The sequence below is a fragment of the Ammospiza nelsoni genome, chromosome 2, assembly GCF_027579445.1.
Source record: "Ammospiza nelsoni isolate bAmmNel1 chromosome 2, bAmmNel1.pri, whole genome shotgun sequence".
In the NCBI taxonomy this organism is placed as follows: Eukaryota; Metazoa; Chordata; class Aves; order Passeriformes; family Passerellidae; genus Ammospiza; species Ammospiza nelsoni.
In genome coordinates, this window is record NC_080634.1 from 27,783,377 (window position 1) to 27,913,165 (window position 129,789).

Here is a 129,789-nt window from a genome sequence, read left to right on the forward strand (position 1 = left end):
TTAATAGAGTCATTCATCTTACTTCCCTGTGCAAAATCCTAGCTTTCCAGACCCAGCAGCCAGATCCCTGCAGTAGGCAGTGGGGCTGGAAATGGAGAGATCTGCTGCTTACCAATGAGGCACAGATGAAAGGAACACATGGGGCTCGAGATTTACCCACAGCATGACACTATTTGAAGCCAGCAGGCAGCTGAGAACTGCTTAGTTCCGTCCAGTAGAAGATAGAGAGGAGAAACCCATGGGAGAACTCCTGCAGAGAGTCATGCTGTGGAGAACACAGCTCGGGGATGGCTCAGCACACAACCACCCCAACACACAACTGATATCAAGATGCCTCCTTCTGATAAAACTGCATCAGCACTTACAAAAAGCCGGCAGTCCCATGCTGTCTGGAACCATCACTGTCACACGGAGAAATGGGAAATGCAAGAAGGGATCAGAGAGGGAATGACCTGGCATCCCATGAGTGCAAACAGCAGTGCTCCAGTGCAAGAGGATCTGAGTGGCCAGTGTGGCTGAGGATATGGACAGCACTGTCATGAACCTGGCACTGGAGCAGTTAGACAGACATTCTCTCAAAAGGCCAATGGCATAACCTGAAAAACACACACAAAGTGAACTGCTCTGAATGGAAGTGACATCTGTAAGTTTAGAACAGCTTTTGAAGTCCTGTATCTCCCCTCCTCTCATCCCCATAAGCCCCCATGGCATTTTCAGCCAGTTGTTTCAAAGCCAGCTCTTGTCAGACTGGAGCATGAACCAGAATATGTCAGAAGCTGGTTACTGTGGTAACCCAGCAGAGCTTTTATCTTTCTCCTTTCATCTCCTCTTTGGGGAAAACTGGCAGTCTGTTTATTTGCTTTTTCTGACGAAGTTCATCACGCAGAACACAAACTGTCTGGATCTGTGTAAAACTGAGGACAGGACAAAGTACCTCTCACATCAATGTACATGGAAATATTTCTCTCGGCACTCTACTACCCTACCTCTTACTTCCCTGCCTTCCTGCACAAGCTATTTGACATGTCCTTTTCCAGGACTGAGACCAGAACTAGAACCAGAACCAGAGCCAGAGCCAGGATGAGGGCCAGGACCAGGCATCAGCACCAGTGACATCCTGGCCTGTATGAGGAATTGTGTGAGCAGCAGGACCAGGGCAGTGATTGTCCCCCTGTACTTAGCCCTGGGCAGGCCACTCCTCAAATCCTGTCTCTTCTGAATCGAGCCCACTTCTGGAGTCCTTAACGACAAGACACTGAGGTGCTGGACAGAGTCCAGAGAAGGCAATGGAGCTGGTGAAGGGTTTGGAGACAAGTCCTACAAGGAGCAGCTCAGGGAGCTGGGGGATGCTCAGCCTGGAGGAAAGGAAGCTCAGGGGGCCTTATCCCTCTCTCCAACCACTTGTAAACAGATTGTAGCCAGGTGGGGGCTGGTCTCTTCTGCCAGGCAACCAGCGATAGGACAAGAGGACAGAGTCAAGCTGTGCCAGGAGAGGCTCAGATTGGACAAATATCTTCACAGAAAACATGATTAGACATCGGAATGGGCTGTCCAGGGAGGTGGTGGAGCCACCGTCCCTGGAAATGATTAAGCAAAGACTGGACAAGCCACTTACTGCCATGGTCCAGCAGGCATTGTGGCGCTCGGTCACCGGCTGGACTCGCGGATCTTTTCCCACCGATGAACTCCGGGATTCCCGCCCCCCGGCCCTGGAGCTCCGCCCTGGAACCCCGCCCTGGAACTCCGCCCTGGAGCCCTGCCCTGGAACTCCGCCCTGGAGCCCTGCACTGGAGCCCCGCCCTGGAACCCCGCCCTGGAACTCCGCCCTGGAGCCCTGCACTGGAGCTCCGCCCTGGAGCCCTGCCCTGGAGCCCCGCCCTGGAGCCCCGCCCTGGAGCTTCGCCCTCACCCAAGATGGCCGCGCTGCCCTCAGCCGCCCGCGTGACGCCAGCCGCGCCGCGCGCCGAGGCACGTGACGGCGGTTACCCCGGCAACCGCCGCGGCTTCCCGCGCCCACCCACTCACCTACCTCTCCCCTGGCTACGGCGAGCGGCGAGCGGCAGAAAGAGCCGGCGCAGGCGGGGGGCGAAGCGCCCCCTGCCCTTCCCTGCAGAGCCGGGGGCAGGTGAGGGAGAGCCCCGGCCGGGAACCGCTCCCCCCGCTTCCCGGGCTGCACCGCCCGGCCCGGCCCGGCCTCACACGGCCTCCCTTCTGCTCGGAGCGAACCCCGTTGTCAGCAGGAACAGCACCCTCCCTCCCGGTTCCAGGAGGGTGAGCGCAGCTCCTGATCCCCCTCGGTCCTCCCCCAGCACCCCGCCTCAGGCTACATTGCAGCAGCCGGGACTCGGGATGGGAGAAAGAAACAGGGCCAGACTGCCCGCACTCAGTCACAGGTCTAGGGATGGGAGTGAGGGGCATGGACACAGCGCAGTCCAGCTGCTCAAGGGGTACATGGGCAAAGCCTGCCCAAATTTCGGCTTCTGCTGTCAGGGAGCAAACCTGGAGGTGTTTCATTCTAAGCAGGGAATGAGGCAGGAGCTGAGGGCAGCCACAGCGCAGACATCAGAGGGGTCACCAACAGGCACAGGCGAGGAAAGGTCATGGGATCCATGGGTCGGTCTGGGATCCATCCAAGGGACTTCCATAGACACAAAGATACCTAGAATATACACTCAGAGTCACCCTAGGAAAACTAGTCAGCGAGGATCAGGCACTGATACAACTGCTGCACAGTTCAGCTCTGAAGGCTGCAGCCAGAGCTTAAGTAAAGTTCCGGTGATCATGCAGAAGGTGCAGGTGGAGCCAGTCACAGAAAAAAACCCTGTTAGTGCATGCTTTAAGTGTGCATATTACTCCATCCTCTGCAGCATATTTGCAGAGGATGGAGTAATATGCTAAGTCTAGTCTGTGGAGGTAGATGTTTTAAAAACTCTTGTTCTTTATCTGCTAAATGTTGTAGCAAGGGTTCGATCATCACTCAGAATCTGAAGTGGAGGAATCTGAGGACCACACACCCATAGCTGAATCCCCAACATCACTGGATGACTCACGTGGTGTGGAAACACCAGCATCTGCAGCCCAGCCGTCTGTAGTGGAATTGCCACTATCTGCAGACCAGCTGGCTATCAAGAAGCCACCCCATTCCGAGCACCACTTCCAGCTCATTGTATAGTCTGCATCCAGGGAAAGCTCACCTGAGATCAGATCACCTGTGGGTGAACTTCCAGGTTTCAAAGTCAAGATGCACACCTCTGAATCCACACAGGATGGCAGTAACACCGTTGAGGCTGTGTTGTCAGCAGCAGAGATTGCATTTGAATCATTGGAGAATCCAGAGGATTTTGGAGACCCCTATCAAGTTGCCATGAATTATGTGGAGGAACATAAAATTCTACAGCTATTTCAGGTGAAATACATATTTCTTATCTTCTTCCAGAGCCTTACATGAGGAATTTCTTCTTCCAGAGCCTTACATGAGGAGCTTGGCCTAAAGTTAGCTTGAATCAAATTATCCCTTCCCCAGATCCCTCCTTGTCCTGTCTTAGGTATTACTTAAGGAAAAAGCAGTAGAAAAGGACCCTAGATCATCTTTGGTGTCTGAAGAGATTCTTGCCTTTTAAAATGCAGATGGCATTGGAACAGGAAGTGCAGGCACCCATCTATCCAAAGATCAATAATTCTTTCCTCCTGTTTGTCTCTGTCTCAGGATATCACAGAAAAACTGCTGATCCATAAGCCTGATGACCCCTTGCAGTTCATATTGCTGGAGGTAGGGTGCCTTGCTGGGGCTCTGTGGGAACAGGGTCAGCTTTGCAGAGCACACCAGAGTCATGGTCAGCCCAGGACTGTTTCCCTGACTGTGTGTCTGCTGTCTTGGGAGGGAGAAAAGCACAGGCAGCAGCAGAGGGCCTGGGGTGCAAGGGACCATGTGTGCTCTGAGAGGAAGGAAAGGTATGGGAGGGTGGGGGAAGAATGGGGTGAGTGTGCCCTGAATTACCTGAGAGGTGAGGGAAGCTTAATGACAGAGGTCTCTGTGACCCTTTTCTAGCTGCCTCTATCCCAATCTGGGAGGGAGCACTTTTTCTGCCCACACCCCCCTATTCAAGAGAGCTGTCTCTGCTGATCCTGAAGTGTATTAAAACACAGGTAATTCAAAGTCAGTGAAGTGAGACAATAGTTTGGGAGTGAGTTAGAAGTGTGGATTGCTTCTTGGGAGGAGGAGGAGGAGGAGGTTAGAAGAAAGAAAGCAGACAGAGGAAAAGAGTGGGTGTCTTCCTTCATTGCCCTCCAGTCAGTCAGGAGAGGCACCATCTTGGAGGTTTGCTGCTGGGTTCATGGTGCACTAAGCACAAAACCTCCAGAGGAATGGCAGGGTCAGTTCTGGGCATCAGTGTGAAAGCAAATAAGCTCCCAAATGACTCTTTCCATTTTCCTTTTGCCCAGGTGCAGTCTATGATAAATGCCAGGCAAGCAGAACCGGAGAAACTATCGGAATAGAACGGAGATGTGTAGGTGTTTCTAGAAGAAGGCTTGTGCACTCCTTTTGGTCCCCATTTACCCTGCTGTTGTGGTATTGCCACACCATGCCTTCCCAGCACCGTGTAGTCATTAGCAATAACTTGGAAAAGATCTGCTTGTCTGTCTCTTGCCTGGTTTATCTGTTTTGTATGCTTGTGCTTCCCCTTGGGTCTAAATCCTGCAACCAAGTTTTGGTTTGGAATCACAGACTGAGATCTAAGTGTGCATGGATCTGCATGCGCATATGGCACATCTTGAAGAGGCAGGTCTGCTGAACTTCTAGGCATATAAATGCATAAATCTCACATTTAGGCCAATCCACACTCTGCCTCTCTGTGCAGAGAAACCTCACAGCTCAGACAATGCAAGGACAAATGCAAGTGGAGTTAAAAAGCAGCCCTGGACAACCCACAGCCTTCTTTTCTCATGCTGCATTGGTGGCTTACTGTGTCCAGTTATGCAGCAGCACCAATGCCTATCTCATACTTTGATAGTTTGTGTCTGGGCTTTCCCACTGCCCCCAGAGCTCCTCTTATGCAAGAAGTTGTCTCTCTGCCTCTTCCACACACTGGGTACAGCTGTCTCACCCTTAATCACCCCTGCTGGACAATGATCACTCTGCTTTTTGGGGTGGCCCTGCCTGTATCATTGTAAGTAGGGTGTTTAACCAGAACAGTAAAGCAACAGTTGCACACACCCTTTATGCTTTCAGGAGACATTGTCACTCAGGAATGTGGGAGGTGAATAAAAGCAAACAATCCAAAACCAAGCACTGGTAGCCCAGAGAATTAAGAGTCAAGATACATTTCGCAAGCACATCATTTGAACTGTGTTTGGTTTTTGAAACAATTACAATTCTAATTTTCATACTATCCAAGTGTTTGCTTCTACCCTGTAAAAAAAACCTTTTTTTTTCTTTTTCTTGTCTCTTGCCTGACAATTATTGAAAATGTGCAACAGAGCATACTGTTATTTTGGCTTAATATATTGTCTTATATGCAATAGATCCCAGAAAGGGTTTTTATGTCACTACAGGCTTTTCTGTTGTTTAGCCAAGTGCTCTAATTTCCTGATGAATGGTGGTGTCTTCCCAAATGACTGTTTCTATGGCTATGTAGAGGGCACCATAAAAACTTCCATCTATTTTTAAAAAAATAATGTATGATGATTGGAATGTGTGATTCTACCCGACACAGCTTAGGCGCCAAAAGTCTGGGAATAACAGAGGGCAAGTATTTGGCATACAAATTCCATGTGTGAGATGAGTTTCCTTTCTAGCTGAGTTTCTCAAAAAGGATCAGTTAACTCGTGTTTCAAGATTGAAAACAGGTAAGCACCCCTGTCATTCATAGGCAAGGGAGTTTTTCAAGGTTATTGTGAGCCTGAAGATGGCTCACAATTCAGATTAAATTTTCATTGGTTTTATAAGAATTTTAATGTATACTTAAGCATCTAGATGCCACTGCAGCAGTGAGATGCTTTTGAAATCCCTACTTATCTCCAGCAACTGGAAAAATCTGACACTGAGAATCTGAGATTGATCTGCTTACAAATTCTTGACCAAAAATGTATCAGGCTGAAAAACAATGCATACATGCCCTGTCCTAATGTATCTCTGTGGAACAGGAAATGTATGGAAGATGAAGATAGTGTTTGAAGCTTTCTTGTCTCTATGGTCATTTGTCAGCACATTGTCACAGGAGATGGAGAAGCTGACATGTCTTTGAATTTTGTTGTAGAGCAGGATTAGGATGCCTTGGGGTACAGCCTTCACTGTGTATTTCCTGCCTCTGTCATTTGGGTATTGTAGTTTGTTGTTGTCTTTTGCTTACAAAAAGCTTTTGACCTGTAATACATTCTCAGACTATAAGTATATGCCTTCAACTTCATGTCAGCATTAAGGGAGTTATGCAAGGGAAGATCCTTAATTCCTCTCCCAGGTAGGTTGAAATGAACTGGAAAGCAGTCTTCTTACAGGTGACAGAAGTTTTGCAAGAGAGGCCCTACCCAGTGTTCCTCAGTAATCTCAGGGCCACAATTTTCCTTTGATGGCCTGGCCACCTCATCTCATGCTAACAAAGTTGCTGTGTGGCAGCAAGAATTCCTCCCCAATACACATAAGAGAGAGCATCTGTCTTGTCTATTTCTCAGAAAAGAGAAACAGTGTTTTCTGTTCTTTTCTTTCTATTAAGGAGAGGTCCTTCTCCATTGAGGAGCAGTTTTCTAGAGATGAATGAGGCTGTACCCAGGATAAGGTCTGTGGGCCTGGAGATGGCATGTGTAGGGACTGGGGAAGGCAGTGGGCCAAGGAAAATCCTTCAGCATTCAGAGTTGGGGGTGGGGGGGGATATAATCTCTGAGCAAGGACTTAGATCAGAAATGTCACTTCCTTTACCTCAAACCTCTCAGATGATCAAACTTAATTTTATAAAAACAAAAAAGCATCCTCCAGAATGTTTGCAAATTACAACCTTAAACACTACGTGTTTAAGGTAGTGTCACACAGCTGTATTTTTTCATCTACTTCAGAATTATTCTGAGAAATACACTCTAGCTCTAGAAAAAAACAACTTCACATTAAGGCACTGCAGTTTGTGTACAAGAAGGCTTTTCTGTGCTGAAGAAAAGAAGAAAAGTTGTATTTTAAATGGAAACTTTTACTGTAGCCTTAATTCCAGAGTGACTGTCCCTTTTCCACAATTTCTTTCCAAAACCATTGGATCCTTATTTCATCTTTGTAAGTGGACATTTATCATCATGACATTAAACTGTCATTAAATTTCTTGCCTTGAATGCTTAGAAGGAATTAGCAGTTCCTCGTGTGTAACCGAAACTCTTCCATATAAGTCCTTAAAGCACACTAGTCACAGCACATTTGAATGCCCTCCAGAGTGCTAAGCAACGTGACTAACATCTGCTGTTTGCTCTTTCTCCTCTCCACAAGGGAAATGGCTGTGCACTGAAGTGCATTCTTCTAGAAAGGGTGGTTTGGGCTGTTTACCACACCTGTGTATCTCTGTGTACGTCCAATGGATAAGTCATGAAGTGGAAGGTGTGGAAGTTGGAGGTAGTTTGTAGTTCCCATGGATGATTCCTCTGCAGTATGAGCTGGGTACTGAGAAAACACATTCTTTTCAAGGGAGAGATTTTTTTGTTCATCCATGGACAGACACAGAGGTGCAACACCCATCTAATCTGCCAAATGGCATAGTCTTATGGTGCCCAGACTGTTTCTGTTGTGAACCTTGTGCTCCTCCAGAGGCAGGACACAGAGGAGCCAATCAGGAGGAAAAGTGCAGTCCCTATAAAATAGGTCTCTTGGACCAAAACATCAGTTTCTTTTTTCTGCCATCTCTGTATGGAACTTGAAAGCACTCAGGTGCCTCCAGTATACTCCAGTATTGCTCCAGCAATACTGGAGGTGCCTGTGTACTGCTTCTAACCAATGGGGGGAAAAAAGTTGTAACAACTGATTAAAAATCCTCTGAAAAGTTCACACAGCCTCTGCTCTGGTTCTTAGGTGGAGGGCACAGGCAAGATCTCCCTTCAATGGGCAGCTGCTTACAGCATGAGACATTTCATTGTGACTCACTGGATATGAATCACTGCTATATAACACCAACTTTAAGCTAGTTGAATGCCATTGATTTCAAAGTTTCACAATCGTGTGGAACTCATAGTAGGCAGTAGCAACTGCTTTCATGTCTGAAATGGAAGAAAATAACCTCTGGGTAAAGTCCAACAAAGAGCTTAGCTAAAGAGAGCTCCTCCAGGCTGAACACTGGAGAATGTGCTTGGAAAGAGAATATACTGAGGCAAATTGATCAAACCCTGTCTGACATGCCTCCAGGTTGTATTCCAGAGAAAGCTTCTCTTGACCATTCTTTCATCCAGATAAATGCAGGAAAAAATGAATAAACATTTCCTTAAGGTCAGGAATTATCCATGGCTGCATTCCTTTTTTGGGGACTGTTATGGACAACACTGATGTAGCAGCATCACCAAAAGCTCACAGCCACGGTTTGACATACAATAATTAAAAGAAGAACTTTGAGTTATTGAAGAGATGTGGATTGGATGAATATTCATCCATCATCTCCTGGAGAAAGGCAGTAGGCTGGAATGTCACTGCAGAACAGATGAATTTAGGCAAAGCAGATGCGAGAGATTTCTGTATATATAATTCAACACTGGAAACTGACTGTGGACACCCCAGTAGTTGGTCTGTTTTAGAAATTCCTGGTATGAATGAATGGTGTGGCTCTTCTCCCTCAAGGATATCATCTCAATTCCCCATGAAACTCCTCTCACAGATGGGGGTAGCTCACCCTCCTTTGTCACAGACCCTATTGTTTCAAGCACTAGGAAGGAAATCTCCATGGTTTATTCATCCAGGAGTCTGGGGAAAACTATCTTCCAGGGCAGAAGAGAGGAGAAACTGCTGGTGTCCTATCATAAACTGCACTGGAATAATACCAGGAAAGAAACAAACAATGAGATGGACTCATTTTCTTTTTGACATTGTTACTTTGAGACCAAAATGAGCATCTTTTTCATTGTCATTAAAGAGACAAGAAGTGGAGGAACATATAGCTGCACAGAGCCAGAGTTATGAAGGTGCACAGCTATCTAGTGCAGTTCTCAAAATTAAAAGGGAAGCATTGTAGCAAAGGGAGTGCATCTCTCAGTTTACACTTGCCATGAGAACTTCACTATAAACTTGAAAGTCTTTAAGGCAAATACCTTATTTAGAATCATGTGGTCCAACCTTAAAAATTATTATTAACTGGGAGGCAGGATCCATGTTAGGGTTAGGGAGTTGGTAAGGAAAAGCGATGACCTCTGTCCTTCCTCCTTCCTGTTCCTCAGCTTAGCTTCCAGCATAAAACAGGAAACGGGTGAATAAAGGATGTGTAATGCTGCAGTTGTTTGTTAATGGAAAAAACAGATGTCATACCAGGCTTTGAAGAAAAACAGTTCCCACCTTGAGGAGCTGTTGAAGTTTGAATAGGTGAGTAGACATCGGAGGGAAGGCTGTATTGCATGCAGGAAAATGGTCAGAGACTCAAAGGTTTTTTACAGTGTCTCAAATTTACGTAAACATCATGAACATGACAGTCCCTCTGAAGAGCAGATCGATGCCAGTTCAATCCTGTTATTGTTTATACAATATATGTATAAGTATACCCTGGGTCTAGCATATTATCCTGCCTCCTTGCAAGGAGATTCAGCAAAGGACACCATTGCCAGTTTGCTGAAACCCCATAGTATTGAAAGCAAGCCCTGCCCATTGCAGAACCCAGCTTTTGGCCCTGTTGCCTGAATTCCTTGGTAGTGTAAGAGAGCTATCTTGAGACACTCCTTGACCATGGTGTGATGCCATGATTAAAATATATGTTTGCCTTGGCAGATTGGAGCATATATGGGAGGAGTTTAGCAACAGCTCCCTACGTTTTGCCCCGTTAGATGATTAAATCTTTGTAAATTAAGAGCAAAGCCCTTTAGAAAGGTAGAAGCTGAGCTAACTTTTCCTAGTTAGCTTACATAGACTTCTTAGTAGTTGTTCTAAGCCTTCCTGGCTTGTCAGAAATTACATGTGGAAAAACAGTGTGGGAATAGCAGGTTATAGAGCATCTTGAACTAAAAAAAATAAAACCAGAATAAAATGTAACCTTGCCTGTGTGTGCCCATAAGAGGGCAGCACAGACCAGCTGAGCCTTTGCTAAAGGCTAGGCAGAGGCATGAGTAGCTACAAGCAGAGGCGAAAAGATGTGTGTAGAAGGGCTAGATGGCCTAAAGCACAAGCTCATCCATCATCCACCTGAAACTGAAACCCAGGTACAGGTCGGTACAGGCTTGAGTGGGTCAGACCCCAGGTGCACAGCAGGGTTTGAATCTCACAGATTTCTCAGGGAAGTTGCCTGTTAGATACTGGAACCTTGAAAGAGTTTCAGTGGAAGAATTTTGGACAGTGCCTACAGTTCTGTTAAGGCAATGAGTTGATGTGTGAGACATCAACCACACCCTTTCCGAGGCAGAGGCTGTCACCCCGGGAGCACAGTAAACTCGCCCCAGGCGGGTGCTATTTATTTCCATCACCGTGTTGCACCAGCCAACACCCCTCTGCTGCTCCCGCTCCTCCCACTGCCAAAACTGCTGTGATGCAGCTCTAACTGACTGTCCTCCTTCTTTCTGCTGGGTGCTCTAGCCCTCTGGCAAGGTGGATGGTGGAAATGCTGAGATAAATGAGACATATGCTTGCAGCAAGTGTGTTGGAAACTGGGTACTGACAGGCAACCATATGTAGATGGCAGTGCTCCACTGCCAGCCCTTTGTGGCCTCTGTATCAGATGCAGCTAATGCAGAGGAGGCAAGCAGTGGGTTTGGGAGGAATGAGGTGTCCCCAAACACTCTTCAATAATAAGCTGGAATCAATGTGAACAAGTGTCTTTGGCCCCTTGCAAACAAGGAGTAAATGTTCCCAAAAAAAGATCACTTCTTTGAAGCATGTTGTGGCTCATGACTGACAGAGGGGATTTTGGAAGAGAGGTTTTTAACCATCAGCAAGAACAATGCAGTTACTAGATCCAGACAGAACAGCTTGTTCCCAGTCTGTTAGGGGAAACTCAACTGAACCAACAGTAGTAAAGGACCATCATAGTGCCAAGGCTGTTTGGGAGTGGGATTGCATCCTAATGGCTGTATTGACATTGACATATGCTGCCTTTCAGAGGCCAGGTTTCATAACCAAGAGCAATACAGAGACACTATCTAGCAGATCTTCCCTGGACAGCCTTTTAAAGAAGCTATCTAAAAGGCAAGCAGAAAATTTCTGCCTTCTCAAAAGTCTTTTCTCCTGCCAAAGACCTCTGCAAATCCCAGGCAATCATTTGCCAAGGCATAAAGAGATTTCTATCCTCCTATGAGCCTTCCCTGTGAGCTCCTCCTCTATGAAGACAGGCTGCCAGAGGTGAGGTTGTTCCTCTTGGAGAAGAGAGGGCTTAGGGGAAACCTCATTGAAGCCTTCCAGTACAAGGGACTTATGAAAAGTAGGGAGAAGGACTTTTTATATCAGCAGGTAGTGATAGGAGAAGAGGCAATAGCTTGAAACTGAAAGAGGGCAGGTTTAGATTACATGTTAAGAAAAAATTCTTTACTCAGAGGGTGGTGAGGCACTGGAACAAGTTGCCCAGAGAAATTGTGGATGCCTCATCCCTGGAAGTGTTCAAGGCCAGGCTGAATGGGGCAACTTAATCTAGTGAGTGGCATGCCTGCCCAGGGCAGGAGGTCAGAACTGGATGATCTTTAAGGTCCCTTCCAACCCAAACCATTCTATGATTCTGTGGCCAGGCTCCTCTTCAGAGTGGGCTGGCCTGCCCTCATCTGAAGATGAGATGTAAGAGAACACCATGTCCCTTTTGCTGACCCTTTATGCCCTCAAGGGTGTTGGCTGTGGAGCGTCACTCTTGGGCTTGGCTCCCCTTCCCTGCCAGGGGAAACTCCTGCTGGTGGTAGGGGAGTCGGGGCACAGCTTGACCTCTGCACTCTCCCATGCTCCTCCGTGCTTGTTTTATCTTCTGCTTCTTCTGTGTTCAAAAATGTGACCTGTGGGCTGCTGAAAGACCTGGGTGAGATCAGCCGCTCTAAAATGGAAATCCTTTGGTCTGGATTTTCCTCTGCAGAAATTGGCCTTGGGCATGTGTTGAGGCTCTCCTACAAATTCCCTTCGTAGTCAGCACAGTAAGAGACATCCTTAGGGTGAGATTTAGAGCCCAAATCTCTCCCAGTGAGTACAAGAAGGCACCCTGAGGGTCTCCTTTATTAACAGTAGCAGGAGCCAATAAAGATTAATCTTTACAAAAATCCACTATTTCTCTATGCTTTTGGGTTGAGACCACTGAGGAAGGGAGCAAGAGTAGCTGGTCTAATTGTTAGCAGTGGAGTACCGAGATTTAATTTGTTATTGGCTTTACCCACTCGTGCAAATATTACTATGAATACTAGTCCAAACCTCCCTGGGGAAGCAGTTCCCTGCCTGACCTCAGTTCTTTATCAGACAGAGCAGCTTTCTCCAAGTTGTTTGTCCTTTCTGCTTGCTCAGGAGGAACATTCTCTTCTGAAAGGCTGAAAGCACAAATTTTCATGCAATCTCATGATTGCAGTAGCTTGGGCTTTACGCAACTACCCAAAATTGCAAGTTTTAATGATACTGAAATACAGATGTGGTTATAAGCTCATGAATAAAGCTACCCTACAAAATTGGGAAGATAAGGTGCATCCCTCTCTTAAACTCAAAAAACCCCAGTCCTTGAGAGTGTGCCCTATGAGCACTCTTCTTCGGAATGAAGAATTGCTAAATGCAAAACTCCAGGATTGCTAGCATCACAAAGGTGCTCGTATCTGTGTTCTCTGTAACACTCTTTGCCAAGGTAGCTGAAGTTTCAGACAGAAGTTACTGACTGCATTCCACATCATACTAAATATATATATATATACACAGTTCAGCATTTCAGCCTATATGTTTGCAGGTTTAGCTTGGGTGGTCAGCCCAGTGGCCCGGTGGTTTATCCTAACCCACTATAATTAGCCCATGGCTGTTGCTCATGGTATGCCATTTGTCTCCCCACACTCAGCCCTGTTTGGTAAACAATTTCAGAGACAGAGTTGCTCTCCCCTGATCTCACTAGGTGGTGTTCACTTATTTATTCTCTGCACCCCACAGTTATTCCTCTCTCTTGAGGCTGAGAGGTATAGAAGTGGCAAAAAAGGGCAAAAATGTTGCCAAAAGGGGGAGGCAGCTGTAGCAAAAGACAGGACTCCACTGGGGAGGCGGGATGCAAGGCTGGCAGGAGGCCAGGCCAGCTGCAAACCCAAGAGGCACCGTGACATCTGTCCCCCACCGCCTGCATCCTCACCCCCTGTGCAGCGGCACTGAGCTGGGAGAGGACACAGCCATTAGGAGTTCCCTTCTACTCTGAGGAGGAGCTGGCTCCTGGCCATGGCACGTGGAGGGCTTGGGTGGCAGGCACAAGCCTCAAACCCAAATCTGGCCCAGGGAAGGAAGGTCAAACTGCAGACTGGGAAGCAGCTGTTCGCAGCCCTGCCGGGAATGCAGGAGCAAAGCTGGGTGGCAGGAATTGGGTCTGGGGCTACCGGGAGCAGTGCCCTCAAGGAGGAGGCTGCTGGCCCAGCTGATGAGGTCAGGACTCTACCAGGAAAGGTGGCAGCCCCTCTGCAGTATGCTGCAACAGGGATGCTTGGCTTTACTCCCAGCAGTGCTGCCATGAACTTGCCACCATATACTGGAGGGACAATCATTTAAAAAGTCCTCTCCCTGGGCCAAACAGTGTGTGTCAAGCTGAACCTGTGCATGGGAGCACAGGCTTGGCCAACACTGAAGCCACATTGATGGGGACAAGGGATTTCCCAAGACTGGTCCTTCAGCCATGAGCTTTGATCTCAATGTACAGCACCTCAAATGCAGTGAGGAGCCTCCTGCTCATGGATGGCAGAGGCTCTGTCATGACACTGGCATGAGGGGGTCACAGAGATGACTCCTGGGAGTCTGCTACTTTGACCACAAGCTCCTTTTCCTCTCTGTGTGCTCACTCCCTCCCTAATTCCTCCCTCTCATATTATCTCAGCCTTAAATCATTATTTCCACGCTATGAAGAGAAGAAATTCAAAGGATTCAGGAAGATGGGAAAGTATTCTTAGAGGTGAAGAGTGGAACCAACACACTGGAACTAACCACAACATCTAATCAGCCCTTCTCAGCAGCTTTGGGCATCCTCTAGCATGCCTTCCATACCAATTTTGAATAAACACAGCATACTTTGTGACAGGCGTGTTCTAACTTTGCCCTGTCACCCGCTGAGCACGTAACAATAACCGAGTGATAGATCTCTTGAGAAATCCATTTTTCACCTCCATCCGAAAAGAGGCCAGGCTGTGGCTTCAGCATCTGACCATCCCTGCAGATGAAACCCCAAATGGCAGCATGTCTTCACTCCCAAGTCCCACTTTGCCTTTAACTTACCCGCAGCAGAGATGTGCACATATGTGCACACACGTGGCTGGATACACAAAGCACACACGCGTATGGGTTTGTGCCTGTGCACGTACACACGTCTGGTTCTGTGTAAGGGTGTGCACACTCAGCAGTCTGGAGCTTCCCATGTGCAAGAGCACACACAAATGCATGGATCTGTCTGTATAGAAGTGCTGGTCCATCTGAAGTAGGCCAGCACAGACACAGTCCTACAGGGGAGGCTAAAACAGCTGTAGGCACCCCACTGGAGGTATCCCTGGGGGAATGGGGGCTTCCCAGCCCTGGCTTGTCAGCCCCACTGTGCTCCCTCCCCAGACAAGGTCTCTGTCTGACCCTCTGCTCTGCACAGGCATTCATGTAAACTCATAGTCTCACCTTGTTGGCACACACCAAAAGAACTTCAAAGAAACAAACAAAACCCCCATTCCAAGCCTCTCCTTTCCTATATCAGATTTCTCTCCAGAGACCATAAAAAATATTCTTACCCACATTCTATACCAGATTAACAAACTGTGACAGCCAAATGGTAGCAGCAGCTGAAGGGTGACCACCACCCAGTCCAGCCTGACCCACTCTTCCAGCCCAAACAAGGATTCACTCTAACAGCTTTTTGCAGTGCCCTGGACAGGGCTACAGAGCTGCAAGAGCTCAGCTGCATTTGGGTTCTCTTCCAGCAGCTACTTTCAGTTCTGGTGATTGGCAAGGCTATGAACTTCACTGCCAGCTTCCCCTTTCTTCTCCTCTATTTCTTCGTCTTGTTTTCCCAAGACAGCATTTCCACAGTTGCAGCCTCTTTTCTCCTCCCAGATGAGATGTGATGGGATGTTTTACCATGGCAGGCTTTTGTCCAATCACTGCTCCAAGATCAGCCCAACTGTGATGCTCAGGAGATGGAGGCACTGCTTTTCCCCTGCCAGCTGCTCTCAGTGTCCAAGAAAAATGATGTGAGCCTGCCTTCCTAGAGCCCAGGACACCAGCTGGTGTGAAACACCTGGTCCCACCAGCATTGCCAAAATACGGGGTGGCAAATGCACCAAAATAGGCTGCATGGGTTGTAGGGAGCAAACTTAGTGAGCAAGGAGGTCTGAGCCATTTAGGTCTAGACAAATCTGCATCTGTATTCTTGAGGACCCAAGGGACTATTTTCCTGTCCCTTTCTAGTAGATCAGGCTGGCTGCAATCGATGTGTCTCCTTTTGCTTATGGCTGTGTTACCTCATGGAACTGGAAATGCCAAAAATACTGTCCTTTCTTCAGGGTTGAACCTCACACAGACCTCATGGGAGAGTGGGATCTCTCTTCAGTTGTCTACAAGTACCAAGAAATTCGTAAGACCCTTTAGTGAACCATGGCTCACTAATTTCACACCAAATATTTGCCAGGATTGCCACCAATAGGACATATAGATGTTAATTTTGTGCTTGTTTTTGACTTGTGATGGGCTCTAACATCATGGAACTCCCATTACCTTTCCCAAGCCTGTTATTTATTTGCTGGTTTTTGCATCAGCAGATGAAGAACAAGTACAACCACCTGTGCTTTTGCCAGAGACATGTTCAAGACACCAGTAATGTGAATCTTGACTTTTGGCAAACTTGTGCTGGAATGAGGGTGAGAGGGGAAGGTGAAAGACATTCCATTGCTATTGTTGTTCCTCAGCCATAGCTGTTCTCAGTTCATCACAGGCCAATGAATAGATATATCTGTACTTCATTTTGTTCTGTCTTAATAAGACTGACTACATGAAAAATCCAGAGTGCCCAAGGAAATGAAATATTCTCCCCACTTTTCATGTCATCCACAGTGTCCTGCAGAGTAGCCAACACTTACATTTCTGTTTCCAAAAAAAATCCCAAGCTGAATGAAACGAAAATGGATCCAACCCAAACAACTGGATCATTCCTGTGCTACATAATTAAATGAAAACATTAAAATTAATTTACTTTATTTTTCTATTCAGTGCATTCTTCTTATACCTACGTTGAAGCAGTGACCTAGCAATCTTCGTGTATTTACGTCCTTCCAACTTGCCCATTCTCTTTAAAGTTCAAGTGCCTCATATGAGTGACTCACTCATCCACCCTTTTGAGAGTATAAGAATAGAAATTCTTTAAAGCTTTGTGTTTTCAGCACAACGACATTCCGATATGATCTAAGAATCACAGAGACACCCTTCGGTCCCAGGAGGACTGGGGAACAGGTTTGGCTAGAAAAAAAAGTTTTCCTCATGTGATGGGCACCCCACCAATCACACAGCACGCTCCTCAGCAAACTGGGCTCTTTAAAGGGCGGCAGAGGTGGGAGAAAAGGGCCTTTTCAGCTCTGCAGGTGGGTTGGGGTTTCTGCTGGAAGCATCACGAGAAGAGAGCGGTGAGTGCCTTGCTTTGGTCATGGTCTTCCTCTTAAAGAGGCATGTGAGCCAGAAGTGTCTATTAGGAGAAAAGATAGCTCTTATATTTAATTTTTTTTTTATTTTAGTCCCTGGGCTGTGTTTGGTATGTGGGAGTCTGGTACCTGGATAAGGTTAACTGCATGAAATCATTAAGTATTTCAGTTTTCTTACCTCAGGCTGTGTCTTCTCTACGGCTATTTTAATTTGTTTCATATTTTTTCTCCTAAAGACTGGGGAGAAGGGAATGGAAAAATTAAATCTGTTGTAAATCTGAGTGTTAAAAGAAAAATAAAAAGGAAAAATTGTTGTAGAGGAAGATGAGTCTTGTAGTTCCCCCTCACTTGTGAAAATAGGAAAGTTAAAAAAACCTGCTTGTTTTGGCTGTGCTGAATTAATAAAGGAGAGAGGAAAAACCTACCTCCCAGCTCTACTTACAAGGTAATTATGCTTGATGATGATTTACCAGCCACACCACTGTTCACACAGGCTTCATTTCATACCAATCTCTTTGAAAGGAAACTTAATTAGTCTGTGACCCCTGCTTGATGCTGAGCTATGTTTTTGCTTTATTTTTCTCCTCTGGTAGCACAAAATAATTGTCTGCCTCTTCCATTTCTGAGTGTGGTTGACTCCTAGCACACAAGAAGTTTTCTGTCAGAGGTGGAGCACTGGGGAAAGTCCAGCAGGGCAGGAGGAGTGCATGAGTTTGTGTCCACTGGAGATGTTTGCTTTGAAATAAGTAAACAAATGATGAACTGACATTTGTAAAACATTCAGCTTCTTACAGTGGAGTTCAAGCGATTCATCATTAACATATTAAATTACTTCCTCCTAATAACTGTGTAATTCTCGAGGTGTCCCAAGCACTTGGAAAATACCTTCTTTTTAAGCCCCTTAGGGGATAAATTTTCCATCATAACCGATTTTAGAAAACCCCAAAAGTAAGTTTATTGCTGATGCATCGGGGTCCGCAGGCGGTCTGTGGCTCAGGGAGCCTTCCCATGGCACTGGCCCTGGCCTTGGCACAGCCTCCGGCAGCGGTTCCACCTGGCTGCCCTCCCTCCATCAGCGCCCAGGGCTGGCCCGGCACCTTGCTGCTGCCTGCAGGGACATGCTCTCCAGTGGGCTGGGACGCGAGGGAGGTGCCCAGGCTCCTGCCCCAGGCTGTGCGGGCAGAGAGCAGGATTCTGCTGCCGGGCAGCCGGGTTTGCTCAGCTGCGCTCGCTCGAGTGGGGCAGAGCCCGTGAGTCACAAAACAAACGCATCCTTTGTCTCTGCCTCCCTGCACCAGGGCATGAGAATGCAACGCCCTGAGCAGGGACGCTGAGGGAAAGGGAGGTGGCAAGGCGTGATGTGAAGCACATACAAGCCCCACCACCATGCTGAGAAACCTCCAGGAGTGGGGTGTAAAGCCAATGATGCTCACAGGGATGTTTTGGGATGTCCCTGTGTCACAGTGCTTGACAACTAGCACAAAATGCAAGGCAATCAAAATGCCACCTGGTTCTGTGTTGGGCAATGCCAAATGAATTCCTACCCATTGGTTTTTTTGGCTAGACATGGAGTAGAGCTAGGCTAAGAAGGGGGAATTAATCTGCAAGGCCACTGAAATCCTGTCCCAGGGATATATAGAAACAAGGTGTGGAGGCTTCAAAAGATTGACCAGCACCATGTGTTCGAGAGGTGCACAACAGACACTAAATCCCATTTGAATCCAGGAATTGTTGCCAGAAGAGTGTCCTTTCAAAGCCTGCATGAGGTTATCACCCAAAACACAAGGGCAGAAGCCAGCCTCTGCAGAAAGGAGCTTCTTTTTTGTCTCCCACAGTTGTGCTAAGGATCTCAGAGATACTGAGAGTAAAGGAAGTGAGGGGAGGTCAAGAAAGTTTCAAGAGCATGGAAATTATAGATAGTCTGCACCTTGTGGGGTACCAGGGGGAGGCAAAGCTGCCGCTTCTGGGCTCTGGCAGGCTCAGCTGGACCCCCATGAGGGTAAGGAGTGTTTTGGGGGTGTGAGGGGAGAGGAGAGAGGAGAAGTTATAACCAGTTGTACTGCTTGTGACTAGGAGGAGTAAGATGTGCCTCAAGAGGGACACGGGTTTTTGGTACAATGAGAACAACAGACACCTTTCCAAAGCTGCCTAGAGTATGGAGCAAAGTCTGTGGCAGTGATAATTGAATACCTCAGACCTAGATAGGTCACACCTAAATTACAAGGTTTCTAGGATGTGCTGAGGAACACCAGGTGAAGGTTGAAATTCCAGGACCTGGCTGCCTTCTTAGTGGAAGTTTCGGATAAAGGTTACGGCTGAAGTTCCAGTTTCCTCAGGGACTTCCTTGAAGCCCAGGAAACTGCATTTGGGTCATAACACTAATTTTAACAAGCCCAAGAAGAAGGCTTCTCTACCTCCAAATGCATTTGTGCCTGTGGGCAGCTGTGTCTCTGGGGGTTGGTGGAGGGCTGCCCACCACTGTCACTCCCAGGGGTGCCTGTGAGGTGTCTCTGTGCACAGCCTGCCTCGGGCACGCCAGCCAGGCTGGCCTCATGGCTCTGTGGTCATGCACCTGTGCCTAGTGCTGTGCAACCTGCTCTTGCTGAACACAGCTCACCTCCGAGGCATGAGGAGCAGAGGAAAGCTCCTGGTCTCCCACAGCTTCTCCTCTGGGACATGTTGGAGCATTGGCTCTCCAGCTGCCCAGATGTTGTCATGGCTTTGGAGCACCTGCCTGGGAGGTGCTCTCATTGCTGATGGTGATACTGGACCACCTGCAAGGGAGAGGAGGTCAGACAAGGGGTTGACCCACGTGGCACAGGTTAATAAAGTGGAAACCAAGAAATGAGCTCCTTTGGCCTGTATCACTTGGAGGCAGAGGGATAATTCATAGAAATATGGCAGGACTGGGAGTTTTTAGATCTACAGTACATCCTTCCCTTTTCCTCTTCTTGATCTCTCTGCTTCCCCCTGCCCTGCAATCCCATTGAACTTAGTTAAGGTATGGGAGAACCTTATGTTGTCAGGAAGCTTGCCATTTTCCAGCTGATACCTGTGATGGTGACTCTGTCCAGCTTTCCTCACAGCCATAGCAGCTCACTGGAGGTGGGCTCACCCCAAAAGAAGGGGCTTGCTCTCTCCAAGCTAATATAACTGCAATAATACCTGCCCAAGGGAGACAGGAGTGAGCCAGGTTCTGCCTGCCAAGGAGAAGAAGAAAGCCAGCTTGTGGAGAGGCAAGAGCTTGGGCTGGATGGACAGCCCATGTACAAGGTGTCAGTGCTGTTGTTACCCTGAACAGGGTAACACATTCAGCCTTGCTTTATACAGTGCAACTGGAGCAGACCCACTTTTCCATGTAGCAGTCAGAGTTTACCTGCCTGTGTTCAAGCAGGAAAGAGTTCCTTGCTTTTTGGATTGCTGCCTGGCTTGCAATGTCCCTTAGATGACAATAACTAAAAGGTTTTTTAGCATCTCTGGGGTTTGCAGGACACAGGCCCATGAGACAGGCAGTGTTCTCTCCAGCTCTCAGATGAGTGGGAGACCAGGATTCCTCTTAGATTTGGCAGACTCTGCAGTGTTGTATTACAGAACACATGGCTGAACATTGGTCAGACTCAGACCAGACCTGCAAGACAGCCCCTGGACACCCTGGCTTGTCAGGAAATTTGGCAGGGATGGAGATCCAGGTTGACCTCACGAGCCTGCCATTTTCAAATATAGATCACAGTTTGATGTGTACTGGGTCTGGCCTCCAAACACCCAGCTGGGACTAAAAAGTCTTCTCAACTTAAAAATAATGGCCGCATATTATTAAAAAATTCCTACACATGTTATCATACAAAAATACTCAGGCATTGCCAACATAATGGTGAGAGCTCTGGAGATGTCTGCATGCCTAACCCTCACACCACTGCAGAGAGAGCGGTACAAAGTGCTTGGTTTCCATCTGTCGCTGTTGGAGGTCCTGCATACCCCAAGAAGGGCAGCTGCTGAGGAGGCAGGAGGTGGCATTTTTAGACATCTCACAATGTTCTGTTCCTCAGAAAGCTCCCCTTCCTTGACAGCTTTGTCTGCTCATATAACCCAACATCTTCTTTGAAGAATCAGGAAGTCAGTGGCCCTAGCAAAAGAGAGACACAAGTGCAGGTACTCAGGCAGAAGAAGGACGTTCAAGCAGCTATTGCTCAAGCTGGGCTCACTGCAGCCTTTCTTTCCTCATTTATACCTTCTTAATCACTTGGTAAATGCAGTTGTCTCAGGGTTGGTGGTTTTTTCCCCTTACCCTCTCCATGCACACATCCCTTTCAAAGAAAACCTTGGTGGGCTCTGGTGTCTGAGTTTCTTTCTCCAAGAGCTCTCACACCTCTGACTGATGCCTTTATGCTGCTCTCTCTGGAAGGGGATGAATTTGATGCAGGGCACCTGACTCTAGACTGCAGGATATAAGCATTCTCAGGAATTTGGTGGGAGTGCTACTTGGCCTGCCTCCCATGAGCCAGCTGCAACCTGAGCTGTCCCTCTCTCCTCATCTTCCTCCCTCATACCTGACTTGGGGCACTCTGCTCCCATTCCCAGCACGGGTGGGAGATGGGGCTGCTGGTAGCAAAGCCCTGTGCTGAAGGTGTGTGTGGGATACAGCCAGAGCACCGTGGTTACCAGCTCAGTCCCGTGGTAGTGCTGCTCAAAATGGCCCAGGATAGGAATGGGGGTGAAGTGAGGGTGCTGAACTTGCTCCCTCTGCATCCAGATGCAGCTGGTGTTTCAGGCCAGGTAGAAATTACACCCCATGGGCAGAGGTTGTTGTGAGTGCTGTTGTGAGGATGAAAACCCTCATCAAGAGAAAGCTGCAGACACCAGCTGTCCCCAAAGTGGTCCCAGTCTTCTGTAGCTCCAGTATCAGGGAGAGTCTGAGTTAGCAGATTAACACCTGGGGAGGTCTCCTCTGAAACTACTACAAAGCAAGGGATGGGAGGTGTACAGACAGGCTGGCAAGTTCTGTCTGTCCTTCTCCTCATGGATAATTTGTATTTCTGATTGAAGTGTATTGTACCAGTGATTTAATTGAAGACTGTATTTGTTGTTTTCTAGGTTGCATGAAGAATTAAAGATGGCGAAAAGTGATGATTGCATGCACATCTTGCAGGGTCTGTTAGTCTTTGGGAATGTGGTCATTGGGGTAAGTGAAGTGGAACAAGAATGGGTGGAGGCTTCCTTCCAGTATGACACTTCTTAAAACAGCAGTGCTCCCTCTTCACTTGTGAAATCCACACTTATATGGTGTATGTAAAGCATGAGAGAAGAGGATAAGGAGAGCTGTCCTAATGATCAGTTGGGTGGGAAAGGGACAGCAGGGGCAGATCCACAATACCATGATGGATGCTAGGGGAAAAGCCTTAGAATTGTCAGCAGGAGCAGACCAACATTTTTCCAGCCACCTCCCTCCTATAGTAATGGAAGGTTCTGTTCATTCTTTCTTAACATCCTCAAGTCCTGGGCCTGACCTCTCAGATCAAGGCTGGGTGAGATTTGCCTGCAATTCTTCTGTGAAGTCCCAATATAAGAGATTGTAGAGCTGGGCAGAGGGAGCTGGGTAGCTCCCACTTGGCAGGAAGTTGAATTAAAGGAAAGCAGCCTACACCTGTTTCTGTCTTTGCTATTTCTTTGGGGAACCTTGAGCTAATGGGTTTCTTGTGCTTGCCAGATGTGTGGCATTGCCCTGACAGCAGAGTGTATCTACGTTGTGTCCAACCCCCATGGTGCCTACCCTCTGCTGAAAGCCACAGAAAGCAATGGCATCTACGCTGCCGCCTGGATTGGCATCTTTGTCGGCCTTGCACTCTTTGCCCTGTCTATCCTTGGTATCATTGGAGTCATCAAGGCTAGCAGGACCTTGCTATTGGTGGTAAGCATAGCAAAATTTACCTTCCTATTGCTGCCAAACTGAACAAACACTGCCTTGGTGTCCTGGTCACCTTGGGGAAACAACCAATGAGCAAAGACAGCTTTTATACTGATAAGGAGCCGAAGGTTCTTCTTGGTCATGGCTGTGGTGTCCCAGAAGGTGACTCCTGTGAAGACTCATGCCCAAAAAGCCCCTGAACCAGGCTGAGGGAATAAATGGAGGTAATCACAGTGAAGGTTTGACTGGCTTGACCCTGACCTTGCCCTGAAGCAATGCAGGAGCACTTGTACAATCACATGTAGCTGGGATGTGGTTTAGATCCTTGTTTCTCCCCACCCCTTACTGTTTTTCAGCTGTCATGCACTATTCAGTTTAGGAGTTGATAAGTAATGACTTCTGTACAAGGCATTAGTGAGTGTCAGGATACCAAATATGGGTGCAATGAAGAACATAAGACATCAGCAGGCAGGCAGAAATTACAGGGGTGGGGACAGAGCTTTGGATAAGCCAAAGACAAGGTTAAGATGTGGACAAATCTCATTGCAATGTCTTACTTAGTCATTTAGTATGGCAGTGGCAAAACTTAATTGGTGTTTTTATTAACGAAGGGTAGAGATGAAAACTCTGAAATGAGCTCTCTTGTGGATTCCTGTGGGGTTGCAGGGTGTCTGTTTTAGACAAGAGGAACTCAAAGATCTGAACCTTTGAGCCAGGGAATATGCCAGAAAACAGCTGAGGAAACAGAATTCCCTTAACTCTGAATTTTGGTGCCTGAGCTTAAACCAAAGGCTCTGGTTTAGGATTTATGAGAGGATACAAGGGACAGAAACTGAGGTAAGTAGGGAAAAAATGCCTTAAATCAGAGAATCCCACATTATATAATGTGGGAGGAGGAACAGATACATATGAGAACTCCAAAGAAAAAATGGAAACTGTCAAAGGGATTATGCTGGAAAGAGAAACGAAAGAGTGAAGGACACTATGAGAGGTGACCCTTGTAATCTGTTTTCATGAAGGATGATTGCTCACAATGTAGGAGTGTTCATGAAATCTGATGATGAAAATCAGGGTGATCTGAATGATGCCCTAAGCTGCACCTTCCCTTTCCCCAAAATACAATTCTCTCCTGCCAGGAGTGAACAGCTTCCTGCTGAAAAGCTTAGAGCTGGTAAGTGGAAGTGAAAGGAGGACACATGACACAAACATGGGTTGCCAATGAGACACAACAAAGAAAAGGACAAAGTATTTTCTGTGGAGGCAGGGCAGTCTTAATGCCACGAGGTTCTGATGAAATCTTGTCTGTGATGTGGAGAGCAATTCCAATCATTCACCTTCAAGAAAGCAGATCGCAAATTGGAGCAAGCACTGGGAAGGGCTACGAGATCATTCAGGCTGGGTGAGAGGGAATACGATAGCCTGGCCACCTTTGCATCAAGTAGAGTTTCTGGCTTAATCTTGAAAAAAATGCTGAGCTGTTTCTCCAAGAACCCATTCTGCTCTTTCTCCCACAGTACATCATCCTGATGCTGATCACTTTTGCATTTGAAATGGCTTCTAGCATCACAGCAGCAACTAACCAAGACTCAGTGAGTATTTCTTTTCTCATGTATTCTTTTAACTTTGATGAGAAACACAAGTTCTAGGGCACACAGTCACCCTGTTCAGTGTAGTAAATATGATGGTACAGTGTAAACTCACAGGACTACTGCTGAGCAGAAGACAATCCCACAAGGAAAAACTCCAACACCATTATTCTAATCAAAGAAATAGCTTTGTTGTTTTGAACATAGTTTTGTTATTTTTAACATTTTAAAATGTTTAACACCTTGTGGTTGAGGAAATAATAGTGTGGGTTAGTTGAATCATCAATAGAGTGTTTAGTCTTTCAGCTACCCACTGATTAATCTATCATACACAGAGAAGAAAATCTTCAGCTTTGCCCCAGGCAATGTTACTGGTGAGGGAAAGATTACATGGATTATTGGAGATACTGTGGGGAGGGAAATTATTTGTGGTGCTTTAGTTCCAACATACCAAATGCAATCCATAGCTTCTGCACAGCTCTTGTGGTAAACATCTAGTAGTGCCTGCTTGAGATTTTTAACTTTGCTGCTCCTGCTCCTCAAATCCTGCTCTTTATTCTCATGTGTAAAGCCAGAGGAGAAGCAACATTCCTGTTCTCCAGCAGGACTCTGAAACAAGAAAACAACCTTCCCCAGATAACCCTGGATTTGCTTTACATGGCCACTTATTTACATAGTTTCTGCATTTTTCTCTGTTGTTGGTTTTTTTTTGTAGCTAACTCCAAATGTCTTCCTGAAGCAAATGCTGGAGAGATATCAGAAGTCAGAGCCAAACAATAACAGTGACAATGAGGTCACAAAGACATGGGATGAACTCATGCGTCAGGTAACAACACTGAAAAGTCACTAATTATTAAATGCTCTGCAAGCCTAGAATTTCAATCCTCCTTGGGGCTGCTGGATAATAAAGAGGATGGCATCTGCCTTGAACCTTAAAGAAAGTTCTGGCACACTCCCCCTTTAGCTCATTTATCAGACGGCAGACTGTCAAAGGCAGGCACTTCAGAAATCTCCCCCATAAATCTGTGATTAATGCCTAACCAGTGTGCTGACACGTGCAGGGCAGTGCCCTGGGCCCACAGAGACCTTTCCCTTGTGTGTCCCTGCAGAACCACTGCTGTGGGGTGAACGGCCCCTCCGACTGGCAGAACTACACGTCTGCCTTCCGCAGCACGCACAGCGACGCCGACTACCCCTGGCCACGGGCGTGCTGCGTGCTGGATGCAAAAGGGCTCCCTGTCAACCTCAATGGCTGCAAACTCGGAGTGTCTGGCTACTACAACAGCAATGTAAGATCACCTCTGCTTTTTCCACTTAGCGTACATCAGCGCCTTGCTGGAAGGGAAAGAAACCTTTCTCCTTCACTGTAAGCTACAGGTGTTCAGAAGCTTTCTGGATGAGAAGAAATGCCTGTAGAGTCCTGGCCATGTTGCTGAACAGGACAGGAATTTTTTTTAGGATAATGTCTTTCCTGATGGAGAGAAAAATCTCCCAAGCCACTAGTAAGAATTGACATCTCTAACATGTACATGGACAGTAGCTAAATCAAACTTAGCCCAAAGATGACAGTATACAATATGAGTAGGCAAATCAGCAGTTCTCCTCCTCAAGGAACAACTTTTCAGTAGACCATCATGTCCTATTCACTAGGCTGCTGAGTCATGAGCATCAGCTTCTGCACTAGCTTGCATTTCTAGAAGGCATTCAAGCTTTCAAATTTTCTTGACGCTTCTTGATTCTGGAGGTCAATTCTGTGTCAGCTGTGTTTGGTTATCTAAGTGTACTTGGCAAGTGATGGCACAGCAAGTTGTCCTTGAAGTGTGTGAGATGGGTCTACTTTGTATTTGGAGCCAGAAACAGGTGGGTTATCTGCAAGTTGTCAATAGGCAGTGTAGCTCTGGCTTGGTTTTTTGAGACCCTCTGAGCTACCCAAATTGCAGTAGGAGAGGAGCATGCCACCATGGCACCTCAGCCTCTCTCGGGGGTGGATATGTTTGTCACCTTGCAGTGCAGGCTCATGGCTGGTGTTCAGTCATCCCTGTTGTCTTTCAGGGTTGTTACGATGCTATGTCTGGGCCAGTGAATGCACATGCCTGGGGTGTTGCCTGGTTTGGCTTTGCCATCCTCTGCTGGACTGTAAGTACTTAATATTTGCCTTTATTTCCTCTTCTCTTCTCTTGCTGTTCCACACCCAGTTGGGTGGAGGTGGATGACAGCACTGACGCATTTAAAATATCCATAGATTATCGTCATTCATTCATCACAAATGTGCCTGTAGTCTGCTCCACAAGGGCTACATTTACAAGTTCCCCTCCATTCTGGCTTCCAGAGGTGGGGAATTAGATGGCCTTCCAGCCTGCCATGGCCTGCTGCTACCTGCTGCCATCTCAGCAATACAACACAGCAAACACAGCTTGCAGATGCTTCTTTGTGAAGGGTATTGGATCATCAAGATAGCTAATTGAGCTAGTAGTTTGAAGATTTTGTATGAATGTATTCAGTACTCAGGCTTCAGCAGCTTCATGACAATCCCCAGTGAGCAGAGCGATAGCCAAATAGTTACAGCTGCAAGTATCTTCTTTCTTTACTGTGTAGCTTCTGTGCAGACAAAAAACTTTTAAGATCCTCTGCCTGAACAGGCTTTGATTTTCAAGAATTTCTTTTACTCTCTCCTACCAGTAGGACTAAATGGGGCTGGGGGAGGGGTGGAGAGCAGGAAATGGGGGGCAGAGAAACTTAACAGTGTTGTCATTTCAGTTCTGCGTCCTCCTTGGCACCATGTTCTACTGGAGTGGAATAGAATACTGAAGGCCTGGTGTCCTCAGTGCTGTCCTGAAGAGCCATGTGAAACTGCATTTTTTTGTCTCCCACTCCATTCTCCTCAGGCCATGGAGGATTTGAAGTTTTCCCACTACCTCTCCTGCATATACTTTTGCCCCTCCAAAAACTTGACACAAAGAAGTGATGACTGCAGGAAAGAATCTTCTTGTCCCTGCTTTGCCCCTTGTTCTGCAGCCTTAATGCCTCCTGCCTGAAGTACAATCCTTCTTTCACTGTGCAAGAAATCCTGGAGCATAAGATGAGGGGAAAAAAGTGATCTGCTTTGTTCTCTGATGACATCAGTAAAGAAAATGCCATATACACTTGGTCCAGAAAAATGTCTCTCTAAAATTTGTTTGAATGTAAATTATAACGCTCCATCAAGGGGAATGGGAGCAAAACTGTAACCTCCTGTGACCAATAAGGACAGATGCTGCAAGGGAAAAGACTGCAGATCTCTCTGTTATATTCTACTGATCAACTTCTCTTGCTGGTCTCTGTCACCCTTGCCTTAGAATAAGGCAAATTCTCTGAGCATTTAAGTGTGTCAGCAACAAAAACATGTCACAGATAGACAGTCTGTTGCTAGTCAAGCCCAAGAAAAGGCTAGCTCACTCCTCAGCACTATGCTGCCTATATGCAAGCCTACCTCCTGCCACTGACGAAACTACTGCATGTGCTCCTACCTTCTGAAGTGCCAGTCCAGGAAAAGCTCCACCTGCTAACAAGCAGCTCCTTCAAAAAAGCTGTTCTCTACTTTGCACAAGATTTCATGCATCTACGGGCCAGAATTTGTGCAGAACACAGGGGGTTCTCTGCTGCAGTTGCCTTTGCAAATGTGGATGTTCCATGCTCCTGGTTTATTATGCTTCTTGCTTTAGCTACCTGCGTATAAATGGTCACACTCCCTGTGTCATTCCCCTTCCATGTCCCTGGATCAGGTAGGACAAATGGCAAATAATGGCAGTGAATAACTCTTGTGAAAAAATGCAAGCAAGGAGCTAACTGAACCAAACCCAGTCCTTGCATCAATGCTTGCTGTTTCCACTCAGTTCAATAAAGGCTGTTTACTTTGGCCCAGACTGAGCTGGTGTCCTTCCTAGTGAATGCTTCAGTAGTTAATGTATTGTGAGAAATGTGCTCCTCTGTAGAGTGTTTTAAGGTGAAGCCTCTTCCATAGATGTACTGGTTCATGTCCTGATGCTTGCCATCTGCCTTGATTCTTTGTTTTTGTATATTCACCAAAATACTAATTAAAAAGAAATGGAAGTGAATTTTTTCTCTTGTTCAAGATTGTGTCTTTGGGAAGGGAAAACAATGAACATCTGTGTCTAGGACATGTGGGGCAGGGCAATGACAGGCTGTAACACCCTGCAACAGCAGAAACTCAGCAGCCAAATAATTCCTTGCCAGAGTGATGAGGAAGAGGAGGAGGCACATATAAGGGTGAAGAGATGAGGAAGAAAGGTTGAGTCCCTGCAACACAGAAGGAGCTTTCTGTATGACTGTGCCTTCAGAACTGACAATCCTCACGGATCAGCCACTCCCCTGGTTCAGTGGTGTGGTGACTGTCTTGGAGACCCTGGACTCTGAGAAATTCCACAAGGAAATTAGTCTTCAGCACTTTTGTTGTGAGACTTGAGTCATGGATTGACCATGCAGATCATGTATGTCAGTGATTAAGGTTTGGTTTTCTAGGGGGTGAGGGGGAAGTTTGGTGGTAGGTTAGGTTTCCTTACGTTTTAGCTTTCATGTTTTTCTGATTCTGCACTGCTTTAGTGTGTAGCAGTTCTGAACTCCATATTAAGGGACAGTAAGCTCTCTTCACAGAGTAGGTAGACAAAACAATTCCTTTTCCAGCTTGGGACCGAGAACAACCAACCCAAATTTCAGGCCCAAGAGCATAAACAACAGTGGACTGAAGAGAGAAAAACAAGATGGGACTTATAACCTAAAGCTATAGTTGGACAATTAACTCCAATATGCAAATGGATCAGAACTTATAAAAATGAGAGACCCTGTGACCGGTCATTCATTTTTGTGACCATTTTGGTTCATCTTGGGTGTAGCGCTGGCTGGGCTCTTGTACTGCCCTATGTGCATCCATTGAGGCCTTTTAATAAATACCTACTTTATTCTTTAACTCCATCTAGCCTCTGTTCTAGGTCAGCCTTCACAAGGCATCAGCAGAGTTGGGTGTTTTTATGTTTATCCTGCTGAAAGCTACAGTAAAACCTAAATGTAAAGAAAGCTAAAGAGAATCAGCATCTGCCAAAGTTAGGGAGCAATGGCAAAGACTAGGTTCTCTGCTACTGGCCAGAAACTGCAAATTCCTGCCAACTGCAACAGCAGAGAGGAGAAAAATGGAGCAGGAAGGACACAGCAGGCACAGAGACTCTGTCCTTGCTCAGCCAAACACCTCCAATAACTCTTGGTCGTGGATAGGTGCCCGCCTGCATAAGGGCCTCTTGCTTGAGTTTTTTTCTGAAACTCAAGCAGCTCTGCAAATGGGTGAAACAACTGGCTCTGGGACCTTCCAGAGGCCAGCAAGGCCTTCTGAACATGGATATCACTGGACATTCTGCCTGGAGAAAACTGTAGGACCACAGAAGCTGGTAAGATCAAATATTATTTTTCCTCCTCTGGTCTTTTGCTCCACCTAAGTGTGGTATGATTACAGCATTGCATTTGGTATAGAGGAAAGTGCTGCAGGATTTTGAAGGAGAAGAGAAACTGGCAATACTTTAAATAGACTGTTGCAGTATTAACTGCTCCAACCAGTTGCAAATTATACCATTGACCTATTACATAAATGGCAGCTCAAGTCAATTCAGTTTGGGTTCTTCAAATTTGCTTTTTGCTTCTTAAGCTTTCCCTCCCATTGCACTTGATGATTTGTGTACTAAAAAAAATAAAAGCTGTGACCAAGTAAACCAGGCAATGGTGGATGAGTGCAGAAGTTCCAAGAATGCCACAGTGCATACAGAAAACCCCAGGTTTATCTGCCTGAACTAAGGGAGAAGGAGAGGATTGGACTGATGACAGAATTATGTTGATTAGGGTCATGAAAAATCCTGCTGAAAAATCAGAAAAATCTGTGCTTCTGAAGGTTTATTCCAGCCTCTGAAATTACCTGAGGTGCCAGGGAAAGGGTGAGGAAGGGATGGAGTCTGTGACAGGAATGGTGGTGACCAGGCTTAGGTGTCAGCTGAGAGTTGTAAAAACACCCTGGTCATTCTCAGCTGTTAGGATTGCTTCCTGAAGGCATGGATGTATGTGGGCTTCAGAGCAGGCAGTGTGCATGCGTGCATGAGAACTGCTGCACTAAGACATTCTGCTAACACAGAATGAAGGGAAAAAATTCTGCAGGTGAAAGTCATTTGGTTTGTTTGCAGATTTGCTCTGTGTATTCGTTCTCTACAGGTGTGAATATTCACAGTTCTCTCATGGCAATAAAAGCACACTTCAATTCTCTCATGGAGCTACCAAATGTATTTTTAGATTAATCACTTACTGCAATACTCCCAGCTCTGAGAAATCAAGAGTCTTGTTGAGAAGCACCCTCTGTTCATAGCTGATAGAGTGCTGTGTCCTCCAATCCAAAAAGAATCCCACATGCTGCCCTCCCACCCACACAGAAATGTAACCTGGTGTTTTTCACACTGCTGAATGTTTGTTGCTGGCAGTACTGAAGGTGTCTGTTCCTTCAGGCAATGGGGCATTGTGGGGCTGCCTTTGTGTATTTTGTGCCTCAACCCCCATTTTTCCAAGTTTTCCTCCCCCTTCCTCCTTTCCCCTCACTTCTTCTGTAGGAGACCTCTTTGCACAGACCCTTTCAGGCCCTGTTTTTCTTTACTTTGCTGGTTCATGTGTGACATTAAATGGCCATTATGTGCCATACTTACATCTGGCTACCCACCTCGCTGGGAAAGCTAGGAACCAGGCTGACAGTGTTGTTCTGTACCTTCTGACCTGGGTGATTTATTCCCTTTCCCACTCACTGCACTGGCATCTTAGTTTTTCACATTCCTTACAACAGGGACTCAAGCCAAGCAAATGTTTATTGGGACCAATGACCTAAAACTAGCTCCTAAATGAATCCTCCTCCTCCTCCCAACCCTTGGCAGCCCTGCCCTCCTTGGCAACTGGGAAATCCCCTGCCACGTGTGGTATGCTGGGAACCTCCTGCAAGAGCTCTCCTGCCATCTCAGGCATCTTTCGGAGATCCCGCTTTGGGAGGAGCGGATTGTGACTGCTGAGGGCTGATCTTCAACAGGGAAAAAGGTGAGGGTGTTTCTGCCTTGCTTCTGAGGTGAAATTACATCACAGGCAAGGTCATGTGCAGTTCTTGCACGATCACCAGTTGAGATAAACCCTGCAAGAGAGACAAGGGATGAGCAGTGAGCTGCTCTGGCTACACAGGGCGGCTGCTCACTGTGAGCCAATGCAAGACTTCCTTGTTTTTCCCAAAGCAATGCTCACCTTTAGCAGGGTGCTGTGGCTGGCACAGAGGCTGGAGACTGTGAATCCAAGTCACTCTGTAAATAACCAGCTTAGTCCTTTTATACTGTCTGACCCTTGATATTTAAAGTAAATTATCTCACAGTGAAAAAAAAAAAAAAAAAAAAAAAAGTAAAGCAGTTTGTGAGCACTATTTTTTCTATTTTTTCTGATTTCTTCTTCCTGATCTCTGTGAAGGAAGAGGAAAATAAAATGTTACCTGATATTCTTCAGACTGGTTCAACTTAATCTCATGGCTGTTGGGTGTCGGGTTTTTTTTTTCCTTTTTGGATTTTACTTATCTAGAAATTTCCTCTGTTGAATAATCATCATGTGTGTTATTCTCCTTTCTCCAGTTCTGGTTGTTCCCATGTTTGTGTGCCTTGTGGTTCTTTCTTAAGCAGCTACAAAGTTTTTTTTTGAAGTCATTTCCTCTCACTGAATTCAAATAATTCCTGGTCTTTTCAGATAAGGAATTTAAATGACAGAGAAATGTACCCTCTGCAGCAGATGTGCTATGGAAGAAAACAGGTCCCATTTTAAGATGGATCTGGACCCAAATTGCAAACATAATTTCTAGGAGTTGTCTAGGTTTGCAAAATGTAGCTCATCTCACACTGCAGTTTGCTAAAAAGACATACAAAAATATGTTTCATTATGGAATAAGGCAAACATTCAAGTTTTAACACTCACACTGTGTCTGATGCCCTCAGAGAGGGCATCAGGACTTGGGCAGATCTGAGCTTTACAGATCCCATTCATTTCTAATCCTTAACACTGAAACTGTTCATCCTTTACCCTTGTGGTGAGGCACGTTCTTTGAATAATTTACTCTGTCCAGATGCAAAATGAACTCAGAAATCTGACTTCATTTCTCTATTCTTGGCTGTTACAATTCTGTTCCTTTTGTTGGTGGTGGTGTCTTGTGCCAGTCTCCCTTCCCTTCCCTGCACTGCCTGCCTCCCCTTTGCTGCCAGCTGACCTTTACCCTCATCCAGTGGGATTCCAGTGGGATTCCAGTGGGATGTCCTGCTGCCCAGAGCTGCTGGACTCCTGGGTTGCACTGGGGATGTACGAGACGCCAGTGTCAAATGCTCCTTGGTTCTGGCTAAGGTTGACTCCTGGTTAACAGCCAGGTTGGGAACTTGCTTAATCCTGGTTTTGGCTTAGCTGAAAGTATCCCAAATGTTGTAGCTGTGGCTTCCAATACAACCTACACAGGGTACTGCCCTGAGTCAGGCAGGCAAATGAAACTGGCTGAAAATGTTCAAGCACTGCCATGTGTTTAAGCACCCTGATTTAGGGCACAGTGCCAGTGCAGCAGGAGCAGGTCTGCAGTGTCCCTTTGGCCTAATTTCTAATTTTTGTAACCATGGGAATGCTGTGGGGCAGTCTGAGGTTCTCCCCTTGCCTTATGGCCAAGTCATTGCGAGACTCTGTGGCACAAAGAATGGGAAAATACTGGTTCTCATACAGCACTCATAATTGGTCCTGGCTAACAACAATTCCAGAGTTCAACAAACATGGTTTTCTCTCTCAATTTGTATGCCAGTTGCCATGGTAAGCAGGAAGCACAAGCCAGGCATTTTCCTAAAGGGAAACTGAAGTCATGAAGGAGGTAGGAAAGGGAGTCAAGCCCTGAGTTCTGCTGCTGAGTAGGAAAAAAAATATTTCATTTAACCTGATGATTCATCTGCCTTTTAGGGAGAACAGTGATCAAGCTGCACTGCAGACACATCCACTGAGGCTAAAAGCACAAAACACTCCTTTTTTTTCCCCTCTCTTTGATCCCAGGATGGAATAAGGGACACATAATACCAAAATTCACTTCCATGCTGCAGCTCAGAGATTGGCTCAATGAGAGCCAAGGAACTAAATTAATAATTTGTTTAGGTTCTTGCTTGTCCTTTACAAATCAACAGAAGTGCATACACGATGCATCAGCAGCCTTCATAGTAACTTCTCCTGTTCCAGCCTGGCTTGTGCTGCACAAGAACTGGGAGCACAAAATTTTTTCAACTTTGTGCTCTACTCTGCAAAGCTCTACCCTGCATTGCTCTGCATTATCACAGGCAAGGCAGAATTCTGCAGGAGATGTGCTAAATATGAGCACATGATTGCACATCACTGAAACTTCAGCCTGGTAGAACTAGCAATGGTAAGAGGAAAGATTATTTCACCCTTGAAAATATTAAAGCATTTCAGATAACAGCAATTCCACAGAAATCTCCAAGCCCCCACTTCATTTTCAGAGCTGCAGAGCAACTGCAGCTCCCACAACCTCCAATCAGAAAAGTGTGTGGTCAGGGCCTAACCTCCAGTCCCCACCATCAAAGCCCACACAAACACAGATCAGTGCCCTGGCCACTCACAGAACAAAAGAGGGGCTCAAACTCTGTGTCAGAGGACAACAAAAGCATTTGCGCTGTATTCATAAACCAAATTCAGAAAAAAAATGGCATGTTCCACAACATCACTAGGGCACAGATCTGTTTTTATAAAAACTCCAGTTTAATCTCATGGCTGAGACCTGGCAAAACATCTTTCTTTTGTGGCTGTTGTTTTCTTTCTTTTTTTTTTTTTAAACAATCACACACAGAGTCAGGCAAGTCCACACAGAGGAAAAAAAGCTTAACAAAACTGCAATTCATCAGAGCTAGCAGGAAAAATAATCACAAAACCAGGGCCAGTGGGATGGAGACAGTCCTCTTCATAGTGTCCAGCTTCCAGCCCTTCTCTTGACCTGGCAGCAAATAACATTCAAAGGGAACTAGTGCCTGCAAGCACAAGATCCAAGGTCTGGACTGCTGTATGGAGCCCTCAGAAAGTTCTTGCCTTCTGCCATCCTTCCTTTCTGGGGCTGTTTAAGTCTTACTCCATCTCCAGTCCAACTCATGGGAAGTTTTCCATTCCTTGCTTGGAGCATAATTAGTTATCACCAGTAAGCCTTTACATCAGTTAGGAGCAAGCAAAGGTTAAACAAAATAGGGATCATCCCTAGAGATTTTTATTCTTTTTTTTTTCCAGAGATGGAGAGAAGCAAAAAGGACAACTGCAAAACCTGGGCATGCCTGAAAGGTTGTATGTGCTTCAGTAGATTTTCTGCATTTTCAAGGCCTGGGGAGAAGCTTGTGGTGGAAACTAAATCAGCCCTTGAACTCTGGTCTCCCCTGGTCTTGTCCCTCCTTTCCCAGGACAAGATCCTTCTCAGGAAGGCACATTCAGGCCTTCTGCCCACCACAGATTAACCAGAACTAATTAGCTTCTCTGTGGGCAAAAAGCCACTTGATCTCACACTCTCAGTGCTGCAAACCTAGCAGCAGAAAGCAGTTCCATGCATCAGCCCAAGTTTCACAGATGTGTAAAATACTATTTAGGCAATTCCTTCATGTTAATTACATTTCCTTTTTAAAATACATTTACATAGAATGATCTTTTATATATATATATATAGGTTTATATATATATATATATATATATATATAAAATTTTAAAATATTCACCATTCCAGGTGTTTCAGAATCCATAAAGAAAGAAAAAAATATTTTGATTGCACCATTTGGACTGGACGCTGGATGAGGGAAAATGTTGCAGACTTCACAGATGCTCTCTAAAACAGACTTAAGTTCCTCTGAAGCTCTAAAGGTGAAACAATAAGTACTTCAGTTTTTCTACAGTGATAGCATGAGATGGACAGCCCAGAGGGCTGGGGTTTATAAGGTAAAATATAACCTTCATTTCTGTTTACTCTCGTGCCAGTGAGGCAGCTCCCACACAAGCTAACATTGTCCATGTCCCTCCTTTCCATCAGGGATTGTCACCTTTGCCAGCTCAGCCCTTTCACTCTGAGCTAGTTTAAGAGAAGCTGCACCAACTGCCTGACTACATGGGAAAAGAAATTTACTCACTCTTCCTCCACTTGTAAAAGCCCACAAGCAACACATGCTGGTGATATTTTGTCATGTCTGATACTGGGGCCATCTGCAAACTGGGCAAAAGCCTTTACTTTTCACAGTCTCAGGAGAATTGAAATGTACTGCAGGGTCTCTGAAGTGATCCTTGTGGAGCTGCAGATGATGAACAAGTCTGTTTAGGAAGTCCTTTCAATAATACCAAGAAAAATCAGCTTTGCTCACCTGGGCCAGACTCATCTCCCATAAATCCAATCTATCCTTCATCATAATGCTTCACAGATAAACAAAGGAAAAACAAAAACAAAGCCCCCAAACAAACAAACAAACAAACAAAAACAATAAAAACCAAACCCAAAACCAAAGAGAAAAAAACACAAGAAAGAAGAAAATCCTTTCTTAAAGAGACCTGGTCTGACCCTGAAACTGACACTGGGGATGGCTTGGTAAAGCTGGATCTCAGGAAGCTCCTGCCACCCAGCCAGCACCATTCAGAGGGAGGTGGTGTCTGTCTCCTGGCCCTGCCCATCTCCCAGGCTCTGGCCCTTCAAGCTGACTGCAGGCACCAGTATCAGCATGGACCCAGCATCAAACTTTACAGACTCTGCAGAAAGCTGAATCTGGAGCTGAGAACAACAGGGCACCTTGCAACTAAGAACATGCTTTCATCTCTGCAGGACCTGGGGCTATATTTTAAGTGTTGCGGATACATCAGCTGGAGATGAAATTGTAGATAAGCAATGGGATCAAGCAACAAAATAGAGATATCATTGCAGCATCTCTGCTTAATTAAAATCTAGCACCCAGATCTGAGTTCAAATTCTGAAATACCCTTAAAAAGTATAGTCTGGATACAGATCTTACTTGAGGCTGATTTTTAATATCAAGCAAAGATTTCTAATAATTTTCTCTTGCAGGAGTTTTATCACCTATGCCAAAAGCAGTATTACTTACTGGAATGCTGTTAAGAGTTGAGACAGTGTATTATATACAAATTGCCAGACCTCATTTCTTGTTCATAGATCAGCTTATATGAGAATAAGGAGGTGAAAAAAATGGTTGTAACATGCCAAGGTTTCATCACATTTTCTTTTCCTTCTGATGCATTACTTTGTGAGCTTCTCTAGCTCCCTTCCAGCTGCCTTGGCAGTCAAAACTTCTAGGACCTGAGAGACTGTGAGTCCTTGTCCAAAGCAAACTCTTTTGTTGATGCCAAAAATCCTGGGCATCATTTCCACAACTTTTACTTCCTCTAAAGCCTTACCACAGCACCTTGTATCACACCTTCCCTTTGTCATTAACCCAGCCATGGTGATCAAAAGCTCTCTCATGAGGCAGTGCCATGTATATGCAGTGTGGAGCTGTGCTAACTATGAGGAGCATGAAGGACTGGAAATTCCCTAGTTTTAATAAGAGGCTGCACAGGCATATTATGGTCTGAGAGTAGAATAATACAATTGTCATGAAGCTGCATATTCTGGGCCTGCTGTCCACAGCTTGCCCAGGTAAAGCATAGGCTGCTGCCCGTGAAAGAACATGGACCCAAACAAGAACTCCAGGCTCTCATCTGGTTTAATAATTTCCCTCAACAAAACTGACAGCACAGACTTAGTTCTCTGCTCTGTTCCCATGTGGTACTGTACACAAATGAAGAGTGCAGCGGGGAGGATCAGAGACTGCAGCTTGTGACAAGGAAAAGCCCTCTTGTTTTTCACATTCCCTTTGGAAATGGAAGGAGAAAATTCTGCTGAAGATATATTGCTTGTGTTTGTGGGCCCATAACTTCTCAAAAATACTCTGGCATATCTCTCCTTTTGCAATCAGAGAGTTCAGAGAAAGCACTGCATGGGGGGCTCAGGGCCCTCCAGCCACAATGGCACTAATAAAGTGACACAGTCTGCACAGACCAGGAGCTCATGGGGTGAGTTTGCTAACCACTGGAAATTGCCAGGACTTCACAAAACAAAGCCCTAAACACACGTCTTTTGGGAAATTCTGGCTGACACTCATTGTGGTGGCCATAGCACTTCCTAAGAGTTTACTGCTTAAACTATAGCCCATCACAGCCACCTGAGGGCCTGCAGACAGACATCTCCAGGAATGATGGACCCTGCAAGCACATTACAGGGACAATTTCAGTGCTGGCAGCAACACCTGTGTTCCCATCTCCTCTCTAGTCACCAGTGACTCTTAAATTGCAGAGACAGCACAGGCTGTACCTGACTTTGCCATCACCCACAGTCATAGATCAGGCAATAGATGAGCCTGTGGTGAATGCAGAGTTAGAGGCTTTATAAAGGAAGCTTTAATTCTATTCCCATGGCAGCTGTTGCATATCTGAACACGTATTTGCCTGTAACATTAATGTTTCCTTCAGGAGAGAGTTTAATTCACTTCAAATCCCCCTCTCAGGACTTGTTCATGATCTGTTCTGCAGTCCCACAAATCATCCTCTTTACCATACTCTTAATCAATCTGAAAGCACTGAGGTCCAGGGAGGTGGCAACCAGCCACACTCTCAAAGAAACAGTGTAAAATCATAGGAGAGGAAATTTAAATGGAGAAGAAGCACCTAGGGACATGCCACCCAGTGGCAATGAAAGACCAAAGGTCAGAGATATGTCAGTCAGGGTGCCAGAGGGCAACAGCCCAAGGACGTAGAGATAAGGAGATCCTCTTGCTTTTGTCTGCTGTTGGCAGTGTGGAGCTCAGCTGGAGACAGCTGCAGAGGCGTCATCTGGCTTTAAGCAATGATGAAAATGGTTGATACTGGCCTTTGGTGTGACCTTGCCTTGGCTTTCAGTGCTTTCAGCCTGAGGGGTCTCCACGCTGGGCAGCCAGCTGCACACTCATTCCTCACCGCACCCGCCTTATGTGCCCAGGGAAGGAGAGACTGAGCACTCAAACTCCTGAGCAAGACCTGGAAGACTGAAAGAACAACTAGGCCTTTCCTGTCCAGCGGCCTTCATTCCAGCCCTTGCACAGGCTGGAAAGAGCACATCTCTGATGCAAGGAGAGAGCTGGAGGCAGTGTCTTCAGGTTGTGTGCTTATCACTGAAACACCCTTGGGTGCCTCACGCCCTGTGTGATTTGCTCATGCTAGCTTCACCTTCCTCTTCAGCTACCCCCAGCCTCCTGCACTGTTTATGTACACTGTGTAAATCAGAAAGTCCTTCATTGGAGTCTGGGAAACAATGGTAGGAGGTCCCAAACATCTGGACTTACCTCCTCAGCAGATGTGCCCTGCACCCTGAGCTGCAGTGTTTTGTAACAATGTTTCCTCTCAGCTCTATATCATAATTATACAGAGATTTACCTTTCCTTTTTTCCATAGGGAGGATGAGACTTTCACAGGGCTTGTTAGAGAACAGGTGTGAGAAATGCAATTCCCTGGGACTGGCTTACCATTAAAAAAAAACAGACAGTGAGGGACTAGGCAGGAGCAACAAGGGGAATGAAAAGCAAGACAAAGATACCATGACCTTCCATAGCAAAAGCTTTGCAGGAAACCGTAAAGGATTCAGGTCCATCTTGCACAGAATAGTTTTAACAACAGCAAAATGGCAACAGAGTTGGTCTTGGACACTCCCATTACAGCCATCACAGAAAAGGAATAGGAGGAGCAGCTGCTACTCAATCTGCCTCCCACTTCGTCCATCCAGGATCACGGAGCGCCTCTGGGGCTGGTAGAAGCAGCTGGTGGAGGTCTCCAGTCTCTGGCCGTTCTTGGGGATGGTCATTTTGTTCCGCAGCGTCACGCCCGCGGGGTCGGACAGATCCCCACAAATGGGGCTCAGGGAGGAGCTCTGCGTGGGGCTCCTGATGGGCGACAACAGCACCCTGGAGTCTGCTGAGGACGCGGGGTGGTCCATGATGGGGAAAGGGGGACTGAAGAGAATCAGACTCTGGGGCCTCCCGGGCCTAGATCTGTACGAGGGTTTGGAGAACCCCGATGGCCTCTCTATCTTTGAAGACTGTGGGTTATCTCCAGCTGCCTCCGCGCCAGAGGTGCGCTTTCGGCGCAGAACGGGGGCATCCAGAGCAGGGTGGTGACTGGACTGAGACGGCTCCAGTGGAGAGCCCAGGCTGCCATGCCAAGGGCAGACTGAGTCCTTTTGAGCAGGGTCACTGTTTTCTTTCTCTGCTTTGGCTTTCTTCTCTGTCAGCGGGCTCTTGGGAGCCTCCAGGTGGCTCCATGCCACCCATGGAGCTGGCCTGATGGCCTGCTTGGCCTCTGATTCCTTCTTCTCAGTGGCTAGAGCAGCATTCTGAGCCTGCAGGGGCTGGGGGATCTGGGTGTACTGAATCTTGGGTGGTATCACAGGCACTGCTCTAGCCTGGCACATCTTAATCATGAAGGAGGTCCTGACTGCTGACACGCTGACAGGGGCAGAGTTACGACGGCCGGTGGTGGCGTGGGCCACTGCCAGGTAATCCAAGTCTAGATCCACGGGGGCATTGAAACGGGACCCCCAGGGAACACCCCGAGCGGCAGCAGGGCAGTGTGTCGGCAGCGATGGGACAGAATCACTGCTCTTTACTTCCTTCTGCCCATACAGGAGGTTCCCAGGGGCAGATGGCATGGACAGGCTCTCAAACGTGAAGAAATCTGGGGCTGGAAGGAGTGAATCCAAGTTGAGGGATGAAGGCCTGGTCTTTATTTTGCGAGGTGTTTCTTCACCTTTATTGCTCAGCTGTGACTCAGCAGCAGAACACAATTTGGTGACAGTCTCGCCTCCCAGGGCAGTGTCCTGAGACATGGATAACTCCCCCTTTGTGTTCTTAGTCTGTGAAGAACTGCCTGGGCTATTTTGGTGTGGGAAAGACAACTCGAGCTTTGGGCTCCAAGGGTTTTCTTTGCTCACATGCACTTTCTTTCCCTCTGTCTCTGAAAGAGGGACTCTGGAGGGTCCTGCTTTCTCACCTGGTGCTTTCTCCCTGATAAGGGGGTACTCAGGTTTTGAGGGCTCTTCTGAAGGACTCGGGCCATTCTCATCTTGCATCACTTTGCCCAAAGCAGAGGGGGACGTGGATGGTGTTTTGGACAGCTCACAAGTCACTGAATGCAGCATGTCGCTGCAGGGCTGCTGCTGGTCAGGGGCATCTATGAAAGAGAATGGGGTGGCCCACAGGCTCAGCACCGTGTCTTTGCTGTCCAGGGAGAGGCTGCGACTGAAGCGTGGCCTCAGAGAAAGGCTTGTGTCTGCCCTCTGCCTCTGTGGGTGAAACTCCTGCGTCATCTTCTCCTGAATGTCCTTAAAGGTGGGGGAATGGAGAGGGCTTGTAACCCACTGGTGATCCTCCCAAGGCTCCACAAGTTCTAAGCTCTGCACATTATCTGTCCAGGCATCCTCATCATCCTGGTCAGCAGCATCCTGGGTTCTGCTAACAGCACTGCCTTCTTTCCCCTCCTGGATTCCAGCTCCACGCAGTGCCTTGGAGGAGGGTGTGTCCCTTTCGTCAGTAGTCATTATCTCATGTTTCTCCCTCTCCGTCTGGACTCTGGTAAGACTGTCCTTTTCCCTCTGGAGCTGGTAAGTGCCATCTTTTTCTTTCCCTGATTCTGGACATGCTCCTTTGGAACAAGATAATCCATCACTAGTGGCAATCTCATTAAATTCTGATTGACCATGAAGTGTCCAGTCCGGGGTAGGAGTGAGACATTCACTCCTGCTCTCCACCATTGACTGCTGGTTCTTTGGAGTGGCTGAGCCCGTTGGAACTGTGCCCAGTTTGGGTAGGGCTGAAGCAGCACTCTGCTGTGCAGCTGCATCAGACTGGCAGCTGGGGAGGCTGTCTTGTTGCTCCATGCCACTGGCACCAAATAAAGGCACCTGAGTTATCTGTGGTGCTCTGCTTTCAGATTTCTGCTCAGTGAGGGTGGGACTCTGCCCTGGGCCGGAGGAAAGACTTTCTGTTTGTTCTGAAGAGGAGGATTCGGAAATTTGGCTTGTCTTGGGAATAGCTGCTGGCAAGAGCAAGAGCTCCTCTTCAGGTTCAATGATTTTCAGTTCCTGCTGTATGTCTGGCCACAGCGGTTCTAGAAGGGCATTCGATGGGTCCTCCTCAGTCTGAAAAACAGAAAAAATGGGAGTTCACAACTTCCCAGTAAATACCCCTCCATTTTCCCCAAACAGCCCTCCTAGAACATCCAGGCTCCTGGATGAGCATGCTCATGGGTAGAGAAACACAGACACACAGACTGCTACCAGTTCAAGGAAGAAAATGCATCTATAAACAAGTGGGTTTATGGAGGAGAAGGTCTGAGGTGCAGCCAAAAGGAGGCCTGGACAGACATACTGAAATAGTGAGCTGAATGAGTAGCTGGAATGTTCCAGCGCATTTCTCAGCAATTCCCATTCAGATTCGCTTGGCCTTGCCAGAGAAAATGCATTCCCAAACTGCACACAAACTCGAATGAATAATCTATTCAAGGAGATATGCCAGCAGATCTTTAAATAGCTGTCCAGAGATGAGTATCGCTGTAAGAAACTTGGTGAAAAGGCTTTGCTAGAGATACAGAGGAGACAAAAAATAGTAAGAATTTAAAAAATAAAATTGTGTGTAGAGAATGGGAGTAAAAAGGACTGTTCAGGCTGTCCAGGACAAATGGGACAGCAAAAATAGAAGGGGAATTCAAAGACCACAGGTCAAAATGTTCAGACATCCGGACAGTCTCACATCTGGAGAGTCTCAGAGCAGACAGATGGTACAGACTGAAATTCTACAGTTACAGGAAAAGATGACCAAAAGGGGACAGTAGGTAGTTACATAAAGGTAAATCACCACATGGAGATTTCACAGAAGTGAAATAAATCAGTTAATGGTCAATTATTGATGCTGCTTGGCCTAAGTTACAGATTGAGTTTTCACAACTACAGACACACAATGAAACTTTAAACAACCTCCCAGTCACCACCACAACATGGTCCCCCACCTTTCTCATGCCTTCTTCCTTACCACATCTCTTAGGCGTGATCCTCCTTCTGTCTTAGCCATCTCAACCTCCTGTTGGTCACAGCTGCCTTCTGAGGAGACATCCTTCATCTTGAGCTGTCCTTGCTCTGCTTTGTCTGCTGGGAGTGGTCCCTTATGGAATTCTGAAGTTGGTGTTTGTTCCAAGGTGGGATTCTGCTCTGAGGACTGCTGGGGGCCACTGGTGCTGCTTGTGCAGCTGCTTTGCCCACGTGTCTCCTGATTTTCTGCTGCTGGCTGTGGCGTTTCCAGGGACTCAGGTTTCCCAGCTGCCACCAGCTCCTCAGGATGAGAGCCTGGGTGAGAAACACAAACGAATGTAACTACTTGAGACTGAAAACTTGTGCACTGGGACAATAGCAGTGCTGCCAAGAGCCAACACCAACTAACAAAGCTGGAGAGCTCTCTCCAGGCACAACCACATGTTTTGAGGTCACCCACTTCCCCAGGCTCCTTACTGCAACAAGCACCACTCTGACCTGCTATCAAGCCAACACCCACCCTGCTATGGGTTAGTTTCTCTCCTGCCACAAGCTCAAGCTGGAGAAACCTCCACACCACCAAGCTGCAGGGCACTTCCAGCAGCCCAGGTGAGGATCCATGTCCCCCTCCTTAACACAGCTTACCTCTGGATGCTGCCAATGGCAGAGCTGGCCCCAGCTGTTTCTCCTTGCACTCCACTGCCTGCTCTGTCCTGGTGTGGGTCCCTGGCTCCAGAGAAGAGGAGCTCGTGCTCTCCACCACGGAAGACAGCTCCTCTAGGCTGGAAAGAGAATGCTTCTCCTTGGTGGGCAGGCGGCAGGGTGTGCTGTTGGTGCTGATGACCGCCGATACCCTCAGCGGGACAGAGACAGCAAACGGCTCCGAGATGTTCAGGGCTTTCCTCTGGTGATGAGGAGAGGCCTCCAAGGGAAAGAGGCTGCTTGGGAAGCCTGACTTGGTGGCTGTTTCAGAGGTGTAGAACATGAGCACTCCTTTGGCTGCAGTCTGCTCGTTTTCAGCATCCTCTGCTACCCGGAAAACCTTCAGCTGCTCCGGGGCTGACTTCACCTGCGGCGTGCGGGGAAGACCTCTCTCCCCACCCAGCTCTGAACTTCCTCTGGCCCCCATGGCAGATCCTTCCCGCTCCCACTCATTCTCCTTGCTGAGGTCATATGAGCTGCCTGTGCCTCCTGTCCGTATCTTGGTGGGAACAAAGAATCCTCCAGTAGTCACTGACCGCTTGAACCTGCTTTTGTCATCCTCCCCTAGAGATGGGAACAGAGAAGTGAGTCAGTGGGAAGCAAAGAACTAGCAAACAAACTTCCTCTGTGAGGAGCCCTCCTCAATCCCTCCAGGGATGAGTCCTGTCCTGCTGAACACTCAGATTTCCCCAGATAGATGAAGCCAAGTGGCACTGAATGCTTTCTATGCTCTAGCCTAGGGCTTCTTTCAAAACAGGCAGGCAGCACAGGACTGAATGCTCTCCAGTGGAAACCAGCTCAGACTGTTATTAGACACCCTTCTCCATTCAATGCAGCCAAGTCTGGGGCTATCACATAGTGCCCACAATGCACACACCAGGCTTTGTCACCTTTTTGTAAGCCTTTTTCACCTCCAATCCCACCTGGGATTTTTGTGCCCAGAATAACCAAGAAAGAAATCAGAGCAGTCCAACTGCCAATAAAGATGCAGCTAAACACAGAGGTAACTCTCAGGTGGATGCACTGAGATAAACAACACAGAAAAGAATAAAAAATGCACACACACAGAGGTGGGGACACACGTCAGCAGCCACGGCATAAGTACAGGAGGATACACAACCTGGTGAGATAGACACAGATTGCTCATCCACTGAGGGTGGTGAGACTCTGGAACAGGCTGTCCACAGCAGCTGTGGATACCCCATCCCTGGAAGTGTTCAAGGCTTGCTTAAGTATTGGTACCACCTGGTGCAGTGGAAGGTGTCCCTGCCTGTGGCAGGGGTTTTGGAACTGGGAGATTTCTAAAGTCCCTTTCAACCCAAACCATTCTGTGATCCATGCTGCTGAGAATGCAGAGCTGCAATCCTTCCCCCTACAGTACAGCCAGGCTGTGGATGTCTCACCTTCCACTGGCAGGGAGCACAATGAGTCCATGCTCTTTGCAGGCCGGATAGTTGCTTTTTCTGTGGAAAAAGAGTTGTGAAAGCAGGTATCAGATCCTGTGGCTTTGCAGGCTTCAGCCCATAAAGATCAAAGGCTGCATACATATAGACAGGCATGCCAGGCAGACATTTTCCATTTCCAAGCATTCCCCCATGTATCTACACCACATGGCCTATTACCCACAACACTTGTCCACACAGCTGGGGATCTGCTAGTGCTAACAACAGCTTTGCACCTGCTGGACATGTGGAGAGCTATACTTAACCCAGCCAGACAACACCACCTCCACTCTGAAGCAGTTAAGCATCCCCAAAGCTGCCATGTGCCACTCCCTTCCCCGACTTAGTCAGGCTATTGGTTGTGGGGGACTTTTTAACTAAACTGACATAAATGCCTTATCACCTCTCATTCCTGATAGCAAATGTTGGGTTATTTTTACGTTGCACTCCCAGCTCTTTTGCTGATGTGAGCATACCCTGCCTACAGCAAGAACTCTGGGAAATTTCTGACGGCAGTGAGACCTATTTTGCTGGCCATCCTCACTGGACTTGCTTTTTCAGAAACAAGCTGTTGTTTGTTACTATGCACTCTACAGGTCTGTTCCTGAGAGGCTTTGGAAGCTTGTAGCTGTTACTGCTCTGAAAAAGGAAGGGAGGTAGGGAAATGTAGCTGGCAAGGAAGACAAGTTAGTCTCTGGCAGCCCAGAAAGGGCCCATGGAGATCTGGAAAATGTCTGGGAGTAAAGTTTGCTGTTTACAGAGTTGCACAAAGTAGGTAAAGCAGAAAGTCAGCAGGCTTGTTGGACTTCATTTGTTTATATAATTGAGGCTTCTGGCTCTGACTCTCACATGAGCATAGGAGAAACTCCAGCTACTTTTTACATTTATATGGAGTCCTGGCTGCTTTTTATGTTCATAGGATATGATGTCTTGAGCACTGTTTCCACTTTCCAGAAGGAACAGAATTCAAGCTGGGGAGCTGTGTAAGTCACATTTTATGTGACTTACAGATTTGTGTGCACAGACTGAAGCTGTGCTAAAGCATGTGCTGAGTTTCAGCAGCAACTTTGTCTGTTCCCTCACATGAGGCTGTAAGCAGAGAGCACTGGAAAATGTAACCCAGCAGCACAGAAAGGCATTGCTTCAGTGCTGAAAACTCTGCACAAGGCTGTGCATCTGTGTGTCCTGCTGGTGAAGGTGTCCAGCCCCCTGCCACTCAGAGCTGTCCTTGGAACAAGGCTCAGCCTCCACGATCACTGGGGCTGCCATCCTTCCTGGGCCTCCTTGGGCTAGCGCTATTCTGGGACGGAGTATTCCTTATCAAAGTGAGAAGGTGATCCTGTGATCAAAATAGGATAGAGAGCTATTTTGAAGTCTGTCATGGCCACACTGTGTGAGGCCATCTGTACATGCAAAACATGGGGAAGGCAGGGGTCCAAAAAGACTGGATCCAGTATTTGGCTTCACACTCATTTCTGATCCGAATGCAGCCTCTCCTATATGTGGTGGTAGCTAACGATGCCAATATTAAATGTTTTATTTGAAGTCCTACAATGTTAGGCAGTGGTCCTCCAAACACCAGCTCCTGAAGTCATGAGATTTTATAAAGAAAAAAATCCACTTTCATCTCCCTATAGAAAACAATTCCTTGACTTGGAGATACTAAAAAAAATCTGGAACATATAAACCCAAAACATTTCTTTATGAATTCAAAATAAAAGGGCATGCTTTCTTTTTAAGATTGTGATTACTTTTGAGTCAAGTTCATGATTTTTAGAGCTTGAGTCATCATTTCTTAACACTGGGAACTGGCACTGCCATGTGATTTTCTAGGAAGCAGAGTGTTTAAGAGATTGCAGCCCAGGAGAGGTTAGAACTTGGGATTACAGCCAGAAGAAAACACAACTTCTCTCTTGTAAATTCTGCAAAAGGAATGGCTTCCCTCAAAGTGCTGAGAGCCAGAGCTGAAGGCACTCCTGGTGCCTCAGTTTTCACAAAGACACTGAATGCAGTTGGTTCTTTAAAGTCCTTTAGTGGAAGGACAGCCTGGAAGGGCAGCCTAGAAAGACAGCCATGCACCCAGTGCCATGTAATGAGCCTCAGGAGACACAGACTGGCTGGACTGGAACAGTGGACGAATCCAAACATACACAACATTTCCTACATTTCCTAGTCCCCAGACTTGACAGCTGGACAACAGGAGCCCATTTATCAGGTACCAAAATGCAATATTTGCTGTAGCTGTCTGTCCAAGCCTCCTGGAAGGGTGTTTCTTGCCATCACAGCAGAATGTGAGAGATGTGCAGGAAACCAGGCAACAAGCAGGACCCCATTAGACTATCTCAAGTCTATGGCATTAGGGACAAGTGGATACAGGCTGTCCCATGCTACCAACAACACAGGAGAAAGCCTCAGAGAGAAGCATTCAGCTGTAAAGTGTTTTCTTACCAGAGAGCTTCTGTGCCCTTACAAAGACACTCCCATTTCGACTCAGTTTAGACTTTGATTCTGAGCCAGAACGGCCCAAATTAAATATTGACTTCCATTTCTTGGACTTGGTGGATAATTTCCTCCTGGAAGGAAAAAGGGCTCAGATGGTCACCAAACCTCAGCAACTTTTGCCTTTTTAATGCCCTCCAAAGGCCTCTGAGCTGTCTCCCCTCAACACTTTCTATTTTTTTCTTCTCACACCTCTTTTAACTCTAAAGCATGCAAAGCATAGCCATACAACCAACCCTTGTTGGCTGCATAGGTAGCAATCACGCTGTAATGATTTATCTGTACTGCTGATTTAACTATTTCATGGATGGAAAGACACCTAAGCCTTCAGATAGTTAGTTCTGGCATCATGCTACAGCAACAGTGATTGAGCAATCAACCATGCTTGTCTCCAGAAAAGAGTGATTTTCAAGGCTCAGACTATCCTGAAATAAAGCAAAAAAAAAATTGCTTTTTTAACAGGTTTTAATGACACAATGTATTATAAATTCCAGGGAACTGATGGAACTGCTACCATTTCTCAGTGCACAAAGTTATGCTTTAAATACCATGTCTTATGGCAAAAATAAAGGGATTCCTTAACGAGAACTAGCTATTAATGCTTCTCAGGCCAACCTTAATTTAATCACAGGTGTTATATATTCATGTGCAAGTATAATGTACTAACCAAACAGGAGGAGGTTTAAGGGAATTAAATCAATTTCTCATAATCCTCAGAGGAAGTGGGACACCAGTTCTCTGAGTCTCTTTGGAAATCCCAGCTTTTGCAGAAAGAAGCTTCTTGTCCTAATGCAATTTTTTCTTGTATACATATTTCTTTGTGAAGATCTGTTTCACTTCCTTCATTCTCATTCTGACTCCTCCTTCAATCTCTCCATCTTTCAGAGCAAGAATTCTCCTAGCTCCCTGTCCTGCTCTCCACACTGGGCTTTCTATCCCCATATTTCTGCTTTTCTTTCTGATCAATACACAGAGAAGTACAAATCAGTCCTACAAAGGAGATTAATATTTGGGGATAGGACTTTTCAAATGAGAAAGGAGAAGACACTCTAGAGGGACAAACATATTTTTGTCTTAAGCTGGTTATCCTCTTGCCAGTATTCTCTTAGATGACTCCTTTTTGCTTCAATATATCAAGTGCCAATAAATATCTTTTTGTTCTGGTGCTTTCTGGGTCAGTAGATTAATGAGCCTCCTGCTGCAGAGGCTATAATCTATCTGAACCAGGCAGTAGAGGGGCCATATATTAACAGTTAGATAGACCAATAGATAAATACTTATTCTGGGCAGCTGTGCCAACAACTGCAGCAACCTCAGCTGCAATCAGACTCTTCTCCTGGCAGAGACATAGCTGGCACAGGTGCCACTGTGTAAATATCTCTCCATGCTGGGACTGAAAATGAGCCTTCCTGCTTGGCTGCAATTGCAGAGGAACCAGGAGAATGAAGAATCTGGAGCAGGTCAGTGGCACCAGGCGTGCCCTGGACCAGCCACCAGCAGGTGGAACTCGTAGATGATCTGTGCCCCAACCTGCTCCACGCTCATCCCGTGTTTAGCCAACTTCTGAGCTGGCACAAGGAGGCAAAGACAACTCATTCCTCCTGCAGGAGGTCTGTGAGGATCTCCCTGATGGAGAGAGGAGAGCTAGTGAAGCTATGAACCCAGCACCTGAAATACTTCTCAGGAGTAGCTCTGCCTCTTTTGAGGACACTGAATTTTCTTTGTGTAGGGGCAGTAGATTCAGATGAGTGCAGGTGTGGGGGTATCACATTAACAGAAGGATCATGCCCGATCACACTGGGGAACCTGCACTTTTCTGTTTGTGCTTCACACTCCTCTTGGCACTTACTTGCTGTCAGGAAGGTCAACAACTGTGTGGAAGAGGGACCCAATTACAGGCACGATTTCAGGCAAGCTGTTCTCCCTCCTCTCCTTCCGAGCAGGATGGGATGCAGACAGACTCCGTGCCTGGGCTTCTTCCAGGCTCACCAGTTTCATTGGCAGGGAGGCCGAGGGGAGGGTCAAACTTTTCACAACTGATGCACTCTCTGAAAAACAAGAAAATACATTCCAGCCTGGGGTGAGGAGAGATGAGAGCAAGAGCTTCATGACTTTATTTGACTGGAATATCTCCTGTGGAGGGGGGAAAGAAGTGGCACGTGCAGGGAGAAAGGCTTTTTGTCAGATAAGCCTTTCAGCTCCCCAGCAACCTTATCCATCTGAGAACATTCCCAGCAGGGGCTATGCTTGCCAGCCAAAGGCTGGGTTGTGTGGATTTGCTTCCTCTGCTGCACACACTTCTGTGTGAAGGAGGTGTCTCTGAAAACCACCAGGATTCACACATTCCCTTTACTCCTCCCTCACTCCCTTCCTCCATCTCACCCCCACCCTCCCCCAATTTTGGAGCAGTTCACTCCCTGATCCCAATTTGGTTCTTTCTCCCACTTCCACATCTTTCTCCTTATCTTGTTGCAGGATGGGGGATTGTTCCAAAAACCAGCATTAATTTAACTTTTTAATCCATTTCAGTGACCAGAAAGCAGTCTCACTGATAACCCAAAGTGTCAGTTTGTGGGGACAGGGGTAAAGCCATGTTAAGGTAAAGATGGGCAGAATGAGCTGACACAGGGCTGCAGAGCAGAAAGGTGGATACTGCCTGAGTACTGAAGGTATCAGAAGTCTTTTGAGTGTGTAAAATGGGAAGGTGCATATTTCTGCAATTACTGCAGTGAGGTCACTGTGGATCCATGCCTTCTCACTTCCCAGTCTTTGCCAACAAAACCATCACTAAACAGCAAAATCAGCATCTCTGAAAACTATTGATGTCCCAGGAAAAAATACATCTCTTTTATAAAATGTCCTCAGGAACAAGATAGAAGTTTTTGGAGCACAAGATTAATTTTTTTCCCAGGAGTGCCTGGGAGTGTGACCTCTGCCTTGGGTGGAAATAGTGGCTGCAGGGCAGGTATTGATGGTATGAGGAATTGTAACTGGGGGAATCCGACAGAAGAGCTGAGACTCTGGCTGATGGACTTAGAGAGAAAGTTAAGACCAATACTGAGAATCAATCAGGTGGTTCTTCCTTTTGGGGAAAGGGTTAAGCCACAGGAGATCATGCAAAGGATGAGATATAAGGCAACCTGAGAAAACACTAAAGGAGGCTAGTATTGAAAAAGAAGATGTTGAAGATAGGGATGAAGAAGACAAGAGTAATGAGATATTGGGCTCAAGGTGTCTTTGGGGAAGTCTGTGGTGATAGCAAGGGTTTCTGTGCTTGTAATGTTAGTTGAAGGGAGAGCAAGTGACACGGGAAGTGGCTCAGGGAGGTTGCTACCAATGTTCTCTGCAGAGCTGGCTTTCCTGGTGTTGTTGAAGATCTGATCCACGTGGTTCAGGATGAACTCGATCACCAGCTGCTGCACGCGCACCTCCAGGAAAGCTGCATCCCCATTGCAGCCAACGGCCTCAATCTCCTTGGACCTGCACGAGCAAAGAGGGGCACCACTAGTGAGCATTGCCACACACAGCCCCTGGCAAGGACAGACCAGATTCCTTCCTGCAAGCAAGGCAGCTGGGATGATTTCCCCACTCTTGCTGTACCTCTTCCTCTCCTTCCCTCACAGGCCCTCATCCTCTCTTTGTCTTTTCACTCTTTTAAAAATTATTTTCTTTGATTTCTTTGCCATCTCTGCTACTTCCTTTCCTGAATGTGTTATTTTCCCCACATGGCTTTTACATTTTCAGCAGGTAAAACTGTGACTCTCAAGTTCCATTCTTCTCCCTTTTTCCGATTTTAGCTATGTCAAGGCTGGGCCTGAAAAAACAACACAGGAGCCTTCAAAGGCTGCTTCTAGATCCCTACTCAGTGCTTCAATGACCTCTCAGTGAAATCCCTTAGACCCTGCTAAGGTCTTCCCCATGCCAATTTCTTCAATACTTCACTGTGTGCCCCAATAGTCTCTTCTCTGCCCCCCATGTGCTCTCACATTCTCAATCTTGCTCTCAGCAAAGGAATATTCCTTATCTTGACATGCCAAAGTGTTGCTGAAGAAATTATCTTTGGGCAATGGATCCTTTGTAAAGTTAATGACTGGTGTGTTAGATAACAGCTTGGGGCATTGCCAAGAGGATAACCCTGTGAGGAGACTGCAGTTACATTGCTTGCTCCTTTCTCTTCCTCCCTGGGACTTGTACTTATTAAAGATTGCAAAGGAAAAACAGACTTCATTGGTTTTTTTGACAAGGACAGATGTTAGAATGAAAATGTCTCAGTAGTAAAGTCCCAATTTATGATATTCAATAGTGTCAACATTTGATTCATTTTCAGAACCTGCTCTGGCAATTTTGGGATTCAGAAGGGTGAGATAACTCTTTAGAGCATGCTTTTCAGGCCTGTACCTCTCTAGCCAATGCTCTCTGCCAGCCCAGGGCTACCCTGATGGCTCTGCCATCACCCCTCTCCTGCCCAGCTGCACTCTTGCACTCTCCTTGCATAGTTCATTCCTCTAAATGCAGGGGTATTGGATGGCTGGAAAGGGAATTTTGACAAGATACAAAATATTTAATTTTTTTTCCCATATGCTATTTTTCCTTGTTCTGCTTAGCTCTACAACATAGCAGCCAAACCCCTGCCTGCATCTAATCCAGGCTTCTTCACAGCAGAGTGCCAGGCATAACAAATATGAAAAACTAGCTGGTGGTCTTGAGATCTGACACTGGCTGCCGTTTCAAGCCCAGCAAGCTCATCTCAATTTTGCACAAGCAGATCTGGGAACAGGTCTCTAGTATTATTGCCCTGTTTTTCTCCCTTCTGATCCTTGCTGTCTCTCACTGCCCTGCTGCAGAAGCACTGGCACCATCAAAAATGTCATTAGCATTCCCAAGTGATGAGTTAAGTTCCCATTTCTAAATCTATGCTCAACTTGCAAATAACAACTTTTTTTTAATAAGAAACACACAAACCCACAAGCTTCCTTGGACGCTGGCAGCAAAACCTTAAATTATTCAACCTGGAAGAAAAGCTGTTTGCTCTGCTATGCTCTTCCCTTCAGTTGCTCAGCTTTTCCCCATCTTTGCATTTTCCTCAGGTCATTGAGCTCAGATGCTGCCACTCCCCTTGGAACTCAGCACGGTGCTCTAGATTAGAGGAACCTCTACGGTACCTGAGGAGATTTGGAGCCCACACCAAGGCCAGGTTTCTGGTGTGCATGTTGGTCATGTTGCTGAAGGAGGCCAGGTGAGTCAGGTGCTTGATCAGGTATTCCAACGTCCTGCAGTGGTTTCACACAAAGAAAGAAAAATGTGTCACATTACCAGTGCATGCCTGCTGGGACAGCAAGGCTCAGAGCCAGCCCTGTCCCCTCCCCAGGTGTCTGCAATGGCATCACAGAGCCCGTGGGGCAGAGGAGACACAGCACCAGCATCTGCAGGGGATGGCAGTGAATAGCTGAACAGGTGAGCTCCAGCTGGGGTGGCCAGGGGTGGGGCATGAACCAAACTATCCTGAGCATGATGGGAGCAAATAACACGGGAGATGGGTGGAAGAGGGAATGGGATGCTGCAAAGGCTGAGCTCTTAGATCTTGCTCAAGCACCTCCAGCAGATCATCTTCTCCTTACCACACCCAGGACACTGCCCAAGGGTGCCACAGTGCTCATACTTGGGGAAGGGGGATGGTAAGAGTGCAGCAAGAACACCTTGTTCTGTCTCTAACAAAGGTTTGTTCAATGATATTTAAATGCCAGATAAATTGTTGCCAGATTTGGAAATGGTGAGTCAGCTTTTGGAAATTGATTTCTGGAAATGAATCCTAGAGCTATTTCAGGCACTATTCCCTGATGAGAGTGAGGTCACCATGCTGATCCTCAGCACCTCTGTGGACACAATCTTACCTGTAATGTGATGGTGGCAGCTCCTGGATGACATTTTGAATTCGTGCCAGCTGCTCATCCTCGGGGAAGCGCGACACTGCTTCCTGCAGGGGCACAAGGAAACAGTACACCCTGGCAATGGACTCAGGGGAAAAGGAAGAGGGATAAGAAGGATCACACGAGACACCCTTGTCTCAGAGGGAATGCTCTCTTGTTACCCTACAGAGCTATTGGAAGAAGAAGTTTCTTTGTGTCCCCAGCACAGCAGAGATTTCATGCACTGTTACTCCAAGTCTCAGCACCATGCCCAGACATTCAGACATGGTGGTCAGTATTTGTGGGAGAGGGGCAATCAAGAACTTAGACCTTCAATTACAAATTACAGGGGGGGGTTTGGTTTGTGTTGGTTTGTTTTGCTTTGCTTTGCATGGGGTATTTCTTTTTTTGTTCTTTTCACTTTTTAAAACTTCGTTAATGATGGATAAAATGAGAGGGGAAAGAGAGAGGTGAAAATAATGGAAAAAGCAAAAAGCAATGACAGCCCCCAAAAATAACCTGTTAAAACATGTTTTTCAAGCTGTTTTATGAGAATACCTTGAATATACATGTTCTGTATTCTTCAAAATAAACAACATTTTGACTGTCATAACAACATAGCTGAAGGGATTATTTTTGTGGGTTTGCATATTTCATGATGGAAGAAGCCATAGCAGAATCCCTGCCCAGCAGATTAATAAACTCTTATACTCAGGCTTAGACAGAATCAAAATTATACATCTCAGTCTTGAGCAAATGTCTACAGACCAAGAGCTCAAAAAGCCATGAGAAGCTTTTGTCAGCATTCCTGGGAGTTCACTGCATTGGCATTCATCTGTTCAGCTATTCCCTTTCAATATTTCTGCTGGGGGAGGACAAGCCACCACCAGTTCAAACAGTGCACGACTGTCTGGGAACCTCCTCCTACCCACCCGCCTGCCGCTGGAGCTTGGAGCGAGTTCAAAGGAAGATGCTGTGACCCACACAGCCAGCACAAGCTTTGCCTCCAGACAGATGTCAGCTCTGCCAGGGGAGGAAAGGAAGGAAGCAACCCTTCCCAAGCCATCCATCACTGAAACATCATGAACCTGAAATTACCACTGCTAGAGAAGCATCTTCCTGTAGCAGCCACTACAGCACCCTCTGTGATGATGCTACCACTGCTGGTTTTGTCACAGCCCTCTTCCCTGCAGATCACTTCTCATCTGCAACCATCAGCTAACCAAACACTGCCAGAGAAGTGATGGCAGATAAAACAAGTGAGCTCACTAGTTAGGTATATATGAGATGCACATGTATTTGGTTTGCCCAAATTAAAGGCAGGTTAACTCCTTCTAGTGATTTTACAAGTGTCTGTGTGTTGGAATGTTGGGGGACACAAGACAGATGATGGACTTTGGACCTGGTTAACGTAAGAGATTTGATAACAGGATGCCTTGGCAAAAGCAAACGGAACTTTGAAAATTAGACCTGGGTTGCAAGGAGATTAAATGAAATGAGTTTACCAGAAAAAAAAAAAAATCCCATTAAACTCTGCAAGCAAGACATGTTGTTATATGCATAAGTTTGTGTATGTGATTTTAACCTAATCATTGCAGTGCACATTACTAGTCTCCCTGAAATAGTATATAAGTGTTTGTATCCCACAACCAAATCGGATTCTGATCACCAAGTCAGTCTCCCTGTCTCTCTCCATCGCCGACATCTATGGTGTCTTAAAAAGAAAGCCCAGAAATCTGAAGCATAAGAGCTCTTGTCATCTTAATACAATGTTTCCAGCTGAATAGCCTTGTCCAAAAATGGAGACTGAGAGAAATAAAACTTTAACTGGTGCACCTAAAGCATTAGATTGTACACAATATTTTCTCCCCTGGTGCACATTTTTATTCCCATATTCAACCTTCCAGGTCTCAAAGACCTAATGATTAGACAGCAAGTGAATACCAGCTTCTCTGAGGTCCTGACCTGTTCAGTCCTCCAAGCCACATGTCTGACCCACACGAGCTGTGCTTTGAGACCTGAGGAGCCCTGCAAAACTGCAGATTACAGCAGCAGAATACAAAAATTCAAGGAAGAACCAATAATTCAATGTCTTGCACATCTGTTCATCATGGTATGAATTTACGCCATTTAAGATTTTTTTTTTTAACTCCACTAGTGATTCTGGGAGTCCACAATTCATGAGCCCTTGTTAAGGAGTGGAATACAGTCCAGAGAGAGAAGGTAAGCTTGGCCTCCTAGAGCTGGTCCCTCTATGCCCAGGCTAGAACAAGCCAAGCAGAGTCAACTTATCTGTCCCGAGAAACAACCATCCATCACTAGGATACAAGACGGCAATCACTTGGCAAGAATGTATAGCCAGTGAGGTCATGACCGGGATGTTACACCTGCGAAGTTGACATAGTGATGACCAAGAAGACAACCCTTCCCTAGTCATTAAGAACTTGACTTTCCTTAGACAGAAATCTCTGAATCACTGTGGTGACTCAGAGTGCAGCCTATCCCAGCTCAGAGCCAGCTCTGGCTCAGTCAGGCTGGGATTAGCATGTGTTCTTTATTCCTACCAGCACTCCTCTGCTGAGGTACAGCTGCCACTGTTCCCTGCTCAGACACCCCACGCACACACACGGTCCTAGGGGGTTTTCTGCTCCTTAGGGAATTGGTCTTTCTTCTTTCTTTCCTCCTAGTATCTGACTGTGCTTCCTGTCAGCTGGGTTACCAATTATAAATCCCTTCTATGCAGGCTTACATGAATAATGGATTTTGTGGCTAAGTGGAAAAACTGAAAAGCCAGAGATTTAAAAAAAAACAACCTTTCAGGTCAACCCAAAGTGATAACATTTTGGGAAGCTGGTATAAGATTTTAGAAAACAACTGTTCAAGGTTGACCAAAAGCATCACACTCAAACATTAGTTACAGAAATTATAATTAAAATTTGGAACTATTTAACCCTTTTCTGAAAGACATTTTCTATAAGTTAGATGTGTTGCTGTAACATTGAGACATTTCCTTTAGAAAGTACTTGTAAAAGAAACACTCAGACAGTTACAGACATGTTTTCCCTTTTGTTTTTGAATAAAGCTATTTACCAAATGTATCTACTGAAAATCTGCAAGTCATCATCCCAAAACTTCACTTTTCAGCAAACATTCTTTCCTAAAAGAAGTTTCCATCTAAATCTTAATGTTTCCTTTCGAGCATTTTTTCTTCCATAAATCAGTAGTGATAGCCAGGAAGACACCGGCCAAATTGCTCCAACAAAAATGAGACTCATCAGTTACAGTGAATGGTTGAATGATACCCTGTATTTTCAAGATCCTATTCATCCTGACTGTCTCCAGCAATCCTACCCCATATCCTCAAAATCCTTTTATCCTGAGGATACAGGTCAATTTTTCAAATCTGCCCAGGATCTTCCCTGAAGATCTGACTCTACATCACCTTGAAACAAAGACCAATCTTACTTAAAATTTGGAACAGCAAGACACCTAACATTACTGCACGGCTGTCAGGCAGCACAGCGAGCCACTCCCACCCCAAAATCCCCAGCAGAGCTGTGTTCCTAAGAGCTACCTGACTTCTTACTGCAAGCTCCTGCTTGGCTGGTCCCATCTGGCTCTGCCCCACAGCAAGCACCCCTTGCACTGACACCTCTTTCCAAAACAGGCAACAGGGAGACTTTGGAGAGCATCTCCTTGTGAGGACCCCATGGATGTCTCCCAGTGCCTCCTGTGCCACAGCAGTGTCTTTGGAAGTGCTTGATTTGGGGGAGAGGCAACTCAGACAGCAACACCTGATTTTGCAGAACTTCTTCTCTGCAACATGAGACATTTTTGGCAATGGCTGTCGCCTCCTCCTCCACCCAGCAAATGGGAAAGAGCGGGATGACAGAAATTCTTAACAAAGGACGGATGTTTCTAACTCTGAGAAAGCAATCTTTCCCATCCCCCACACCAGTTATCTTAAGAAGTTGGTAAATTCTTTTAGCTGGAAATGCATACCTTCAGCATGCAAGACTTCAGCCTCAATGATGGAATGTAAATTTGCTGGTGTCATAAAAAACTGAAAGTAGATTTAGAGCGCTAAGAAACACGCAGGCTTTAATAGCAAGCATAGCTTGCTGTGCCACCTTTTAATAAAATATTATCTGTCATCAAAATTAGCCAAGTCTCTTAAAAATTCAGGCTTTGTGGTCTTATATTTCTGCTCCCCCGCAGTCTGCTCCTAAGCTCCAACTGTATCCATGTATAATCTATGGCTGCTTTCCAGAATCAAGTAACTACTCTTTGAATTGTAATCTCTTTAAACAAAGTTAGAGATTTCTGCTTGGCCAGCTGCCACTTTCCTCTGCCATTTTTATTTATAATGTGATCATGATGGACCTGATATGCCATATCTGGCATAACCAGTATCCTCATCTGCAGCTCTACAAACAGTATGAAAAGTGTGACAGATGCAGAAAAGTGTATACTTTACACGTGGGCTGGGCAACCAGTTTGTGCAGGTGTCAGGGGCAGTTGGAGGGACAGGGATGAGGAAACCACACCCCTGTGATGATCACAAGCCCAGGTGAGCCAGAAGATTCAATGATGGACAGTAATGAGGAAAAGAAAGAGAATTAGTAGTGCTCGGAGGAGGCACACAATGGGAAGAAAAAGAGGCAGCAGGGAAGAAATGCAGTGAAAAAATGAGCAAGATGAAGGGGAGGAAACAGCAGACAAACTGAGAGAAATAAACATGAAACGGTGAAAAGAAACAAGGACAGGGAAAGAGAGCCAACATGAGATGAGAAGGGAAGAGCACTGAGAGGTGTTTACATGGATAGATGCACCAGAAGCCAGGACATTGGAGTGAATCCCAAACAGCTGTCATGGAGGAATCTGCATCACATCCACACTGCTGGAGAAGAACAAGAACAGCCAAGGGTCTTACCGTGAATTTCTTGTAGAGCTCATAAGTTAGGAGAGGGTTGGGCAGTTCCCTGAAGTACAGCTTGCAGAGTGACCCCACACAGTGGATGTCCTGGAGGTAAACTTCCCTTGTCAAATCTGGGCATTGGTCAGAAACAAACTCTTGTCTGAAACAATATGGAAGCATAACAATATGGGTGAATAAGAGCTGTAGCAGGCCAGTACTCCACCCTAAGTACTCATTTACAGAGTAAATGAGAAAAACAAATGGGAAAGCAGAGATGTCTCTTCAGGCTGGCCCAGATTGTGTCCCAAGTTCAGAGAGATGCTGAGGTTTCAATTAGTCTCCATTATCCCTAACGCAGGGAGTGGATCTCAAACTGATATAAGGAGATTGCTTTGTCCCAAAGTGAGAGAGAGGAACTCAGTATTTGCACTGAGACCCTCCTTGCCTTTCCCACTAATAGATGCAGAGGGTGACATAGCTTTTTGGGCTAATCCCTAAAATGCTGTCTTTCCCTGTTAGCAACTTCAAAGACAGTTTATCTTCTGCGTCAGTGTGGAGCTCTGTTGGCCACAGTGTGTACCTGAGGGACTAACACCAAAAAGGTATGAGCAATGTCCCTGAATCCCTCTGACACTCCCAAACGTTGCCCTTACCTCAACTTCTGTATGTTGGATGTCACTCCTGAGAGCCGGTAGATCCCATCCACGATGCCGTGAGTCTCAATGAACTCCGCACAGCTCTTCAGCACGTAAGGGACTACGAGAGGGAAGCAAAGCAAGATGTCCAGTGAATACACACTGACAGCTCCCACAAGTCACCACAGAGAAGACAGTTCCATGAAAAAAAAAAGCAGAGGCTCTCTGTGGATGCAGGGAAGGGTACAGCAACGAAAGAAATACAGTGCAAATCAAAAATAGCCCCGTGGCAAGTGCAAAGTGGCCGTGAGGATATACTGTGGTTGTGCCATGCAATGCTCATTAACATGTGACAATGACTGACCCTGAAGTCACAGTAACATAGCAGAAAGAAAGGTAGGGTTTCCCTCTCTTCATTTTTCTTCCAAAATAAAATAAAATAAGCTGTTTCATTCTAATTGAAAGCATGTGGCAAAGCTTGAGGTCCTGGGAACCTCCAACCTCCTCAGTATAGAGCTCCAGCCTTGCTGAATTGTGCCAAAAGGTTTCATTGGCTTGGATAAAAATCAGAGAAGCATTCACACTTCCATATAAGCCTACATACCCACAGTTTAGTGCTCATAAATCCCACTGAGGGGGTATAAAGTTCAAATATTGACTAGATCTGCACACTGACAAAACCTGACATCGGCTTCAAAAGAGCTCCATCAGCATAACTAGACAAAGACTTAACCAGTCTTAAAGCTGAGAGGAGCCTGAGGCACAACATTTACATCCAGGCTTGGACCCAAAGTATATGTTTATTTTTTCCCCATTATATAGGTACAAGAGTCCCCCATTCTCTTGGTCAGATCAAGGCTCCCTGTCCCCAATACTATAACAACCCAAGCTATAACAATAACAGTAAGAAAGCCCTTCCTTATTAGGTGCTAGAAACTACTGTGTATTTAATGCAATACTTCACACAGCCATAGGCACAAGTCAGTAAATGCACAAGTCAAAAGTTCCCTGCTATAATGCTGACTCTGCTGCATTGCACATTTCAAAAGCTGTATGGAGAGAAACCAGCTAAGCCATAGATTTGACTGGAAAGCCAGGCATAGCAATTACTGCATCTTTGTGACACCCTGGAGACAATGCCTCTGGCTGGACCTTCCCTGAGCCCTTCTGCTCAAAGTTCAGGACTATGATGACATATTAACATGGGCTTCATCAGATGGCATCCAAAGACAGCCCTCCAATGACAGCCTGAACAAAAACAGTTAGACATTATTATTTTTCTTTATTTTATTATTTCTCATGGGAGTCACTGAGGCCAGAGCCAGCTCATGGGTGGACCTGTCCCTGCCAAGCACTGCAGGGCACAGGCTCTGGTGAGAAGGGCTCCAAGCTTGCACCCACCTCAGGGGCACACTGCTACTGAGCCAGTCACTCAGGGAAGGGCTGCCCTTCTGCCTCCTGACTTGCTGAGGGAAGTAAAGAAGAAGTCCTTTCATGTGTCCCTTCTCTTGTTTTTTAGCCAACCCAAACACAGGCATGCACAAAGTCCCAGTGATTACTTGGAAGTCTGAACGGCCCAAACAGACTAACTCTTCTCAGCCAAAGGAGCTTCTCCAAAACACCAGGGAAAAACTGACTTTATGGGTTTTATGAGCAGGCACTCATAACATGGGTACATTGGTGTGTCACACTCAAAGCCCTTGTGCTGATTTTCAAGACCCTCAAGCTGTTGGGTGGAGCTCATGGCAGAGGCCCTAAGCCTAAACAGTGTTCATGAAACCATGGAATTGCAAAGAGAACAGCTGAAGCCTACAGAGTGAAAGCTTTGTCCACAACAGTCACAGAGCTATGGTATTCTCTCCTCATGGACTTTGGAGGGGAAGGTGCATCAGAGCATTCCAGAAAGGAAAGAACCTGGGAAGCATTCCTTTCAGTGCATGCAACACCTACTTGCTATGTGGGCTGAATGGTGTGGAAGGAGACAGAGAAAAAAAAAGAAGTACTAATTTTCGGTAATATCCTTCCAAGAAAAATCCAAGTGACACATCAAAAAAAGAGGACCTTCCTATCTCTGAGCAAGTCCTGATTAACTGCAGTAGGGAACTCATATCATATGATGATGAGAATGCTAAAAAAAAAGAGAAAGATAAATTACTTCAGGCCTCATTTCCATTTCTGGAAAATCAGGCTTAAACATCTTTATGGCAGAAGCTATGCATACATGGCATATTAAAATTTCCTTCTTGGTAGGGGTCTTGGAATAAATGACATGTAACCAGCAAAAATGAAAGTTAGGCAGATCCATGTCCACCTCGGATCTGTCTGGGTGAGGGAATAGAAACCATTGAACTCCATGCAACGAATAAAAGAATTAATTGAACAGAAAGCATATTTGATCACGACAGCCACATGACAAGGTTTGTCTAAAGGTTAACAGTCTTTCATGGAGACAAGCCTCATATGATGGTGCCTGGCTGCCAAAAAATGGGGTACATGCACAAAGAATGCTTTATTAGATCCTTTTAAAAGCCTCAGTATTAATAATAAGAACACCAACTAAAAATGCAGATAGTGATGTTTGTTGTGACTAATTTGACCTCTTGAAAGTAAGACTTATTAAATCACACCATTTTTTGGCTGAGTTCTAAGTTTCCTTGGAGTAAATTAGGTCAAGAGGCCTCAGGCAGGTAAGCAAACCCCCTATACAGAAGAAGAGAAGGCTGCATCCGTCTGTTGAGGACTGGTAAGCAAAAACATGGGCCTGAGGGGAACAATCTGTAGCAAATGTATAAAATTCAACCCCTTTTTAAAATTGGGTGAAAACTGCACAGCAGGGACAACCTATAGATTGCAAATAGGCAATATACGCTGAGCTCTGCCAGCATCTCTTACTGCAGCCCTGCATTTTTCCTTGCTTTTCCAGCCCTGGGCTTCTCACTTATCTCTGCCAGTGCCCTTCACTCATCTTGTACAAGATTTCCTGCCATACCAGGTCTTTGGCTCATAGAAAGAGAAAGAGTCAGTTATGCCAAAATTTGTGGCAGTTTTGTGATGTCAAAAAAAAAAAAATATCCCATAGAGGACACTTTTCACTTGCAACCGAAAATTACAGACTTTGACCTCAGATCCCTGGAGGTGAAGGGACTACATTGACTTCCTGCAAATCAAGCCCCTAAATGCAGCACTTGTACGGAACTGGAGCACAATAAATGTTTTCTTTGAGCAGGACCTGTAGCTCTGGCATTCCTGAGCAGCTCTGATCTCCTACAAAGCTTAGCCTTTTGGGCTGTTGGGGGTGGTGAGGTTAGAGCAGCAGTGAGCAGCTCTCTCCCACTTCCAGGAGTTTCTGACCTGGTAGGATTATTTCAGACGTGGCTCCTGATGAACTGAGGCTGGGATCAGCCCTGAATGGAGGAAGGTACAGGCTCTGGCATGTGCTTTACAGCAGGTCTCTATCAGAGTCACAGGGCATGTAAATCACAGGGCTGGGTGTCTCCCACGGGGAGATCAGACGTGGATGGGGATTTGCAGCAGAGGCTGTACGTGCAGGCACAGAAAGGAGATGGGGGGCAGGGAGTCCAGTCTTGACACTCCTATAATTAACACTGTGCTGCAAGCTTAGGAGGCTTAGGAGCTGGAAGGGGCAGCTGGTGTCACACAGACCCTGCTTGTTCTGCCAGACAGCCAAACTGTCCTCATTTAAAACTACAATAGAAACCAGATGGAGGAGGACAAGAGAGCGTGGAGCAAGGCACCAGTCAGAAGGGAAATTGAGTTATAAACACTCTGCACACAAAAGACAATACTTCTCTTCCCCTAGACAAAAATAAACCAGAAGGGCAGTCACAGTAACTCATTCCACTCTCACTGGGTATCACCTCCAAGTTCAGTGTGCACCTTCACCAGGGTCTTTTCCAAGACAGCCCATGCCACCTCCTTTACAGGTGTCTGCTACTCTCACTGGGTCAGGCACCACTTCTCCTCCTTCTGATCCCCCCAGCTCCCAGTGGAAGCAGTGGGCACTGAAATTCCCACCTCCCTGCCCTGCTGGCTCTCCCTTCCCAGCCATGGTGCTGCCACCCCCCAAACCTCCCCACCAGCAAGCCAGGTGCCCATTCTTTGCCAGCCTGGCAAAGGCTCCATCTGGCACCGGACTGAGCTCTTTGGATCCCCAAGCAGCCCAAGCTGGAGAGGTCACTAAGAAAAGAGGGAGTGACCCCATCCAGTGACCAGTGGGAGGACGGCCTCCTGGCCTCCCACCAAAGCCAGCAAAGAGCAAGGAGAATGCTGGTCCAGCAGGAGATGCAGGCAATATCCTGGCCTTCAGTGCCACCTTCCAGAAGAAACTCTGAGTGTCCATGGGCTACAGAGGGACCCAGGGAGGAGGCTGCTGAGTCAGACACCCTAACCAGTCAGTGTGAATAGTTAGACTTACTGCCCAGTTAGACAGTAAGTCAGCTAACCTGGACAGGGCCATGTGCTCAGGGTGCACTGCACTGAGCTGGACTGAACAGCAGCACACTGAATTTTCTACTTTATCCTTCTGTTATTTTCTCAGACTACTCCTTGTAAGGATAAGCACTGCTGACAGACATGCTCAGGGCCTCCTTGGTTGCTGGTTTCTGCCACATGGTGGAGGTTTTATGTCCTCTCTAATTTTATTTTAATTTTAGTTCAGCTATTGGGAGGATAAATGCAGACCTTTCATTTCACCTGGAACACCAACTTTTTGATTTTTGACTTGCAGGAAATAGTTTGGATTTTTTTTTTTAAATTTCCCCTCACTATGAATCCTGCACCATAAAAAAAAAAAAAGGTTGCAGACATTTTTATTTCATCCTTTTGGTTTTGTTATACATAAGTATTTTTTTAAATTGTCTTCAATGACCCTCAATAGTAGTGCATGCTTCCTATCATGCTATGTCAATACCACGACAATAAAGGTCAAAAGTCTCCTGTTTCAATTTAAATTACTAAAATAGAAAATACTTCCTTTTATAAAGTGTTTCAGTCTGTACTAAGCAAGAGCTGTTACAAAATAATAACGAAATAGAACAAACTAATATATTCAGTTGGCCTCCTAATCACAGGAAAGAAACAACATTGTACAAATGGCAACATACTTGATCATCAGTATCTCTGATATGATATTTTTCTGCATTTCCTGACTTTCTACTGTAAATCACAAGTTTTAAAGCTGATTCACTATATTTTTTTTTCTTTTTTTGCTGACATGGCCTGATTTTCACTAGGCATAAGGTTGGTTGAGAAACAGACTTGAAAGCAGATCAAGCCGTGTTCTCCTCCCTGCAGCTCACCCGAGCCCTGGTGCAGCACATCAGTCACAACACCAGATTTTCTCCCAGTGCACTGCCCTAACCAGTGGCAGCTAAGGTAAATCCTGCCTTCCCACCACACAGCATTTCCTTTGCCTTCCACTGCTTCCTTGCCAGCACCAGCCAGGGATGGAAGGGACCACAGCACCCAAAATCCATGCAGAGGGTCTCTCCTGCTCAGAGATTAAAATGGCAGAGCTGGGAAAGGGGATGGTTTGCCCTGTCAGGACATAAATGCTACAAGGACAAAGCTTCAGTTTCCAGGATGTCTGTGCATACTTTTCACCAGCACTAAATTCATTTTGCAGAATAAAAAAAAAAAAAAAAAAAAGGCAAAAAAAAAAAAAGCCAAAACCTGTTTCACTCTCAAATTCCAGGGTTGAATTTGGCTGTTAGCTGTGGCCAAGCTGCCACAACCCCTCCATACACACACACACACACACACGTATTTGAACAGCATGAGATAGTAAACAGCACCAAACCAGCTTAAAAAAAACCACCTTGGTTTGTACAATTCACCTTGGCTTCTCTCCTTTAGCTGCCATAAACACAGTTTAAAGGGATGAATGGTTGGCACCAAGGTGATCCTGTCCACATGGGCAGCACAATTTATTCACTGTGTAAGTCACACACTTCATGTGTTTTTTCCCCTCTGCTTCTGTGAGAAATGGCCCTGCAATGTCACAAAGGTTATCACAACAGTGCCATTCCCTGTGATGAAAGCACTGTCCTGTCACAGTTGTGATTTTGTGGGCAAAAATGTAGGAAAAACAGATCTCAAATCTGTCAGATACTGCGAGTCATCACCCTCCATGGCCTGCGTGGGAAGTGGAAACACTGAGTGCTGTTTGGGATGTGCCCTTCTAATTCCAAGCACACACATTTCAACACAACCTGCAGGCTCACACATTTCAACACAACCTCCCTGCCTGGGAGTTTGAGTGAAGCCAATGGCACCACCATCAAGGATATTTTTTCCCCCATTGATATTATACCCAGCTTACATCTAACATATCTAAGTAAGACATGTAGGAACACCTGATTTTCCAGAGCAGATCTGAAAACTGTGATGTTTGAAGCAGGAATGAAAAAGCCCTTGGCAGACCCAGCCATCTCACAGACAGCACACATCAAAGAGAGCCTAAGAGAAAGCACTGCCAAAGCAGGCACTGAATGCTGACTATCAGCCCCAGCGGTCACTGTGCCCCTCTGAAATGTGACTTCACCTTGACATAGCTGGCAAATTCTGTCACGCAGGCACTTTTGAAAGAGGTTGTACTAAATACTAGAATAGTTTTGTTAGGAAAACATCCTGCTGAGAATTTCCTGCAAAAAAAGGACCAGATAACAGAACAGGATATCTCCACTCCTGGCGTTTATGACTCTGTGGTACAACCACCTCGGAAAACAGTGGCTCAGGTTCTGCATGGCAGGTCAATGAGCTGTGCACATCCTCAGCTAACCATTCCAATCCTAACAACCCTGATCCACAGCAGATTAGGGTGGATATTGTACAGCATTTTGTTTACCACATCACAAGCAATCAGGATAAATAATTCTGGAGATGGGAGTAACTGGATAATTTATGCTGTGTCTGGGAATGGACTCGGGTGTAAGTATATAAAACATCAGAATAGTTTTGGAGACGCATGTAATGAATTGACCTCTGTCTTGGTAAATGCCTAGATGCTGTGATGATAAGCAAGCCGTAAGACAGGAATTCTGCCATGGACCTCGATTCTGGTGACAGGTACCAAAACCAGTAACAAATCCAAAGGCTGCACCAAATGATGGAGTGCAGGAGAAGGGCGATGCCGATGCTGCAGCTCAAGGGAACTGGGACAAGCAACCTGCCAGGGAAGAGCCCAGGTAAGTGTTGGGTGATGGGATGGAAAGCCAGCAATGCAGGCTTCATCTGAAGTCTCTTGACAGCCTACTGTCTTTCATCCAGATTTATAAACAAGCTCATAGCATGTTTTCTGTATCATGCTTTCCTTTCTTCTTCTGCTCTCCTCTTAAGCATAGAAATCCAAGTAAGCCATGCTAACCCACTTAACTGCTGGCAACAAAGCCCCAGATTGCATGGACTCCATAAGTTTCTTCCTCCTCTCACCAGCTTTTGGTCTTCATGTTTTCATTTACAAGAGATTCAGAAGAAATTTAAAAATCAATCACATCTTTTACTTGGGCCTGCCACCTGATATAGACCTGCTCATTTTCTTACAATCCCAAAATTACTGTGGAGGCAACTTGTAAGCTTCAACACATGCTTCTTGACTGTTGTAAGGAGGTAGAACCCAAAATCTCCCTCATCACTTTGAGATTCCTACATGGGATTATTAGGATCAGAATCAGGACAGCAGCAATTCAAGGGGATCAATGCTCCCTACCTGAGTGTCAGTGTTAGTTTGTCCCTTAGTCCTTTTCAGCTTGGACTCTAGTGTGCTAGGCAATAGGGATTCCAGCTTTCTCTTTATAATACAGACTTTTGGGGCTGTTAGAAGGAAATTCTGAGTGCTTAGGTCTTGATGTGCACCTGAAAAATACCCGTGACTAGTTAAACAGTTTTGAAGTCCTTTGTACTGTGCCCTTCACAAACACCATCTCCATACACTGAAATCTGTAGCAATCTCCAGAGGACATGGAATCTGCCTGCAGCTTCTGTGCTGCTCTGTAATGATCTCCCACTGCTCAACAGATCCTTGCTTCCCTTTTGTAGTGGTGGCATGGTGGTGACAAAAGCAGCTAATTCCCAAATAAATGCTATTGGAAGGCTGCAGAAGTGACAAGATGAAGCAAGGAACTGGGCTGTTATCTCAGGAACACCCATGTTGCAGCAAAGTGGGCTGCTCTGCAGTTCTCTCTGCTGTTCTTTTCCAGGAAATTTCTGGAATGTGTAATTTTCCTTCAAATGTGCAAGGAGAGGATGGAGGCTCACCAGCACTAATGGTTCTCCTTCCATGCTTGCCACACGTTCACAAGCATACATGACAGCCACTCCCAAGCTTTAAAGCACACATCCAGCTGTGCCAGCTAACTCAGGATGGCAGTGCCAATGAGCTCAGGTGTGTAAAAGGGAGAACAGGGGCTCATCATCCCACTGAGAGCCCAAGTTATCATTCAGTAACAAGGTACAAACTAACAGAGAAGCTGGTCCTGGACCAAGCTCTCATGTGGAAGAAAAACGGCATGGTTGAATCTCACAGAACTTACTTATATCTTCTCCCTTCTTTTTATTTTGTCCTCTGTCACACTGATGGACTGATGCAGACTGACACTGGGTTATGCAGCAATGTTCTTTCACTCAGGCCTCTCCCTGATCTTGCCTCTAGGGCTCTCCTAGTCAAGAGCGGTACAGCAATTTCCAGAGGTTATTCCAAATGGGCTGTTTTACAGACAGTCAACAACTTAGGGCAAAGAGCAGGAGAAATCACTGAGGATCATTACATATCACAGGCAGACAGATGAGGAGCCTGAATGCAAACCCATGACGGCTGCAAATGAGAAGTGAAAGGCAAACGAAAACAGACTTTTGCTAAAAAGTAAATAAGGCTTTATGATTTCGGTCTGATTGAAAACAAACATGCAAAGGCACTAGCAATAATCAAGCATTATAATTTGTAGCCAAGCAGCATCAAATCCATCCCATCTTTGCTCAGTTGCTGAGCATATATTTAGACTGACTGCTTTCATTGCCAGGTTGCCTGGGCCTGACCCAAAGAAACACACTCATACAAAAAATCCCATTGGACTCATCAGTATGTTCCACAAAAGAAAATAGGATCAATTTGTTCTACACCCTCTCACCTTTTACTGAGACATGCAAATACTAGCAAAGGAGGTATACAAATGACAGAAGCATTTTCACCAGCTTTACAGGAGCACAAAATGATGGTGTGAGTTTCAGCACAGATTGGAGAATTAAGACTTCTGCTGGCAGTGGAAGGTCACCTAGAAATGCTCCCCCCAACCCTGCTCAGAGGAGGCTGAAAACAGGTCAGTATTTCTCTGAAGAGGATTAAGCTGTGGGTGACTGGGATTGCTGATGCTTTTCTGGTGAAACAAGGTGCTGCTCTACCCATCCTAAATCATGCCCAGGTATATGATCACAACAGTCTGTGGGCTCAGTTTCTGGGTCTGAAAAACATGGGGAAAATTCTGCCAGAAGCAGCATCTGATCAGACACACATAACTCTACACAAAAATAAATGCATATATCAGCAAAAAAATGTGTGTGCATACATATACACAAATGAATGTATTTTTACACATACAACTATGTTTGTTTATGTATGTATGTGTGTGCATGTGTGAGGTTTCATGTGCATTACCAGGAAATTCTTCTTAGAGAAACAGATGGGTTTTATTGAGTTGTCAATCAAAGCCTAACAAAGTCAAAAGATGTGAAAGTCATGTTAGGCCAATGTCATAGGTCTGGGGGACACATCATGACATGTGGTCCTCCTGTTTGTTGCTGCTGAAGGCTTTGCTGGGTGAAGCACTCACCCACAGCCAAGGAAAGCTGTTGGTCTGGGGGATTGCTGCTCAAGCATGCAAGAACATCGGCATCAGCAAGTCCAGAACCAGTCTCAATGGACTGGTTTATCTCAGTAATTTAGTTAAGAAGGGCAGCCCAGGGGATATGGGTCATGTTGGCTACACCTTTTCATCTTCAGAGGCTGCAGTACTCTAAAGTGTATTCTTACAGCTATGCTCACAAGGATTTTGTTTTCCTTTCCATACACCAGGGAGGGTAAAGAGCTCAAGAAGAAGCTGCTGAGCAGCCTGGCTCAAACATCTGCATGTGGTGCTGCTCCTTCAGGGCTTCTTGCAGAAACAGCAGGGAGCACAGCACTGCTCCATCTGCCAGCCTTGTGGCACATCAGGGCTCACATATGTTGCAAGAGGGCAGCTTGCTCGCTCTCCAGAGCCTGAGAGAATCAGCAAGGACAGCAAAGGTGGCAGAACAACATTTGCAGATGGTGTCACAATGCCTCCCAGCCCTCCAGAGGCTGAGCTGGGCTAGGATTGTTTAGAACGTTTCCTGCCAAGCTGTTTGTGTCTGTCCACCTCCACCTCAGGACGTCAGCACACAACTACTGAGATGCACCCAGAGGACAAGGAATGGTTTCTCCAAGGCTAAGCTGCAGGGACTGGACTCTGCAACTGCCTGCCAGAGGTGGAAGGGCATCAGAAATAGAAACTAACTCTGTCAGATGGTCCGGGATGAAAGGAGGCACAATGTTGCTTTTAAAGACACTGGTAAAAGAGGAAAAGAAATAAAGCTGAATAAAATACTCAGCATGATGGTATCTCCTTACTTCTCAAGAAGGCTTCTATCCCCTCACCTAGTAAGGACAAGTCAGGAAAGACATCCATCTACACAACACTTTTCTTTGTACTCACGAGGCCCTTCTGCTCCCATGTCTTTCTGTCCCCATGTCTTTCCGCACAAAAAATCTTCCACAGGGGATACAAGCCCCTTGCTCCCTTCACCTCTCAATAAACATGCATGCCAGGGGTTATCAAACTAAGGGTCATTCTCAGTGCTAACAATAGGAAAAAACCCAATACCAAGCGGTTACTAAAGCAGTAAATCTAATCACTTGGCAATTGTATTCCTTGGTTTCCAAGCCCCCCAACAGATTCCTGATATATTCCATATTTCACACTTTATTTTGTTTTCCATTTTGCAAAGGGCAGGCTCTGAAGCAGTATGAAGAAAAACAACTTTCCTGCTCCCCCTCCCCCACTTTTTTCCCCCCTATGCTATCTGGGCTACAAGTCAGGCCAGGTAGTGCTTATCATTTCCTCTGCACAGCAAACACCAGGGTGCATGCGTTTCCTGCTGGCTGGTCCTGAACTGCGAGCTGACATTGTTTTCAAGGCCCCCTCTCTCAGATGCAGGAGCAGCTCTGCTGCACAGCTCTTCCTGTTGATGTCAGGCTCCTCTTCCTCCTAAAGCAAATGGGCTTCCTGACGGCATCTGTGTCCTTTTCCATGAGGACTGGCAGGAACCATTTTCCTACCCAATGGCAGGGAAAAGAAAAAAAATAGTACTGGAGAAAGAGATGTAATAGGGAGGAGCAGGGGTGGATGGGTTTTTTCCATACTTTTTCCGTACTTTTTTTCCAAGTAGTCTTGGAGAACATCTGGGGTCCCTCTCAATGAGGAGGAGAGAGAAGAGATAAGAGGTCAAATCAATACAGTTATGTCTTAGGGATGCTGGTATTTGCAAGTAGCAGAAAATCACTTATTAGCAGAGAACATCAGAGACTAATTACAGCTGCCGATTTCCCACTGCTAAGGAATGCAAGCTCACAATAGAACAGCTACAGCCACAGCCCCTGCGTTCCAGCAGCGCTGTCATAAGCTGTGGAAAATGCCAAGACCTTTACACCAGACTATTGCCTTCCTTTTTATTCTCTCAAATGGAGGAATCACTACCACTGCCAGTGCTGTTTCATCAGCAGTGGAGAAAATGGGCGACGAATGTGCAGAACACAAATCACACCAAGCTGAATCACTTCAGCTCCACGGACTGCCACTGTGTGTGTCACTGCCACAGCAGAGAAGAGGAAACCTAACCAGACATCATTTCAGGCCTCCCCCAGCCCATGGTATTCAAGGTTTGCACTGTCCCATTAGAGAAGCCAATGGGCTCGTCCCATCTCCCACCAGGAAGTCTGCAGTTTGCTGCACAGTGTAAGAAACAGACATGGAGCCTGTGGCTACAGGGACACACAGCAGGGCAGAGGGTGAGGAGCACAGCCAGAGGGTAACAGTGCTGCCTGCCCTTCACAGGATTTCAGCCATGAGGGTCCCATGGCCTCCCTCACAGAGCAAGGAGTTGAGTCCCCTTAGGACATGCACCCCAGCAGGAAAGGGCTTCTCTTGACTGGGGAAATGGAGCCCCCCAGCATTTTCTATACCACATCCATACCACTGTAGCCAAACAGGTGGGGTGGGGAGGGTGTTTATTGAGGAGTGCACAGCAATAACCGGAATAGCACCTGTCTCTTAGCAGACTATCTAGAACTAGTGCTCCTAATTGTCCTCTGGGATGAGTCATAAGTATATGTTAATAAAATACATTCTTAAAATGTGATATTCTCCTTTTTTTCCTATTTGTGGCCTAGTCACCTTCCTGAGACACTGCAGTAACTAAGCAAAGGACTATACCTCCAATTTCTGTCCGCAGTTTGCCACAAACTAGAGGCCAACAAAATTATTCCAGCTGTATGCAACTATAGTCAACAGCAGATGTGGCCCCAAGTCTGGCAGAGCCAGCAGAGCTGCAAGAGAGTGAACTGGGGCTTAGTTTTCCTCACCAGAAGAAATTCTTACTCAAGGTGCAGTTGCAAAATCTTAAATTCTGGTGAGGGTGTAAGATGCAAAGGAAAAAAAGCCCAACTACAGGAGCTGGCCAGGGCTGCTGAAATGTGCAGTGCTGACTCTGGAGCAAGCATTCCCAGCCACAGAGGGTGTGCCCCCATGGCTGGAGCTGTGCCAGCGCTCACACACCACAGTGGGATGGGGAGCTGCTGTGGCAGCAAAATCTCCCTTGGCTGGAGGGGGGCACAGGAGACACCAAGCCCATCGAGCCCACATCTTCCTGCCACCCTCTCCCCCTCTCCAAGCACCGCCTGCTATTCGTGAATGAATTACCTCAATCCCTCTTAAGCACTGTACTGACCAGGAAAAGGGCGTGGGGATTATTAATGGAAAAATCCTTGAGTCTCTCAGCCCTGCAGTGCGGCTACAGTTACAAGGAAAACAGGATACCATGCGGCACATGGGGAGGAGGAAGAGAAAAGGCTCAGAAACTCTAATGACCTGCAGGGATTAGCTGGGGAGGAAGAACAAAGTGCTGGTGGTGAATAGGCACAGCTGGCCCAATGACCAGGAGAGAAAGGAAGGCACACAGCAGTGGTCTGCACAGGGAGGCACAGCATCGAGGGAAAGAGCTGCCTCTGGGTGATCAAGGGCTTGTAGCCATGAGTGAATGGAACTGTGAGAGGGTATTACAGAGTAGGGAAAACATCCTAACGCTGGGACATAGTATCATGAAGGATTGCCTTCTCAGGGACACAGTGGGAGGCAGGCATCCTGGATATTCAAAATCCATCAGGAGATTACTCTAAACGGAATGGGTCTGCACTGGCCACTGAGACAAAGACAAAACCATCTCATCAGCCTTCCCTGGCCACTGAGACAAAGACAAAACCATCTCATCAGCCTTCCCATGTCATTATCAGGTGGTGCCTTTTAAGCAACAGAAAGATTCCCTGGAAGAGTTTGCTGAGTTAAAGGAAAGCATAAGTGCCAGCACTCACTACAGCAAGGGACGACCATAACCAGCAGCTGGAGTTTAAATTGGATACTAGAGCATGTGGGAAGAAAGGCCACTTGAAAATCATCCAGCTGAAAGATTTTCCAGTAGGAAAGTGTGCATTTCACAAAATCAAAATGTTTCACCAGAATGCATGGATTCTGTTCAATTTTTCAACCAACACTCAGTTACACAGTTTCTAGAAGGTGAAATATATTTACTCCTTTATTGATATCTTTCACTTAATCAAACCTTTTGGAGAATTTTTATTTAGGGGTAGTTTCTCCTATTTTATTCCAGTTCCGGATGAAAGGAAGTCTTGTGGTAGGGGAAGATGGAGTACAGTACAGTGCAAAACAGGAACCAGCTCTAATGGACATTGAGTGATATCATCAATGCCTGCCTAGAATTTACTCCTCTCTGTACACTTCTGAGGATGGCAGCACTGTTTCTTGCAAGCTGAAGCCCAGAACATTGCATGTGGTTCTTGTCAATGAATGAGAAAAAAAGAGGTGAGTGTCCTATGGTTTGCTTTTCAACCCTCAGGACACAAAACCCCCTCATTTGAAATCTTGCTTGTATGTCACGTCCCCTATTGTGAGGATAAAACCTCAGCACAGTCTCACAAAATGTGCTTTGCTTATGTCAGCAAAAATCTAAGCCCTCGGCAAGGAGTCATGAATTAACAGAGGATAAGGATCATTCTCATCCCATAGGTGCAAACAGGAGAAAGAGAAATGATTTGTCAGCCTGAGTCATGCACTGAGATAGTGGAAGACCTAAGGTTAAGAGACAGTTTTCTCGTATCTGAACTCCTGGCAAACAGAAACTTATGTTCAAAAATTCAGAAGTTGGTAAAACATGCAGAAATTGCAACTGGTTTGTCAGAATCGCTGACCCAGAAAGTTGAGTTGAAAATCTCACACAAATGTATTTTTCTGGAAGAGGATCAATTTCCCCCAAGCTTCCACCAAACCAGAAAGAATCTCCCTAACCAAAGTTCTATCCTAAACCAGAACATACAGGCTAAAACCTCAGGAGATTTGAATCACAGATCACTGATCAGATGGTCAGAGAAAGCTTTTGGGTTGTTTGTCCTAGAAGTCAGTTGGTGCCAAAAGACCAGACTTCAGTAGCCCTGTTCCTGGGAATGTTTGGAATTGGTCCTGTGTTTTGTGGCTTGGTGTCACTTCTATAATTCTTTTCTTTTTTTTTTTTTTCCTCTTGAATGGCTGTCTCATAACTGAATACCACAATAATAGCAAGACTGTATCAAGGGGTCATCTAGGGAGAAACAACAATATTTCTGATCATTTCAGGGAAGAGAGGTTGGGGGCGGGGGGTGGGTGAGGAGAGGCCTGAATTCCTTGCAAAAGATGCTCTTTCTGTTTACATATCAGTTATACCACACTTCTTGCCTTCCTTGGCTACTGACTTCCTCCATCTCCTCAGCTATCCATTGTTTTTTTTTTACCTTTCATTTTAATTTCACAGCACACTCAGTTTTCAGCATAACTTTCTTGCCCTGGAATTCAGACTCAAGCCCCACCTTTGGGACCTGGATGGAGGTTTAAAATCCCTCCCCAGCAAAAATGCACTTGCATCTGGCATTTACCATTCAGGCCCATATCTTCCAACTGCAGCTCTAAACTGCATCAAAGACTTTTGTTCCTAGCTTTTGTTCCCGGCCCTTGTTCCCTTCTCTGTTCCCTTGAAATGTCAGCCAGCATGATGGCTTTGTTGGTGCCGTCAGGGTGGTCTGCCCGCTTCCCACGCCGGCCGCGCGCATTGGCCGGCCATGGAGCAGCCAGCAGGTCACTGGGTGTCTCCTCTAGGGTGTTGCTGTTCCTCACACCAAAGCAGAGGCCTGATGCAGCAACACTGCCATGAAATCAACAGAAAACCTCCAGCTGCCCTGGCTGGCACGAGGACGCGCGGACTGTTCCAAACCAGCAGCTGCTGATGCTGCCAGGCACACAGGAAAACCATGCTGGGGGCTCAGCGCTCTCCTTGGATATTGGGATGGGTATCCACTCCTTCAGACACATTCCCTGCTTTGTCTGCAGGAAGAGTCCAAATATATGCATTACTTCTGCCTCCTGAGCCAGCTGACTGCAGGGCTGTCAGAACTCAGATCTCATGGCTGTTCCAGCTCTGCTGACTTCTCTCAAATCCAAGGGTATGTGTGTCAGGGTCGGGATAGGGTGGCCGGGAATATCCTGCCCCAGAGACCTCCTTAGATGCCCCCAGGACTGCTCTGAGATGACCTGGGACCTTCCTGAGCCATGCTGCTCCTTGTAAGATTGCAGGAGAGTCCGTGCTGAGCGCAGTAGGCTCTGCCTGACCTCAGGGAACTGCCCATAAAATGTGTCTTCCTGCTGTCACAGCATCCCAGGGCAGAATTCTTGTAAGGAAAGGGGAAAATCAGCTGAAGCAACTAGCAATCACAGGCCATTTCTTTCTGCCCCATCACAGGAAGCATTTTTAGCCTGCACTCCCCAGTAAGGGTTGTCCTAGCATTGCTCCTTGGCCCACGTGAAGTGTTTGTACCAAGGGGGATCTTCAGGGCTTCCAGGGCTTTTGTCCTGCTCTCTCTCTCTTCTTTGCCCACAAATACGCTGCAAAATTTTGGCCATGGCCTCTCAGTTGTTCTAAAATAACATGTTTGGTGTTTGGCTTCAGCCTGAGAAGACTGAGCAAGGCTGCTCTACTGCACTTTCCTGGGAAGCATTGCAGTAAGGATGTGATCCAATTTAGGAATGAGCTGAGGCTCTTCCTGCTCTCTGCTCTGCATCTCTCAGGTTCAGTTGATCTTTTCCTATCACAATGCTTTTTCCCACTCTTTATTTTCCATTAATTTCCTTCAATTACAGAAAAAAGGGACCCTGGCCAAAGAGGAATTTTGCTGCAAGTCTCACAAAAGTTCATGTTTGTCTGCAGCTTAGTTTCATTCAAGGAAGGTCATTCTGTGTCAAGCACACTCAAATCAGACAATGCCTTGTCTCCAGGTCTCCAAAACCTCCTATCCAGACACTGTCATTGAAACTTTCAACTTGGACACTGCTCTGATCCATACCCAACCTCACCAAGAGTTTCTCAGCAATCTGAGAAGAGTTCTAGGCCAACACAACCTACTTCTCTTGGAACTGACAGCACCACTGTCTTCAATGTCAAATGCAGCAACTTACAACAGTCAACCTTCTGTGGACAAATCCACCTAAAATTTGGTTATTTTTTCATTCTTTGCATCAGTTAAGTTCTGGCACATTCCTTGGACATCCTTGGAATTAAGTCATGGCTCACTCTAGTAGTAACAAGGAAAGTGTAGATGTTGCAGAAACACTTTGTCACAAGAGAGATTTGCAAGTATCCCCATCGCATAGAAGTTGCCTTTGATCTGCTGTTTCACTAACCCAAATCATAAGCCCCTTTATGGCTGGGAATACTTTCTGTATATCCAGAGTTGAGTACTTCCATACCAGTTGGCTGCAGTATCCCAGATTTATACTAGTATCACTGAGGTCAGAGGCTGGCCCCATGCCCTGCAGGCTGTGCCTCAGGAAGAGCTCAGCGGTGAAAGGCAGCATGCTGAAATGGAGGCAAGGAGTCAGAGGCTACAAGGTGCTGGAGAAACCTTTCAGAGCCACACTAACAAAATGAAGACACTCTTCTTCTGACAGCATGAAAATCCCTTAAACTGCTTGTGTCCCACTGCAAGAGACTCTGTGTATGGAGAGCTTGAAAGGACACACGGAGTGATGAGAGCCCCGTGCTAGGGAAGGCTCGTGGCACAACATACAGACAAGGGGTTTGCTCCTAACTGGATCCCTTGGCTTGTACAGCCCTTCTCCATCCAACTTTGCCACACTGCTCTGCACAGCCCCCTCTACTCCACAGCTTCATGCACCAGAGGATGCTGGGCAGGGAACATTCAGTGAGGCCAGCTGTGCCTCTGGCCCACCTGAGCAGCAGATGAAAGAAGTTGCAAGGAAACACATCAATACAAATCCATGAAGTGAAGATACAGCTGCCAAGGCCTAAAGACCAGTGCCCTGGTCCCCTAGGCACAGATGGCCCCATGTGGGGACTGGTTTCACACACAGCATTCAGGTCATCCCAGTTTCTAAGAGAGCTCTGGGCAGAGATGGGAGACAGCTGTATGAATCCTACACATAATGCACTTCCCTTGATCTGAAATGCTGGGCATGATAGCATGATTCAGCTGCATAACCTGGTTCATAAACCAGTTTGCTTTGCAGAATGCAAGCAGATATCTGGGTGGATGATGTCCTGTTGGACTAGGAATGGAAGGGGAGATGGCAAAGTGGGTGGGAGTCACAGTCAGGTGTACACAGGCAAGCTTGTCCTGCTCTGAGAAAGCTAAGGAAAAGTTGCAAAAGATAGCGGTGTTCTCAGGAAATCCAGTTTTGAATCTGGCTTGCCTCACCCTGACCTGAGACTCCTTTATAAATTACATCAGGAAGGCAGCACTGGCCAACAGAACACAACAGCTAATCATAAAATGTGAAGAATATCTATTATGTGCTCAGCTAGTGACATTTTAAAGCCTATAATTTTTTGCATCTGCAGTCTCCTGGCCTGTAGTATTTATTCTCTTTTCCCTTGGAGCCAAGCTAGAGACAGACTCAGATAAAAATCCTGAGATGAACACCCTGTATTTCAGGGAAATTGAAGTCAGGCGTCTTTACTTCAAATTCAGCCCTGATCAGAGCAATCTGAGAAGAGTAAGTTCAAGAAATGAACAGGGCTTCAGAGAGGCATCTTCAGCTCTCATTTTGGCCAAGACACAGCAAAGGCTCCAGAGAGCTCCAGAGTGTAATCCAGCAGGCTTCTGAGATATGCAAAACTCAAATGCAACTCAAGTCAGCTTTGTGGGCCTGCAGACCTTTGCAGACAACAGGCACGAGGTCTGTTTCTTCTGACTTCAGGTTTTGTTGGGGAAATTTCTTAACTTCAGTTTGGTAGCACTTGGGTAACATCCATCCTCCTTCGCACAAAAGCCAGGGCACTCCTGATAGAAACCTTTACAGAGGGTTTGAAAAAAAGCCATTGGAAAAACACGAATTCAGGAAACAGGAATGTTATAACCTTGCTAATGCAAAGGCAAAAGCCATTGTGTGCACACAAATTTAGAAGCAGCAATGGCAAAAAACTTTGAAGGAAAACAGCAGTGATTTTTATTATTGCCTTATATGAGTTCAGAATGCTGCAAAGTTAAACAAAACAATTATAAAGCTGGGTATTTAAAAATACCTAATGTTTCACAGTCTTCCTTGAGATGAATCAGGTATCCAAACATCTGGGGATTGCAACATCCATCAGGAAACACAGACAGATGAGACACATCAAGACAGGAAGGTTTAGGGCTGCCATCGGAGAGACAAGGAACAGCAGGAGATTCCCGCAGCTCCTTTTGGGTCAGAAATGTTAGTTCTACATGAATGTGTACACTAAACAAAAAGAGGAAGAAAAAGAGAGAGCTAAAAAAGGTTTTTGCAAGTCTCCTGCTGTTCTGTGTCTTTCTCACTTTGCTCTGATGTCTCTGTACATGTCACTGGTTGGCAGGATGACTGCTTCCTGATTCATGATTTCATATTTAATTCTTTCTATATAAAAGGAATTTAAAGGAAATTATTACAAATAGTTTGGCCACACTGCATCAAGTCACTGGAAACTATTTCTTTATCCCTAACGTTCTCTTTTTCTTTTTCCCTCCTTTATTTTTTCTTCTCCTTTAAAAGAGAAGTTAGATGCTTTCCTAAACACTTTCCAGACTTGAGCTATTCACATATTGCATGTGGAAGGCAAACACAGCCCAGGCCTGGAAGAAAGACTCTCTCATGCTGGTCACCCCAGTAGCTTGGGGCGTTGCAGGCGGTGTCCTCAGCAGTGTTTCCTTTCAGAGAGCTGTGGCTGCATGAAAATGCTTTGGGTGTAGCAATCCTGTGCTCATCCCACAGGCACTTCATGAAAGAGGCAACTGTTCCATGTTGGGAATTCAGAGAAACCTCTGGCCAGCAGTGGCTGCTGGAGGCACCCTGATTAAAGCCCCATTGTTTTGCCCACTCCAGCTAAACTGCTCCCTGATGAAGCCCCCGTCTGTCCAGCGGTTTGGGAAGAAGCAAATAAGTAAATAAAGTCGTTGCTGGGAATAACAAAGACTGGAGGAAGCAAGGAAAGAGGAAGCAACCAAAGAAAAAAACCTTTAATGCACTACATTTCTCAAAGGCATATGTCCAGGAATTGGGTTTCTGGACTGTGTTTCTTTTGTCTTTCTGACTCCTGGATCTTGCTGTACTAAGGGCTTTGAGACACTAACAAACACTTTGCAAACACAAGAAGGGGTGTTGCAGGAAAAGGGCGTTGAGATCATACTTAATCAAACTTCCTTACATTTTGATAGCTACAGTACTGCTGTACAAGTCCATCATCTCTTTGCCTTCACAGTTCCCCACAGCCAACACAGCTGAGCCACACTTCAGGCCATGACCCGTATCCTGATTTTAGTATATGGCTGACCTGTTCCAGAGAGAAGAAAACTCCAGGCTAAATTCATATTCTTGCACAGGTGTGTCTCAAAGGGGGATGAACTGAATGATCTAAAAGCAGGACCGTGTTGGACACTGTAAAATCAGAGAAGTTTTGATTCATAGCACAGGCTTCCAAAGCAAAGGAAGCTGAAGCACCACATCCTTCAGCAGGTGATGAAGATGAGCACATTTAAACACTGAGAGCTTGTCGAAGCAAGGCAAAGCTGCTCTTATCCACATCCATAGACTTTGGAACCAGTCAGAGACTGAAGCTCATTTTAACATCAGTTAGGCGCCAAAAGGAGAATGAAAAAATGTAGTTAGCTGATTAAAAAAACCGTCACTTGCAATGTAGTAACTCAATGGCATCTCCTTTGCACTTCATAAAGCCAAAATTGTTCCGAGGGCTGAAACAAGTCAGAAATTATTCTTTTACCGATTGCCCTGTCTCACTTTTGGGTAAATATCTGGAAGAGGAGTTTTGTATAACAAGCATGGTCAACACTTAGAGCATGTTCCTGTCTATCCTCCAGCTGTCTGTACCCAGAACAGTGTCTCTTCATTGCAGTCTCCATTTGTTCCAATACAGTCAGTTTTGCCCTCAGACTAGTTTTTCCAGCCTTCGCCTCCTCCCTTTCATGCATGTTGGAATTTCCTCACATGCTTTTCTCCATGCTACTTTTGCCCTTATTCCCTTTTCCCATTCATTTCCTCCAGTGTCCTTTTCCATTTCTCTGCCACACTTCTTTCCTCCCAGCTGTTTCTTTGGATGCATTATCATTAACTTCTATCCATAAATTAAGGTTGGGCCTGGTTCTAAAACCAGAATCAATCAAAGTTGCTTCAGGCAACTTTTAAGGGGCAGTCCTATCCATGAGTCAGTAACAAACCCATCCCATGGTGTGCAAAGGGAAAGCTGTGTTGTTGCACATTCTGCCTTCTAAATCAGAGACTATAAAATGAAGCCTTGCAGAAATTCTTTGTAGTGTTTTTTATTTTTCTGCTTGGTTTCCTTTTTTTTTTTTTTTGCAAGATTAGCAGAAGCAGCCTGGCCAAGCTCCAGTCTAGGGTAATCTCTTCTGCTATTTCAGATCCATGCTGAATTGTTTTTCCATTTCCTAAGCCCAGAGGTTAGATGGCAAATGGCTGTCATGTTCTCTTCAAAGCTGAATTGTCACATTTTGGGGCAGAAGCCAAGTCAGAACAAAGCACTCTGAGCATGTGATACCATCCTGGTGCTCCTCACACCTCCTTCAGAGCCTCTTGTTATGGAACCTGCTGAGAAAGGCAAGCTGGGTGAGTTCAATCCTTCCCTGCCCTCACTCTCAGCCAATGTGTAACTCCCCAGAGCTGCAAGAGCCCACTTTTCAGTACTGGGTGATGAAAACAGCTAGGACTCTTCCCATTTAATAACAACAATAATGGGAACTTTGCACCAAAAAGAAGGTGATACCAGCATCATTTAATCACTGAGGGAGGTAGGATGTGGAAAAAGAAGGAGTGCCCTAAGGTCTCTCATGGAGCCAGGCACTGGCAGGAGCAGAGCTTGCCACGGCCTATGGCATGCCATGGGTGGGACCCCTGCCACCTCCTTCATGCAGTTCCAACTCCAATCTGAGCAATTCAGCCCTCACTGGTGCACAAATGATGGAATGCAAAGAGAAAAGCAAAAGGTGCGCTTTTAAGCTGCTTACATCTCCAGCAGGTCACCAAACCAGATGGGAAATACAGGTAGCCAAGCTGAGGCTGCGAAATCTCCCTCCACAGGTGAGCACCCATTGTAGCCACCAGCCCTGCCTCAGCACAGGGCATGGAGTGGGTGGCACTGCCCAGGGTGCACACCGAGCTCTTCCCAATATTTCAGGCAACTGCGCTGCTGGTAGCTCAAAAAAGCACTCAGCCAAAACTGCTGACACGTGTCAAATTCCCCAAGCAGCGTTACTGGGCCAGCCAAGGGAGTCTGAGGAGCCATCTGGCCAGGGACACGGAGCCCACGTGTCAGGGAGTGGCCTCTTGCTCCCAGGGCTGGGATAATTGGACATTGTTCAGCATCTGAATTGTCGCTCTGTTGGGCTGTGGGCTTGGCTGGTAGAGACGAGCTAATTACCATGCAAACTGCTGAGGGGAGGAGAGGGTCAGGGAAGGCCCTCACGCTTCTCCTGCCCCACAACAAACAGGAGGGTTTTGTGCCCCCCAGCGCCTCGAAGCAGAGAGGGGAGAATGGGTGGGAAAGCAGAGGTGAAGGGAGAAGCCTCTTGAACGCTTTCCATTCAAACACAAACACGGGACCCCTGTCAAACCTGGCAGCGGATTTTCCTGCCATACACAGAGTTTTGTTTGCAGTCAGTTCCTTGGGAACCAGCAAGCAGTCGTCCAAGTTGCCCAGAGATCTCAACAGCTCATGGTGCCACATCTGTTACCTTCCCTTCCCTGTCCCACATCAGCCAAGGTGCTGCTTTTCACCTCCACAGCCCAGTCAAAGAGCTGAAGGTACTGCAGAGAGAGGGCTGCACTGAAAGTCCCAATCTCCACCCTGCAGTCACCACAAGGTAAAGTCAGCAGTGCTGCTGCTGCCAGCCACTTTTCAAGGGGGCAGGGCTGGGAAAAGGGATAGGAATAAGGCACATTACAAGCTACAATATCTTTCCTTAAGCACAAGAATTGATATCAGGTGCACCTGCACTGTTCCTTGAATCACAACTATTCAAAATCTTTTCATACCCTGAAAGCATGCTCTGTCAAGAGGCAGGAACACATTTTTCTAATTTTTCCATTCTCCTAAAGAAAACATGCACGTGTCTTTCCCCTTTTTCTACCAAAGCTCAATTAGATCTGCTTCACAGGTATATAATGTTGCAAAGAAAAGCCTTGCAGTCACCCTTTGTCCGTCAGCTAAATCCTTCCACCATCCTGCAGTGAGTTCAAATCTGTAGTGAGAGATGCATGAAAATCCCAAACAGGGAACCATCATTAGGGCACGGATAAGCCTCTAAAGCCCTTAGGATCCAGAGCTGCTGTTCACATCTGTTTAATGCCCAAGAGCTAACATCAATAATTTAATGAGTGCCTTACATTCTGAAATATTTCACAAACTGCAAAAACAAGACTCACTCCACCCACCTCTAGGCTGGGAGGTGGCAGCTGTTGAGCCAGGCAGAGCAGCACTACGTGACAGTTTAGGACACTGGATAAAAAAACAAATCCTAGCTCCAGCAGAAGTTGCTTCTGCAAAGGAAAAGACAGAGCACAGCATGCGCATTTGTAAAAGAGACCCTGTCCTCTAGGAAACAAAAAGATAAACCAGGGATTTTTTAAATATTGGGGTCCTTGTTTTACCATGTGCCCAAATGGTAACATTTCCCCACATGATGCCTAGACAGCAACTTGACAGAGCTGAATCTATGCTTGCCATCTTCTGAATCACCCACCCCATTCCTGTAGCAGATTTTTTTGGGCCACTCCCATGCAAGCACTACCCAGACATAAAAACCTGCTTGGGGCTGCTGCAAGCGTGACTTAAAGCTGAGCAGCGGCACACTCACTGATCTGCCATGCTGAGGGGCCTCACTAGCATCCAGTTAATCTCCTCAAATCTCATTATTGCAGCAGAGTGACAGATGGGTGTTTTAGCAGGATAGAAATTAGGACTAATTAGGACTAATTAGGACTCCTAGCCCTCCTTTGTGTTTGTCACATCAGCTCCTCCCTGCCCAAGCAGGTTTGTGAGCAGTGACGGAGGGCTGCCTCCAGCACCGTGTTCTGCCTGCCACCCCGAGGAGGACAGCAGGCACTGGGTCACCTACACCCACCTGATCTACAGATGGGGCTGCAGGGGATTCCATTCCTTATCTAGGTTCTGGCAAGTCTGGAGGGTGACCCCAAACTGAAGTTACTACCCCAAACTGAAGTTACTGGGATATGGAACTGAATTTCCTGGCTCAGCTCCCGTTTGTGGCTTTACGCAGCGAATCTCAGGCAGCAGTGTGTAAGTCACTATCGAGCCAGGAGGAAAGAATGATGGACCCAATGGATCAAGACCAGCTCTTCTCATTTACTGCTCCTAAGCCTGCCTTGGGCACAGAGCTTGATGTATTGACTTTGGCAACATGTGCATACTGCCATCCTGGCAATAAAGTCATCAAAATGGAGAGAGACGAGGAGGGTAGCACAGGGGGAGGTAAAAAATAACAGCTAAGCAGGGGGAACTGAAATTATTTGAGAGAAGGGAGAATCCTCCATGCCCCCTCTGCACCCCTGAGCCATCACCTCAGGCCAAACCCCACACTCTTCTTAGAGATTCCAGGACATTGGTTTTAACTTTTTTTTTTTTTCTGCATTCATCCTTGTTGTACTTCTGGTTTCCAGTCGGGACTGGAATGGAGAGAACAGGATTACAGAAGGAAGTCTGTTGCTCTATTTTTCTGGCTTGATTAGAAGCAGAAGATGCAATAAATCTCACAAGAGAGTTTGTTCTCATTTAGCCTCTCATGTATCTGAAATTACCTGACCAGAACACGGGTAAGGAAAATGCACTGCCAATTGGAGCACACTGAGAAGATAAAAACAGAAAGAGCAAAATGGTGAAGCTGTTTCCCTCTCTGATTTTGCACAAAGAAAGTAAACAATTCAGTCCTTCTGACAGCTTATTTCACACAAATTGCAGCACAGATGAAAAGGCTCAAGAAGGAAGCTCACCCTGCCTGATCACACCTCTGAACCTCCTGAGGTGTGACTGCTACCACCACAATGGGAGAGGAATAGAAATGCCAGCACTAGTTGCATGTGCAGCAAAGGGTTTCCACATGCTGGATGGCTCTGTTGAGCTGCCAAGCTGCCTGTCTGCAACAGGACTGACAGTCACATTCACTGCTGAGATGGTAAATGCAGAATGCCAATGTATCAAAAATATCACAACTGAAATATTCAGCTGCAGATAAGCACACACACAACACACACACAGACACCCTTCCTCCCAGTGTTCTGTCTGCTAAATCAGCATTTTTTTGATGAGCCAGTGAATATAGATGGTGAGTATAGGCACAGATCCAGCCTGGATTCTCAGCCTTGTATCCCACGTGTATAGAACATTTGTGAGCGTGTTCAGCATCTTTCAGGTAAAAATGCAGTATCAATGCTGCTGTGTTTAGTGAACACCAGCCAGGGCATCCTTTAAATGAAGTTTGTATCAGAGAAGCTGAACTGGTCTCCTGTCTGATGCTCTTCAGGAAATAAATTACACAACTTAGTTATATCAGGAATATCTCCTGGCCATTTGGATGTTCAATCCCTGTTCTAGAGATGCAGGTATATCTCCTCTAACCATTTCCTCATGTGATAGTATCTAATGACATGACAAAACAAAATACATTCACATTCCCAGATTGGTGAGAGCAAACAAAGGGCATGAGATTTAAAGTGAGTTTTGCATTGGGTTTGGCATTTATTTTTTGTTTTTTCTTTAACTCCTCTGTACTTTATAGAACTAAACAAAGCCTCCTGTTCCAGATGATCAATCTTCACGCTGCTCCTGGCCCCAGAGAGCACAGGAGATAATAGCATTTCCAAAGACATTTAGTTAGCTGAGTCCTGAGCGTAGAAGAGGGCAGTGAGGAGCTGGAGACAAATTGCTATGAACCCAAGTCAGCTGCTCAGGGCATATTTCTAAGAGCAGCAGACACAGCTGAGAATCCTGCAAAGGGATGTGAGTTTCCCCTCCCCTTGCTCGATCCCTGTACTGGAGATGTAACACAAATTCTGCTCCCCTTGTTCCCAGTGCCTTTTTGCTCTCCCTTGTTGCCATAGAGGCTGGTATCTGGGACTTGAAATGTGATGTTCCACTGGTGAGAGTGGGTGGAGAAAAAGCAAGGTTTGCATTATTAATAATTTCCCCTACTGTATCCATTTTGGCAGCAAAGTTTCTCACTCTCCAGTCTGCTGGACATGCTTTGGCAGAAAGGAGCTTGGCCACAATACCCTGGTTCTGTGCACTGTGGCTTTGGGGGAGGACAGGGGGACAAACACCACCTGAGAAAGGTGTGCTGCCTCAAAGCATTTTTTGTAGACGTTCTACTAAGCCAAAGCTCTGCATGGCTTTCAGAAGATGCAGCAGAGCAATGTATTATATAAATTAATTTATTTGGGCTGACCAGCAGCAAAACTTCAGAATGCGTAAAGAACTGGGGCTCTTTATGAAAAGACAATTCCTTTTGGGTATTAACCAGGGCAGAAAGAGCACAGGCAAGGTAGAAAGCATCCTTTACAATGTCCTGATTGCACATTACTTATTGATTGAATTGCCAGCAAAAACTGGAATACCAAGGAAAATCTCTGCTAGTAACTGCATAGATTACTGAGAACATCAGAAGAGTTAGGAGGTGAGTTGCCAGCAGGTTGAGGGAGGTGATCCTTCTCCTCTGCTCAGCACTGCTGAGCCCACAGCTGGAGTCCTGTGTCCAGCTCTGGGCTCCACAGTACAAGAAGGACTTGCTGGAGCAAGCTCAGCTCAGGGCCACAGAGATGATTAAAGGACTTGAGCATCTCTCACATGAGGAGAGGCCAGGATCATCTTATCCTGTATAACAGAAGGATTAGGAAGGATCTATCATTGTGAATGAAGACCTGCTGGAAGGGAATGAAGAAAAGGGAGCAAGTCTATTCTCAGTTGTACCTATTGACAATTCAAGATACATAAATTAAAAACCAGGAGATTCCATCTGAACACAATATTTTTTTACTCTGATGGTAGTCTGAGGCTGGATCAGTTTGCTCACAGAGGTTACATCCAAAATTCTGTGGAGATATTTAAAATTCAACTGGACACAGTCTTGGGCAACTGGCTCAAGCTGACCCTGCTTGAGCAGAGGGTTTGGTCTAGTTAATCTCAAGAAGTCCCTGCTCAGAAATTCTGTGATTCTGTAACATTTTCTACTGCTGTTAAGGTAACTCTCCCTACATGGACATTAACTCACCTAAGCTGAGGCAGCCATGCAGCCAACCTGACATTGCCTGGAACTGAGTCTGTCACACCCATCATCACAGGTGACACCAGGGTGGAAGAAGGCTGGTTTGAACCTAGGCCAGGTGGCTGCTCCCAAATGGGAACACAGCAACTGAGCTGGAGGAACTGAAGGCAACTGCAAAAAGCATGAGTTTTGCTCTTCCCCTTTTGATGCACTGTTAAAATCAAAAGGGCCCCCACTCAGGTGAAAATGAGGAATCTAATCCAGGTGCAGGGTCCTGTTCAAGGCAGGGGGGGTGAAACAGAAGAGGACTGGCATTCCCCTGTGCACTTAAGTGCCACAAGACTTGTAGCATTAGGGACTGAACCCCTTGCTGTCACACACAGGGATCTGGCACCTGAGTGAGGGTGAGGGTCAGTATTGGTGGCTATAACTTCATTGTATGCAAAGGCCCCAGCATCTGACAAAAAGGTAGATCTTAAGTCCATGGTTAAGTACTTTCTTATCTGCAATCACACTGGTGCAGAAGATTGGAAAGTCTGCTTGTGGTTTCAGATAAATGTGGAAAACAGAGTCTACATTATTGAATTAAGTATGAAAGTTATAATAATACAGTCAGCACTGTTGCACAACGTAATTTCATTTAAAATAAATTCAATTTATGCTACACTGTTCTCTGTGTGCATTGTAAACATACTGCAGATTTTTTTTGTTTGGGGCTTTTTTGTGGGTTTTTTTGTTTGGTTGGTTTGGTTTGGGTTTTTGTTGTTGTTGACAATGCAAAACACATTAACTGAAGTTATCAGCAGAGAAGCTGAAGGCTCTGGCATGCGAGCAAAGGACAGCTGAGGCTTGAGGCTCAGGGAATGTATGGAAACGAGCCACTGGTAGGCGGCTGGGAACACTAGTTGCCCTTGAAATAACCAGCAGTGCAGCCATTTAGCAGCCTTCGCATTTCAGTAAGATATCTGTAGGTTTCCCTGTCAGAGCTCTAAGTGTATCTGGCACCCTGCTGGTGGTGCTGGACTGGAGGCAGATGCTGGTAGCTCTCCATCCTTTAATCACCCTCCAGACAGAGATCCAGTCCAAGCCATGATGTGGGCAGTCAATCTGACAGCCACCCCAGCCCAGCCCTTCAGAGCAGGGCTGCTTATGCCATCACTGACAGGCTGTTTTCATTTCCCCATTACCGTTAAAGGAGAAACACTGGAACATACATTTTTGGCACAACCCTGCCTGCCAGCAAATGTTGCTGCTGTAGAACTGCGTCATATATGCCAAGCCCAAGTTACAGATGCTTTCTGAGCTCTCCAAACTAGAACCAGGCCTGCACCAAAGCTGGGGACCCAAGCCACCCTGACCAATGGGGACCTCCCAGAGTTGCCCATCCCTTGCTAGCTCAGCCTGTGTTGCACATCCACCCTGTGCACTGCCAGTGTTTCATCCAGCACAGCTGTTTCCCTGAACCTTTGAGAGCTGTGGCACCACAAGCAGCGGAGTCCCTGCTCCTTGGTTTCCAAGTTCAGATGAAATCAGCTGCTACCAACAAAGAGAAAACATTTGCTAAATCAAAATACGTGTCCTAACCTAAGATCTGCAGGCAAGATGTGATTCATGCTGTTTGCAGGGGTGGGGGAGAAGGCAGGATCAAAGTGGGGCTCAGTGCATGGAAACCACACATCTGCCTCCTGCAGTGCTCAGTCAGGGAAATGTAAAGCAGCAGGCAACATGCAAGAGTTCTCTGCTAATCACACAGTGCTAGCAATGGAAAGTCAATACAGAACAAGGAGCTGAGCTTGCAACATGAATGTTAAACAGCAGTAACACTGTGCCACAGAGACACAAAAATCCAGGTCCCAGGAACCAGAAACAGATTGAGGAAGTAACACAAACATAATCCAAAACAAGAAGGAACAGCAAAGTAGCAGAAGCAAACAGATGGCTTCTGGTCCCATTGTTCCCAGTGTCCTTTTGCTCTCACTTGTTGCCATAGAGGCTGGTATCTGGGACTCAAAATGTGATGCACCACTTGTGACAGAGGCTGGAGAAAATGCAAGAATTTACGTTATTAATAATTTCCTCCACAGTATCCATTTTGGCAGCAAAGCTCCTCATCTCTTGTCCATAGACACACTTTGGCAGACACTGAAAGGCCAAGGAGCTGTCTTCCCTCAAAGCTCAGCCTAGCTCCTCCACCTGCCAATACATGTACTCAGCTCTCAGGCCCTGCTGCCACAGCTCTCCTTCACTGTAAAATAACACAATCCCACTTCTTTCCCCCCAAAACTTCAGAGTTCAACTGTCCCTTCTGCTCCTGTCACAAGGGAGGGGATGCAGCCTTAAATATCCACACAGCCTGCATGACTAGAGCCAGGAATAGACCCCACAGAGCACAGGCCATGTGGCCTCCCAGCATACCAGCAGTGTGAAAATGTGGATCAGACCCCAGAGCACACCACACACAAAAATAAAGAGGACTAGAGCATTTCTGAGCCAGCCCAAGAGACCGTTCTTGTCCTGTTCTCCTCCCAGCCCCTGCCACTTCCTTCCTTGAATGGAGACAAGTGTTTGCATAGCCACAGAGTAAGGTAGGTCAGGAAAGAGATCTAGATTGAAGGCAATTTGGCTCCACAAAAAGGTTCTTTTCAGCTTGATCAGTTCTTGAGACAGAAATCCCCAGTGCCACAGTTTCTACTTTTGAGAGAGGGATGAATGCAGCTCTTCATTCTTCTGCAGCAGATTAAATGAGCATGTGGCATTTTCATTTTTCCAAGGGGACTTAAAAAAAAAATAAATAAAAGCTTCTTATTTTTCCTCCAGTTTGCCTTTAATGATTCTTCAGCAATTTTCCCAGGACTTGTTGCCTGCAGCACTAACCAAAAGCACCTACCCAAAAGTATGGCACAGTTATTTGTGCTATGGACTTGCATGCACCCTCATGCTCATCCCAGCATGCTCCTATCCCAAAAGACATGTCAGGGTGAGGAAAGAAAGCCACAGGGCCCAGAAAAGCTGTTTCACATCTGTGTGGCAGGTTTAATGATTGACTCAAAGGGAGTCTGTTCTTGAAGCAAGAAATTCTTTCCTGAGTGACAGGTCTCCTTATCCAGTCGTGTATGGGCAAGGCAGCTTCACAGTGAAAAGCATGATGACAACATCACTGTGCAGAGGACAGGGTGCGCAAGGGGCTGTACCAATACAAGCAAGCAGTATCCAAACCCACCTTTCCTTTGTACCCAGCACGTTACTGCTGAATTATTGTTACTGCTTTCCCTCTGAACTACCTGCCTATGCCACAGCAAAGTCTTTGCCTACTGCACCTCTCAGATGCATTGAAGAACCTGCTTGTAGAGTCAGGGTTGGCCAGAGCCACCAGCTTTTTGAGACCACTAATGCAAAATGAAAACATTCCTTATTCTTTCATTCAAATGTAGTTGTGACCAGGCAGAAGCAGCCACTGCACAGCCACACAGCACAGAAGAGTGTCATATGGGCAAGCCATGTTATCTCCTTTCTCATACTACAATCAAGGGACTTGTAATGGTTTCCTCACATATCTCCCTGTCTACATTTGAAGACAACAGCTCCTCTTCCCTCCCCAGCTTCAGGGAGTGCTCCTGGCTGCCCTTGCTCTCTCTCCCCTCAAGTGGGGAGAACAAGGCAGTTGGTGGCTCCAAAACTTTTCAGACGAAGTAGCCCTTTTTCTAAAGCAAGTAACAAACAAAGCTAATAAGCTGCATCAGATGAAGAGATAGGAAGGGGTTTGGGTGCTACAGGCTCAGAGTGAGAGCCATTGAGGGAGCTGTGGGGAGTGTGGGAGGGGGCTGAGGGGAAAAGCTGAGCTCATTGCATCCCAATCAGACAACATCAGGCAGGAAACAGATGTGGAAGAAACCACAGAGGGGTACAGCAGCAGCAGAATTAACTCTCCAGCAAATAGGGGAATCTCAGACACACAGAGCTGACCTGCACCATAAGAACAAGGCCTCAAGTCTGAGGTTTGGCTTTATGCACACCTGGTAGCACCTCTTAGCCCAACATCTAGACATCAGCATACCAAAAAAACACAGGAAACATTCAGCCTTTTTCCAAGTTCTACCTGGCTCTAAGCATATGAAGCAAAGGTAGGTCTGGATCATTAGCAGTTCCTATACAAAAGACTGGATAATCTTTTACCATCACAATTCAATTCTTGTAGATGCTGTGTGCATTTCCATTTTAAAGAGTGGAAGTTGTACGTGGCTGTGTACCTGAAATCCCAGCTTGAATTTCCCAGTTAGAAGCACAAGGAATATTAAAATTCCTTTTGATTTAGCTCCTCTCACTTTAACAGCTTTGACTCTTACAATAGCCTCCTCTTACAATACTTTTGTGATATAACCAGAAGCAAACTGTTCTTTGTGACTGTTTTCTTAAGCAGTTCAGAGTGTCCTGCCCCAGCTAAAGATGGTGCACAAACTTGTGTCTTGTCTTCTCTGCTGGCCCATTCGTCACCAGAAAATTACACTGTTGTTATTACAGTAACTGAGAGCCTGATGTGCAACTCCCACTGACTTCAGCAGAGGCACAATGCATTTTTCTCCTCTGGAAACCAAGCTGGTTATCAAGAGGCCAGAACATGACTCTAATGTTAATCCTTCAAGACTATTATCTGTTAGCCCCATTACACTGATACATTTCAATAAAGTTTGGCACAGTAAAAAGTTTTAGTAAAGGGCCATTAGTACTCACTTCCTTCTGCATGGATACCTACCCATGTCCGAAGTCTGGGCATGGACACTGCTTTCTAGTGAAGCTTTTATATTCCAAAAGATCACTTGCCTTCAAGTATGGACTCAGTGCTGGAAGTGACACAGGAGGGACTACATAAAATTAGACAACTTTTCCTAATTGGTATTGCCAGCCATCATTCCTTTATGTCTGATGTGAGCTTGTCCTCATACACGCTGCTATTTAAGCCATTGTTTGATAATTATGGTGAGGAGGAAGAAAAGTTTATTTTTCCCCGAGTTTCTAGCCCTCTTACCAAAGAAAGACTTGAAAACATAACCCAGATGCACAATGAAGTTTTGGAAAACAGAAAGCGGACAAAGAACCCAGCAAAGATTTTATATGGTGGTTTTTGTGGCCTGAGTCATGATTTTAAATGCTTGTGTGCACTGATAGCAGTCTGCCCCCATAAGAAGTGTGACCAGTGTCTGTGCAGAGACTGCCAGCAGGAAAAGGCCAAGTAGGGTCAAATGTGGTACTGACAGGAACTGACTTGAAACACAGTAAATTCAACACATCTGAGTGTCCAACCAGCCACCAGACATCCACATCTGCCCATCACCACTGACCTGTGTCAGATCTGAAAGAATCAACTTGCAGCTAAAGGCTTTGTATCATGTTTCTGGCTCCTGAGCTGCTTCACTGTACCTGCTAAAGTCTTCCCATTTGATCTTTTTTTTAATACTTTGTAGTTCTGCTGCAGCTTTTATTGTATTATCATAAAGTTCTTTCTAAGAGAGGCTTAGGTACATGGATCTGGTAAGGGAGACAGCAGGATCTTTGGCTGTCTCTGAAGAGAACCATAGCAAGTCATTAAAGAGTTACATGGGAAGAGAGGAAATGCTGATACCTTTAGCAGAATATCATTCTCTCCACTGGAATTTGGCAACAGCACAGGGACTAAGGTCCTTACAGAAAGCACAAGCTGCCCATCAACAACCACAAGCATGTAGGGACTCAAGTTGTGCCTCTCCTGCACAAAGCATCGCACAAGTAGCGCAGCACCCCCTAACTGTAAAGGTCATGTACGAGCCCCGAGGGGAAAATTCCAAATTGAATCGTCTTCACTAGCCTGGGCCACCCCCTGTGCTCCCCTGGCCAGCACCAGCAAAGCAGGTCTCAGCCTCTGGGCAGCTCCAGTCACACACACCAGCACTGCAGGATGCAAACCTGAGCACGGAAAGCACAACCAGTATGACTCACGTCCTGCCGGGCCCACAGCATCTTCTTCACAGTTAACCCTTCTGGGTACACTTTAAACCTGCTTGCAGAAAGGCCCACAACACAACAAAATGTTTGCTGGACAGCAGCCAAAGAGCTCTCCTGCTCCTGACTCTCAGATATCAGGAACAGTCTTAGAACTTCATTGCTTCTCAGTAGGGAACAACCTGAGCCTGCATCACACCAGTTAAACACACAGCACTGAGAAAAAAACAAAGCAGAGAGAAAGCTACTGCTTCATGTCCCTATAAATCCTGCTGCTTACAGGAGCGCTGACTTGTCATTGGACATAATTCTTAGCAGGACAATTCAACTCTCCCCAAATCAACCATCTCTCATACCCTGAATGCTCTTCTAATTTGGTTGCGAGTTCATGATGTCCTGGTGATATTTCAACCTTCCTTTTTTCCCTAAGACATCACTGCAGCATTCTTGGGCATTCCTATTTATCCTGAGAGTCCTACTACCAACAAAATTAATATCTCTAATACTTTAATTTCTTTTCCTCTTGTCCTGATGAATTGGAACTTCCAATCCAACTTAACTTACACCCTTACCAATAAACCTACAACAACTGAGCCTTTCATTTCTGGATCCCACAGCACTGGGCAATGGGATGTGCTACTGAACAAACAGCAGTACCACATAAAGTAAAGGAACTTCCTACTCTCCCCACTGCTCCTCAGCATGGAGAGATAAGTACACTTGAACTGTGAACCATGCCACAAATGAGATTTGAGAAAATGTCCTTCCTTCTTGTTCTCAAAACACTTATATTAAAATCAAAAGACTTATATTAAAAAAAAAAAAAAAAAAAAGATGGCATTTTAGGTAATAGATTTTGCTCATCTGGCCTAATTTCAACCGCAGTAAGTATTTTTTTTCCTTTAAAATTCCCCTTGCTGCTTCAAGTGAATATACTGCCTGTGCCCGCCTTCCCTGCGTTGTTTTCCAGTGCTCCTGTAAACAGCTGTAAATAGTTCCTTCACCACAGAGGTCCATGGTAGCACTGGATGGAATTTATCTGTCAGTACCTCACACTGGCAAAGGACATCAGCTCATTAAGTCTGTTATTTTTTTGACACTTAATTCAATTGCTGTTAAGAGCTATATAAGTTAAAAGATCCAGTACCTGTTGCAGACAGCCCACAATGCAATTGAATGGCTGGTTTTCCCCCATACATAAATAAATGCACATATATAACAGTTCATCTTAGTGATACATTTGCTGCCCTCTTCACTGTGCAATGGAAAGTACTCCTGTTATGCAGCCCATCCCTCTGCCAGTGCGGTTCCACACTGCACTTCATCAGCCATGCTCATCAGCAAATGAAAGACCTGATTGTACAGCTCTCCCTGTACAAAGCTGACATTGCTGCTAGAAGTCTTTTTTTTTCCTTGAAATAACCTGACATTGGTAAAATTGGTCAGTTCAAATTGGAACATAATGCTAAATAGGGATCACAATGCTAACATCACGGACGGTAACAGGCATGTATTTATTTTTTCTTCTCGCTAAACTGCAGGTCCTTCTGCTGGCCAAACTCACAACCACCTCTCTTGTCATTCAATCCACTTTAAGAAAAAACGTTCCGCTCCTTCCCTCATCAAGGACTGACCATTTCAAACTCAGGACTCCCTTATTTTATTGGAGTTACCTCTTGTCTGAGCTACTGTGGTCTCATTCAATACCTGGGAGCATGAAGGTCAAGGGGAGAAGGAGTGAAAGCCAACAGGCAGGGTGGTGAACGTGTTAGCTCAGATGTCTCCTACACCACACACCGTACTCCACCCCATAACCCAGTCTCAGTCCTGTCTCCATCCAGCAGTCCAGGGACAACATGGGAACTGGAGTCCAGTTCCTCCCCAGAGTCCTCCAAAATTCTAGTTTCACGGACTTAAGGTGGATTTTGAAATCCTGGAGGAGGCAACACTGAGCACCATTCAGATCTCCAAACCTGACTCGCTAAAAGCCTGTACTCCCTTCCAGGCAGATGGGAGCGGGCATCACGACTGATGTCAGGCTGTCTTTGTACACACTTAGGCAGCCCGAGAACCCCAGCCCAGTCCTTTCCACACACACAGCACTACTCATGCAAGGGTCATGCAGATGCATCACCAAAGCAATCTTCCGACCGTTCATTCATTGTGAGTAACGGGGCAGTGACTCCACTTCCCGGGGATAAATCAGCTCCAGGTTGTCTAACCCTTAGCTTTTGGAAAGGTCTGGTTTGCAGTCCTGCCAGTAAGAACGGGGGGACACGCGCTTGGCTTTTCTGCAACCAGAGCGAGAATAAAGAAGCATTTACCATCCTGCCCAGAGCTCTCCAGATACTCCGTCAGGTCGCAGCCGAACGCGCTCGCGGCTCCCTTCCTCTTGAGTTTCTGTTTGGCTCCCTTGTTCTTCATGAGGTTAGTCCCAAAAGAGGTTCACCCCCCTCCTGCCTTGCCCCCCTCCCCCCGGCCTCACGCTGGGCGACAAAATTCTTGCTCTTCTCCTCAGACCACCGCCCGTGTCCCGCTCCCAGGGAGCAACATCGGGGGTCCCGTACAGCGTCCAGCCAGAGAAGTAAACATTAATCCCCACCAGATGTTGGGCTGCTCCTGTGGCAGAAGAAGGTCAGGGCGAGAGGAGGCTCCACAGCCCGCAGCAGCAGCGATCATAGCCTGAGCCCAGAAGGGTTCTCATCAGAGGCAAGTGGGTGGCGGATGGGTGCCCGCATCAGAGCTGGCAACTTGGGGGCAGGAGATGGTGGGGGGACGTCTTTTCCCTCAGCGCAATCCCGGGACCCTCCACAGCCACCTTCTGCGTTTCGTCAGTCGCGCTGTCGCCACTTCCAGCAGAAGGCGTCCCAGCCTGGTCGTGCTCCCCTTGGCTTTCGGAGGAGACTGGAAGTTCAAACGGACTAATGAGAAGGGACTGGGGAAGAGTCTGCACAAGGCTCCTCTTTGGCTCCCCCCCTTCCCCTCCTCCTGCTTTGGACAGTTGGAGGAATGAGAAACCAGCTTCCTGTCCTGACTCCCGCTCACTCGCTCTCTCCTTTCCCCGTTTTACAAATCCTGGGATAATCCAGCTCAAAAAAATGCTGAAAGGAAGTTAGCTGAGGAGGGGGGCGGAGGACGCTTTTTGGCAGTAAAGTGTGTGTGTGAGTGTGTGTGTGTGTGTGTGTGTGTGTGTATGTGTGAGCGAGAGGCTGAGGGAAGGCGGGGAGAGGAGTTTGGGGAACAGGGATGGGGATGGGGAAAGGAAGAGGGAAGATTTGCCCCGGCAGATAGGGGACTGCCCGGGAGGAATCCCCGGCGCGGCCGGGCGCTCCCTGCTCTCAATTCCCCACAGCGCGGCAAGGGCCGGGCAGGCTCCGGCCAGGAGCGGAGAGACCGGGAGCCTCTCCAATAAATCTCTGCCCTGCTCGCCGAGTCCTTCGCTGCGAGGCGCCTTCCTGCCCTCCAACGTGACTGTGTCACTGCAGGACCTGCCTTCCTCTGCAGAGGTGCGGGACGGAGCTGCTGAAGTGCAAGGAGGGGACCGAGAGTTGGGGAATTAAAGAGAGGGGGAAGGAGGGAAACCTGCAGCTCCCTCCTCCCCGGCAAGCAGAAACAGATGCTGCCCGGGCATCTGAGTTCACATACTTTCGAGTCAGCTCCCAAAAAAGGCTCCCCCTGACCAACAAAGGGATTTAGATAAGGAGCTGAAATGACTCGGTACAGCAAGAAGGGAAATGGGACAGGTCTGTCTTCAGGCCCCGAGCCTTGTCTGTGTCATCACCCCTTTCACCCCACAAACACTTTTCTGGTCCAGTTTTCAGTACACACAGATGTCAGCTCATTAGAGTAAGTAGAGTGAAGTAAGTTCCTTGCACTTACTTCACATTTTTTTATCCCAGAAATTCTGATTTCTTTGCAGGACTGGGTATGCCCACCAGCATACCCAGGGAGGCAAAATTACTTCTCCAAAGGCTTCACTGACTGGTCGTACTCTGTACCAAATGTAGCTGGTCTGGCTTAAAAAATGAACAAACAAATGAAAAACAGTATATTACAGCTTTTCACTAAAAATCAGGCCAAAGACAAGGAAAGTAGTTTTGGTTTAGAGGAAAATTGGCCAGGAAATGGGGCGAAGGACATGCTTAACCCACCTCCCTTCACAAGCCTTGGTTCTGCATTTTCATGGGGCAGAGGAACCTCTCTGCAAACTCACCACCTCACTCATTTGAGATTAATTTTTCAGAGAAATCAAGCTCTGTCTGAGATCTGACCTCTGTCAAAATCAATTCAGGTTCTGTTGGTATGGTGACTTTTTTTTTCCTTTAGAAGTGTTAGATGTTACCACTTAACACATAAGAAAAAATATCAAGGGTCCCGGTGATGGACCTTGCCCAATTATAGCTCCAATTGTGCAGTTTATCACTGCAATTATCATAATTATCCTCATTTTACAGCTTGATGCCTGACAGGTTGAGGGGAAAGTGATTTGCAGAATGTCATAGAGATGTCTGGCCTGTCACCTCCCTGCCTTCTGCTCCCACTCGCAGACTAAGGAGGAACACTCAGCTCTCACCACCAGACCAGTGGTTGTTCTCAGGAGCCCTCAGTCCTCATGAAACACTTAGAACTTCCTTGAATTTATTCTGAGCTTCTCACAGCACCTTGATGTCGAGTCAGAGCATGGGATCCCTCCCCGTGCCGGCGTGCCGCCAAAGCCATCGCGTGCCACGGCGCATCCTGCCTGCCTGCCAAGGGCTCGCTTCACACAGCTCACACAGACAGCAGGACGCTCAGACCTGGGTGCCCTGCCAGCCCATCCTCCCCCTGGCTGGGTGGCTGGAAGATGCAGCCCTGTCCCAGCCCCCTCAGGGAGGAGGCATGTCCTGCTGCACTCGCCAGCCCTTTCCCACACGGATGAGTCCCCACACAGCACCAACGGGGGGAGAGCAGGTTCAGCACTGCAAGTAACCACACCAAGTTCTTTGAAGTCCTGAACTCCCTTCTGCAGACCCCTCCCTTCCTGAGCTAAAGAAGATGTTTAATCTCACTGTGCTGGTCTCCTCCACTGCTCTACATCAGATGGAGGTCATATCTCTAACACGGTCTGTGTCCACCTGACCCCCTACATCATGCTCCTGCCCCATCTCCATTGCCCTCCCTCGTCTTAGATATGGTTTCTCTACACCTCTCTTGCAAATCTATCCAAACAGAATGTCTTCAGAAGAGAATGCCTTCATTTTAAAATAAAGAAATTAATTAATTCAACAAATAAAATCACCCCCTGCATGAGTAAAGCTTCCTTATGTCATCAGCGAGGGAGTTCTGGCCCCAGGGGTGGGGGAGAACCCTGTGCAACGTGGATCCCCTCCCCTTCCTTGTACAGCCCTGCTCCAAGGCTCACAGTCCCAGAGCATGGGCACGCAGCAGCTCTGCTGGGTCAGCACATCATACTCACCCCGTGGTGTTTACTTCAGCCCAGCAGGCATTTTCAGCTGGAAGCACCATTTCTTGGTGCCATCTTTGGAAGCCATGGTGGTGGGTCCTGCTGGCTGATGAACTCTGCAGAAATTAGGTGCTGCCATCTCATTTTAGTTATTTGGGGTCTGTGGTCTGCTGCCCTGATCCTAGCCAGGACCCTGGACCCTGAGTATCCAGTGCCAGATTGCAGGACCCCCCAGCAGCCATCACCACCATGGTACCCTAGTGGGGAAAGCAGAGAGACTGCCACCCCCATAACAAGAAAAAACAGTATTTGAAGCACAATAGAGGGAAAAGGGGAAGAGAGGCTAGAAACAGAACAGGCAATATTGCCACTTTATTCACAGAAGCTCTTTCAGATGCTGTAGGTTTGCTGCCCAGCTCCTTGTTCCCATGGAGGGAAGAGAGCTGGAGAAAGGAAATGGCATGGCAAGCTGGGTGAAAGAGGTGTGTGCTGCAGTGAGAGAAAAAAGCTATGAGGAGCTCCAGGAGAGCTCTTGCCAGGCAGGCTGGGCTACAGGGGTGGCTCTTCCCGTGCCAGGATAAGGTTCAGCAAGAGGACAGAGGGGAGGTCGCTACAGGAGTGCCCAGAGAGCCTGTGGCCAAGAGGAGGAGAGGAAGAAGGAGGAGGAGGAGAAGGAGGAGGAGGAGAAGGTCAGGCAAGGTGAGCGGGAGCCGAACAAGGGAGGCTTTACAAATAAAGCACTTCATATCGGAGCCTGCAATCAGTGCTGAGCCAAGGGATTTTTCTGAGGGAAAGGGCCGATGTTCTCCAGAGAGGAAAAAATACGAAATCTGGATTTGCGCAACCCAGGAGGCAGGGCTCTGAGCTAGCTTGAGTGAGCAGGGCTAAGGAGTGAGCCAGTGTCCCTCCTGTGAAAGCTTCCACAGACAAATTCAGGCAAACCTGGAGAGGAAAAGTTCTCAGGCAAGAAGTATGGAAAGCAAAACGGAATTCAAGGTTGAAACAACTGGAAAAGAAGGGGGAAATTCTCTCCACCCTAAAAAATAATAATAGAAAAGGGAAAAGTGAGTGCAGAACAGGAGCAACACCAAGCCAAACCAGGGTTCTCATAGCAGCTATCCCTCTGTAGAGATTCCTTCCTCACTCTGCCAACATGTGCAGAGATGTGCCCCCACAGTGCCACAGCCTAAGTCTGAAAGCCATGACAACGACTTTAATTCCCTCCTTTTGAACCTGTAAATGCGGGTCAGGATTTTAAGTCAGTTACAAAGGCCTCCCTGCCAGCGAGGGCCACAGGTTCACGCAGGAAGGTGGGGCACCTTCCCAGCCCGCTTCACTGCTGACTGCCATGCCTGAGCCGCCCTTCAGCTTGAGAACGGATGTGGTGAGCCAGCCTGGTGTGTGAATGAACACAGCGTGGATGATGACCTTACAGTTCTGTACAGCTCTCTCCATTCTCACAGACAAGGTATGGGTGACACCAGGAGCACTTCGAGGGCCTGGAGAACAAGCTTTGGCCATTAGGTCTAAGTGTTTCTTCCCCTTCCACTAAGAGCTGGGGGCTGTGGCTGAGGTGTTGCACAGGCTATTTCTGGGCACCCATCTCTCCCCTCCCTGCTGCATTTCCTTCATTGTGTTTGAGCTCTTTCCTATCTGTGGCCTTTAAATCTCCACCGATCTGCCAGGCGCCACTCAGCACAGAGGAGGGGGGGAGGCAGACTCACAGAGGGGAGATCTGAACCCCTAAAAATAGCCCTGCCGAGTACGTCTGTTTTCCTGACACAGACAGTTCATTGTTAGACTCTGACACGCCAGTTCACCCTCCCTCCCCACCCCTCAGCATACTCTCTTTTCTCTCCTGCCCCTCTCCAGAGCAGTTTCCTGTCTACTCCCATCTCTGTGGCCAAAGCTGGAGTGTATTGTGAAGCTGAAGGCCAGCGTGGAGTCTTTTGTTTCTCTGAGTACATTTTGGACCACAGACTATTGGATTGATCCTTGTCACAGGGCACCTACCACTCTTGGTTCCTAATTCTACCCATTCCCAGCCACACAAGCTGTCTCCTCAGCTCCCTTTTTGCCTTCCTCCCTCTTGACCTACACCCTGACATACCTTGTTCTGTTTGTCTCTCTGCAACTGTTTGGTCAGCTACTTTGCAGATCCCAGCACCCCAGGAACAAATGAAGGAGAGGAGGCACCCCACACATGGTACCAAGTCTCCTTGCTGCTGGCTGCCTGTCCATGGCATGACAGTGTAACCAGGGGCAGGAGGTTTGGTGGTGGATGTGACAGTGCTGGGTTAACACTTGAACTCAATGATCTTAAAGGTCTTTTCCAACCTACATGGTTCTAAGTACCCCAGTGTAACATGATAATTCAGTACTGACCATACAGAGCACAGCTACAAAACATGCAACGATGTTTTTAGCCAGATTGCCTTCTCTCACTGTTCACAGTGCTTCCAGAGATGTCTTGGATACAGAAAACAGGATGAGGAATACATCTCCATTCCCTAACTGAGAACACAAACTTGTTTGAACCATGACATTTGCCTAATTCTGTGTTTGTCCAGTATCTAACACAGAGGATGTCTAATTCTTGACTGGGGACTCCAACTGTTCATTATTTAAACAACATGAAGACCATTATAGAAAGGCTTTATGTCTCCCTGTGTAAAACTCTATTGCAAGCTCAGTAATATATGACAGCATTGTAAAACAAACATTCAGAGAAAAGAAATCTATCAGACAAGCCACACAGCTAGGAAAAACTTCCTTCATCTCAGAGGTATGGTCTGAACCTCCTCCCAGCATCTTACCAGCAGGATGACCCATTTGGTGAGGCAGGAAGACCACAAAACTTCCATGATGGAGACATTCCGAAGTCACACAGGCCTTTTTGAGAGCATCCTGCCAGCAAATTTTTAAATAACTTTGAAGAGACAGCTGGCAACTTTATGCGGAGTACAAGCAAGATAGTGTGTCACAGAGGGTAATTCCTTTAACACATTGCCTCACTGCAAATATCAACCATAAGGATTCCCACCAAACCAGGAAATGGTTTTGCCTGCTTTTTTCCCACCTGATCAGCTAACCAAAGAGGACAACAGAAATTAAAAATATGCTTAAAAGTACATTGTAACTCCATAGCACAGCAAAAAGCCCAATCAGCTGCACCTGTGAACATGGGGAATGTCTTAACCATAAGGCCATTTCTTCTCATGTCTTACCAGTCTGTGAATACAAGCAATAATCAGAATCTCTAGGAGCACAGAAAACACAGTTGGGGACGAAAATCCTGAGGAGATCTGTCTATCTATCCCTTTAGACACCCCTTGCTTTGTCACTTTTTGGCAGCTTTACTACCACAGCCTGAGAGATAGAAGGAGAGTTTCAAGCATCAGTCTCCTCCACATTTGCAACTTGCTGGTTTCGTGGCAGTTTCCCCAGCCCTTTGGCCTATAAACACTGTTCTAAGAGTCATGAAAAATCTGTTGAGCCAGGGGTCTATAATAAAAAAAAAAAGAAACTATTTTATCTCTCCTGTCCTCAGTTCTGCCAAACAACAGCATTGGTAGCACTCTGTAAAAAACCCCACATGCATAATTTCTGATTAGCCCAGCTCACCACCATGCAGAGAACACTGAAACCAGCACCCACTTCACTGCCTGTATTTCCACTTTCAGATGTACCTCCTTTATCATCCTTTCTGCTAATCATGTTGCCACAGGAGAAGGAAGTTGTGGGTTAACATGACTGCATAAAAACAGCCGTCTTGCATTATTTTAATGGTGATTCAAGGCTAAGGGCTGAGAATGAATCTCTATTGTAAGAACTAAGCTGGAAGGAGGAAAAGAAGTAGGTTTAGGGGTTCACTCCAGCTATCACCCATTTTGGTCACTTTCTGTAGAAGATAAGGGCTGTTTCATAATAATCTTTTTGTTGTTGTTGTTGTTGGAAATAAAAACCCCAACAAATAGCCCAGGGGACACTTACTATTTTAGGGATAAAAGGTAGCCTGTTACATGCTATTTTTAAAAGTCACTTAAAACCTGACTTCTTTTATTCTGAGGTCTTCCCTTGATCACTTGCACGAATCATCTATTGTATGAGAGTCTTACATCTTGTTTTAGCATGAGCTTTCAACTAAGGTTCCTTTATTTGTGCCTGAACATCCCGCATAAAGATGAAGAATTCTTCCTGTGAAGAATTACCAGCTATGATGGTGGTCTTCAGCTAGGACAGTCTGCTACTTCTGTCTGCCTCTAACAGGGCAAAGCATGATTTGGTGGCAGGAAAGGGGGAAGAGAGGAAATCCAAGTTTGCAAAAGGCAAACATTCTCTATGCAGATACCTCTAACAAGGGATGGCAGCTGTGAGGGGTAGGGAGTGCTGGCAGCTGTGTCAGGCAGGGCCAGGTGTTCCTGCATGTGGCAGGCTCTGGCACATTTGTTGTTTCTTATTTCTGTAGGAAATGCTCTGGTGGGTCTGCACAAATGATCTCCTATTGTCTTCTCTGCAAGGCTGATCATTCCCTCTTCCTTCGTGTTTTTTCTTCCTGCCTCACACCACATCTCTCTTCATGGTCAGGCATGCCCCTAGGTTCAGTGGAAAAACAACTTGCCTTTCTACTGTGCTCTCAAATGCTGAAGGTACTGAGCAGGAAAATCAGCTCTGTGGGGAGATTCCTTCTGCCTGAGTGTCCCCTAGCTCAGGATGTGTAAAATTAAATCCCTCCATATACTACCTCAGGAAAAGCCACGTTTCTCCTTTAACATTTCCTTACCTGTGCCCTGGCCGTTCTAGCGGGACGTGTTTTCTGTGGGGATATGCCAAGTTAAGGAGGATGTTTTTAAACTTCTCTAGCACACTTGTTTTCTCTTTTCCTTTGCTTTCAGAAATGTCACCAGCTCTGCAGTGGTGTCAGCAAAATTATTTAGTTTGAATCCTACTGAGTCTCAACACCTCCAATCAAAGGTGGCACAAAGTCCTCTTCTTTCCATCGCAGGTCAAAAGGGCTTGGCTTGCCTTCATTCTGACACCTCATTGCCTAAATCTGTAGCTCAGATTATTTCCTGACTCATTCTGAAGTTAGACTGGGTGTAAATTATAGCAGAAGCTGCTCAGAAGACTTCAGGCTAAAACTGGTTATATTCTCTTTGTGCTTTGCAATTACTTACCCAGCTTAACTGAGTAAGTAATTGCAACTTTTATGGCTAGTGCAGCATCGTTGTAGCTGGCCAAGAGGACTGGGGCATCTAGAGAGCCCTCTCCTGTGTAACTGGGATGCCTACAGCAGGACTGGTGTCTTTTCTGTGGACTAGCAGAGCGGGTTTGTCATCTTTAGAGTAAGCTTTGGCTAGGAAGCCTGGCTCCCTAATGCTGCCCTGCTATATTTAGACCCACTTCTGGTGTGCCCACCCAGTGCTGTTCCCCTTGTTTGTTTCCTACCAAACAATGAGACCTGAAAGAATTGCTTGGAAAGGGGCCAAGGCTCTTGCAAACGAAACTGTCAGGCGGCCAAGCTTTGCAATGGGCCCCTTGTAACACACTGTACTGAGAAATGGGAAGCAATTGTGCCTCTTCACTCCAGCCTCCACCATAGGCTCTTTCCCCTTGCTAAGAGCCCTGTGGTGTGGCCCTGCCCCAGGGACTGTCTTTGAGGAGGTGTCAGAGGACACGGGGGGAATGCCAAGAGACAGCAAATCAGGATGGCAAGGAGCAATGTAAGATCTGCTCTGTGTTCTCCCTCACCCCTAATCCTGTACTCCTGCCAGAGCGCATTTTAGCAGCAGGTTGTTCCTGGAAAGCTTTTGCTATCTCTGCCCTGATTGTAGCAGGAGCTGCTCATGTACATATAGGGTTACAGGTGTGGTGAGTGCCCTTCTCCCTCACCCCATTGTTCCTTTCTGTGCTCTTGTGGTGTTTGGCCACCATTCTCTGCTAGAGCAGCAGCACTGGAAGGGGAGAGAAAAAAGCAGCCCCAGCCCAACTGGTGTGCAGAGCAAGAACAAGATTACTTCTCCTTGTTTTAAACAAATGGAGCCAAAGTAAAAACCAAAGAAGGGGAGAAACAAGCTAACAAACAAACAAAAAAGCCATATAGGGAGAAGAGAGAATGAAAGTATTTTTTAAGACTGAGAGGTCTGCCTAATCCACAGCAGCCTAAATGATGAGAACCTGGAAATCACAGATTTGCATCCAGAATGGATTTGTTCCATTACTTTAAGTTCCAACTTTGCTGCTTCTAATGGGCCTCTGAGCCAAAATATCTCTAGCCAGAAAAGGACATGTGTATCCCTGAGGGAGATTCCAGGATTCCAGAAACATCCTTCAACTGGACCGGGTTTGGGTCTTCCTTTAAACCCATAAGCACTAGAGAGGTTTTCTTGAAAAAAAAAAAAAAAGAAAAGAAAAAGGTGCCAACATTTCCAACTGAAAGAAAGCTGCTGAGTACCAGAATGATAGCAAAATTTACAGAAAGAGAAAGACTAGCTAGAAAACTATCTGCCTAAACCACACAGACATCTGCTAGTCCTGCCTGAGAAGAGGGATATAAATTTCTTGTGAGAAGGAGGGCAGGAGTGCATGTGACCCTAGTGCCAGTGTCATACTCCCAGTCCACTGATCACCCCATACACACAGTTCTCTGGCAAATTTAAGAGATGCTGGGACAAATCCAATGGTTTGAGTTATGTAGCATCTTTTTGTAACAATACCAAGTATTTCCAACTTGAAAATGGAACCAACTTTTAAGAACAGCTTAGGAGAATGCATGCTTTCAGGAAAAATGCAGCTGGGGCAAAAATAAGTAGATAATCATATTTTGAGACCATGGGCACACAGCACTGATTCATGGCCTTTGTAGGAGAGCAGTCTCATGGATAAACTGTATATGAATGGAGGGTACAGGGAACTACCTGAGTACTACAATCCATGTTTTACAGGCAAATCAGTAAAAGGGAGAAATACATGCATCAAGGGGAGGCTGCATTTCAGACTGACCCCTAGCAGACAGGTTCTATAGGATACAGCATGCAAGACCCTACAGCGTTGCACTCAACATATCACAGAAGATAATTTGAGTAACTCAAAGGCCTCCAATAAAACTGAGTCAACTGGGAATTGCCTTTGTCATAGGAGATAAGGGAAAACCCAGTATGTGTTGGGTTTTCTGGATTGTAATGTTATTGTCACACAGCAACTGCTGTAAATTCCCAGCTTGTGGTGCCTGGGGGTTTCTTGCAAGACTCTCAGATTTCAGGATAAACCACTACCAAAAAAGCTACAGCAATCATTAGTGCATAGAGAAATGTTAAAGATAGGAGCCCAAAAAACTTGGAAAATTTTGGACATCAAGCTGAGAAAAAAAGGCCTGTCTCTGTAGCAGCTCCTGATTTAGTGCACACAGGCTGGACAAGAAATCTGTGATCTTGGTTTGTGTTGCAATAGAGAAGGAGGTTATTTCATACTTGCTGTTTATTGCAGAACACAGATCCACTGTGCTCAGTGACTAAAGATAATTTATGGAGCCTTAACAGTCAACAGGAAATTATATTCACATTTTGCCAAATCACTTTATCATTATGCCATTTTGAAAAGACTGTTCATCTATTTCAGTGGTTGCTTAGGAGATGTGACAGGGATTGGTCTGCAGCCACATCCTTTTCTGACTCTCTAAGACAGCACTACAGCCCCTTATCTAGTATGCAACCACTTGAATTACCAGGCAGATTTTGTGCTTGGGGTCCTTTTGTGCCCTGTTGTGGCAGCACAGTCAGGTGGAGGAAGTCCTGAGCTCCAGTTGAACATGAAATGGAAAAGGTTGCCAGAAAGGAGAATCAGGAGAAGGTGGATTAATAACATCCTGAGAAGCTCAGGGATGGCAGTGAAATGGGTGCTGAGGAAGTGCAAATTGTTTGAGGAACATGCAACAAAAACCTGTGTTTGGTGATTGCAGAATGGGTCCTGTTCTGGGAGGAGCCTCTTGCAGAAATTTCTGTTTAGATGTGAAATGAGTAGGACCAGTGGGAGGACTGCTGGGACTGCAACCATAGCTAGTTTGGGGTTTTAAAATTGTGTTTTTAGCTTTTAAATTGAATGGACCTTCCTTTAAGAAAATGAAGCTGTTTAAGAAATCAGTGGGAAATTTTGTGTATTAAAGGCCTAATCTCTCACCAGCAATGTGAGGTAAGTCGCCAGAGAAAAAACTAGAAAAATCTGCTGAAGTTCAAGAGCTCCTTTCCCTACAATTTGCAGACTTTTTCTGGAAGTTGTGGGAGGTTTTCCTTAATTTATTCATTATTTATTTTTATTTTTCTTCAAGAACTACTGCTCTCATCAGAACTACAAAGTTCATAGCATGTTGGAAAACCAAGGAAGACTAGATTTTCTTCTTCTGTCTCACTATAAGTAAGGCTGGAAAGGCAGAGAGCTGTTAGCTCTAAAACCTTGTAAGACATATGAACCAAACAGAAACAATTAAATTCACACCTACAGATACTATTTCCTTTCCTTACTAAATCATTGTTATCAGCTTCTATGTCCTGCACAACTATTGGGTAGCTCCATTATCCAAATAAAAAGTAGAATTTAAATGCTGTCTTACTGCATCTTAATTGAATTCCAATTTTTATCTGAAAATAGCTTGACACAAGTCAAAGTAAAAAAATTAATTATCACATAAATAAGCAAAGCCATTCGCTATTTTCTAACATAAGTAAATGCAAATTGTGGATTTGAATAAAAGTGAGTGATTAAATTGTTCTATTTACATGTGCAGAGAGCCCAGTCTAGCAAAAAATTACCAAATTTAGAGGAAGGGCTATATTTAGTTTCAAATCAGGATGTTTTAATTTCCAGCTAACAGGAAGCAACCTTTTTAGTTCAGTTTAGTTTTGTTTTCTGGTAATTTTTATGGAGTTTTAGAAATAACTACAAATATGAAGCGTAATTGAAATAGATTACACCAATCATCCTTTTTTTGCTATCTGATATTTTTAAAGCACACCATCTCAAACAGACAATCATATATCAGTCATGTGGAAACTACAAATGCTTTTCTAAGATACCCCAATTTGTGCCAACTCATAGTTGTCTCCCTTTTAAACTATCTAGGCTACCCACAAATTAGTTTGAGCTAGATCATCTCTTTTCAGATTAACCTTTGCAATAAGTAACATGATTTCTCACATGTTTCCTGGCTTTGCTCATTCTTTATGGCCAGAGAAGAAGAAGATAGCAGTGGAGAGCCCCAACACTCAGTATGTGCTTGGCAGCCTCCAAACAAAAGGAAAAAAAAATTACAAAACACTGTTTTTTCTGTTCACTCTAGGCTAACACTAGCTCCTGCTGATTACAGGCATGTGAAACCACAGCCACTCAGTACCCGAGGGTTAGGAACACTTTTTGAACTCACTGTGAAATGCCACAGCACCTGAGCCCAGCTCTGGCATCAGGGGTAGTAGGCGCCGCATTTCCAGGGGACCTTGGAGTCTCTGTCGCCCCCGAGTCCTCCTGCTCTGCCCTTTCCGGGTACAGTGCTTCCCAGAGTTCAGCTTTTCGTGCTGTCCTTGGGTTCCCAGAGCCTGTTTGGAGACTACAGAACAATAGCAATTGCTGAAAATATGAAATGAGAGAAAAAAACCATCTTGGTAAAACACTCACACACTGGGAGCAGGATATAAAAATAAGATGTGACATCTCAGCTCTGGGGCCCCAGGATCTATAGGTTGTGGATAAAAATGGCTTCTATTTTTCTTCTAGAGTCTTACCTCTTGTTGTGCTTCTGAAAAATGCCAATAAGGAGACAAATCCTCTTTGTCATCTCTCCTAGGAAGTACATTCCTCCTGTGCCAATACCATCACACCTTCTATTACCATAAAGCATTCTGGATCCTTCTCCTTCCTTTTATTTGGCTTCTAATCTCAGTGAATAATTTTGCCATGAATTGTTTATTCAGCAAATCTCATTTCTTTTTCTATTTTTGGAGTATTCCAGAGCAGATTGAAATTTCCTCAGAGTCTTTATTTTCTTAGGCTATCTGGCAAGTTTTCTGCAATTTCTTCCTCTTGTCCATGGATTGACTGTGAACCTTGACTAGTTGTGGTTTCCAGGCATTTGGGCCAGCTGTGATGAGTGAGACCACGTGGCCTGAGAAAAATCAAGAGCACAGTCTCATGCTAATGTTTGATTGTAAAAAGATAATCATTATTAATTTGGGTGCTGTTAACTTTTACACCTGTATCTTTCATTTAAGGAAGATGCTGAAGGGAGAAAGATTTAAGTGTAAGACTGCTTGCCATTGAAGGGGAGCAACTTTTTTATTGTATTCAGAACAGGAGACAGCTTCAGATCCAAACTTCAGAGAGAGCAATGATGGCAGAGAAATTACGTTGTCAAGCTGCCAAGAGCTGCTTCATTTCATTGCTATCCTGGGGTACCCTCGTGTTCTCCCTGTCCCCATCTCTGCCCCAAAAATCTGTTGTGTGGTTGCTGGAAGCAAGTGGAACAGGTAGTGACACAGGGATAACCCAAAAATAATCCTTCTTTCAAATACAGTGTGGGTGTGGGTTGCCACAGTAAGGAAATCCCATGAAAGGGTGTTCCAGTGGAAGGAGGGCTCTTTGAAGGGAAGTGCTTCTCTTGGCTGGCCTCTGCTGCAGTGTGCTGGCCACACCTTGCTCTGATGAGAGCTTTGGGGCAAAGCTCCTGCTTGTGCTCACTCCTGTCATCCCTCAGCTCCTTTGTTTACCTTCTGAGTGAGGGAAGGAGGAGCAGGGGGTGGAGAGGAAAAGGAACATGGTTTCTTTGGACAATCACTGTCCATGAGCAAGAGCACTCTGTGGAAAAAGAGGAAAACAAGGGAGCTCCACCCTTTTACCACCAAAACGTCTCAACCACATCCCAAACCTCAGCTAGCTAGAGATTCCTTCCTCACACTGAGAAACAGAAAGGGAGCCAGGAGAAGTGGGATGTTCAGGGACCCAGAGATATTTTTAAACATGCTGGAGGTCTGATTGCATAGTTTTGGCCTGGTTTTGTTGGCACAAGGCCCTTTCTTTACTGGTTTGGATAGAGCACGCTTGCTGAGGAGGCCCTCCTCATCTATCAAGATGAAATTTTCTGGCTGGAGAGACAGCTTTGGGGATGGGTAAGCAGACCCAGCAGCTTCCTTAACCATGTTTGTTCTGCAGCCTGTTTTGTCCAGGAGATCCTCCTCTCAGGCTTGCTGCTCTGTGTAATAAAGCAGGACTGCCAGAGAGGACCTGCTGTGGGCCTTGACACAGCATCTTCAGATGAGGACTTGGGGCCAGACAGCCTTTCCTTCCCACACAGCTCTGTGGCTGTGCCACAGCCAGAGCCTCCATTCCCTGTGTGGGAGGCAGGCAGCCACCATGCCAGGTTGGACCAGACCCTCTGTCCTCACAGAGCTCTGCCTCAGGGCCTCTTACCAGCTTGCCAGCCACAAAGAGGAGCACAGGAGGAGGGAATTGAGGAGCAACCAGTTAGGGACATGAGCCATGACTAAACTTTGCGTGCAAGTGTTTGTGGAAAATGGACAGGAAAAGAGCTGAGGCTGTACTCAGGGGGGCAGCTTGGGTGCCTTACACCTTTCAGAAGTGCCACTGCTAAATGAGAAGGTCAGAGCCAGATGATTAAATCCTCCTGACTAGGCTGTGGAGGGAGGCTCTACACCCAGTGTACTTGATCATTCTTGATCCAGTGGGAGATGATGACAAGGAACTGAAGGCAAGAGAGGCCCAGACACTTCCCCACACATGGCTGATCTCAGCCCATGTCATGCTGTGGTGATGTGGTATGTTGTGGTGATATGGGACATCCTGTGACACAAGTTGTGACAAAGCCAAGAAAGCTTAAAAGTACTAAAGAAGAAAAGCTTTGCTGTGTTTATTTTTGGTAGAAACAGGAAGGATACTGGTGAGGCTAAAAAGAGCCCAAGCCATGTCCTTCCAGAAGCCTACACCTAACAAAATGTATTTTCCAACACGATAAAGGCAAGAGCTCATCCTTTACGTAACAGCTTTCATGAGAAAGCATTCACTTAGATGGGAATTTCTTCACCTCCTGTTGAGAAACAACCCTACCTGGGGGGTAAAAGAGCTGTCATTTAAACCTGAAGGTAACGAAAAGAAGCACACATCTGAGAAATCAAACTTGTGGTAGGTAGGAGTTCAAACCTGTCTGGAGTAACAGCGCCCTGGGCCTCCCCTGAGGAAGGAAACTCAGGACTTGTAGTTAAAACTGCATTAGGGGCTTCAGTGAGCAGCTCATCTGCAAGGCAGCACCTCCATCACTTCCAGATTAAGCTGCTTGAAGGAATAAGCAGCTCTTGTGGGTTTTGTTGCATGCAGGGGAATCCTTGATCCAAATGCTTATCATGATTTTTGTCCTTTGTGTACCAACGCTTCTAGAGCTGCAGTCCTAATCTAAGGACTCGGTTTTTCTTACTGATTTTTGTTTTAAAGCAGCTAAAACTTGCCAAGAGGGAACAAAGGAACAATATAGCCTCACTTTCTGGTAAATTAACTTTTCCCCCTATGGATCTATATTAGTTTTTTCTTTCATAAACAGTGCAAGCAGGTAGATTTAATTTTTGAACAAAATCATAGTCAGTAGCTGTTAGTAACACCTGATCCTGCCTCTTTGGGCAAAGTACCCGTTTAGAAATCCCTGTGTCTCCAGTAACTAAAGCCCCTTAATTCAATCACTTGTCTACTATTTTCCTCTGAAATAAAATTAAAATCTGCTCCGACACGGTCGCTGCAGCAGGAGCAGCACGTAGGGCCCTCCCTCACTCGACGCTGGAGGCATTTGTGGGATTTGGGACACAGTTTGACATCTAGTGGTAACGTGTGGTATAATCCCAGAGCTCGTACAGCGAGTGCGAGGGTCACAGTCCTGCATCAGCAAAGGTGAGGTGTGTGCTTGTGTGCTGCGTCTTCTTGTCCTGCACTCACTTTTGACCAAAGCAGAAAAACAGCCAAGAGTAGACCCAGGTCACATTCCATCCAGAAAAGAAATATCTTTTAAGATTTGTGTTTTGATCTCTTTGCTTATGATCCCTTAGTCAATTATGCAATAGCATGAAGGTCTTAATGCAAGTAAAGCAACAGAGGATGTGCAAATAGTTAATTCTGAAGTCTGGCAGGAGGCTGAATTTAAATAAATTTAGGGTATTTCAGCTTCGGGTTTGATTGGTGCCATTAATGATTGCAACCCGGAGAGTCTTCTTAGCTGTTCTGCTGCTGGGAACTGAATAATGATGCACTGATAGAAGCATCTTTATTAAAAGAAAACATAGGGAAGAGCAAAATTATTCAGGTAATTTGAGCAGCAGCCCGAAGGAACACTCCTGGAGGGTTACAAAAAATTGAAATGTGCTTTAATTTTTTTTTTCTTCTCCACATTTCCTGCAATCAGAATGGGAAAGTATCATAATCTCTTCAGAAACATGATTTTAGCCTAACCTATACTCAAAACCTCATGGGGAAATTGCATGCTCTCAAAAGTTTGGCCAGTTTCTCAGCTTGGACTGCAAGGAGCAGCTCCTTTGAGCTTGCAAAATTTGCTTCTTCCCACTGAATGCAATCTGTGCAGACAGTGGCCAGACAGCTTCTCTGTCTGCCTGGAAATATTAGAATATCATGTATACAAGGATTAGTAGCAATTTACCAGGGATTAATTTGACCTGCTGTTTATAGCTGCTAAAACAAAAAGAATAAATGTTAATTAGAAAATACATTATTTATATACATTGTATATATTTAAATATATATATTGTATATATTTAAATATATATGTAAATATATAAGAGTCCTGGAGCATTTTCTTTTCTTCTAACTACAGTCGGGAGCTCCTCAGGACAGGAATTGTCTCTGTCTGCTAGAAGGATGCCACAAACATTTGTGGCACGAGACAAATGTGTTCTAGAAACAAATGTGTTTATTCTAGAAACCAGGTACAACCACAGAAAGAGAAGAAAATCCAGCAGAAACAGGAACTTGGCCAGTGGCATCTCTAGTGTCTTCTAGTTGGTGGTGATCGTGAAAGAAAATTTCATGGTCAATAAGTTTCCACATGCGTAATGTGACAGAGGTTTAAAGGAAGACCATCAAACAAGGACAGTGAAAGATCATTCATAATCAAGATACTGCCATCCATGTGAAAGTATATAGAATTATTTTGAAGGGAGAGAGTGAAAAACAGAAGAAATATGGCTATTACTTCATAAAAGAGCTTGTAGCTTTCTCCTACATATCCCATCTTTGCCATCAGCCTATGTAGCTGCATGTCCATCTCCAAGCCTGGGAACAGCCAGTGAAATCCCCACTAAGAACTACTGCACAGGAGTACAAACTCTAAAATTTTTAAGCATTCTTTAGAAAGCATATAAATCTATGTTAACCCATTACAATACTCTTAACAAGTTTCCATCAATATATTTTTTTTAAATAACACATGAATATTTTAGAGAGTGGCAACTCAGATGAACAGAGAAAAGCCTACATAGGAGAAAGTTGAAGAGACAATGGCCATGTCTTTGGTCTCCCAACACATAACGGGTAAATCTTCTTATCTTGTTAGTATGATCTTGATAATGATAGCCAGTGCTGCTCTTGCTTTGTATGGAATTGTTCTCTTAAACATTTGTTGCATTTTGCTGTGACTGTACATTATGTTAAAACAAAATTACAGGGAAAGTCTTTAGGGAAATTTATAAAATACTGGCTGGGAAGGATTTTGCTACTACCCCCAAAGTAAGACTTGTTCTGGCCTTGGTCTTCAAAGCAGGAGGAAGAAATAGGATTTTTGTCCCTGTGTATGGGAGTTTTTCCGTCTCCTTTCTCCTCCCATTACGTCTCCTCTAACAGTCCTGCAGTCCTGTCAGCTGGAAGGTGAAATTCTGAAAACTCAGGTGAGTGCTGGTTTCTGCTGTGCAGAGAGGGGATCCTGATCCTGGTGTTTCACACCACAAATCTCTCAGCCTTCAGGGCATGCTGTATTCCCTGCACAATATCAGCTTTCTGTTCTCTTGTTCCTCAGCACCTTGCTCTCTCTGCTCCCGTTCCTGCACATTCAAACAAACACCAGTTCATTTGCTGTGGAGAAATGGCTGAAAGAAGCCACATATCTCAGTGTATCAGCAGCTCTGATGCCCTTTTGCAGACACAACAGAGCAAGGATTTCTGCAATCTGTTTCTGGGTACTGTTCCTATTTATCAGGAAGGACTCTTCCTGTTATGCCTCAGTCCCTGTGAGCCCACAGAGGCCATGCAAGGCACAGAGCCAGGCTGGCAGGGCACACAGCAGCCAGTGACCACGACCCACTGTGCAAGCAGCAGGAGCCCCAGCATGGCCACAACTTCAACACAAAGAGAGCAGCCAGGACAGAGCTGCCCGTGTATTCCTGGGCAACAGTTCCTTCCCAAGCCAGCTCTCAGACACTCACTCTTTGCAGCAGTGCAGCTCAGAGGCAGAGCCCACGCAGGGGCACTGGAGGAGCGGAGCTTTCTTTCCCTGCCCCCGGGCAGGTGCCCTCCTTACACAACGCCTTTGCAGAGCGAGTGCCACTCTTGTGCTAGCTGGGACCTGTGCCTGCCACGTGCCTGGCCATCCTTCCCCTGAGGTACCATCCTGCCCCCTCCAAACTGCAGCAGCTCCAGGGCTGGAGCTCAAAATATTTTCCCTGACAGATTTTCAAAGGAGATGTCAGGGGAGGATTTGTCTCCCCCAGCTGTGTAATGCCTACGTCAGACCTTGACATCTACAATATCTCTTTTTATAATCAGCCACAACTAACAGGCTCTTGAAGGGCATGGTTCATTTCTTTTTGCTGACTGTAAAGGAGGTCCACAATGATCAGCCTAGATTCAAACATCTGCATTCAATCAAAGGAGGGAGATGAATTCCTTCCCAGTGCCCAAAATTTTTGGAAGCTCTAAACATTTAACCCCATTGCTTAACATTCAGAAATTATTTCGCATTTTTTAGGCTGGAAGCATTTCTCTCTTTTTTCTGGCAAGCTCAGTCTTTCTCTTCTTGCACGCTTTGAAAAAAAAGGAAAATCTTGGCATCACCTCAGACTAAAATGGTAGATGCTAGTTAATTGTCTAACAAAATTGATTGATTAATTTTTTATCTATCTATTTATAAAACTCTCTTAACGCTATGAAGTGCTATAGAAATGCCATGCTGTTGTCAATAATTAATGAAGTAACATCTGGTGGGCACAAAGATGGATCACTGTCCCACAAATAAGGGTACACTGTGTTAACTTAAACTCTATTTTTAGGTAAGTGAAGCTCATTACAAGCCTCCACAGAACAGTTTGGCCTAAAGAATGGTCCTTACCTCAGAGCTTTTATTGTTGTTCTTGCTGCAGCTCAAATGAAATAGTAGCCCAACACTTTGTTTTCATCAGGATTATTATAAATATTCTTCCCACTTTCTCCATTCTGCTCAGTTTCTGGAGCCAATCCAGCAACTGGGATACCTGGTCTCCTGCCAATGCTCCATTGAGCAGCTGTCCTGTGAGCCTCTCCAGTCCCCTCCCCACGAGGTAACTTCTGTGAGTGTGTGTGTGATGCTAATGAGATGCATGTGGCTTCGTTTGATAAGTTCAGAGAAATGTGTTGTGCATTTGGGTTCCCACCGATCCCTCCTTTTCAAGGCTGCAGGAAGTAAATCAGTCATGTTTTAAATGATCCCACGCTCCAGCTGCTGCAGATTTGGAAATTGTTAATGAATGCTGCTCACAGCGTTATCTGCTTGTGGCCATATGGCTCTGTGGGGAGGAACTTCCATCCCCAAGTATTCTGTGCACCTTTCTGCCGTTCTGGCAGCACTGCTGGAATGCAGCCATCACCTGGGCTGGAGGGTGACAAACAAATCTTCTTTGGTAGCCAGGGCATTGCAAGCAGGCATGAGGGAGAATTTCATTTTTATGGCTTTTACACAGGCCACTGGGGTAAATTTTGCTTTCTGTGCCAGCGTAGAGCAGATCTTAAAAGCCTTGACTCCTAATGATGTGTGGACAGCATCCTGCTTGGCATTATAATGCATGAAATTAATCCTTTTTGATGCTGTATTCTGACTTGGAAACTCTCTGATTCTCTTTTCAAGGCTCAGCAACCTTTGGAACAAATGTCCATTCCTTATCCCTGCATTCCAGTTTCAGAATTCTATCCCCCTGTGTGTGACTAGTGGGAGGCTTTATCATATTGAATGTAGACTAGTGAAAAAATATGGGTTAGAAGGGACCTCAAACATTCATTTTACCAATCTTCTGCCCAAAAGAGAATAGCCTATATCTGGGCCATTCCTAGCAGATACTTATCTAATGTTACCATGATGGAAACTCACCCATCCAAGACAATCTACTTCAGTGCATCTGTAGCCTGTAATTCCTCTTGCTGCAGTTCATTACATTTCCTTTCCCCAGCAAAAATACAAAGGAAAAAAAGTCCCATACTTTTTGCAGTGGCCTTTTATGTGTTGCAGACTGCATCACATCCTCCTCCTCCTCAAACAATGTCATTTTCTCTAGCTTAGGCAGTACTCTCTGTCTTTTCTCACACATCTTGTTTTCTCAACCACTGACCTCTGTTGGCACCCTCCTCCCAGGCTGTGCCCAGCTGATGCACAAACATTTTGAAGTGTGATGCCAGCTGTCTGAATGAGCTCATAGCAATCACCAGTGCTGAAGGATTCCTGCCCAGGCTCTTCACAGGAGTCTAGCCATACATCTTAGTGTGGTCTTACACATTTTCCCAACAGTGTGACATTGATGATTCACAGCCTTATTTTGATCTGGTGGAAACCCTTCCCACCCACCCCTTTCTCAAACCCCTCTGCACAGGACTGTTACATAGATAGCAACAAACAGTTGCTTTTCAGTATCTAAGGGACTTGCTTCTCTTTGAATGTTGCTGATTTTCCCCTGGGAGAGATAAAAAATCCACTGTAGCTCCCAGATATGCCTTACAGGAGCAATCTCCAAATCATTAAAATTATTACACCAATTTACAAAGCTAATTAAAAATAGACTTCTCACCATGTGAGGTCCTTTTAACCCCTATATGAAGCTTTCAGCCTATTTTCAGCTGAGCCTTGGCCCTCCCCGGGAGGAGGATAGAGCTCTCTCCAGCAGTGGGAAGGTTGGGAAGGGCTTGGCTTGAACTGCAGCACCCCATGAGTAGCAAAGAGAGTTTTGTCACCCCTTCTACGTAAGGGAATACTCTTATAGTTTAGAAGGAGGACACTTTGAAGAGCCCTTTGTTAGAACACCAAGGGCATGGTTAGCATATTTTCTTTTGTTGTTTTCTCATGCAATGGAGAGCTGCAACAGTACCTTTGACATTTCATTGCAAGGAAATTTCAAGGAAAGGCCCCTTTAAGTGTTGTTCCAAAGGCTTCAGAGCGGGTCAACAATAACAGACAGGGATGATTAAACTACAGGCCAGCAGAGGTGAGTTTGACACAACTGCTGATGTTTGGGTCAGCCAGTGCCTGTTTTCTGTCCAGAGGATTTTCCTTTTGAACAGAGGAGGGTCCACTCACACAGCTTGCTGGGCTGAAGCAGGGATACTGAGGTCAGAGAAGAACTCCTCACTGGCCCAGGGGAGGCAGATAACTTCCTAAGGGGCTGCATCACCATTTTGTTGCTGTTAGCATGCATATGTGGCTGGAGGTGAGTGCTGAGAGGAAGGTCCATAGCAAAAACTGGCTTGTTCTTCTGTGAGGATGACAGGACAATGCTCTGCACAAAGCAATAGGTGGGTTCCTCGTCACAGAGCCTCTTACCTGCCTGTGCCCCCTTTCCTCTCCTCCTGCTGCCCAGCCAAGTTCTTTGCCCTCCATGGCAGCAGAGAAGGGAACAGCCCTGCAGCAAAGACGAGGACAAAGCACAATTGTCACCCTCTGCCACCCGTGTAACGGTCAGGCCAGCTAACAGACAAGGAGCCATTTGAGCTCAAGGCTTTGGCAGGCAAAATGAGCAGTGCTGGGATCGATCACACACAGGCCTGTGGATATTCATCGTGGGTTAGAGGTGCTGTCCCCAGAGGATGCTGCTTCACACAAGGGGCATCCCTATCTCAGCCTCTGTAAGAGCTGGGGTTGGGGAGAAGACCTGAACTATTTGGAGAAACTTGTAGGAAAGCTAATGCCCTACTATGTTTTTTTTTTTTTTTAAAAAAAAAAAAGCCAACTTTTTTCTCTCAACAGAAAATCTCTAACTCTTTTAAAATGAAGCTAGTTGCTGATCTAATTCCAAATGCTCTCTGCTTGACTTGAAAGTGATTTCAGCAATGCTTTGATCTACACCCAAAAGCCACTGGGAGTAGTACCAACTGCTCAAATAGGCCAAAGCCAAGAAAGGAAAGGATCCCTACACTTAAAATTAAAAAAAGAGCATCCTGGTTCTTAGGCCTCCACCAGATCCACCCTGCACCCAGGCAGGCTCACAGGCTGTAAGGAATGCTTCTGTTGAAAACCAGTAATACCCTCTGGAAGGTCATGTTCTGTTGGGAATGATTTCCTTCTCTTTCTAGATCACTTTATCCAGCCTTCTAATTACAGCTGGCTAGATTATTTTTACAAATAAATTATCCAACTAATTCAAGCCTTTATCCAGCTCATGAATCATTAGCAAACAGACTTCGCTTTTTGTTGCTCTTGGTAATTATTTCATGAGTGGTTCATGCAAATAGACTTCATTCAGTGGGGGGTGTCTGCAGTTTGCTCCCTTCTCCCATTCAGGCCGTGTAAGTGGCTCCCTCGCTGATGTGCTGTGCTTTACAGCTCTTGAACTACATGTCAGAATGCTTTTAATTACAAGATTTCTGCTTCCTAATGCAGAAACCCCCCCCCGCCACAGCTGTGTCCCAAACGTACATGTCAGACAGAACCCCACTCAGACCCGTCCTCATGAATAAGAAACAAAAGACAGTGGGGGAGGAGTGGAGATGAGCAGCTGTGCGGAATCTGAATAAATATTCACTGATTCCCTTTCTGCAGCATCTGCTGTCTAAGTCTCCTCCTCATGTGCAAATAACACATGAAGTGTGTGCAGGGAGAGCTCAGAGACAGGGGTATGCCACATTTTTCTAGGGACTGGCTCAAAGAAGTTAACAAGTGCTAACCATGTCTCCAGACAGAAATAAGGATCCTTCTGATTATTATAATCCCCATTGCTGCCTCATCCTCACACCTTGTGTTTCAGGCTCCTACAGCCCATCTCCTGGAGACATGCAGCCTGGCATATCCAAAGGAGCCAGAGGAATAGCAGAAGTTTTCATGCTAGAGGAGCTCTGTTCATCATAGCACACTCTCCTAAAAAATGATCTCACAGATGTGTTCTGAGATGTAGTAAAATAGTTGATGACACACCTCATGTTTTCATGCATATTTTGGAAATAAATTACTTCTTGACTGTGATCCATTTAGACCTTGACACACCGCAATTGGCAGTGGCAGTTGTTTTCACCTACTGGGTTGTTGTGCAAATTCTGTTGTTTTGCACAGGCTAAACTATTCCTTTCACACCCCCCCCCACCCCCGCCCCCATCCAGATTTCTACGTAATATCCCTTGCCCTACTGTGTTGAACCTGTTCTGTTGAGTGATGTGTCTCCTTTGTGTCTGTGTATTACTGCCTGTATCCCAATGTGAAAAAATATTTTCCACTCCTAACCCCCCCCAAAAAAAACCTAAACCAAACAAAAACAAACAAACAAACAAATAAAAAACAAAACAAAACAAACCACCACCAAAAAACCTTGGAATAATCAGTTCACACACAGCTCTCTCAGCCCTAAGACAATTGTTCACAAGATGCTATGAGCCAGCTCCCTGTGGTTCAGTGTTCCCGTTTCCTGTTTAATGGTGCTCCCCTTTATTTACAACTTTTTATCTGCAGTACCTTGAGGGCTCTGACAGACCTGAACTGCCCTGGCTGGCTTACCTCTGCCCATTAGCCCAGACCTGAGCTTCAATAAATCTCCTGGGTTATGTTGCCTGTGTACCTGTGCTCAGTGCTGTCCTGGCCTAATTAATTCTTTTTCTGGAGATATACTGGGTCCACCTTGTAGAAAGGCTGGTCTTGTTCTTGCTGGGAACCTGGACTTGACTCATCACCTTGCCTTGCCTGGAGCTGTCAGTGGACTCTGCCTCAATCAGCACCTTGCCTGGTGCTGTGGGACTGTGCCTGGTCAGTGAGAGCAGCACCTGGGCTGTGATCACCTTTGTGATAATAATTCCTCCTGGTTGCTTTATGCCATGAGCACCACACTCCAAGGAGTTGTTGTTTATTGATAGCATTGCACCAGGAGCTCACAGAGTGGCCAAGATGCATACACATCAAAATGCATGCAGATAAAAATGTGTGAAGCTTCTGACTTTTGAAATAATATGACTACCTCAAATCTCCTCCGCTCAAAAATAACCATAAGTGGCTACCTGTGGCTGCCAATGGCTGCCTCTTGTGGACAATCCTCTCCTGCTGCTCTTGAGGAATGGTCAAGGTTAAAGCTGTCACCACAGTTGTCCCCCTTATACTCAAACTCGTCAGAAGGGATGAAAAGTTGCTGGAGTCTGTCTTACATTTGGAGTATATTCCACTCTCCTGTGGAAGATGGGGGACTTCAGCCTGAGCAGTTGTCAGGGTGACATCTTTCAGCAAGGATAAACTTGACAAAGAGAGTGAAGGGCACTATTACAGGCAATTAACCTGATTTCAGACTATATATAGCCCCTATATGCACTGCAGACATTCACAGAGAGATTCCTGCCATGGTGCGGGGATTTCTATAGCACAGTAGCCTTAAGCTGGAGGTGGGAAAGTGTCTTGAGGAAGCAAGGTAGGAGCATGCTGTGCCAAGTTCATCAGTCCATAAAAAGCTATCACATGCAGTTATCTGTTTTAAGAGGCTATTGGTCTCTTTCTCCTTTGAGAGCATTTCATTTATTATCCTGGTTAGAATGAACTGCTAATACATTCATCAAAGGCTTGCTTTTCTTTTCTTTTTTTTTTTCTGAACAAATACTGTTTTCAAAGGAACAAATGCTCATGAGAAATGCTTGTTCCCTTAGAGATTTTAATTCTTCTGAATAAAAGAGGCACTTGATTCTTCTCTAATTTTTTGTTTGTTTAGGCTGAGGAAGGGGTATTAAAACAAACAAACACTTTTGTATTAGAAATTAAATTGGATAAAATTGCTTAATATGACTGATGAGAGACGGTCAATGAAATGAAACAGAACTTATCAGTGATCATATCTAAATGAAGCAAAGTTGGGAGTGGGGGAAACTGAAAAAGATTGAAAGCTATATATTTGTAAGGTGATGTCATGAGTGGAAAACAGGCACCATATTTTGCTATTCCTAATGAAACATAAATGTGTTCGGGGAAAGTTGATGGTAGCTTATAGCTACTGTTCATCAATTTTAGTCCAAGCTCTGGCTGTGAATTTCACAGCCACAGATTCCCTGTTGATACTCTTTTTCAAGACCTTTGGCTTCATTGAATGCAGGTTTTTAAAGTGTTCACTGCAAGGAGTGAAACTAATAGCAGGATTGGAATCAGCTAAGAAAGCATGACAGATTGAAGAAGCTCTGGCATCAGAGCACTGATTTGGGACCCTGGCAACAGGATCACAGAGCAATTTAATTCAGATTGAAAGGGTGGACTTCAGGGTATCATGTGGTCTGATCCCCCACTCTAAGCAGGGTCAGCTATGATATCAGATTGAGTTGCTCAGGGCTTTGTCTATTCTTGTCTTGGAAACATACAAGAATGGGGACTGCACTTGACCCATCAAACTAATGTTTAGTGACCTGAACCTTATCATCCTGAACCATTTAATCTATTTTATGCATCTGTTTATCTCCTCATACACCCACCACAGCAGTATCTCTAGTCATAGCAGCAGAGTGTGATGCTAAAAGATCTGTTTGGAGAGGAGCTGTCTCTAGCCCTACTGCCTTACTCTAAGATTTGGGTGCATTCACTGTTAAACATTCTGATTCTTTGGTGATAAACACAAGCAAGATCAAATAACAGACTGAGAAGTTCTCCCTGTGGCTTTGAAATGTGTCATGTCTAGCAAACTCTTAATCCAGAGGTATTTGCATGGAGCCCTAACTTTCTTGGACATTATTTTTCACATCCCTGCCTGTTAAGCACCTGTGCTGCCTGCTGATAGGTAGGCTAACATCAAACACATGTTGGCTAAAATTCAGAGGCACAGCTGTGCTTAATCCCCAAGATACACTCAGAGTTAAAGATTCATACTTGGTACTTGCAAGTCCATACTAATGGCTCAGCGCTTGTTATAAGCACGCGGGAAAGACCTTTGCATACAGGAGACCTGCTAACAAAAGTAGTGTCCTGACTAAATAATGAAGTTCTGCAAATTTCTCATGTTCATTTCTGTACTCATGGCCATAACAGAAACTGAGGTTGCTCTCCAGGACTGGATTAGTTCTACACCAATAATGATAACTTCAGCTGACTTTCAATGCCAAGAATAGAGTAAATTACTTGTCATTACTCACACATCTGCCTGTTTTTATTAGGGCTAACTCCTGAACCATTTGGACCATGCAGTGTGGCTGTGCATCTTCAGTGTTGGACTCTGGAGAGGACAACGGACAATGAGGTGGGTGCAAAGAGATCTTAGTGCCTGTTTCATTGCACATTCTGTGAGACAGGGCTCCTGGTCAGTGAGGGTGCCTAGGAGGCACTTGGTGATAATGACAACTGTTATGCTTTTCATTTATTTCCTGTCAATGGGCTCTAGCAGACAGCCTCAGCACGTAGCCATACACTCTTTTATCCACACTGGCATATGCCAAGATAGATGGAGTCAAAGTGCCTGTATGTCTACAGTCTTCATCCTTAAGTCCTTACAGGAGCAGAAAAACCTGGGAGTCAGCAGGAAGGCTGCCAGCATTCAGTCCACAGCTGCCTGGGAGTGTGTCCACACTGCTGCTTTAGGGACACAAGGAAAATGTTCCTTTAAAGTCCAACTGCACCTATTAGGGATCCATGAGATGGCTGAGAAGAGCAGGCCAGGGCTGGCCAGAAAGAGTCAGTGACTGCTGACTTCCTAGAAGTTCTTGATATTTATTTTCCACAGGATATGGTGAAAAAGAGGATCTCTTCTTAAAATTATTTGTTGAGGTATGACAAACTTTGCTAATGTGTTGCATTCCAGGGGTGGTATATTCATAGGGGAAATTTCTGAACAAAAGCCATAAAGAAAAAGAGGCATTTATTACCTAGTCTGAGAGCATCTGTACATATTCTGGATTTCAGGAATTCAGTTTAGCTATACATTTTTATGCTATCAATTTTATAACTGTTATGAATTACCCATATCTTTTTTATTGAAAGAAGAATATTTTGTTAAAACAGTTACAGATGTCTACTGCTAAAGTCCACTTACAGAAATGGTTACTGGCAAAGAAAAGTTCTTTAGCATTCCCTTCTTTAACATATCCCAGCCCAAAAAAAGCTATTCGCATTTTCAGCTAACTGAATCCCAGTTCTCAGGTACTTTGCAAATGGGCAGTAACACAATAAATACCAACTTTCTTGTAAGTCACATTGAAAGTCAAAAGTTCACCTCTCTGAAAATCCAAGATGGATATGCACTTTCTGCAACACACAGGGTGTCAGATGTGTTACTTTTCCAGGGGGAGGAAGAGATTATACTTGAGATTTTCCATTTTAGTGCGTTTGAGAGACATTTTTTTATCCATTTACTCCTCTAGCATCAGTAGCAAGAAAGTGTGTGCGAAAGAGATTACTGAAAATATAAAGCCATTCAATAAATCAATTGTGTGCTTTCATGTGGAATATTGTGTTCATTCCCAGTCACCAGCCTTCGTGTGGTAGCAGTAGAAATGGAAGGAGCTCAGAGATGGGTGACATGAATGATTATCTGCTTGGGATGCTCCTGTTAAAGAAAGATTGAGAAGGATGTGATCTCTTAGTTTAAAGAAGATACACATAAGAAGAGTAAGGTTAGAGAAATACATAACAGCAAATGGAAGACCAAAAGTAGGGTTGGCATTTTTTGAGACTCTTCCCAATAACACAAACACCGTGAAAATTCTGGGCTTGCAGCATTTTTGCATGTGTATACTATTATAATAACTAGTGTTTAATACAGAATCTTTTAAAACTGTGAGCTTTATAGACAGACTTAAAGACAAAAAGCACCCACTCAGCCTCACCATCCTGTGGAACAGCTGTAACCACTCTCAGTCAGCACAAGCCACCACTGAATGAAAATTCTACATTTACAAACATAAGTTTCAATAAATATTTCTACCAGCACATACAGGAGTGCTGTACTGTTCTTCCTTTTCCTCCATCTGTTTGGTTTGGATTAACATTGGGATGAAGCACAAGTTTTCAACAACCTGATTGTTAGGGACAGCTAATTTGTGTTCTGTAACATTTAGGGCTCAGTGAGATGATTCCCTTGAATGTATCAAGGTTCAGCAGCTGAACTTTCTCTGCCACTATGGCAAGTATCTTCTCTTTGTGTATATGCTTTGAAGTCTTTCACAGCCCTTGGCCTTATGTGGGGTCCAAGAGAGAGAGGGGTCAAGCCACATGGGATATTCTTGATCAGTTTATAAGAAGCCTTGAGGTACAGTTGCTTTTGTTAGCAGGGACTGGGCTGTATCACCTTGGAAAACTCTTGCATTCAGATGTTCCCAAATCACTGCACATTGCAGCAGCAGGACAGTAGTGCGTCCATTATAAAAGCCTGTAGGATTTTCTGTCCATTGCAAGCTAAACTTCTGGTCATACTCCTGGTTCTTCCCACTGCAGGCTGAATAAATGACCCATTGGACAGTTTACATACATAAGTGTTATCTGCTTTCTCTTTTACTTATCATCAATTTCTTATTCTTGCTGGAAGAAAGAGAGCTGCTAGTGATGGAATGAAGTAGAGCTACATGCTGGGGGGATTGGTGAAATTTTTGAGATTTAGTTGAAGATGCAAATTTGTCATGTTATCTCAGAGTCTGGTAGAATAAATCCTGACACATCAGACCTGAAGGCATGGAGCACATTTGCACAGGAAGGCTTGGGGTGTAAATCATGCTTTGCTCAGAGCTTAGGCACTAGGAATTGTGATGCCCATGCCTTAAGCTGGCTCCTTCAAAGAGAGCTCTTTAAGCACCATCAAGGCACGTTGTAATGTAGTGCTGTGATTTTTTTTTTTTTTTTTTTTTTTTTTTTGTCTGTAGTCTTCACTGGGATGTTAGGGTTCCAGGAAAGGTAACAGCCACCTGACACCCCTCATCATCCCAGGATTTCATTTCAGACCCCCCTGCCAGCACAGAGGAGCCCTAAGCTGTTGTGACAAATATGCTTTCTCTTCACACACACCACTGCTAAACCTTCCTGCCTGTAGCACCGGTGACAATCCAGCCACAATTAATACTGCTGAGATGGAACTGAGCTCCTCTCCCATTCTATCATTCAGACACAGATGAAAGGCTGAGGGAACAGCTGATTTTCCCCTTCCTGTGATGTATTCTCTTTTAAACACTTGACTCAGCAGAGAGGTGACCAAGCATCCCCTGAACAATTTGGATTGCAGCAGGCACCTGGGCTTTTCCTTAGCCCGGAGTGACACAAGTGCTGGCACTTGGTGATTTGACACTCACAATGTATTGAATGTGGCCGGGGAAGAGATTAAGGCAGGCAGAGAAAATGTTTTCTAGGTGGGGAAAATGAATAAGATACCCATCCTGACCCATGTCCAATGGCAATGGAAACTATGGTTTGCAGAAAGCTGGAAAATATTGTGACAGTGTTCACAGGGGTTCTTGGATGAGGGAAGAGACGAGAATGTTGACTCCATGTTCAGAAGGCTTGATTTATTATTTTATGATATATATATTACATTATAACTGCACTACTAAGAATAGAAGGTAAGGTTTCCTCTTAAGGCTAGCTAAGAATAGAAAAGAATGAATAACAAAGATCTGTGGCTTGGACAGAGAGTCCAAGCTGTCTGGTCTGTGGTTGGCCATTAATTGTAAACATTCAAGATGGCCCAATCAAAAATCCACCTGATGCATTCCACAGCAGCAGATAATCATTGTTTATATTTTGTTTCTGAGCCCTCAGCTTCTCAGAAGAGAAAAAATCCTAAGAAAAGATTTTCACAAAAAGATGTCTGCAACACAATAATATCCCAGGTGCTTTTATACAAAAGTTGTGTTGTGAACATGCACCAGAAGCAGTTTTCAGAGTAATTGCCATTTTACATACTGTGATAAACCTCATACCAGATAAACCTCTCAATGCTCAAGCTCATGCATAAGAGAAAATTGCATCTCTGTCTGGTGTTGCACTCAGTGATAAAACATTGTGGCTAAGAGTTCAAGGATAAGTATGGACCACTAGCCAATTTCTGATAAAGGTATATGTTTTTCTAGGGAGAGTCGTTTTTCCTTGCTTGGGTTGGTTCCCTATCAGGCATTGTAGGAGTGTAACCCAAGAGTTTTCCCCTTACAGAGGAGGATGCTGCTTGAGTAGATGCTTATCTTTCTTCAAGAAGAACTAGTGTTGTCTGTCTCCCTTTAGCCTGCTCCTGGAGACCCCAACAATCGTTCCTGCTATGGACTAGGAAACCACTTGTCAATTGGGTCAACTTCGCTTTCCTGGTCATCCCAAGGATTTGAAACTGATGAGTGAGATCACAACAACTGTGGGATCGGCCATTTATAGAAAGCAAGAATTTTTTCAAGGGATTATAAAGAAATTTTAATCTATATTATCACTCTATCTGTATGTGAATGAGTATCAGTACTTCCAGACCTCCAGTCTCACATTTATTACACATGTTTTATGTCCTCTGCTGCAAAGACTTTCTCCCATCTGTCTGTCCCCTGCTCAGCAAACAGTCCCTGTAACCCAGGCCCAGGGAGGCTGCAGATGAGGCATCCTGTTATAATGGACAGCTGCCCATCTGCCTCGGAAGCTCCTGCCTGCACAACTTAAAACACTGCCCTCTGAAAACCCTTGGGAAGATAGAGAGATGCCACTTACTCCCAGTCTATTGCTGAATAACTGAGCATGTGACATGGCCAGCACCACTGGCCCCATTTCAACAAACCCTGTGATAATTATCTAGTGGGAGAGCAATGAGACAAGAAAAACATTTAGGTGAAAAGCAGAGAGAGAAATATTCTGTCTTGACTTATGGCTACTATCTAAGGGACTTCCTCCCTCCAGAACAGTTGAACAGATCCAGCTGTGTCCTGGACTCTATCTCATCATCTTTGGACCAGAGCACAAGTGCCTTTTCCACTAACTCCCACAAAACTCTGCTGCTGTAAATATGACAAACAAAGACATCTTTTCCTTCCTTTGTGTAGTATGTCTTGGCATTAAATATGTTATGAGCTAACTGAAGACAGACAGACTTGACAGGTGCCAAGTTCCAATGCAGCAATTTTTACAGTTCTTATAGGAAAAAGAGCAAGCCATCTTTAAAGTTAGCCTCTAGCACTGTTATAAAACATGGATGTTGATACAATCCTGACACCACATCACATACTCCACACCCTGTGAGGCAAGCCACCAGTGCAGGAGTGAAAAAGTGACATTGAACTTAGCTCATCACAGGCAAACTGCACTGAGATGGCAGCACACAGGGAAAGAAATGTTTCAGCTCTCATGTTGCAGTGCAAAGAGACTCTGTAACAAGCAGAAGGATTAGAAATTCTCATTGATATAATTGGCATTGGTGAAACCTAGTGGGACAATTCACAGGTCTGGAATGTTGAAATCCATGGGTTTAATCGGTTTAGGAATAAGTGAGCAGAAGAAAGAAGTGGAGGTGGCAGTCTGCATTAAAGATGTCATTACTTGATTTAGAGTTATTGATAATCCAGAACCAAAGGCTGTTGAATGCATATGCTACCTAATAAAACTCAGGAGGCATGCAAGTACAGGGATGTTCCAGAGTGCTAAATCAAAGCAGAAAATAAGGTGAGTTATTCTTTAAGCACCTGTCTCTTCTTCAAACCTAATGCAGAAGGGAAAAAATGAAAGCAATGTTTTAATGAGCTTTGATTATAAGGATATATGCTGGGGCTGACAGAGTTTAAAGGTTTCTAAAATTACAGATGATAATGACTGTGCGATGATTACATTAAATGTGGGCAAACAGAGGGCAGTTGCAAAGAGCTAATTTCTCAACAGCAGAAGAAAAATACAAGTGAAATCGATGGGGAAAAATTAGGCATGAAAGATAAATGAAAATTGGCAGGTCTTACAGAAAAGTTTGCTAGAAAAAAAGTACATCTTTTCAATCAAGAAAAGGGATGCTTTGCCTTGAGAGCTCATCATCCTTATTCAGCTGCAAAGTCAAAGCAGCAATCAGAAACTGGGAAGACATGTAGAAAAAATGAGTTATACTGTATCAGAAAACAGATGACAGTCAATACAAATTAGAAGTCATGAATATAGAAAACTGATAAGGGAAACTAAACATAAGTTGAAAACAAGTATGTGGTAATGTTAAGGACAATAAGAACATTAAGTGTCTAAGGGACAAAATAAATTCTATCAAGGTTCAGGAATAGTGGAGATAATATTTTTTCATACATTGGAAAAAAAGAGACCAACTTAAGTACTTCCAGTCTGTATTAAAAATTTAAAAAAAAAAAAAAAAAAAACCAAAAAAAAAAAAAAACAACCTGCAACATTTTAAGAGGATGAAGAAGTGCTTTCCAGTCCCTTAGTGTCTTAAACTATTAAACATCACCCACTAAGGTTAGATATTTTAGTGTTTCCAGATCTGAATGATTTTTACCCAAGAGTCCAAAGGAGTTCACTGTGTCACCTATTGATTAAAGTCAGTAATCTACAGTAAACAAACCTTGGCATGGAGGCAAAATCTCAGAAGACCAAGAGAACTCTAATGCTGTGTTAATGCAGCAAAAAAAGGCAAGCAGCTTGTTCCAGTGGTAGGTCAGATGGCCAGATGTCTGCTGCTGATAAAGTAATGAGCACAAATATAATTAATGACAATCAATGTGTCAAACCTTTTGTGATTCTCTTGGACTTGTGAGTTTAGCTGAAGAAGTTAACCACACAGATTTCTCTTCACTTAGTAGTGCATGATATTCTGATTTAAAACCAGACCTGTGATGATTTTACAACATCCATAAAGCACATCATAAATGGGTTAAGAGTAAACAGCTGTAAGGCCTTTAAAGAGAGTTGTCAGGAAGAACAACTCTTCAAATGGGGATGGTGTCTCGCACAGCTCCACAATCAGAAATGGGCCTGATGCCTAATGATCTGGAAGTAAATAAAAAATCACAGCCAGTAAAGTTTATAGAGAGATAAAGTCTGGCAGAGTAGTAAATATGAGAAAAAAGCCATCATGGGTCCTGAACTGTACTCAATAGCAAGTGGATGCTTACAGACAAAATGCATTTTGACGTGGTTCAATAAAAAACTAAGAAGAAAGAGCACAAGCTATTCCTACCACAAGTGTCTTGTGACACATCAGCTCTGAAGAGGATCTAGGGGCAAAGCCAGACAAGCAATGATCATCTTGTACTGCTGCCTAACAGAGATAAGGAGAGCTTTCAATGCTGAAGAAAAAAGTGTTTCTTACTTCTCTGTTGTAGAAGGGTTATTTTATGTTTGCATGAGAGTATTACAGAATCACAGGATATGCTGAGTTGGAAGGGACCCACAAGGATCATGGAGTCCAGCTCCTGGCCTTGTGCGGGACCATCCCCAAGAGCCACACCCTGTGCCTGAGAGCATTGTGCAAACACTTCTTGAGCTCTGTCAGGCTGGATGCTTCCCTGAGGAAACTGTTCCAGTGCCCAACCACCCTCTGGGGGAAGAACCTTTTTCTACTATCCAAACTAAACCTCCCCTGACACAAGTTGAGGCCATTGCCTCAGGTCCTGGTTGCCAGTGAGATGAGATCAATACCTGTGCCTCCACTTCCCCTCACACAGAAGCTGTGTAATGCAACGGAGTCTCCCCTCATTAATCGAAGTGGAGAATACTACATTCAGCTCTGGTGTCCATCCTTTAAAGGATGCTGAAAATTCAAAGAAAAAAACAAACAGCAACTAAAATCTTTAGAGATTTGGAGAAAGCGCTTTTCTATGAGAATCTTGGAGTGAGTTTGTTTAATTTATCAAAACCAGGACAAAGAAGTGATTTGATTGCAACTTACAAGTACCTTAATGGGGAGAAAATGCCAGCTACTAAAGGGATCTCTCTAATCTAGCAGAAAAGAAATAATGCAGGGGTCACTGACTGAAAGCTGGACAAATCTGGGCTGGAGGCAAAGCATGAATTTCAACAAAGAGGATGGTCAGCCAGGAAACAGCACTGACATAAAATGTGGACGTCACATCCCCTGCTCTCCTTAAATGAAGACTAAACACTCATCTAAAAAAAAGATGCTTTCACGAAACACAAGTTCTTCCTGCCATTATAGTGGCAATGGAATAAGAATATGAAAGGCCCACAGTGCACAAAAGGTCAGACTGTTTGATCAAACTGTGATTCCTTTTAGCCTGAAATGCGGCAGGCCAGGAATTGCATTTGCCTTCAATTGGTCAAATGAGCCACACTGTAAAAATCTAATCTCCAGAAAAATGAAAAGAGGGTCTTTTTCTGCAGCCTGCAAATGTGTTATTCCCTTCTACTGACCATCCACTGTGGAAGCAGATGGGGACCTTAAAGAAGAAAACCTCACACTCTGCTGCTTCTTCATCTGTCTTCTTTATTGTTGCCTTTAGATGTTTGGGTAGCAATCCCTAAAAATCAGCAAAACATAAGCACAAGATCACCTGTGGCATAGCATTGTGGAGAGTGTTGAACTCACTTCTCTCATTTGGAAGTCTGTCTTCCGCTAAAACCCTCTGGCATTATTTGCTGGTATTGCATTGTGCTGTAGTGTAGCAGGGAAAGAATTTGCACAAAGCAGGACCAACTAAAGGCAGCCACAGAGCCAGGCAAGATCTTTGATTCACAGGACAGAACAGCACTGATAATAGTTCCAAAGCAGCTGGGGGCTGGCTTAGTCATCAAGCCAGGCTGGCTGCACAGCCCAGACCACAGGAAAGTGGGAATTGCCCCATTTATGAGGTTTCCCCACCAGTGATACACCAGAGGCCACCACAGCACCTCACCTCCTGTTTGAGGTGTGAGTGCCCAGGTATTGTTTCTCTGCTGCCAGCCCAGGGGCTGGCTCCTGAAGGTCAGTCTGGTGAACTTCTCCTTGCAGTCTCCTTGAGTAAAGGCAAAAGAATGGAAAAAGCCAAAAGGAAAAAACTCCATCTTGCAGATAATTAATAATCATATGTGGCTTCCCAGAATTTCCAGAGTAGTTCCTTGATCCCCTCAGGACCATGTGTTAGCCTTG

General features: G+C 45.6%; 3 protein-coding genes across 5 annotated transcripts; 2 read left to right on the forward strand and 1 right to left on the reverse strand.

Moving 5' to 3' along the window:
• The first annotated feature begins 1,987 nt into the window (after positions 1–1,987).
• On the forward strand, positions 1,988–4,645 carry TEX55 (testis expressed 55). 2 transcript variants are annotated; one of them, XM_059466254.1, is made up of 4 exons: positions 1,988–2,125; positions 2,960–3,406; positions 3,707–3,769; positions 4,444–4,645. In XM_059466254.1, the coding sequence occupies exons 2-4, from the start codon at positions 3,242–3,244 to the stop codon at positions 4,495–4,497; spliced, it is 282 nt and encodes a 93-aa protein (XP_059322237.1). In that variant the 5' UTR covers positions 1,988–2,125; positions 2,960–3,241; the 3' UTR covers positions 4,498–4,645. The 2 variants fall into 2 exon arrangements, with proteins under 2 accessions (XP_059322237.1, XP_059322236.1); XM_059466253.1 differs by having other exon boundaries at positions 2,040–2,271.
• Positions 4,646–16,841: 12,196 nt separating this feature from the next.
• On the forward strand, positions 16,842–28,535 carry UPK1B (uroplakin 1B). Its single transcript, XM_059491200.1, has 8 exons — positions 16,842–16,938; positions 22,045–22,132; positions 22,658–22,858; positions 24,370–24,444; positions 25,157–25,267; positions 25,551–25,730; positions 26,494–26,577; positions 27,199–28,535. The coding sequence occupies exons 2-8, from the start codon at positions 22,064–22,066 to the stop codon at positions 27,247–27,249; spliced, it is 771 nt and encodes a 256-aa protein (XP_059347183.1). The 5' UTR covers positions 16,842–16,938; positions 22,045–22,063; the 3' UTR covers positions 27,250–28,535.
• A 5,629-nt stretch (positions 28,536–34,164) lies between these two features.
• On the reverse strand, positions 34,165–94,797 carry ARHGAP31 (Rho GTPase activating protein 31). Of its 2 annotated transcripts, none has more exons than XM_059493217.1 (12): positions 94,209–94,797; positions 58,749–58,851; positions 58,111–58,255; positions 53,163–53,245; positions 52,434–52,541; positions 50,606–50,751; positions 49,121–49,319; positions 47,221–47,345; positions 44,734–44,793; positions 43,274–43,894; positions 42,633–42,943; positions 34,165–41,743 (listed from the first exon to the last, which is right to left on the reverse strand). In XM_059493217.1, the coding sequence occupies exons 1-12, from the start codon at positions 94,306–94,308 to the stop codon at positions 39,302–39,304; spliced, it is 4,443 nt and encodes a 1,480-aa protein (XP_059349200.1). In that variant the 5' UTR covers positions 94,309–94,797; the 3' UTR covers positions 34,165–39,301. The 2 variants fall into 2 exon arrangements, with proteins under 2 accessions (XP_059349200.1, XP_059349203.1); XM_059493220.1 differs by having other exon boundaries at positions 93,592–94,797.
• Between the last annotated feature and the right edge of the window lie 34,992 nt (positions 94,798–129,789).

Excerpts from the sequence above, each read along its gene's own strand:
- TEX55 (XM_059466254.1), top strand. The coding sequence starts at position 3,242 with ATGCACACCTCTGAATCCACACAGGATGGCAGTAACACCGTTGAGGCT. Across the intron at positions 3,407-3,706 it reads AAATTCTACAGCTATTTCAG|GATATCACAGAAAAACTGCT; the intron begins GTGAAATACATA and ends TCTCTGTCTCAG. Across the intron at positions 3,770-4,443 it reads TGCAGTTCATATTGCTGGAG|GTGCAGTCTATGATAAATGC; the intron begins GTAGGGTGCCTT and ends CCTTTTGCCCAG.
- UPK1B (XM_059491200.1), top strand. The coding sequence starts at position 22,064 with ATGGCGAAAAGTGATGATTGCATGCACATCTTGCAGGGTCTGTTAGTC. Across the intron at positions 22,859-24,369 it reads GCAGGACCTTGCTATTGGTG|TACATCATCCTGATGCTGAT; the intron begins GTAAGCATAGCA and ends TTTCTCCCACAG. Across the intron at positions 26,578-27,198 it reads TTGCCATCCTCTGCTGGACT|TTCTGCGTCCTCCTTGGCAC; the intron begins GTAAGTACTTAA and ends TTGTCATTTCAG.
- ARHGAP31 (XM_059493217.1), bottom strand. The coding sequence starts at position 94,308 with ATGAAGAACAAGGGAGCCAAACAGAAACTCAAGAGGAAGGGAGCCGCG. Across the intron at positions 58,852-94,208 it reads GGAGAGCTCTGGGCAGGATG|TCCCTTACGTGCTGAAGAGC; the intron begins GTAAATGCTTCT and ends TCCCTCTCGTAG. Across the intron at positions 41,744-42,632 it reads GATCACGCCTAAGAGATGTG|ACTGAGGAGGACCCATCGAA; the intron begins GTAAGGAAGAAG and ends TCTGTTTTTCAG.